This window comes from Symphodus melops, assembly GCF_947650265.1.
Source record: "Symphodus melops genome assembly, chromosome: 6".
Taxonomy (NCBI): Eukaryota; Metazoa; Chordata; class Actinopteri; order Labriformes; family Labridae; genus Symphodus; species Symphodus melops.
This window is the reverse complement of record NC_136696.1, coordinates 11,084,433-11,228,611: the sequence shown is the minus strand read 5'-3', so window position 1 is coordinate 11,228,611 and position 144,179 is coordinate 11,084,433. Positions and strand designations below refer to the sequence as shown.

The 144,179-nt window shown below is 41.4% G+C and overlaps 4 protein-coding genes across 10 annotated transcripts in view; 3 read left to right on the top strand and 1 right to left on the bottom strand.

The window, feature by feature from the left end:
• Positions 1–1,610: 1,610 nt before the first annotated feature.
• LOC306825833 (receptor-type tyrosine-protein phosphatase eta-like) lies at positions 1,611–41,409 on the bottom strand. The gene is made up of 34 exons (XM_079346787.1): positions 41,089–41,409; positions 24,861–24,882; positions 24,516–24,704; positions 24,032–24,280; positions 23,140–23,400; positions 19,524–19,784; positions 18,933–19,193; positions 17,920–18,180; positions 16,812–17,072; positions 14,960–15,229; positions 14,569–14,838; positions 14,212–14,475; positions 13,247–13,519; positions 12,845–13,093; positions 10,953–11,210; positions 9,946–10,209; positions 9,588–9,851; positions 9,018–9,287; positions 8,649–8,912; positions 8,296–8,556; positions 6,770–6,919; positions 6,394–6,595; positions 6,132–6,247; positions 5,928–6,015; positions 5,795–5,839; positions 5,684–5,692; positions 5,438–5,522; positions 4,098–4,188; positions 3,860–3,936; positions 3,568–3,702; positions 3,348–3,464; positions 2,983–3,143; positions 2,742–2,877; positions 1,611–2,643 (listed from the first exon to the last, which is right to left on the bottom strand). The coding sequence occupies exons 1-34, from the start codon at positions 41,143–41,145 to the stop codon at positions 2,485–2,487; spliced, it is 6,300 nt and encodes a 2,099-aa protein (XP_079202913.1). The 5' UTR covers positions 41,146–41,409; the 3' UTR covers positions 1,611–2,484.
• Positions 41,410–55,422: 14,013 nt separating this feature from the next.
• On the top strand, positions 55,423–69,515 carry LOC306825315 (tyrosine-protein phosphatase non-receptor type 5-like). Of its 3 annotated transcripts, none has more exons than XM_079345985.1 (15): positions 55,423–55,775; positions 56,042–56,070; positions 60,206–60,311; positions 62,157–62,433; positions 63,024–63,146; positions 63,242–63,337; positions 63,522–63,778; positions 64,020–64,212; positions 64,899–64,983; positions 65,301–65,380; positions 65,484–65,621; positions 65,732–65,842; positions 67,002–67,162; positions 67,333–67,446; positions 68,050–69,515. In XM_079345985.1, the coding sequence occupies exons 4-15, from the start codon at positions 62,164–62,166 to the stop codon at positions 68,141–68,143; spliced, it is 1,722 nt and encodes a 573-aa protein (XP_079202111.1). In that variant the 5' UTR covers positions 55,423–55,775; positions 56,042–56,070; positions 60,206–60,311; positions 62,157–62,163; the 3' UTR covers positions 68,144–69,515. The 3 variants fall into 3 exon arrangements, with proteins under 3 accessions (XP_079202111.1, XP_079202110.1, XP_079202109.1); XM_079345984.1 differs by lacking the exon at positions 56,042–56,070 and adding an exon at positions 55,903–55,967; XM_079345983.1 differs by lacking the exon at positions 56,042–56,070.
• A 4,444-nt stretch (positions 69,516–73,959) lies between these two features.
• On the top strand, positions 73,960–116,033 carry dusp8a (dual specificity phosphatase 8a). Of its 5 annotated transcripts, none has more exons than XM_079347103.1 (7): positions 73,960–74,387; positions 80,662–81,063; positions 90,731–90,869; positions 110,903–111,069; positions 111,170–111,329; positions 111,648–111,771; positions 112,117–116,033. In XM_079347103.1, exons 2-7 carry the CDS (start codon positions 80,827–80,829, stop codon positions 113,330–113,332), a joined length of 2,043 nt encoding a protein of 680 aa, XP_079203229.1. In that variant the 5' UTR covers positions 73,960–74,387; positions 80,662–80,826; the 3' UTR covers positions 113,333–116,033. The 5 variants fall into 5 exon arrangements, with proteins under 5 accessions (XP_079203229.1, XP_079203230.1, XP_079203232.1 ...); XM_079347104.1 differs by lacking the exon at positions 73,960–74,387 and adding an exon at positions 74,417–74,687; XM_079347106.1 differs by lacking the exon at positions 73,960–74,387 and adding an exon at positions 74,714–74,847.
• A 9,974-nt stretch (positions 116,034–126,007) lies between these two features.
• mob2a (MOB kinase activator 2a) overlaps positions 126,008–144,179 on the top strand; it is a 54,373-nt gene continuing 36,201 nt past the window's right edge. The window contains exon 1 of the mRNA XM_079347123.1: positions 126,008–126,615. Coding sequence (XP_079203249.1) covers positions 126,599–126,615 — 17 coding nt within the window. The 5' untranslated portion in view covers positions 126,008–126,598. The remainder of the gene's footprint in view (positions 126,616–144,179) is intronic.

Genomic DNA, 144,179 nt, shown 5'->3' with positions numbered 1-144,179 from the left:
TCATTAAATTTGGATCACCCAGTTTTCTTTTGTCCTATTTTAATTTGTATTTGCAGGTTGTTTTGCTGTCGGAACAGCTCAAGCTCTGTGTTTACTGTTTAGTCCAACATACTGTAGGAGACTGCATTGCAGCTCAAACACGAAGCCTTTTTTTAGAGCCAACGTTTGCATCTGAGAGACATGAAATAAAAATGCTGAGGAGGAATGGAGGGCAGAGATGGAGGGATGGAGAAATGGAGGGAGGGGGGTGGGTGGAGGCCAAACTGCACACGATGAGAGAAACATCAGGCAAATTGAAGTTGACACTGACAATTTCTTATATTTCCACCTTGCCAACAGTGCCCTGTGCTGTGCAGAATGATTGCCCTTAAAACACCTCCATATAGAGCAAAATCCCATGAGTGTAGGCCTGATGTGAGCGGTAAAATTAGAACTTTTTGAAGTATGTGTGTAAAAAGCTTCCCCTCATAAAGAAATGGCATCATTTATTCATTCTTCCAGGGTGCACTTAGCTACATGCACCCTCAAAGTTGCTCTGAATAATGCAGAGGTGTACCAGCTCAGCCCTCCTCTGCAGCATGTAGTTTATTCTGGGTTTTTTTTTTTTTGTTGCTTCTTTTGATTTTGATCTCTCCATTTGTCTGAAACAGTTCAGTTTACATATTTGGCATAGTCAGAACAGTCTACAAAAGTAACTGCGTCTCCCACGAACTACAATGTGTGTTTTTAATTCTTAATAAATGCACTACACTTCAGAAAAACTGATCCCGAACAGCTTAGACAAAACTAATGATTGTAACTAAAACATCATGGTGAAAGGAAAAAGCTTGAAGCTTATTTGGGACTGCACACGCACTCAACACAACACAGCCATTAACAAATTTAGGGTTTAAGTGTAAAAAGGAATTACTCTTTGCTTAAGCTCAAGCTTAAAAGAAAGAACCTTGAGCTCTTTTTTTAAGTAATTCTGGCAGACTTAGAGACAGGTATTAAACTATTCAATCATTGCCCGTTTTATGTTTTTGCTTCACCAGCAGAAAAAAAATATATAATTTTTTTTTCAGGTATTTGAAATACCTTTCTGTGTTCTATCGGCTATTCTTGTTTTCAAGCACAAAGAAGTTCAAAACATATTTCTCAAAACATTACATTTGACCAAATCAATTCATAAAACAACAAAGCTTTTACAAAACACTACATGTGAGATTTTTAAACATATCATCATTAGATATTGTGAAATTGTGTTATGTTCAATGAAAAGTCGTAGTGTAATGTAAAATGCTGTTTTGACCTGCAGGGTGACTGTTTTCATTATGATACAATATTAACAAAAGGCAGACATGTTAGCTAAGCAGGCAGACCAGACACATCTATGAACTTAAACCTGCCTCATGGAAACTTCTGCTCTTTGGAAGCTGAAAATAAAGCTCATGCTCCTCTGGACAGTTTAACATCACAGGAAATGGCCATATATGGGCATATATGCAGCAGCAAGTGACACGATTTTGTTTCTTTGTGGAATGAACAGATTAAAAGGGAAATCATCAAAATACAAATCATGAGCATTGCTTCTGACTGCTCATTTTTCATAGGATTACTTCCTGAGTTGCTTTTAAATGTGAACCATATCTTTATTCTTAAAAGCATAATCACAGTACAATTGTCACAATCAAATGTGTTGAAAAGCAAAATGGTCCTATACGTTTCACAAAGCACAAGCCAAATTAAAATAAACAATTCTTATAAAAAATACATCTCTAAAATCTGGAAAAAAGGGGAAAGTGTAGGAAGATAAATCCATCCAGTGCATCATTTGCTACATTGCATATACAGACAAATACAAACACTTTGTATAACAAACAACAGAGGTCCTTCATTAAAAAGCATTGCACAGTTCAAATTGGCTTAAAAGGTGCAAAAAACAGTGTATGGATCATTGGTACATACATAAGAGGAGGTTGTATATTAAGAAAAATAATCGTATGGTTCCTGAAGTAAGATCAGCCCTCTGTCTTTTTTTCACTTTAAAACTCAGAGTGCCCCCTAGTGGTCACAAAGCATACACGTTTTGAGAAGGCACCCATTCAAAGCCGTGTTCTTCCTTTTATGCAAAGCCATATTTTTTCATCAAAAGTGCCTGTAATAATACCTCTACAGCAACTGACATATTACCTGAGTGACAACAATCATCAATAACACATTTACAGTAGTTTAAAAAGTAGAATAATGAAAAACCACATCAGAGCTATACACAATTATTTAAATACAATAGGGAGTTTATGTAAAAATCAAAAAATTTGGTCAGTGATTATATGCACTATGTTTTCACCACACACAGTGACTTCTTTAATCAAACACTCGATAATAAATACCACAAAATAGAGATTTAAACATTGAAAGCTTTTCTTTTTTCATTTGATTTCTTTACAAATGTCCGCTTACACTCTTGCTTTGGAAGACGAAGACCAAAGAAGTTTCTCAGACTTATGCATTGTAGTACCCGTTTCTGGGAAAACCCTTCTTTGGTTCCACATTCTCGTAAATAGACAGTGCAGCTGTGTTTTGGTAGATAAGATCTACATTGGTTCCAGTTCTTGATCTGATGATGTCCATGGCACACTGGTTTAAGAACACGTACTGGTCCTGCAGGGAGGTGAGATAAAAACGTTTACTGAGCTGTAGCACACTCTGGCTTTGACACAGAGAAAGACTAAAGTACCGAAAAATTGACTCGGTCCTACCTCTGTCTGAACCATGAGGGGCCTGTGCATGCGCAGGTCATGTACAATACCGAACACGTCAACCATATTTTCCCTCTCAATCTGGAAGATCAGATGGTCAATGGCTATGAAGGTGCCAGTTCGTCCAACACCAGCACTGCAAAGAACCCACAAAGACAGAATATAAGATTTATTAGTTTCTTAAACAGTTATTTAGACTCGAAGACGAGACATTTTGTATCTTTGTGTATAACTGTGAGACCTGCAGTGGACCACAGCAGGAGAGTGTCTGGAGTACTGGTCCATGTGCTCTCTGACCAAATGTCTGAAGCTGATCAGCAACTCGGTGCTCTCTGGCACCCCGTGATCCGGCCAGGCCGTTAAGTGGAAGTGACGCAACGGGCGGGTCTCAGCAGTTTTCACCTGCAAGCAAACATTCATGTGAAAATTCACAATAGTCATGATTGAGAAATCAAAAAGTCCAGACACTAAGATGGAGAACAGAGTGCAGGTTTTTTTTTTATCAAATGACAGACAAAGAAGACAGATTTTTTTTAATCCAATAAATAATTTTGCAGATCCTTGCATGCCAACGGAACTAGAGGACAAAAAAGAAAATCCACTTACATTTTTAACATTGAAGTCCCTGATGGTCCAGTCTTTAAGGGGTATTTTAGAAGTTTCTGTCACAATGATGTTTTCAAAGTGCTTGGTGCCATGTTCCCAGTACTGCTCACATTTGACCTGGAAAAGGCAGAAAACAGTTCAGTTGCAACAGACTTTAAAGGTCACAGATCGTCCTCCTGTCTAATTTTTCGGGCATTGTGTTTGTGTGTTCCTCACTCACTCGTCCCTGTTCATTGCAACGTGTCAGCATGACCAGAGTCTGTACATTCTTCTCCCAGATCATCCTCCAAAACTCGTTGACTGTGTGCGGCAGAGGACCCTGAGCTGCAATGAACTCCTTCCTGGAGTTGTAACCCTTAAAAAAACAATGAGCCCAACAGCAGAACATAAACATAGATCCCCCTCAGTTTGGTGGTAGTTTCTCAGTCGTATTAAACATTGATGCGGATGAAGATGAAATAACTGAAGTAGCATTAAGCAGAAGAATTAGCGCTTAAGTTGTCAGTACGCACCGGCATGTAGTTAGCATTGATGTAGTCATCAAACGGACTCCCATGGATAATAGAGAGTTTCACCCTAGAGGAGTCATCTAGGAGTTGAAAAAAGGTGCTTTTAGATGCATGATGATTTAGATCTAGTGTCAGATCTAGAATGGAATCATGACGGCAGACACAGTATGATGAGCAATGATGTTTTAAAGAAGGAGAATTGTTATTGCTGGTAGCAGGTGGTTTTGTTCAGCTGACTTACAGGGGAGCACATTGTTGTAGCGGTTCTTGGGCTTGTTCTCCACAGACAGGGCAATTGTTTTGGGCTGTCCTGTGCCAACAGCTTTCAGATCCTTCAAAAGAAAGAAAGTCTCACTTCATGGCAAAATCTAAATGAATACAGTTGATCTATGTTAGTAATCATAACACTTTAGTGGCTTTAATGTGGATTTTTGGAAATGCCTGATAATGGTAAACATTTTAACTACAGGCCTGCAGTGTTTTCAAGTGAAACATTTATGTATTATAATAAGCCCCTTGAGATGTTCTGTCCCAGCTTGTCTTTCACGTCCACCAGTAGACACATGTCACAATAATAGGACATGAAAATTGACAACAAATAAAAAAGGAGAAAAGTAAAGAACAGAAAAACAAAGACAAAATGTTAAAAATGCACAAACAGACCACAAAATGAAACTAAATAGAGAATGAAACATTTTACAACCAAATGATGGTCAAAATGGATAGCAGTGTCAGGGGACACAATAGGAGTGGATTCAAATATACTTGTTGGGAAAATGCCTTTAAGAAACTGCATCATTTAAAAAGTCTTGTTTTATTTCTCATCATTTCTAAACAGGCGTGTATGCAGAGGGGTGGCTAGAAGTGGCCTTGGCCTCCCTTGAAATTTGGTCACCCCAGGTGCTAACCCAAAATCCCAATCTATGATTAGTTATTTGCCAAATCAGAGTTGTATTTTTTATGTGTCAGAGTAGTTTTTCTTATTTTTTAGTTCTTCCAGGATGTGACTAAAAACCTGTGCATACTGTCTAACTAGAAATGCACTAACTTACCAGTACATATATTTTTCAATTTAGACTGCATAAAATCATTTGCATGCAATGTTCTAAGTACTGTGAATGGTACATTTTCACACATTTGTTTTTGAGTCCCAAAAGAAACAAGCTAAGGAGAGTTATATGTTGCCAACTTACCGACAAATACACATCATTAATGGGGGTCGAGAGGGTAAAAAAATTAATCAATTGGCGTGTGAGCACACAAACTTCCTCCCACCCTGCATAAGTCAGTGCCCCATCTCACCCCAGTCAAGACAATCCCTCTATGTAAACAACAAAGTATCTGATAATCTGAGAACAATGAGCAAATAGAAGCTTAAACCTCTTTGTTTTTACATCTTCACTTCTCGCAAGTCTTACTTATCAAAATGGGTTATTAAATCTTTATATAATAAATTGCATATTATTTTGGACCACTGTTTGTACTGGTTTCGATGATTATAAAATCTCTTTGTGCAGATACTCCCTGCTCGTAACTGAATATGTATTATTCTGTCTTAAATATCAAGTTCTGTTTTTTTACCTCAAACTCCTCTGCAAAGCCACAGTTCGAGTCTGCTGTCTGTTTCTTGTAGTATGCCTCAAAGTCCTCCACCCTCACAGCCGCACTGAGACACCAGAGGTCAGACAATAGTCATGAATTTTATTCAGAAGAAACTGTGACATATCTGGATTTCCTGATAACACAGTCTGTGTCTGGTATAATAAGTCTAATATTTTATAGAACTGATCATAAGATCATCATAAGATGTAAAGGATCAATACTTACGATTTGGCTCTGAAAAAATAAAAAAGAAGGAAAAGGAACATTTCAAATAGTTAGCAACAATAGATGTCCATTAACTTTGAACTTAAAGCATGGTTACAATAAATTCCTTACCTGATGGAATGAATCTGGATGTCTGGTGATTCTTTCTTGGATATCCTGCAGTATAAAAATGTGGTTAAACTTTAGTCCTAAACACAGTGATAGAAGTATTAATTTTATCTACGATAACTACAATATAAACAACCTTTTCCAGTAGATAATGAAGCCGATGAGGATGATGAAGAGAACGAAAAAAATGCCCAACGTTGCTCCGGCAGCAATGCCAATGACCGCTAAATGTTGACACAGATTTTAAATGAAAAACACAGAAAAAGCCAAACAAGCTTTTCCATCTTTTTAGATAACGGGAACACTTCATGTTAAATGACAAACTTGTTTGGTGGGGTACCTGGGTTTGTTGGAAGATAGATGACTGCAGAGAATTGTGTTACTGAAACCAGTGACTGTGCAACGTTGACACGCTGTTCTTTCAGATTGAGATTGGTGAATAACACAATAGCATATCTGCAAGAGAAAACAAAACAGACATTAAAAAATGTGCATTTATATGAAAGTATCTTACACTTGTAGACTTAATTTATTAATTAATACACCAATAAAAGATAATGTTGGTAATTTTTATACTTTGAAATGCTGCTTTGAGTTCTTACTGGTATTTTCCATTGGCCTGCAGAGCACCGTTAGTGTAGCCTTCCCATTTGTCTTCATTTCCAACTACTATGTTCAGCTCACTCTCCCCGCTACGGGTCTTGAACTTTGTCTCTTTAACTGTAGTCAGGTATGCTTGAGTATCTCCATTCTTCCACTCAGTGTAAGTTTTCCCCAAGTAACTTCTAAAATCAGAGGTGTCTGCTGGAAGAACAGGAATCAATGACATTAGTTATAGGACCTTGAGCAGAAAATGGAATCAGGCTAACAAAAAGTAGCATGCACAAAATTCTGAAAGTGGCAACAGTCAAGGAAGTACTAAAGGATTACAATAGCTTTAATTACAACCTTAATTGCATTAATTTTCAGAAAACTCACCAAGGTTTTTATCCGTCACCAGCACGCCAACATATGTTACAGGCCCATTGGTGTTATTCAGCAGGCTGGAATTAATCTGAAGGGAGAACTTATTGTGTTCAATGTCCTTGAGTTTCACCAGCAAGTCATTGTTATGTGGAGTTGGAGGGACTGTGATAAATAAAGCAGAAGTTCACATTACAGATTTTATGTCAATAATCAGGAAAAAAATGAACGCAACATGAAGTTATGTACTTGCTTTCTTCACCGTTTTGCTTGTATGTCTGTTTTTTTTTAATTATTTCTGATTTTTAAATAATGTCCCACATGCTTCGTTGCAAAAACCCCAAAAGAGGCAGGGCTGATCAATGTTTATATTTGGCTTCAGATAATTAAGCGGCTAAAGCAGCATAGGTTCAAATTCATACAGCAGGGTCACGGCAATGTAGAAAAGACCCGAGAGACAGTCATGGTACTGAATATAGTTAGGGTCCCTGTTTTATGGTGAGTATAGAAATATGTTTGTTAGATTCCTTTATATGATGGCATGTGGAAAATGGGTTATTATGAAACTGTAAAGGGTGAAAACCCAGCAGTTATATAGTAGTGTAATGCTTTCAAAGCACAATATTTGTCACTTTGTCACATAACCCATCACTTTAACTTTAACTTGCCACTTACTGCATATCGTGTCTGAATGTCCTATATAGTTCTTGTTTGGAAGTTAATGGGTGTAAAGTTGACTTGCTACTTAATATTTGTTCATACATTCGTATTCCTGTCCATTCTGTTGCACTTATATGCATGCTCCTCTTCTTGCTGTTTAACTGCTGAATTTCTCCACTGGGGATCCAGTGATTTTCTGATCTTATCTTGATGGTATAAAACGCTTTGTATTGGTTTATTGTACGTTCATTGTTAATGAGACAACTAAATTTGATTCTAAGGGAAATATTTTTCACATTTCTGTCTTTATGTATTATTTTTGTGTTATAGACTTTGTGAAAGATTTATTTTCGGGGCTTTTTGGCCTTTATTATAGAGACAGGACAGTGGACAGTGTCAGAAATCGAGCACAGAGAGAGCGTGTGGAACGATATGTGGACAAAGGATAAAAATAAAATTGAGTTCCTTTTTTGTCTTTAAAAAAATTTCAAAACATTAGGTGTTAATGAAAATTTGAATTATTATAATTATAATTATTAATGAGCCAATTTACCTTGTATTTGTTATATGTTGTTTCAACAGAAAAATAAATAATCTAGCGTACAGGTTTTTGTAAATAATGAAGTGACAAGCATTTGTTTTATATCATCACTTTGAATCATTGGTTATCAACTTAATTGACTTCAGCAAAATACACTGCTTAAAAAAAGTAATTGCTTCGTCACATCTCTAGAGTTTATTTTTAAGTTCAGGTAGACACTGAAGCAGAACCCCTAATAAAGAATGTCTAATTTATCAAAGCTTTCTGTATGAATACATGAGGTAAAATATGTTTCGACATATATATTTTTCATGTTGCCCCTCTACATATCATGTCATACCTGTGATTCCTGTCAAACAGCCAACAGAACGTATGTTGCTGGGTCGCCCACAGCTCTTAGTCTCCACAGTGAGTCTATACTCAGTGAAGTGACGAAGGTTGGACACAGTGTGATTACAGAGTGGCGAAATCTTGTCTACAGTATCGTTTACGGACACCTGGAATCCAGAGTAAACACCACGGGGACAGCTCCAGGTCAGGACGACTTCTGCATTTGGTTTGTTTGGACCCGTACAATTAAGGTTTGTCACAGGGCTCGCCTCTGCAGAATCAAACAGAAACAGAAAAATAGATCCATAATGCAAGAAGGAAACCTTAAACAATAATATTTCCATCAGACAGTAAATAACTTACTTGTGCATATGGATATCAATGTTGGATCACTTTGTGTTCCATCAAAAGTCTCTGTAATGACACTTATGTTGTAGGGGCTCCCAGGATTCAGCTTGGTGAAATTAAATTGGTTATCCTTGGTAGCTGTGTTATCAAAGGTCTCAGCTGAGCTTTGCAGAGTCAGATTGAAACGATAGCTTTCCTTGTATTGGTCAGGATTGAGCCATTTGGCCCAGATGAACTCCTCGTCCTCGAAAGCGTCAAGAGAATTCACTTTGAACGGCCCTGAGGGTTTTAAGAGTGATTTAAATGTTTGGATGTTGGTGTTAGGAGACAGAGCCAAAACAGAATAAGTCTTAGCTTGATAACATGACAAGATAAAACACTTACTTGTGGTGACCATGTTGATCTGAACCGTCACACTCTGAAAATCCAGAACCCCCACTGTTGCCACTGAGATATTGTAGGGGGTCCCAGACTGCAGGGAGGTAAAAGTAAAATTGGTGTTGTTGGTAGAGATGTGTTCGCCTCCCTGTGCTGATATATTAGACAGCTGGTAGGAGAATGATGCACCATCCATCAGAGTCGCTTCCGCCCACTTGATGTAAAGAGAACTGGTTGTCTTTTTCAGGACCTCAATCAACCCAGGAGGGTTAGGGACTGGGGGAAAGATTACAGACAGTGGACTTCAGCAAGTAGAGTAATGATGCAATCAAAAAATCTCCAACATGAATGCCAAAAGACCCGCACTAATGGTGTTGCATTGATTATAAAACACAAAAAAGTAAATATGATTAACTTCTTCTATAAATCTCATATCTTAATACGCTAAAGATGACCTTTAGTATAACATTACGACATGTAACACATACGACTCAAAATTATTGTCATGACTTGTATGCCTGGTTGCTTCTTAGCTATATAAACTATGCATGACTACAACAAATGTATCAAACTTACAAGTTGCATTGGTAACAGATCCAGATGCTTCCTCGAAGGGTCCACTCAATGTGGTGACCATGGCAGAGTAAATCCTTCCAGCAGACAGGCCATCGAACAGAAAGAAGGTATCACTGGGGTTCAGCTGTTGCACCAAAACAGCCCCAAAAGAGCTGTTCAGATAAACCTTAAAATGCTCCACTCTCCCAACAGGTTTGGCCCACGACACCAGGACTGAACTGTTGGAGCCCTGACTGGAGATACTGGGCTTGACTGTCTCAGGCTCTGTTGAAGTTAATGAACAGAGAAAAACGATTAAAAATGAGAAACCACCGTGATTCTTAAAATAGAATTGAGAAAAGACCGGTGTGGATCTTACTTGTGTACTGAAAGGTGCAGTTTGCTTCTCCTTCAATGCCGTCCGCTGCCCTGACAAAGACGCAGAAAGTACATTTGGTCCCAGGGGTGAGTGCAGAGATCTGCAAGTTGTTCCCTGTGAGGGTTTCGTTTTTGTGGGCTCCACAGTCTGTAGTTTTAACCCGGTATGTATATTCTGGTTTGTATTCCAGAGGTTCATCCCAAAACAGATGTATAGCAGTTGTGTTCAAGGTTTCAGCCTGCAACTTTCTGACACCGTACGGCCCTGCAAACATAGCAAAAAGAGTTTCCTATGAAGACACATTAACCGAAGATTCTTTCAAATATAATCATGTAATATACTAATATATCATCTTTCATGTTCCATCAACCTGTCAAATGAGCGGGACAAATTGCAGTCAAAACATTCAAGTAAGCTTTTTAAATCATTGCATTCATTTAAAAGTGTACAAATACAGAAGGGAAGTAGGACCACTATTTTTCAGGAAATCGAGGGATCGGTTATGATTTGATAATGTTACAGCCACTTGGGAGTGATGGAGGTTTTTTGGGAGATTGCAGTTTTGCAAATTACTCAGCAATCAAGGACTTCTGGACAAGACTTTCTTTCCTGAGCATCGCTTACAGTCCAGCGAGCAACTTATGAAGCGGGAGAAAACGTAGAGTGGAGAGATGAAATCCACATGCTGTAAGCAGCATATCCATGCAGGTGTCTATTTACATGGATTAATAAATCTATGTCTTTGCTGAGGACCACCAATAAGAAAGAAAGAATTACATGGCGGTGAACTACACTTCTACCGACAACAAAAAAACATAACAATTCCGACCAAGACATATGACTCTTGCCTTCTGTCCTTCAAACCATATTGGATTATGAACTAAAGCCGACACCTTCACATTCAGTCGTAATTTAAAGAATACACTAATATTTTTTGGTGACTTGCTTATTTTGTCTGCAATGATTTTTTTAGCCAGAAACTCTGACAGCATGGTGTTTATACGCACGTGTGAAGTAGGACACAGTCACAGAATCTGCCTGAGTGCCATCTGCTGTCTGTGTAGTCACAGTGAAGCTGTAGTTGCTCCCAGAGACAAGACCAGTGATCATTGTTGTGGTGTTGTTGACTGTTTGAGATGGAGCACCATTGGAGACCTCCACCACATACGAGTAGTGAGATTTGGCCTCCAGCTGTTCCCAAACCAAAGTCACTGTGTTTATGGTGATTTTTGTCTTATCTGCTCGCACAGTTACAGGATATGGTTCTGAGAAAAGGAACGGAAAAAACACAGTGGATAAATAGAGCAGGAATTTAGAAGTAATAAGGTAAAAAAATAAAATAATATCAGTGGTTCACTAGTCGACCATAGGACATTAAGTGGTTTCACAAATATGCATTGTCGATATATTGAAGTATGTCTGTGCTGAAGGGTCATCGGATACTTTTGAAGGACATTAAAAAACTCTCTGTGGCTCATTCCTACAACAAGTGAAAACCCAGTAAAGTTTAAATGTGCTGGATTTTTTGAAGTTATTCTCACGAATAAATTAAGCTAATCAATAATAACAAATTGTTATAAATTTATTTAATTTATTTTTTTAATTTACCAGCTGAATCCAAAATTAAAAAGGAGCGCATGCTGGCTACTGCATTGTTGTCAGAGAAGCCAGGACTTCAACATAACATGTTTCCTTCATGTCTTTGCACTTGAATATAGGTTTCAGTGAAGTCCACTTTATGTCTTGTCTATTCCTCATTATAGTCAATAGTTTCAGCTGATATCTTGTCTATTCTCTCATGTCTATTCACACTATTGCACTTACTCTTCATATCAATACTGCCCACTTACAACTGTCATAACTGTTTTTTAACATGTTCATCTACTGCAGCAAAGTATTCTTACATCCAGATAAACATGACGTACAAATGTCGCAGTTCATTTTTCACATTTTTTGACTAGTTGGAATGTTTAAGGGAAATCCTGGCGCACATATTATTCTTATATTTAGTTTTTAGATACATATTTTTACATTGTTAGTGCTTTTATACTTAGTATTCCATTCCATTGTTTTGTTACAAACATTGTGTGTTTGTTATCCTGCTGCTGTAATGCCACGATTTCCCATCTTGGGAACAATAAAGTCAATCCATCCATCCATCCATTTCTCTATCCATCCATCCATCCATCCATCCATCCATCCATCCATCCATCCATCCATCCATCCATCCATCCATCCATCCATCCATCCATCCATCCATCCATCCATCCATCCATCCATCCATCCATCCATCCATCCATCCATCCATCCATCCATCCATCCATCCATCCATCCATCCATCCATCCATCCATCCATCCATCCATCCATCCATCTATCTATCTATCTATCTATCTATCTTTAAATGCTGAATGATGATGGACTTTCAAACATGGGATTAAACGCATAATAACTTGACAGCCCTGACAAAAAAAACAAAGTGTATTTATTATAACTTCAATAATGTGAAGCCTGTGTCCTGCCCCTTCTCCTTAAAGTTAGCCATTGCATATTCAACATTGTAAGCCCATTGAACTTAGCTGTTAGGCCAGTAATGCATATTGTGTAAAGCCAGGATCTGTCAGGATGTCAGGAGGCTAGCACGCACGCTACTGATCCAATGTCCAACATCCAGACATTTCACAGCTACTCAGTGGCCCCCTTATTACTATATAACTGAGCCTTGTATTTCATATAAAGCATTTGCAATTATTAGAAAATAAAACTGTTTACAGAGAAATACTTTATATCTCTTTCTCTATATGTGTCACATTCATAACAACATCCAAAAAGAAAAGAACTTGGCAAAAAATACTTCACAGTAATAATGCTGTTGTGATGATGTGTGTTAATCAGACTCACTGGTGTAGTTTTGTGCTGTCACTGCTGAGCTCTCATAATTCCACACACCAACAGTGACAACAGAGATATTGTGCAGACTTCCAGACTGAAGATTTGGGAGCAGGAACCAGTTGTTTCTAAAGGAGTCGTTAGTGATGGACACACGGAAGTTATACTGCAAGTGCTCCATGTTCTCGGGTAAGGACCAGGTGAAGTTGATCGAGTCCACAGTCTGAGACTCGACCATGATGGTACCAGGAGGGTTAGGAACTGAACAGGTAAAGGAATACTCAAATATTATTACTCAATCAAAACATTACAGGAATTTCTAAATTTCACAAAACATTTGAAAAAACATCTACATCTTATATCTTTTATACAATAAATATGTACAAGTCTATGGGTTAGGTTGATGTAACTCACAGGTTGCCTTGCAAACTTTTGCACTTATACTTTGAAAGGGACCACTTTTGGTGACCACTTCCACACAGTACAGCACTCCTGGTGTCAGCCCCACAAACAGATGGTTTTCAGTTGTGTTACTAAGATCTGTGCTGTTTCCCACCAGATCCCCGTCTCTGTACAGCAGGACGGTGTAAGAGTCCACCTGGCATTCTGCTGCTAACCAACTCACTGACAGGTGGGTTGTTTCATCATCATTTCCCATCATAACAATGTTAGACACCAACGCAGGCCCTGTAAAAAAGATTGACGTTACAAATGCACATTTATGCTATGTAGTGTGATTACAGTCAACAACACACAAGTGGACTACTTCTTAAAGTCAAATGCAAATCCTGAAAAATCTAATAATAACACACAAGTTCAAAAGTAACACATACTTTTGAATCTAAGTTATCCATCCAGGAACTTCACTCCTCAAGTTGCTTTATTTGCAGTGATACTGTCCTGATCTTAGATCTGTATGTAGCTCCTTTTAAGAAGGAGCATTTAAAACAAGTTCCTGAATAGGTCACTCGAAACAGATGTACCGTACGTGGCACTAAGACTCACCCACATTTAGAGACAATAACCATCTTATTTGTTGCAAATAATTTACAATAAATCCTGCTAGTTTTAGCACAGAAAGGGGAATATGGATATTTCTATCAATACAACCTTGTTAATTATTAAAAATCTTAGACCGACTGTAAAGCCCCTCTGAGGCTTTGAGTGGATTGAGTGTATTGTGGGGCACCTAGTGGACAAAATAGTACATCTTATCGCTTTACAGATTTGGTTGTGTATGAAATGTTTTTATCCAAACGTATACCTGTATATCTATCTATATCTATCTATATCTATATCTATATCTATCTATATCTATCTCTGTCTCATTTTTCTATCCAATTGAAATGTTAATCAGAATCAGAAGCTTTGAAACATACTTGTGTAACTGTTTGCTCTTTTCTCTGATGACTTGATCCCATCTACCTCTGTGATCACTTTAAAAGTGTAAAGACTTCCAGGGCACAGATTAGAGAAGGTGTATGTCTCATTCTCTGTTGAGCCATTGTGAACCAGTATGTTGTCGCGCAGTGCCATCACCAGGTAGGAGTAGGACGGGTTATGGTCACTCTGCCTGTGCCACGACAGCTGCATGCTTGTTGTGGTCACATTCTCCACAGTGATGTTGGACACTGCTGCTGGTCCTGCAGAATAACACAGCATAGGGTTGAGTACGAACCATAGACTGTAAAAAGTAAGAAGACCTCAGTACATCTGATCATTAAGTAACCCCTTACTTGTGTAAACGACTGTAAATTCATCAGCTGATTCGATTCCTTGCGCTGCTATTGTTCTGACACTGATGTTGTATTTAGTTCCTGGCTTTAGGTCTGATAAATATGCCCTGTTAGTGATGACTGGATTGTTAACATTCCAGTTTCCTTTAGGAGTGACAATTTCAACCAAGTATACATAATAGTCCTGGACTCCATGTGGTGGTGACCATTTCACTTCAACAGAGGTGGTGGAATTAGTGCTGGATTCAAGGTTTAGCACAGGGTTGGGCACTAGAATAAAATAAAGACAGGAAATGTGTATTAAGAGTAATTCAAAAAGAGGATAGTTTTTCATATGACATGAAACCAATAGGACACTTAAACAAACAAAAAATCTCCTCGTTGTACTTACAGGTGAAAGTGGAAATACCAACATCTGAGCTCTTTAAACGTTCAGGTCCAATTGTTTGTATGGATATATTGTAGCGAGTTCCAGATGAGAGCAGGGACAGCTCTTTTTTGTTGAGTATGGTGTCTCGAGACTTTACAGAATCTTTATCCGAGTAGGTGATAGAGTAGCTGATGTTTGGAGCGTTTTCAATGAAAGCAGGAGTTTCCCAAATAACAGAGAGCGACGAGTTTGTCCTGTGACTGATGTTTAATGGACCAGGAGGTGTGGGATCTACAAAAATAACAGGTAAGTAAGATGAGTTACATAAAAATATGGATTTTTTTTTTTTAAAGTCAGTGACAGCTAGATATTAAAGGTACGAGTGGTTATTTATGTAAATACCAAAGGAGAGGTCACACCCTTTACACTAGCTAAAGTGTTAATGTGCTATGCATGGTGTTTCCAAAGAATAGCACATTAATATCAAAATCAGATTGACACAATTCAACACCTGAGCAGTAATAGTACACATAACTAATAACGAGTCAGGACATATTTTCATGAATTGGTTCATCTTGCTAATTTTATGGTATATTAGTAAATCTGTCTATCACAGGAAATTGTTTTTTTTTAGGTTTGTTTAGCGTTCTCCATCAGCTCATCCCTGATGGAGAACATCTCCCACCCCTTGCATGGTCCGGTAACAGCACTGGGCAGCTCCTTCAGTGACAGGCTTCGCCACCCGCGCTGTCTGAAGGAGAGATACCGCAGGTCCTTCCTTCCTGCTGCAGTCAGACTGTTTAACCAAGCCTGCTCCCAGTGGATCATAAAACACACCAAACTGGACAATTTACTCCTACTTCTTCTGCAATAATAATGTTATAAGATGTCACCTGATCTTATTTGTATTTTTTTTTATTTAAATTTGATTGCATTGCAATATTTATTTCATTCCCTCCTTATATGCACTGTGTGCATACTAGTGTTCATACTGTTTATACAGACTTGCATATTTAGGTTACTGGCATTTTAACTGTTCCTTTTCTGATGCATATTTTTATACTAGCTCTTGATTATTGTTTTCAATGCATATGTTTTGGTACACTTATATGTTTTATCTATTTTAATTTTTTTTGCACTGTGTGATTTTCTTCTGCTATCCTGCTTTGCTGTTGTAACACTGTAAACTTCTCCGCTCGCGAGATGAATAAAGGATTATCTTATCTTATCTTTAATACACAAGAGTAAGGTGTCTCATAGCAGCAGATCCATATTTAAATAGGAGCCATTGTACTGTATGTTGTGAATTGAAAAGGAAATAGACACACAATTCTGAGGCTGAAGAAATGTAAATATGTGTGATAGTTTCAAGTGATGGTTAAAAGTCTTCTTTCTAGCCTATTAGAAGTGTATCCACATGTAAAGGAGTTTAGACTTTAGCTGCTTATAGAATAGTAAGCAACACTGTTCAGTAAAAAAGAAATAAAGGGTTGGTCAGCCATTTATGTTTTGCTGCTGTTCCTCTGTTTTTTATTTAGATCCACATCAGCTTTTACGTAGTAGCAGCTGTTGTCTGATCTCGGACAAATAAACCAGGGTAATCTACAGTCTGTCTCACATTTTCATCAAGGAATGTGTTAAAAAAAAAAACACCCCTATCTAACGATCAGGTATTTAAAAAAGCATAAATTTTTAAAAAATTCCCAATATATTTTTTTTAAAACATTTTTGAGTAAGTACCTGGTTAAACCTAAAGTCTTATGGTTTTGATGGTTTTAAACCATTTCAGTAAAGTGCACTTGAAAGAGCATCATACCAAGAATAACCCCGACTTCAGAATCAGAAACAGCCTGCATGTAGGTTATGAACTCACAAGTGGCAAATGATGACTGGTCAGATGTCTCCTTGAAGTCTCCAGCAACGGCGGTCACCGTGACGTCAAAGACTCTCCCGGGACGTAAACCAGTGAAGACAAAGGTTTGGTCGTTTGTTCTACTGTTGTTATCATACATCAGTTCATCATTTGAGATGTTCACCACATAGTGATCAACTCTCCCATGAGGCAAAGTCCAGCTGATGTTAAGGTTATCAGTTCCTCGTGGTCCCACAGTAATGTCCACAGGCTTAACAGGCCCTAAACAACACAGAGGTGAAAATATATTGGTATGGTGGAACAACAAGAAAAAAAGTAAAATGCATTAATATAATCATCCATAAAAGCAAATCCAAAAACTCAAGAATTCAAATATTCTTAATATTATTAATACACATTTAAAGGTTGGTCTGCGACTGTATGTTTGACATTTTGCTTGAAAATTACTGTAATAAGTCTTGCTGAATACATTTTGTTTGACACCATAAGAATCATAATTGTTTCGCATCTCTCTTTCAGGTTCCCTTAATAAACCACTGACCCTAAAACGTAATAAAAATAAAAATGCAATTGAACCTGCACAACAAGTTTTTTTTTAATTTGTACATTTACATGGGGGCTTTTAATGTATTATAGAGACAGATAGTGGATAGAGTGAAAAATCAGAGTGAGAGAGTGGGAGGAATGACATGCGGGAAAGCAGCCGCAGGAAAGAATCAGGCTGCCGTTTTGGAAGATGATAGCCTCCATTTATGAGGCTGTGCTACTGGCGCAACATACACATTAGTGTTTATCAATGCATGTGTCAAATGAATCCATTTCTTATCCATGCAAGTTGGGGAAACTGGAGTATGAACTGGTTAAAGGAAATTTAGTAAAGCTCTACAGTAGATCCTAAACCGAAAATATTCTTCATACTCCAAGATGATAAACATAATCTCATCATAAATCATTTGCCGTAGTAACTTTACGAACTGTTTTGAATTCTTGCTTTTTTTTACAGAAATCTATTTCCTGTGTATTTGTTGCATCTCGTAACTTTTTTAGCTAAAAATATGTCCCATCTGATAGTTGAAAAACACAAGACTTTTACAGTGTTTGGACTCACGTGTAACGGTAACTTCTGATTTTCCCTCTCCTGTGTTTGAAGAAGTTGAAGCAACAGCAACCACTGTAATGTTGTACTGATACCCTGGGTTTAAATCATTGATGGTAAAGAAGGTTTCAGTGGTGGTGTTGCTTTTGCTGTTTTCTCCTGCAGTCCACCGCACTATGTATGAGGTAGCATTTCCCTGTGGTTTAGTCCAAATAAGAGACACAGATGAGGATGTGGTTCCTTTGATGGTGAGATTTCTGACTGCAGCCGGTTCTGTGAATTGGCAAAAAAAAAAGATGGAATATCAAAAGATGTCACATACATTGAAAATTCATTGAGAAGGAAGGGAAAATATCATTTTGTTTTTGGACAGATCCTCAATTTTACAAGTTCAACAGAAACCCTGCAATCAAGTCCAGACGACAGCATCAATTTATATTTACCCAACAAGTAGAGTACTCTCACAACATGACAACATGAACCACATTTACAGTGTACTGACTCGTGTAATGAGAAACCCTGGTACTGTTTCCTTCAGTAAAATTATCCTCTGCTACTGCAGTAACACTTATTTTATACTGGACACCAGCAGTCAGGTTAGTAATGTTAACATGAGTTTCTGTCACTTTTAAAGTCTCATTCATCTCTCCATTAGTCCACTTTACTCTATAGAAGGAGCTCCCTCCTTTAGGTTTTGACCAGGTCACATACATCGAAGATGTTGTGAGTTCAGTGACAGTAAGATTCTGGATGATGTTGGGCTCTTAGATAAGAGCAATGTGAGGGAAAAAAATATTTAGAAGCAATAAAAAATATCACTTTGTTTTTGAATATATTAGGATATTCCATTTCACAAGTTTAACAGAAACACTGGGTTACAAGAAAGTCCAGAACAACAGCATCAATGTATATGTACCCAACAACTCCATCCTCTGATTATTGTGCAGATGAAATGAAAACAAACTAAAGGTCAGCCCCAAAAATTGACAATTAGCAGGGTCATTAACACAAAATGTAATCCTTACTGGTATAGTGAAACGTCTCAGCCATTGCACTCTGTGTCGTGTTATCTCCAGCCACTGTTATGACAGTAAAATTATACCGCACTCCAGCAGTCAGCTCAGTGATGCTGATTTTGGTTTCAGTGACATTGTTGTTGTTGTTAGTTTTTCCATTAGTCCACTGTACTCTATAGAAGGAGCTCCCTCCCTTTGGTTTAGTCCACGACAGAGATATGGAGGAGGTTGTGACCTGGTCTACAGTGAGCCCCTCTACTATGTTAGGCTCTGTGAGGTAAGAGGAGGGGAATAAAAAGTTTGTCAAAGCAGTTAAAGTAGAACATCAGTTGGAGCCACCCAAAAGAAAGTGACTTCAACATGCGTTCCTAAACTCTACCAAATCAAATGTTCAATCTCAAATCTTCTCAGGCAGCCAAAAAGAAGTTTAAAGGAATAAAACACAACAAATGTGTCTCAAACCTAAAGGTACTGTACTAATATGCAAACGTGAGTAAGTCCACCTTGGATGTTTATATCCTGCAGACAATCTGCTCCAACAGGTGTCTTTAACAGACTCTCACAACATGACAACATGAACCACATTTACAGTGTACTTACTCGTGTAATGAGAAACCATGGTACTGTTTCCTTCAGTATAATTATCCTCTGCTACTGCAGTAACACTTATTTTATACTGGACACCAGCAGTCAGGTTAGTAATGTTAACATGAGTTTCTGTCACTTTTAAAGTCTCATTCATCTCTCCATTAGTCCACTGTACTCTATAGAAGGAGCTCCCTCCTTTAGGTTTTGACCAGGTCACATACATCGAAGATGTTGTGAGTTCAGTGACAGTAAGATTCTGGATGATGTTGGGCTCTTAGATAAGAGCAATGTGAGGGAAAAAAATATTTAGAAGCAATAAAAAATATCACTTTGTTTTTGAATATATTAGGATATTCCATTTCACAAGTTTAACAGAAACACTGGGTTACAAGAAAGTCCAGAACAACAGCATCAATGTATATGTACCCAACAACTCCATCCTCTGATTATTGTGCAGATGAAATGAAAACAAACTAAAGGTCAGCCCCAAAAATTGACAATTAGCAGGGTCATTAACACAAAATGTAATCCTTACTGGTATAGTGAAACGTCTCAGCCATTGCACTCTGTGTCGTGTTATCTCCAGCCACTGTTATGACAGTAAAATTATACCGCACTCCAGCAGTCAGCTCAGTGACTCTGATTTTGGTTTCAGTGACATTGTTGTTGTTGTTAGTTTTCCCATTAGTCCACTGTACTCTATAGAAGGAGCTCCCTCCCTTTGGTTTAGTCCACGACAGAGATATGGAGGAGGTTGTGACCTGGTCTACAGTGAGCCCCTCTACTATGTTAGGCTCTGTGAGGTAAGAGGAGGGGAATAAAAAGGTTGTCAAAGCAGTTAAAGTAGAACATCAGTTGGAGCCACCCAAAAGAAAGTGACTTCAACATGCGTTCCTAAACTCTACCAAATCAAATGTTCAATCTCAAATCTTCTCAGGCAGCCAAAAAGAAGTTTAAAGGAATAAAACACAACAAATGTGTCTCAAACCTAAAGGTACTGTACTAATATGCAAACGTGAGTAAGTCCACCTTGGATGTTTATATCCTGCAGACAATCTGCTCCAACAGGTGTCTTTAACAGACTCTCACAACATGACAACATGAACCACATTTACAGTGTACTGACTCGTGTAATGAGAAACCCTGGTACTGTTTCCTTCAGTAAAATTATCCTCTGCTACTGCAGTAACACTTATTTTATACTGGACACCAGCAGTCAGGTTAGTAATGTTAACATGAGTTTCTGTCACTTTTAAAGTCTCATTCATCTCTCCATTAGTCCACTGTACTCTATAGAAGGAGCTCCCTCCTTTAGGTTTTGACCAGGTCACATACATCGAAGATGTTGTGAGTTCAGTGACAGTAAGATTCTGGATGATGTTGGGCTCTTAGATAAGAGCAATGTGAGGGAAAAAAATATTTAGAAGCAATAAAAAATATCACTTTGTTTTTGAATATATTAGGATATTCCATTTCACAAGTTTAACAGAAACACTGGGTTACAAGAAAGTCCAGAACAACAGCATCAATGTATATGTACCCAACAACTCCATCCTCTGATTATTGTGCAGATGAAATGAAAACAAACTAAAGGTCAGCCCCAAAAATTGACAATTAGCAGGGTCATTAACACAAAATGTAATCCTTACTGGTATAGTGAAACGTCTCAGCCATTGCACTCTGTGTCGTGTTATCTCCAGCCACTGTTATGACAGTAAAATTATACCGCACTCCAGCAGTCAGCTCAGTGATGCTGATTTTGGTTTCAGTGACATTGTTGTTGTTGTTAGTTTTTCCATTAGTCCACTGTACTCTATAGAAGGAGCTCCCTCCCTTTGGTTTAGTCCACGACAGAGATATGGAGGAGGTTGTGACCTGGTCTACAGTGAGCCCCTCTACTATGTTAGGCTCTGTGAGGTAAGAGGAGGGGAATAAAAAGGTTGTCAAAGCAGTTAAAGTAGAACATCAGTTGGAGCCACCCAAAAGAAAGTGACTTCAACATGCGTTCCTAAACTCTACCAAATCAAATGTTCAATCTCAAATCTTCTCAGGCAGCCAAAAAGAAGTTTAAAGGAATAAAACACAACAAACGTGTCTCAAACCTAAAGGTACTGTACTAATATGCAAACGTGAGTAAGTCCACCTTGAATGTTTATATCCTGCAGACAATCTGCTCCAACAGGTGTCTTTAACAGACTCTCACAACATGACAACATGAACCACATTTACAGTGTACTTACTCGTGTAATGAGAAACCATGGTACTGTTTCCTTCAGTAAAATTATCCTCTGCTACTGCAGTAACACTTATTTTATACTGGACACCAGCAGTCAGGTTAGTAATGTTAACATGAGTTTCTGTCACTTTTAAAGTCTCATTCATCTCTCCATTAGTCCACTGTACTCTATAGAAGGAGCTCCCTCCTTTAGGTTTTGACCAGGTCACATACATCGAAGATGTTGTGAGTTCAGTGACAGTGAGATTCTGGATGATGTTGGGCTCTTAGATAAAAGCAATGTGAGGGAAAAATCATCAAAACTTATTATTGTGGAGTTAAAACGATAACAAACTAAAGGTGAGCTCCAAAAATTGACAATTAGCAGGGTCATTAACACAAAATGTAATCCTTACTGGTATAGTGAAACGTCTCAGCCATTGCACTCTGTGTCGTGTTATCTCCAGCCACTGTTATGACAGTAAAATTATACCGCACTCCAGCAGTCAGCTCAGTGATGCTGATTTTGGTTTCAGTGACATTGTTGTTGTTGTTGTTAGTTTTCCCATTAGTCCACTGTACTCTATAGAAGGAGCTCCCTCCCTTTGGTTTAGTCCACGACAGAGATATGGAGGAGGTTGTGACCTGGTCTACAGTGAGCCCCTCTACTATGTTAGGCTCTGTGAGGTAAGAGGAGGGGAATAAAAAGGTTGTCAAAGCAGTTAAAGTAGAACATCAGTTGGAGCCACCCAAAAGAAAATGACTTCAACATGCGTTCCTAAACTCTACCAAATCAAATGTTCAATCTCAAATCTTCTCAGGCAGCCAAAAAGAAGTTTAAAGGAATAAAACACAACAAACGTGTCTCAAACCTAAAGGTACTGTACAAATATGCAAACGTGAGTAAGTCCACCTTGAATGTTTATATCCTGCCAGTAGTCACTGCAGACAATCTGCTCCAACAGGTGTCTTTAACAGACTCTCACAACATGACAACATGAACCACATTTACAGTGTACTTACTCGTGTAATGAGAAACCCTGGTACTGTTTCCTTCAGTATAATTATCCTCTGCTACTGCAGTAACACTTATTTTATACTGGACACCAGCAGTCAGGTTAGTAATGTTAACATGAGTTTCTGTCACTTTTAAAGTCTCATTCATCTCTCCATTAGTCCACTGTACTCTATAGAAGGAGCTCCCTCCTTTAGGTTTTGACCAGGTCACATACATCGAAGATGTTGTGAGTTCAGTGACAGTGAGATTCTGGATGATGTTGGGCTCTTAGATAAGAGCAATGTGAGGGAAAAATCATCAAAACTTATTATTGTGGAGTTAAAACAATAAAAAACTGAAGGTGAGCCCCAAAATTGATAATAAGCAAAGTTATATTGAAAAAATGTAATCCTTACTGGTATAGTGAAACATCTCAGCCATTGCACTCTCTGTCGTGCTATCTCCAGCCACTGTTATGACAGCAAAATTATACCGCACTCCAGCAGTCAGCTCAGTGATGCTGATTTTGGTTTCAGTGACATTGTTGTTGTTGTTAGTTTTTCCATTAGTCCACTGTACTCTATAGAAGGAGCTCCCTCCCTTTGGTTTAGTCCACGACAGAGATATGGAGGAGGTTGTGACCTGGTCTACAGTGAGACTCTCTATCTTGTTTGGCTCTGTAAGGGAAAAGAAGGGGAATAAAAAAGTATGTCAAAGCAGTTAAACACAAAAATCTGTCAAAGCCACTCAGATTAAAATGACTGGACCGATTGCTCCAGTAGTGTTAGAAAGCAGCCACTGTCCACTACTTCAGGCAGTGTGGGGGAAAAGGTGTTATTGAAAGCAAAGACTAAAAGTTTTTCTTTTTTTTAATGAATTGTAAAGTTGAAGTTAAAATAGTAAAACTACAGTTAGACTGGTTGTTTCCCTTCAACATTATCAAGATGCTTCATTGCAGTTGAGTTGAGTTGCAATGATCATCAAGCATGTTGATTTCATGTGATCCATTCTCAGTACCGTAAGTCATCTTGCCACACTTTTTAAAGTGACCCAGGGTTTTGATATAGGGTCAACAGTTTGACAAATAAAACTTTGCAGGATCACCAGCTATAAGTTCACAGACACCAGAGAGGCGTGATTCAAACACGTGCATCTACTCACAGTCGAAAAAACAGATTTTGGACTGAACGAAATCCAAGCTTTGTCGAGATAATTGTGAATTCTTTCAATTAAAATATCCTATTCAGTTTGGCATTCATTATTTCATTATTGTTTCAGAATAGTAAGCAAGATCTAACATGTACTTACGTGTGTACCGACAAGTAGTTCTATTCTGTCCTTCAGTATGGTTATCAATGGCCACTGCAGTGACAAATATACATTCCTGGACTCCAGCGTTGAGACCACTGATGTTTTGGGAGGTTCCTGTTGTGTTGATTTGTCCATTCGTCCAGCTCACTCTGTAGAAGGAGCTCTTTCCCTCAGGTTCATTCCAGGTAACCAACAAGGAAGTGGTTGTTACATCAGTGACAAGAAGACCTCTGACAGCTTCGGGCTCTGTGACAGAGGATGAGCATGATGTTGTGAATAATTAATACTGTTACTGTATTTCTTATAACCATTAGAGTCACTAAGTGTTTTGTACTTTAGGTGTGCTTTGTACTTGTTGTTACTAATGCTAGGGGGTGCTTACTATCAATAGTTCAACATGCTGAGTCTGTAGCATGATGTGATACAGATTCTTTGTTATGTGGTTGGAATTTCAGCGCTCAAATGAAGTAAACAGACTCACTTGTTGTGACCTCTTTGCAGCAGTTCAAACAGCTGATGAAGACTTCATGGATTGTTCCAGGAGTCAAAGATGTTATCGAACCTTCTCCAGTACTGTCATGCCCAATGGATAAGTTACATTTTGGTTCTGATTCAAACTTCACCGTTGTTGTGTCTGCTGTTAATGTTTGATTTTCAGCACATTGTCCATCTAGTAGAGACAAAACAAAAAAGGTAGAAAAAAGAGCAAAACAAAACAAAAAACACCACAAGATTAAGTATTTCTTGTGAAGCTCTTGTTTGGATACAATCACATACGCAAACATAATTGTAGAACATATAATTGTTACAGAAAATGAGTACTTACAGCCACAGTTTGCTTCAGAGATCTGTGAAAAAAAAGACAGAAAAATCACATTCAATTTGGAACATCAGCAGAGGTCAGCATTGAGCTTCAGACAGTTTCAAACTATCAACTGAAGTCAAAGGAGCACCTTAATGAATGAGGTCATTGATCAACATTTCATGGGACAAAGCAGTAACATTTTAATATTAAACTAACAACTGATAAAAAAATGTGTCACTGAGTCCCAACACCTGATACATACAGGACTGTGGTCCAATATGGGCAGTGGTTCCCAACCTTTTTTCCTTCAGGCCCTTTCTATTTGTATCTCCCAGGACCCACATGATAAAAATGATGCTGATGTCTACAGAGTTTTATTAAAACACATTTGAATAACTATCCAGTATGTTATCATCATCGTGGGTAATATGTGCAGTCATTTTGACAACCTCAGAGCACACAGAGACACCCCCCACCCCAATCCAGAGATCTTAGTTAACCCCAGAAAAAGACCACTATATAGAGGTGAGACACATACTACTTGGTCACAGACTCTAGGCTTTTTTACTTCTTTTATAATCAGACATTTCCTGAAAATGATGGCAGGTCTTACCGAACAGCTCTCATTCCATATTACTTATTAGCCAAAACGTAAACAGGCAAGAGAAACTCTCACATGTTTCCTTTTGGTCTGTTTGCCACACCGCTAAACATTAAACAAATGGCATCATTGCTCAAACCTGCATCAGCCTCTCCCTCACAGAGGTCACGGGTAGGTTCAATCATTGACTCCTGCTTACAATGGCAGAATAGACCTCATACAAGGTCTCATCAGGTTGTTACGACAGAGGATTAAGGCCACGTTAATGAACAAAAATTAAAAAGTTGTATTTAAAATAAATCGGAAATTTACAAGAATGAAGTTGTAAAATTACAAGTTCAAAACAGACTGCATGAAAATGATGAAATGAAAGGAAAGAAAAAGAAAAAAAAAACTTTTCCTCTGCAGACACAACTTCCTCTGAGTCAGAGTGATTCTTACTGCGGAAAAGCCACAGTTTCTTGCAGTATCTTTTCAGGGTTCTGATATTTTATGATAATGTGATGATGATGATGACGTGCCAAAAGCATCAGTAAAGCCCAAACACAACTGTAGGATGGTTCCACTCAAATCAATAAATAAAAACAACCACATCCACGCAAAAACAAAAAGGCACATACCAATACCGAACAACACAACATATTTTGCACATTACCCATATTGCACAAGATCTGCAAAAACAAAGCATGAAAGATAACAAAGGTAAGGAAATAGAAAAAGCATATAGGGACACCATGACGCTATGCACAACCCACACAGCCAATAATTATTCTGAATTTTGATCAAAGTGGGAAAAGAAGCGTTTTTAAAGCGGTTTAGTTTACTTCAGGGACTCTATCATCTGCCAGAAGGTAGAAGCTTCATTCAGAGTGGATGATGTGAGACGGGTTGCATGGCTGAGAAAAGACTGCTCATACATCGGCTGAAGGGAGAGGTATTCAGTCCTCCCTATTACCTTCATGGCAGTCTGCACCAGAATGAGCAAGCTTAGATTTTAACTGAACAGAGAGGTCACCATACCACACTGACATACCATACCTAAAGATACTCTCCAACAAAGAGCAACAGTTTGAAGTTGTAAGACCAGGAAACTGGGAAGAATAAGGTCAACTTTTGTATTAGACGGTGGTCCTTTCACCCACCTGTCCCTTGAGACCAGTGTCCTCTCCTTAGTTTCTTTTTCTGTTCACAAAAGTGACCCTTCCCTTCCTGCCGCTCCTCTGGGACTCTATTCTTTTTGAAGTACAGTGGTGCCACACGGGTTTTTACATAGCATATGAAAGGGTCACTAAACGATGCATTAAAATAACTCAAGAATAAGGGTTTGCTTCTTAGTAATATACTAACCAGGCGTTACTTTAATCATCAGGTTGTTTAACAAATGTATTTCCTCTTTGGATGGATTTTGTTTAAGGAAATATTCATCTGAACAGTATGAACAAACTCCTAATATTTGTGACTGTTGTTTGCATAGCTGAGAATACTGCCTGTAATGTTCAGTACATACCCATTACATCATACTCATGCAAGCAGAAATTGTGCTGTTAAAAAATGTTATTATTGTCTGTCAAACTTTTAATTTAAACTAGACAAGCTAGCATGTAGCTGACTAGCTAGTCAAACATGTAAAGCTAGCATAGGAGTAAGTGTTAGCAAAAAAAAGAGCAAAGAGGGATATAAATAACAGACAATTGATTTGATAAAACGTGAGTAAAGAAAAAACTTTAAAAGAAACTTAAGTATTTCCCTGTTTGCTGTATTTATAAGCTAACACGTTTTTTGTGAGAGCATACAACAAGCACTTCCTACACATTGACTTTTCAAAGCAGATGGAGATGTGACAATTATCAGCCTCGCTCTTTGTCATGTAAGAGTAAGAAAAGGCAAGTAAAGACGTACACCTGGCCCAGGAAACAAATGATTAAAAAATACAGGAACAAACGTTATGCATTTGTTTCATGTTGTGCACAGCAGATCTAAACATCATGTTCCTCTTAATCATCATCATGTTCCAGTTTAATTAGTTTCAGTTTTAATACTTAAAAGGTACTGTACTGTACTGTACTGTAAGGTATCACCCATGTTTACTAATTATTCTGAGTGTCTGATATTTTTATCCAATATATTGATCATAATGTTTGCTAGAATAAACTTAAATATACTTTACGACAACAAGCTTTGAAGAGCTTCTTTTAAGGCTTGTATCAGAAGCCCTGAACAAAAATCTGTAATCTCCCATCAACATGATAAACTCCATCGCATTACATGATTAAATGTTTCTTAAGAGCGACCAAGAGTTCATCATCATTGTTTGCTGATTGCAAAGTCAAGAAAAAATTGCTAACCTCAATAACAGATCTGGTAGGTGTTTATTGTTTGTGTGTATTTTTAGTAAGCTCTATTTCAAGTAGTCTGTGTGGTGAAAAACATTTTGACTTAGTGTTACATCAACTGGCCCAACATATTACAACTAGAAAAGCTGTTGCTGGCTCCAGATGTAAAATAACTCATACAATAAGAAAGATTTGATCTCTTCAAACTTCACAACTATTTGAGAAAAGTCACATACCAGTGCATAAGTGCCGCATCTTATTGCTATGACAATCTTGTGTATGTAAACCAAGATTCCTCTTAAACTGACCTCTGGGCCTGTGACTTTTGCAGAGCTATGATTTTATAAATGTTTTATTTCCCTTGGCGCTCTTCCTAAGTATCACTTGTTTTCTCCTTACTAAATAAACAAATAAATGTCTCAAGCCATTACGCCTTGGCAGTGACTCAGAGAGCAGAAATAGCTGGAGCTCAAGGTCCCATTTGGGGAGAACTGCCCTAAATACACTGAAGTTCAAATAATGGACATAATTGTTTTAACATATATCAACTGTGACTCAGCCCCACCCATCCTCCTCCCTCTCAGCTAAACTTGATTATACTGATATGGTTCACACGGCTAACATTTGGAAGAAGTTCAGTGAAACTCTCCAGCATCACATTAAGCACATCAGCCAAAACCCTCATGTCTTATTGGTCAACTCCAATGTGAAAGGAATGAGACAACCCCCTAAACATAACATCCATGTTATATTCTGATTCATTTCACATTTAACGTTTCATAACCTGTGCCTTTTTAGTGAAGTTAGCTGCATTAGCTTCTTCGAGGACGTCAATAACAAAAGCCAGCTTAGAACTCTGCAAATATGATGTTTTAAGAAATACAATGCACACTTAAAATAGCATTCTTTGTGCTGCTTAAATTTCAAAAGCCATGTGTTCATCTTGTAAAATGGCCATACATTTTAATTCAATGAATTAGAAAATTATAATTTGTTTGTTGTACGGAGACTAGAAACTAACTTACTAGTTACAAAAAAAGGTCATTTATTAAAGCTGTAAAGCTGAAGCATGCTCTTCAATTCACTTCTGTATAATAAGTAAGTGTCAGGTGTTATGACGCGTCATCTTGACTTCTGCTGATTTGACCTAAATTAATTCAGCAATGACCACTGCCTTTTGACCAATTACACAACAATAGATCATCTATGAATTTGGACAAGTAGCTTCAAAATTCCTGTTCCGTCAGTCCATCTGCCAACCACGATGGCGTCTCATAACACATTACACACAGACATATCACAAGTAGTTGTTCCAACAGAGAAGCCTTTACAGTACATTTATTTCCATTCGAAATGCCATGAATCTTCACCTTGAGGTTTTAACAGTCATTTTCAAATGTACCTTTTAGTGAGTGCCGAATGGTTTACGTGTTTATTTCAGAAATAACATGTTTGAATTAAAGTAGAGAATCTTTTTCACATTTCACTGTGACAGAACTTCTTCAACCAGGCTGGGTACAATGTGTATGAAGTAAGTAAGTCAAATGAAGTATTGCTTCAGCTCCAGCATGAGAGAAGATGAGGAACTACTGACCTACTTAAGATGCTTTGAGGGACTTTAAAACTATAAAACATATCCTCATACAGCTATCATAACTTCTAATAAAGCAGCCTTATGTCTGCTCTGATATTAATGTTGAAACATACTTGGCAGGGACTCAGCCAATGACCCCTTTGCCCTGTGTTCTGTATCTGTGCCCTTTGACTGAGCCTGTCTGCAGCAAGAGGAGGAGGAGGAAATGGCTGTTCTGACCACTATATAAACATTACATCAATCCTGAAGGCAGTACGCCCGCCACTCTCTAAATTCCCTTTCATTCCTCACAGCCTGCCTCATGATAACACTCCAGTTCCTTCCTTCATAATAACACTCCGACCCAAAACAATCAAGAAATCACCTTAAAGACTGTTTGCTCAGGGATCAGCCCATTTAACCTTAGCTCCTCATAATCTGATAACTTTGAACAAAAGCACACAAAGGAAAAATCGACTTCTTGAATTACGCCAGGTTGGACAAGAAGATCGCTCGTGGTGCCCTTGTTGACTTGCTGAGTATAGAAAGTAGAAACTGCAAAATCCCTAACTCTGTCTCAAAAAAGAAAATGTGTGTATTGTTCTACCTTACATAAGCAACAAAAATCTTGTAATTCTTCGATTAAGCTTTACATGCAGTAATGTTATAAACGCTTCATGTCAGAGTTGAATATTGCTCCTTTAAGCTGTAGCTGCAGAAAATGATGACGGAACTTGTTTTGTCTTTCAACAACCTTAAAGCCATTTGCACTACATGTAACATTTCCCCCATTCACAGACAGTTTTATATAGTGATTTCAGAGGCTGCTATACAAGGTGCCCACAGGATCTAATATTAGCATTCACATACTGATTTGTGGAGCAAGGACTCTGTGTTCGGCCCAAGGCCAGGCCAGGCCAGGCCAGGAATTGAACCTCTCATCTTCAGACTAGGATACATCCCACTCTATGTTAAAACAACAACCAGTTTCATTACTATAGTAAAAACAAAAGTACCTTTTTTTTAACAAGAGATATTACCAGTTGTTGCTTCTTACTGACAGCTTATCAGAAAGACTGGCAGAGGGTTGAATACCGAATGTATTAATGGAAACCTGACCATAGAGTCATGCACACACTACAAAGGAGGTACATGGATCATCATACTTGCAAAAAGTGGCTGACGTATTTGATTAACTGAATAATAACAGATCTGGGGGGAATCTGCAAAAATATGTCTTCCTCTGTTTGTGATGGGTTTTTTATTCAATAGTGTTAGAACTTGGGAGAACTGTTTTATATATATTTAAGTTTTTCAAACATAGAACTATAAAATGTTGTAGCATTGAATTGGGACTGGTTGCTAGAGAGGTGCAAGCATATACTTCCTGCACATTACCATTGAGCTCATGAGCATGGCGCTGACTGAACCCCCAGCTATCATTCCATGTGCAGCGGCAGCCTGTTTAATTCTGACAGCTCTCCACAAATGCACCTCTTTACATCCTGAGTGTCCTTTTGGGCCTAAATGTATTCGAAAAATAAATTCACAAAATAATATTACACTGTTCTCCGGTAGAAACACATTATTCTTAAAACAAAATCACACTGCGAATGGAGTGGGCACAGACTAAGACAATACATCTTCTTACCTGATCTTCCTCCTTATGTCTGATTTGTAAGGAGGTTTGTGAAGATAAAAAACCTTAAATAAAGTTTCTACTTTATTTAAGACAAAACATCATCTTTCCCGAGTCACACACCCAGTGTGCTGCCAAGGTGAGATTTTGTGGAAGATACAATTCTTGGAAGCTTTTTCTCTATTTTAAGTTCATTACCTTTGTGACTCAATTGTTTCTGTTTTAACATAACTTCCTGGCACTTCCTGAGCCCACCCAGAGACCCCCTGATAACACACTTGAACAACATAAAGGGCTTTTAAGTTGTAGATGACGCTGTACTTCATACCTCCAGCTCATTAAGGTCACAATATTGGCTCATAAATCCATGTCTCTGAGCACTATGTTGCCAAAACATCCCCTTAAAAAAAGGTACTGTCCCTTCATTTGTAGTGTGTAATCATAGAGTTAGATGTTATTCTCTCACACCAATGTCTATTTAAGGTTTGTTTTTTTTGTATCAGCAGTGTGAGTGTGTGTGACTCACTACTTCAGTCATTTTTTTGAACATGTGCCTAGTTTTTACCCTTTTGTATTGTAATTTTAATTGAGAAATGAGTTTTAATTATTACACTTGATATTAACTAAAGAAAAGAGAATACCAAAGTTAATCATGCTAAACCTTTGACCTCTGACCTCACTGAAGCTACAAGGATATTCAAGGGCAGCGAGCAGTGCAAAGATATGAAGCTTAGCGAAAGTTCAGTAAGGAAGACTTCAAGTGATCAATTCTTCTCCCACTCAGTTTCATCAAATCATCAGTCCTCCACCACCAGGGTCTGGACTCTATGACTCTATCCTAATGACGAGCAGAACTTCATCACTAAATCACATCTTCCACCCCATAGAGTCCAAGCGCCAAAACTTTCCTGTCAAATCTCATTTTGTCAATCACTCTTTCACTGTAATAAATTCATTCTTGAAGTCACTCGTCTCTTCTGATGGAACTAAAGTCTTTGCCTTTACAATGGTCAAACTCTGATATAAACTTATGAAACAGTTCAGTTAAGAAACCTGATTTTGGGTATGCAATTTTTTCCAGATACTTTTTAAGACTTTAGTTGAAATTGTCTTTGTGCTTACAATAATTAATAATTAATGTGCTCTGAAAAAGAAACAAAAACAATCTGTCATAGCAGTTGTAAACATGTTTTATAAACCAATCAAGCCTCTCTACCATATGCATGCACGAGCCCACACTAAAAGCATGAGCTAAAATCCGCTTCTGGACCAATGGTGCTAGAGCATGTAAGTGAGGGGCGTGGCTTTTTAGGACGCACAGAGGGGGGAGGAAATGACCACACCTATGAGCCAGTCAATAAACACAGCCATCAGGTGCTCAAACACATTGGAGACACACTATTCAGGTTCAAGCACTATAAAAATGCAGCAGGACATCTGCCTTTACTGTAACCCAATCGAAGAGATTTTCTCTGCATGGCGGTGGAAGGTTTACGATCTCTGGGCCCAGGCCTCATTCAGGCCAAGGAGGACGCCTTTGAACTACAGCAGTGTTTAAGTGGTTCAGACTGTGTTTCATATGTTGAAAAAATATGTTTTTATAAATTGGTGTATATTTTTGACAAAAGTATTTCATTGAGCAACGGGTCTGAGGTGTTCTGCTATTTTGGTGTTTGGTTGTGCTAATTGTGTGTGGTGTTTTGAGAAAACAGGACCGTTTTCAAGATGGTGCTTAAGCAATCAAAAAAAACTGTAAGGATCTTTCTATTTTTTTATTCAGAAAAGTTAAAAATGCTGTGTGGATAATTAATCCTCCCATTGAGTTGTCATCTTCTTCTGGGGATCGATGAAGTGCTCTTTGAATGTTTGTAGCTAGCAGGTTAGCATCTCATGTTTTATCCACCCACAAATTTACAACCTGCTACTCACTATCATAATAAGAATGTGTAAAATGTGGTTTGTGATTGTGTTTTTTTCAATCAACGTACTTACATTTCCTCGGTTTTTCATAAAGCTACTTTTTTTTAATACAGCAGATGTTTCCCATGAGCAACAACAATAAACTAAAACAATGCTCTCCTCCAGCGCCAAACCTCCAACCTCTTGCCACTCACATTCGCAATAATTAATTATGAATTTGAACGCATCAAGCGCAAGCTGTGGAAAAAACTGTCCTTTGCTTAACTGCATTTGCCTGTGGCAGGGCTGCCAAGTTTCAGAAAATGACAAGAGTGAGACTTTAGTGTCACGATACGTTCGGAAAAAAATTGGCCTTTTTTAACATCGATTTATACCTTAAGACTTATGTCCTCACCTCCATGCCAGCGGCTCTCCCTGCACTGTGGCCTCTTAATTAACCAGAAATTAGAAATGAGGGGTATTAGTCAGGGCCCTTGGGTACCAGGATCCATTGAAAGATCTGTGTCACCTCTTTTAGATTTTTCAAAATAAAACACTGAATCTGACCAAAATTTCACGTCTTATTGAAAATTTAGCAGAATTCACCTTTAATTTTCTCCAAAAATTATACAGTAAAATCTGCTGAAAACTAGAGGGCTAATAGTCCGGTCCATCAGGTACAATGATCCATTAAAAGATCTGTGTCACCTTTCACAGATTTTATATTAAAACATTTCAATATGACCAAAATATCATATCTCTCCTTGAAATTAATTAAACTTCAAATATCTCTAAAACTGTTTAGAAAAATACATATCTCTGTCAAGAGCCATAATTATTGTTGTCACTTTTTATTTTATTGTCATGTCATATTTCAAAAATACGCGTCCGTTCTCCTGCTTTTTGGACTCTCCAAGCACATACCGTAAGTCCCTGAATAGGCATCGTATTTTGATCGGGCGGCTGGTTTGACCGACGTTATGCAAATGACGGCTCACTTGACCGCAGTGTATTGATTGGGAAATATAAGCGTGAGAAATGTCAAGTGTGGCGTGTGGTGTGAGAATGGGTCAAATTGCGTGACTGTCACACTCAAAGCGTGAAGCTCTGGCCTGTGGTCTGCATTCGTGTGTTATCAGGCTAATGTTAACACACTTAGGTTAAAGGGATACTTCCCCATTTACATGAAGCTGTGTATCATTAGAAACATGTAAGTAGTGTTGAATGGTCATGAATCCAACCCTCAAAGTTTTTTTTTTCATGTGATGCAAAAAGTGTCATATTGCATCACATGAAGAAAACTTCCAGGCAAAGAAAAACATATTTTTCTCATCTCAGGGCAAAATGAGGGCTGGATTCACGACCATTCAACACTACTATCATGTTTCTAATGATACACAGCTTCATGTAAATGGGTGAAGTATCCCTTTAACTTGTAGCGTCATATTGCATATAAGTAGCAAGTATGTTATTCGTCTTTCCTTAATCCTTCACTGAAACAGCTTTATACACAAGGCCGTAAACATGATTTAAATACAGCTGGTGGGACTCATTCTCACTCATTGTGGACAGTCATGACTCAAAGCGACATTTACAGAGACTTCATTTCTGCTGTATTTATGTGTAAAATGCTGCTCTTCCTTTAAATAAAGTGAGAGAGACTGGCTGACAGACAGACAGTGATGATGTGATATCACTAAATCAAGACAACTCCCTTTACAGCATTGTCGGTGGACACAGATACAATGAAGTAGTGGTGTATGTCCAATGAAATAATGTGGAAGCTATATAAAAGGACATTCAAGATTTGACTTTTTACAAGGATTTTTTTTTTCTTTTAAATATAACTGATATGGATTTTATTATAACATTATATTTTGTTGTTGTTGTTATTCTTTATATTAATCTTGCCATTTGGACACTTGTATAACGTTTTTTTATTAATGTGTTCATTTTGTTGATGCCTGTATGTGTGATTGTCTGTTTATTTTAAAGCATTTCAGATTGATGATAACTGTATATGTTTCCTGAACTCCTCCTGTGGAACGTTATAGAAACATGAATCATAGAAAAATATTCAAAGCTATATCTAAAAATATCCACTGCCTCCAAATACTCTAAGGGCAACATGTCTTTAGCTGTGAGTATGTTTGTCTCCAGGTACAGTATCCGCCTCCCACACCACAGTCCAGCTATGCTATCACAGGCCACATCAGAGAATATGGAAATGTTTGACGTAGTGCTTTACTGTAACCAGTACCATGCACAGTGCTGAGCTGCTGACTGCAGATACACATCTTAGTACAATGCACCAACCATTAGCACTTCCTCCTAAACTTGCTGGCCATGTAACAGGAGGAACATAGAGGCGTGATCAGGGTGATGTTTGAAATGTGTGAAAGTGGGGTGTGAGGTGCGCTCGTCTGCAGGGAAGAAAGCGCAGAGATGCTGTATGTTTGTTTTCTTAACTTTTTAGTGCTACATTTAATGGTGTTATTACTGCTTTTAAACAATTGTAACTGTATTTATATACAGTATATATATGTGTGTGTGTGTGTGTGTGTGTGTGTGTGTGTGTGTGTGTGTGTGTGTGTGTGTGTGTTTGTATACAGATATATATATATGTTTTTTTTAATATCCAGACCAATTACAGAAATGAACCCTTTGGAAGGTTCCTGCCCTGTGTGATCCCAGGCAGCGTTATAAGATACATTTTGAAACGGTTTGTTTCTGTAAGTTTAAGATTTATTGCAAAAGCTTTATTTGAATGTTCAGAACGCAACTTCCTAGGGAAATTTTTTTTTAATTAAGTCCAATCTACACGGGGAGGGAAAAACAACTCATAGCTCTCTATGACTTTGTTTGTCCTTGAGTTACCTTGTGACTTTAATATGTTAGCAAACAATAGGGGGAAAAAAGCCTGCACTAAAAACATCGTTTCAGAACCATTATTTTATAGTAATTTATAATGGATGCATGTTGTGCATGTCCTTCCCCTTTGATAGGTGTTAATTCTCCATCATACATTGTGCCCTGTCTGTAAAATAGCAAAAAAAAAAAAGGCTAATGAATATGTCATAACCAGACATTTCAGCACCTGCTTGTCTTAACAGTTTTGTCAATATTGATGCCAGTATTTAAAATGACTCAATAATAATCCCTAAAATGTACGGTGGTATTAGGTATTCTGAATTTCCCTGATGATACCGATGTATTATCATCCATTTTTATTTCTACCAAAAACAAAAAAAAAACAAGCTTTTCTCCTCTAAAACTGAAGTTTTCTAAGTAATAATACGTTATACATATATAACATATTGTTTTGGTGCAGAAAATAACTATTTACTATAACTTTACATTTGATGATAACAAACATGGAGTGCAAGCATTTAGTTGCCTTAGCTGAAGCTAACAAGACACCAGGAATCTTTATTTTTGTATTTTTTTTAATCATCATTAACTTGATTTCTAACTGGGATGTCTGTTTCTGGAAGGTCAAATATTAATGGGACATTTTTTTCTATCATAAAACCCTTGTACAAATGGGACATTAAAAGGTCTCACTTGAAACACTCCATTTGGACATGTTGCATAACTGAGTGACAGACAGTGTAAAAGAAGAAAAGTCTAAATTCTCAATCTGATGCCTAGCTTTGCCCAGCCATGACTGTCACATAGGACACTGGCCAAACGATAACTATCAGTTCACAATAAGGCCTTTGAGGCTGCGAGAGGAGCCTGTGTCTCATTTACATGCATTGGGGAACTGTGACTCTTTGTCATTCATGTTTTACACGCCGAGCTTCCTGTCACAGCCCTGGTAAAAGTCAGCATGTTTGAGGATGATAATTTGGCACTGGACAGTCTTGATACAGTTGAAGTACGGTTAGGAGTGGGAGGAGGGGGCAGCGTCCAACAAAGACGGAATTGACTTGTGACTTTTGCGCTTTAGAAGAAAAATGAGATGCAGAATATAATTTGACTTGTACTTTCTAATTTAGATGCAGTGAGGAGAAGGACACTTGTGTTGAGATCCAAATCAGACATCATGAAATCCTGTCTTACGTCACTGTATACATTTTACAGCCCCTCAGGCATTAGCTTACGAGCCATAAAGACATAACTAATCAAACAGAGTCGACCACCATCAGGCCTGTTCTTACAAGTGATAGAAAACTTCACGTTTCCTTGTACCAAGATGTTTCCAACAGATAGCGGCGTCACCACGCTCTCATGTGTGAGGAGGCCACAGACAGAGAAAGAGAGCGAAACACATACAGTGGATGGAAATACAAAAGGGTTCAATACAATGATAAAAGTCATGCAAAGCGATGTACTTTTCCCGGGTCAGTTCGAGCTGAGGGTCAAGCTGTGACTTTGCACGAACATTCTAGTCTACACATAACAAGACAGACAAGACATGTTAGCCTCTCTGTATAACAGCTTTATACAACTGTCATGAGTCCAAACTAAAAACTGGATCATACACAATGTTATAGTGCCACATGTTGCTAATCTAATGCTAAAACATACCGGTATCTATTATAGTACCCTTGTATCGCATACTTTATGGAATCTATGGAATCAGTTTAATATAAAATACTTTTGTATCATTGATTTACTAAACAACAGTACATTGAAACCAGTTGATGCAATATTATGTAAAAAACTGTGCAATTCCTGTGTACACAAAATGTCCTTACTGTGTTATAGTATCAATCTCAAATCTTTGAGATGCATTAAATATGGATTCCTGTTGTATTATAATAAGAAGCAGTGACATGCTCTTTTGAATGTGAAGCGTCCAACCAATTCAACAGAGCCCCTCTAACTGAACTTAGCATAAGCCTGTGAGGTACAGACCTACAATCATCCTTTGTAGAGAAGCTTATTTATCCGTGACAACACACAATTCAAAGGGGAACTGAAACTTCAACAGAGAGAAGGAAATGGAACAGAATACCTCTCTATTCACTATAAACAGGTAGTTCATGCACAAACTGAAATGTTCAGATAATGGGAGAATTGACATTTTGAAAGTGTACACCATGCATATATTAAATTTCCTTTCCTTTCATGGAAGCATGTTATTTCTACTTTTTTTAATGTAACTTCCCGTTTGCCTTAACCTAGAAGAAGTGTCAATTATATGTTGAACTGACTGTTATACTAAATCCAAGCTATAAGGCCAACTTGCCTGTTCCCTTTAATTGTCTTGTGCTATTTTACATCAAGTGATGTTTTATCTCTACAAAAACAGTCAACACTTGTTGTATCATAGAGGGAGGACTTTAAGTGGAAAGGAGAAGTTAAAGGCATTTATCCTCTCTCGTATCAAACAGAAAGAAGCTGAGCAGTGTTGCCAGATCTCATGAGAGAAACAAGCCAGCTCTATGAAAATAAGCCCAAAACAAGCGACTTAGCTCTTCTAAAAGATAATATACACCCAGCCATGCCCAAATCAAAATCAAGATTTTTACATTGCATGCATTTTGTGTCTTTTTTTTTTTTTTTGCTGTTATGCATTGAAGCAGATATTAAGTTGATATGCCATCTACATTTTCACTCCTCGTCATCTCTGCTGTCAAACTGCAGTCAAAAAATTTCTTCCACTTCAACAACTTGGTGAATTATCATGACTGAATGCCCTGGCTGCAGCTGACAACAGACACATGTTCGTGAAAATCTTGATTTTGCGAAATATGCATGACTGGACCTTGCTATAGTTGTTGATCAAATTACATTTACTGTTTGTTAATAGTGCACAAAGTTATTGACTTTAAATTTAGCTAGAAAGTGGGAGCTTCCTGTTACAACACTGAGCCAATCTAGTTTGTCTACTCTTTCTGCTGGGCATTGTTTCTCTGTCGCTCTGTCAGGTGTAGCTGTGCATGCGAGTGTGTGTGAGGGTGCGGGATCGGGAGCGAGTGGTAACCATGGAAACGGGGTTGTAGACACCGGACAGATCCTGGAAAAGAACAAACTAAATATCGCGTTAGGCTTATTTGTGGAGGGCTGGGAGAGAATCAGGAGGAGTTCATAAGAGGAGCAAATCAAGCCCAAATAAGCAACAACACTTAACTTAACAAAAACTCAACCTGTGACTGAAGACATTTACATTCAACTTTACAAAAAAAACAAGCCCAAAGTCGCTTATGACAAGCAGACTTGGAAACACTGAAGCTGAGAGCTGCAGGTTTTGTTTCCAAACAGGAAAGTCCTGACTGCCATGTCTCTAAAACTTTAATTTATCTGTGATCACACCTTCAGGCTTAGTTATCCAAAACTCCCTCACACCATTAAAATAGTTGAAGATGTTGATGTTTATCCATGGTAGATTAACAACCATCAGAGTTTAGATTATCTTTGTAGAAGAGCCAGCTGTGTAACATTTGCATGTGAACTGTGTGGCTTGTGTTCATCTCCGCTCAACATGTGTACTCTTCATAGAAGATGACTTCATTTACGGGCCATTGCACCTTTACTTCCCTATCGAAACAGTAAGCTTTTCATGCCATTTGGAAACATGGAAACGTACAATAAATTAATGAATTGCCAAATTTAATATCTAATAAGAGGAAATACTTCAGACAAAATTCTTCACAAATGTGCCTACATGGTTACCGATCCAACTGTTTTTTTTAAAGGTTAATTTATAATCTTGCCACTGCAGCATCTTACAAAAAAAACAGCTAACTAAACAACAAATTCAACATCCACGCCTGCAAGTACAAAACTCTATATAAGTCACAGAAAAGGTTTCACCACCATTTGCAGTTCCACTTAATTTAATGTCATGCATTATGTCTGAGTTTCTATAAAAGAGAATGTAATTTTGTTATGAAGCTGTATCATTGTTCATACCAAGGTTTATTTGATAGATTTTTTGATGACCAGGTAAGAAATATACACACACACACACACACACACACACACACACACACACACACACACACACACACAGAACATTCAAAGGAAGCAGTGTCTGGGGCTTTTGGGGAGGTTGTGATGTCTGTGTTCAAATTAAAAAATCACACTACAATTTTCAAAAGAATTCGCTCCCCCAGTTTGAGCTTCGATGGATTTTGTTTTAAACAGTTTCTTTATGAACACGTACGTAAGTGTGGGGAGGTGGATATTATTATTTGTTTTTATGTGTCTGTGACTGGAGGTTGTCTTCTTCTCTTCTTTTATCAAACCTTTTACTTCATCCTCTTGTAAGGGATCTCCTTGTGATGTATAATTATGCAATGCAAAAAAAAGGTATAATAATAGTGACAGTTCAACCTTACATTTGAGTCTATCATTTGATTATAATGTATTAGTTGTTTTTGTTTTTTTCGCTCGTTTCACTGCAGTGCATCAATAATCAGTCTTGACATCACACCCCTCTCCTAGATCAGACTGTAGTTTGTTACTTAATAAATGGGTATTCAGGAGATCTGAAGGAGTGACAGGGACACTGAAGTGCACCTCATTCCATTCCTGACCCCTTTGTGTTGGCCACACACATCCTCACATGCCATTCTCAACCTCTCTCACCCTCTCTCACCCTCTCTATCTCTCTCTCTCCTGAAAGACCAGTGGGGCGAGGACAGGTGGGTCTGTGGCTGCTGGACTTACTTTGTTATGTAAGTTTTGTTGGGAGGGATGCATTCTTATTACATTTCACACTATTGGTCAGCTCACTGGACTCTGACCTTTGCAATCCTGGACAAATAAATCATCAGATTGGGATATTCTTATTAAAATGATGTTGTCAGAGTTTTTAATGCAAAAGAAGGATGTTAGCTCTTTCTAAAACCCGATATTATTAATACATATATATTCTCACCATGAGTTACGATTAATTTCCCAAAAAATTTACTTCAATTTTTAATCCAATTAAAACTCCTATAGAATTCCTATAGACACATTCCCTAAAGCCTTCTGCTGATTGCAGGATATTTTTTCTCTAATTTTTCCCCTCATAATTTGTATTTGTGTTCAGTTCTGAACTGCTCCAAATGACCTGAGTGAATACTTCATACTGTAATACTGTAATCACCTGCGCAACAGGTGCACTCACACTCAGGTTTTATGGTAACAACTGACCAACAACATTCAAACAAAGGGTCCTCCTGTTTAGTTTTTTTTCCCCCAAGAAGAAAGTAGTACAGCCTGTTTTATTCTCTACTTAGTAGAAATGAAAGACGCTTTCTTACCTTGAGTAGAGCGCAGAGGAACAGCAGAAAGACACTGAAGCGCACCAGTGGCTTCATGATGCGGAGAAATGTTTCTAGACTTTTCTACCAGTTGAATGCTCTCATGTTCAAGCTTCTTCGTTTGTGAAAGCTATTACTTCTACACCAGCCAAATGTTCCTTCTTAGTCTTGCTACATGAGTGGGGTTAACAGTAAAGGAGAAAACTTTCTTCCTCTCTGTTAACGGGGAGGAGTGGCGGCCCAGCGCGTCGATCAGGGAAGTTTTTAGTAAAATATGCCACTCCTCTCATCATCATTTCACCCTCCTCGGATGCAGCCTCCTTAAAAAGTATTTTCCGCCGTTATTATGGTCAGTATGTAAACTACGATGTGTCACAGCAAGCGTCAGCAGAGACATAGAGAGGAGAGGGTTGTCCGGTCAAGCAGAAATGAGGAAGAGTCACCCTACATTCTTCCAATAACTCGGTCACGCAGGCTGAAGGAATGGCTCCGCGGTGGGATATCTTTTCTGAACAAAGCCAGCAGCTATGGCAGATGTTTGTCTCTGTTTGTTTCTGTTTTTTTTTTTTTAAACTTTACTGTAAACCGACCTACACATGCGTCCAACAGGGGATGCCAGTTCCAAGCAGGGGCGTAGTGAGGAATTCTGTGGCACCAAGTAGGCCTACTGGTGTATCTGGGCTTGTCATGTGACATGTTTTAACCGTCCAGACAATTAAAAAGAATAACAAAACCCTCTATAAGCTATTTTCATTCATGCACTCCTGAAAATGTCTGGCCCCCTAACACCTTCCCAAGTTCACTGTTCACATTGCAACGGACATTTGCAAACTCTGGCTGTACTGTTTTCATGCTATATATGACAATTTCCCGCTAAATATTCCTGTTTCCTGCTATGATCTCCATCGGGCAGGCATGAAAACACATTTGTCTGTTTGCGTTTACACAGCTCATTTGAAACCTTCTTCAAGTTTTCAGGAGGTTTGTGCAAGTGTGAAAGTCTCATTAGTAAATAAAAATGTAAATGTTATTATTGTTTATCTTGATCAGTAGGTTTTATTTTAGTGTTTAAAGTCTCATGGTACGAGGATATGAGAGAAAAGAATTAGAAGTATTCTTTCTTGTGGATGCTGTTCATCATGTTCAAGTTCACCTACCAATTGTATGTGAGTAGCGTAGCTTTCGCACGGATGGACAATGGACCCAGTTAAATGGGCCCATTTAACTTTTTAATGAGCTTACCTTTTACCCATTAGTCACTATTTGGTTCAGGCGGGGTCGGAGCATGAAAGAAAAAGTATTAAACCAGTATTACAGAGGCGTATAACGAGTAATGGGTAATAATTGCCGAATGCTGTTCTTCAAATGTACTTTTAGAATATGGCCTTTTTAAGACTGTTATCTTAGGTTCACTAAAATCCCAACATGAAAAAGACTCATCAGATGCAAATAACGTAAACACCGGCTGTAGGAGTGTGTTGTTTCTCAAGCAATATCATATGAGAGGGGTTTCTTCTGTAGTGAATATCAGCACCACTGTAAATATGTCTAAGATAACCATAGTCATGCGACCTTCAGGTTAACATTGGCTGTTAAAACCAGGATAAAGAAACAAAAGTGTGTAAAGTGTGTGGAACCAATACAAGGACACAGCAGAGTGGTTGAAGATTTAGATTCACTTTGCTCTGTTTCTGCTTCTTGTTTCTGTTAATAAAAAAGTGGTGTGCTTGGAAGAGGACACTCATGTTATGTTTATTATAATGTATCTTTATCAGCTTTGTCACAGAGCGCTGCACAGGAAGTAACAGACAGTTCATGTCAACGGCTGGCTGTGAAAACAGCAAGAAAAAACTGTCATCTTTAGAAGACTGATGATATTTAAATGTTTAAGCTTTACCTGACTAATAACTGTCAGTCACACCGAATGCAAAAACAGGTAGGCCTCTAAATTAATTATTTTAGAAAGCAGACCAGATAAATAGCTAATTACTAAGGACACTATTCTTAATGTGCGTCACCCCTCTCAGCATGTCAGCTTCTGATAGAGTAGTTCATGTCAGAAACTGAAGAGCCTTTATCTACAGTTTTCTGTGAAGCTTGTGAGCAGCGCGTCGGCCAGTTAAAAAGGAGATGGAAGATATTTTTTTCAAGAGAAGATATTTCACATGCATGCAGAACAGGATGAAGAGAGAAAAACAAAAGCAGAGAAGTCAATGAAGAAATGGACAACAATAGACAGGTATATAAAGTGCACATCTTTATGCAGAAAATACATTTTGAAACAGATATTGTGATTCATGTTGGCCCTCCTACAGCGTTTTATCAGATCTAACTTGTCAATTAACTTTTTAAGTGTACATTTCATCAACATTACAGAACAGAATCTGTGAGCTGTAGGCCAAACTAAGTGATACACATTCATGAAGTTTTACCTCCATCACTGTTGCCAATCTTTGACTGTCAAAAACAGATACATAGCTTGACCATTTGCAGCACAGAAACATCGATCACATGAACCTTATTGCAGATTTCACCACATTTAGTGTTCAGCAACAAACTTGTTCTATGTCTTTATACTTTTTTGTAGCTATGTCACTGCTGTGTCATATATCTATTTTATGTTACTGTGCGGGGTTCACTCTTTTTTTCTTTTGAACTTTTAACTGTTTTAATCTTTCATTCAGATAAAAGCTCTTCTTGCATTGGATGGCTGTTTTCAGTTCTAGCTATTTATACTGTATATGTCCCTAAATAACTCAATTTAAAAGAAATGCACACACATAGTCTGACCTTAACAGGTGTCCTGTTTTCAACTAGGACAGCCACCAAAAATCTTTTTAAAAAATCCCTTGTAGTTTCCCACAGTTGCTTTCACTTCCACAAAATAAAAATAACAAACTATTATTTAATCAATCACTGTTAGTATAACACCAATTCATAACACAGTGTTATCCGAAGACGCTTAACAATAGAGTATTTGAGACACGATGCAAGAAGGATTTCTCTGTATTCCTCACCTTCCTGTTGTCCACACTTCCTTGCCACTGGGTTTGAGACACAGACAGTTTCAGTTCTGCTGATGATGAGGATAATGATGTTGATGTGGCTAATGGAGATTGAGCTGATTAAAAGTGTTCACTGTCACCCACCATTCCCAAAGAAATGTAATGTAACCCTTTGGGGAATGTAGCAGCAGCGTGTTTGTATGTTTTTTTTAGGGGGAGGGGTGTTGTTTTTTTACAGGCTTGTTCTGTTGTTACCATATAGAGTATGTGTTTGTCTCATTCTCTACTAAGAGATCAGGAGTCAAGTAGTTTTATGTGTGAGATGAGTGTGCAGGCAGCAGCAGGGAGTTGGAGGAATGTTGTGTTTTCTAAATGAATTCCTAAACATGCTTCATTTAAACCTTAGACCTCGACATCACAGTGGCCTGATGTTACATATAGTAATACATATAATACATAAAGTGCTGTGCTCATAGAGCATCTCCAACCGTTCTGGTTGAAAGTAACATGTTGTAATGTTTGAGATCCATTTCAAGACTACTCATTGTAAGATGTTTTAATATTGTTACTTAACACTCGAACTACCAAGGCAGTCATTTTGACTGTTTTCAAAATCTGAAACGTCATAACTTGGTTTAAAAAAAAACCTATGTACCAATAGGACCCTGACTTTTCCTAAATGTGTGTATATTTCATTCTAACATTGTTTTATCATTAACATTTCAAAACACAAATGAGATATGAGTAAAACTACCTCGAACTACCATTATGCTTTTTACAGGGGGTGTAATTTGCTACATTTTCCCGCCCTTTTTCCTTCTCTGTTGTTGTGTTTGTTCTTTATGCTCTGTGAAGCTAAAACCTAGTTATAGTCTAAACAAATTACACGTAGAAAGAGAATGGCAGCTATGGAGGCTTTAGCCTTGCTTCAGAGCCTTGATGAGGAAGATTCCAACAGAGGAGCAGGCTCAGAGAGTGATGTCTCTTGGTGTAAATAAATAAAACACTTAATCATTATAGTTTTCATGTAATGTCCTGATGTATATTTACCTATTCCACCAATTAATTCTTAAATATTTTTATTGATAATCCAAATTATATACACATTATGTTCAAGCAGTCAAAATGACTGCTATGGTAGTTCTAGTAGTTGCGGAATTCTGATAGGCCGAGTGTTAAAAGTGTTTGACGTGAACCTGACCTGGGAGTCATAACAATAAACTTTTCAAATACTTTTGTTTTTGTTTGTTTGTTCGTTTTTATTTACATACATTTGCAAAAATACACTCCCTTATCTTGTCTTTAAACACATTCTCCATTATTCTGTCCGAACATGTTGACACATATGCAAAATATAACATCACATACACCATAGAGACTTTACCTGCTTAGTGTCAGAATTTGTTTTCCTTCTTTTCTGTGAAAGAACTGGACACAGAGCATTCGAACACTCGTCAGGTTTGCTTTAGATGACCTCTTGAACATTTCTCTCTGCCCTCGCTCTCTTTTTAATACTATTTCAGTATCTATGTGCTTGTGTTCAACTTTACAAAATGTCACTGGTCTTTAAATGCAGAGCATCATTTATAACTTCCCCATTAAAATATTCACTCATCTTGGTGGTATTTTTATACCAACTTAAACCAGTCTCATCTGTCTCATCTCACCCCTTTTGCGCATTTTATTTAAACTACAGTAGCTGTTGTCAAGGCTGCCCATAAGGGGGGATAAAGGGGAAAGCTTTCTGTGGCCCAGTCACATCGGGACAACCCATGGAGGTTAGCAAAGACATGGTCCATTCTTATTTTACAATGACCACATTTTATTTTACAACAAAATACTCACCATTACCTCTTAAAGCACCAAAAAAAATACATATGGTTTTATTGTTTTTGGAGTCAGAGGTGCCCTGTTTCAAGATGTAAACCCACTCGTCTTAAGTTGATATGAGCCTTTTTTGAGGGATAATGTCACCTACGAAATGACTCCAGAGGGAGTAATTGTTAGCCGGGAGGCTGGCGCTAACAGAACTGAAATCTGAACTCAAAAATGTGCATACTTTGAATTAGATTACATCATGGACGGGCAGGCCTGGCTGTTGCAAACACAATGCTTACTTTGAGCTTGAGTTTGTGAACCGCTTTCATTAAGTCAAGTCATGATGTATTTTCGGTACAAAAAGAAATGCAACCATTTTCAATTAACTTTAATTTCACAAATCTATTGAGAAAACATAAACTAATATTTAGCCCCTGCAAGTGTAGTTCTCAGTCATGCAGAGGAAAGAAATGTGCATTGTGGGGTCTGATGTTTACAGTGATGCGGGACTTAACCAAGAGAAACTTCCTGAAATGAATGGTTGTTGGTGTCACACTGAACCATAAAACCCAATAGCATGACTCAGGAAACGGTGGGCAGATTCAAAGTCCGCTTAATGAAAGCCCAACTCCAAAACTCAAGGCAGAGGTATCCAAAAAAGAGAGGCAAAAGGCTAAGTCACAGAAAAAACAGGTCAGATCCAAAAGGCTATTAGAAGAATGCTGGGACGCTGACACAAGGTATAAGACGAGCTGGCACAGAGGGAGGGAAACACAGAGACAATATACTGAATGGAGGTGGAGACAGTAGGACACAGGTGAGACACATGAAGTGATCAGCAGCGCAGGAGACACTGGGGGGAGGGACAGAAAGGATCAGTCCTGAAACGAGACACAGAACCAAAATAAAACGCAAGACATGAAACATGAGGAAAACAGAATAAAATGTATCACTTAACCCGGAGCTGTCACAGTTGGGACTATAGGACATACAAACAAATGGTTATACTTAGGTGGTACATTGTTTTGTAATGTCCTTCTTTGGTTTTGTGATATAAAACAGCATAAAAACATTATTTATATACTCAAGTGATATAAGGTTAATGAAGTTAGAGTTAAATGAATCACAAACAGAACAACAAGGATTCAATTCTAAACCACAAGTTTGCCTAGTGGCCACTCGAGGTGTTGCAGCTAAAAATTCAGCATAAAGATGGGTAACTGAGAGAAAGAGCTAGCATGTGTTGTATCTATTTCACTCACTGCATTAAAAGGAAAAAATGTGAAAAAATCTTTTCCTTAAAAACTTACCTGGAAATTAAAAAAAAATGTTTTCATGTTAGAATTCATGGACCCAAACCCAAAGCCAATACTGTGAGGAATGAACACGGAAACCTTATTATCATGATGCAAACTAAATGCAAATTACAGTTTTATTTGGTATTTGTCTTTCTTTGACAGGCATGAGTATTATTGGTAATCTCCATGCAATATCCATGTTTTTTATGTAAATTTTTTTTTTTCAGGAAACTTCTGAATATTGCAACCATTGTTTGACTACACGTTGACATGAGGGTGATTGCTTTGCATGTAAGTTAATGTTCAAAGAGGAAACAGAGGGAAAAAAACAGAAAGATAAAGCTCTTGATAACAAACAGATAATGATTGACTGAATGTTCAAGTTACATATCTTAAATACAGAGGAGTTTTAAAGAACAGCATGAGCAGACACTAAGTGTCCCGGAACAAGTTCAAACATCAGTCTGAAAAGGTGATCCTCTGAGTGTTTGCTCTGCCTGAAAGAAGTCATAAGCAGGAAAGAAACTTGTTCCAGACCAAATAAAAAAGACAATGGAGGAATTTCCTCATTAAACCCTGAAGTTTATATTCACTGGATGTCAGCCATTGCTTGAGTTACGTAGCTGAGAAAAGTAAATTAGATATATTATTTATATACACTTTATTAATCCCTGAGGCGGAAGTTTTGTTACACTCTTAATTTTGGGACATGCTTCTCAAACACAGGCCTGAATCACACATGTGCATAAGCAGAATCTGGGGACATGCATTAAAGGAGAGATGTCAGAGTGCGGTCGCAGCCCCCAGTAGAAGCACATCCTGAGCTGGTGGGGGATTTGGTGCCTTGCTCAAGCACATTTCGTCAGTTCTTGAGAAGTGGTCTGGTACCTCTCCAGCTACCAGGCTAACTTTCATATTTGGTCTGCATCAGGACTTAAACCGGCGACTCTCTGGTTCCCAACCCAAGTCCCTAAGGACTGAGATACTATTCTAGATTCCCCACATTTGGGGAAATCGCATAGGTCAGCCCTGCCGCAGTGCAATAGAGATAGATAGATAGATACTTTATTGATCCCGAGGGAAATTCAGGATACAATGCCCGGGGTGAACCACTTTTATGATCTCCCCTGACAGGTAAGTATGAGTATTTGATGCTGACTGTAAATTTAATAATCACTGCATTTGGAAATTGAACCGGAACATGCTATGATTAAAAAGTAATGATTGTTTGAGCTTTGCTCACACAGTATGCTGCCAATGGAGATCAGTAACCTCCTTCACTCCAAGGACAACAAAAAGGCAAATACCTATTAAATGATGTGTTTTCATTTTAACTACCTGCAGAAAAGTAGTCCAAACGTTGTGGCTTTGGTAGACGCATTGTACAGGAACCTTTTAAAGTTTGTTGTTAAAGTTTCAGTATAACCCATAAACATAAAAACCCATAAACATAAAGCAAAAAGGGCTACTGTATGAGGACTAATGACCAGACAATCAAATTATTTAAAATATACAGTTTTGCATTGTCTCAGAGCTCCCCAAAACATGTTTCTTGTTTTAAATCCACTCTGATTGTATTTCATCATGCTTATAAACTCTTCTATTTCAGCTCTCCTCAGAACAGGCTGTTTCTGTGTCTGTAGCTTTAAAAGTACTCAACAGGCTAGGGACACATGCTGGTGTTTGAATGTGACTGCAAATCTCTTTTTATTGGGATCTCTGTCTTTTGTTCCTCCAAATGAAAGAGGTTAACATGTGAACTTGACATAAAAGGTGTGGCTGTGTTTGGCTTCTGTACATTAGATGATGTGCATGATGATTTATTTTGGTTGACAGCATCAAAGTGAGCATCCTCACTATTAGGATTTTTATTTTGGGTACACAGATGTTAAATTCTAACACTGATTTATAAAATCGGCCCAAACCAGAATTCCAAAACAACTACTCCCAATTTGTGCTTCTTGAAGATACATTTAAATATAAAATATCACAAATTGGAAACTTGCTTTATGTAACAGAAATTTGTTTTTGGCTTTATCTAAAAAAATACTTTTAGAAATCCCTCTAACCAGGAACCAGAAAGGCAAGAAAGCAAAACACATTTCTCAGGTTTTGGGACTTTTTTCTGCAACACCTTACTTCCCTACATTTCTTCTGTCTCACCAGTTACAATCTTCCAGTCTACTTTCTGACGTTCCAACTTCTCTCTCTTTATGTCTTTTTCTAAATCTTACAAATTAACTTGCCTCAAACTCTTTATGTCACAAAACCACAGAGGCTTTACATTTATCAGCATCTCCCTGTTCGGAAAACAAAATGTCACAGCATCAGAACAATATTTACTATCTACTGTTCTTTGTTTATGTTGAGCAAATGGTCATAATTGTTGCTATGAGCCATGGACATGTGTTTACATTTCTACTTTGGAGTAAACAGGGACTTCTAATCTAGTGCTTCAAAACAGTACAATCTGAAGCCATATTATCTCTCTATGGGAATACAATGTTGAAAAAAAGGGTTAGACGCACTGGGAAGACTCCACCTTATTTACTTGATCATACTGTATGTAACTTTATTGAAAAGACTTTCTCCTCACCTGATTAGAACTGGATTCACTTTTCTTTGTCACAAGCATGTTTTCATGTACAATACATGACATAATCCCAGGACAGTTCCTACTTTCTGTTTACAAACTCAGGGTCTGAAATGCACACGGTCTGACACTGACTCTTTCACAGATAAACACATACACAGCTTTGTCTTTTCCCAAACAAGGCCACATATACAGACCCATACAGGGCTGTCATGGACGAGCTATCCATGGCGGCAGGCTCCATCGTCATGAAAGGGAATAGGAGTCAGCCCTCATAGCTACAAAAAGTCCAAAGAGGAAAATACCCCCTGAGTCTGCCAGAGTGGGGTCAGAAGATGACTAACATTGTCAGCCTCAGGACAAGAACTCCAAACATGCAGCTGTGGCTGGTCCAAAGTAACATCTACCAGAGTTCTTAGAATACACCAAGGGCGAATGAAGTGCTTCACGGAGGCAAGGTCGGGAGGCATTGACCCTTATCTCTGGAAGTAGGAATCATGGCAGGGTGCACCATATCCCCTCTAGCCTCTACCATGGTATTGGAGGTGATCATCAGGGCATCTAGATGGGTCGGCGGAGGAGACCATCAGAAGGCCGGACAGTGGCTCCCTCCGATTCGTGCCTCTATGGGTGACATGACCACCCTGACCTCAACCAATGCCTGTACCAAATGCCTGTTGGAGAAGCTTCATTCTAACATTACATGGGCAAGGGAAGTTGTGAAGGGTGGGATGAAGTTTTAATTGATTCTATCCGGTTTAATACTGTTTTTGAGCTGGTTAAACACTAAAACACTAAAACTTCAGCGTCGTAGCAACCTGCATGAGTATCGTCTCAAGGGAGGAAGGGGCTGGGGAAGGCAGCTCTCTCCAATGTTTTGAAATGTGACTGCAGTTCTCATTTTAAAAGCTACATGTCAGAGTAACATATTTCTCCTTTAAAATTCAGGCCTCATACAGGGTCTCTGCAAACACAGCCATGACCGCTGAATGGGGTACCGAAGCAATGTTGCGCCAGCATCATAATTGTAAATGGTAAATGGACTTCAGCTTGTATAGGGCTCTTCAAGTCTTCTGACTTCTCAAAGCGATTTTACACCGCAGATCACACCTACCGATTCACACTGATGGCCATCCAGTAACTCTTCCATTCACACACGATCATACGCCCCTGACGCAGCAGGGGGAGCAATTTGGGGTAAAGTGTCTTGCCCAAGGACACGTCGGACTCTGTTGCTCGCAGGAGCTGGGGATCGAATCCTCGACCTTCCGATTGAGGGACGACGACTCTACCAACTGTGACCACATTTAACATAATGCAAACATGTTTTTAGACCCTCTCTGCCTCGAAGCCAACCCTTTTAATTAACAGACCTTTTATCAAACGTGTAGTCCCACCAGATTCACATGATAGTTATAGCTTAGATTTCAGTTAGTTCTCTCCATTGTAGCTGGGACATACGAATATTTCACTGGCTCAGAAGAACTTTACACAACTGCACCTTATCTGTACAGGTACAATAATATCCTCTTTTTTGATTCCCCATTTCTCTCCTTTTGTTCTCAAATACACAGTCATGCCTTGGTTTTACCCTTGTTTATATGTGAATAAACAGACAGCATGTCTCTTTAATTTGACAACTGATTTGTGTTTCTCTTGTACCTGTGAATCATGCTGTGTCTATTGGAAGCAAGCAGACTAGTATGCAGCAGTCTGGTTTCATCAGATGAACACTAACAGCTCTCAGCTCCCCAGTGCAAATATCCAGCACGATAAGCTAGCCTGTCTGTGTCAGATGTTCTATTGCTCCAGATAGGCAGACTTGAAGATGGCATCTTCTTCTGGGTGTCGTATGATGAGTCACAGTCAAACCGAGGATTTGAAAAAAAAAAAAAAAAACTTTTTTACAGATAGAAAAGCTTTAATCCCAATCAGTTTGTTTAAAGTATCTACACTGCTTAGTGTCCAGCAGTGTGTGTTACAGGGTTGTTGTTGTTGTTTTTTTTTCGATTGCTCATAGGCACGATTTTGAAAACACTGATCCTTTGCTAAATAAAATACTCTTCTCAAAACTATACAACAATTTATAAAAAAAAAAAAAAAAAAAAAAGCTGTTTTGTCACCGTATGAAACAGGGGTACCCGAGCCTGGGCCCGGAGATCGTAAACCTTCCACAGCCATTGTGTAATACTTTTAAAGTTTAGTGCTCAAGCAATCAGAAACAACTGTGATAGATGGACTGAGTTTGTTGTTATGATTTCATAAAGACACCTGCAGTGCAGTGAGCTTTTAGACCACTAGATGCCTCTATTTGTCACCAGTGGAATATACTCTCCAACGTTTCAGCTTATTCATCTATATTTTCTTTTCTACTCTTACAAATTAGGGTCAAAGATATTATTGATTAGACTTATTTTGGAAAAATGTCTTCATTTTAAAATGTGATCAACACTTTTGTAATTTGCGACAACAGAGTGGAGATTTTTTTTTTACATTTAATGTTCACCCTTTATCCACCCGTACAAACAAATATTCCCCATTGATGGAAATATAAATGTGAATATATGGCTATTTATTTGTTTATTTTCCAGCTGATGTTATATATTGATCTTGTTAAGTTTATTATCCCTGCACTCAAGTTCACTTCACTTGTCAACTCTTTAATATATGCATCACTGAGGTTCACTTTATTTGTCTGTTTGCCCATCATAATTTCAACACATTTATTTTATGTCCAAATATTTTACTAAACATTTCATTCAGGTCTAAAAGTGCTACAGAGATGTCTAACAGTTTTATGAACAGAAATTCATCAACTGCAAAGAGTTCACTATTCTGTGATCTCTGTTGTACCTCTAACTGCTGCTATGTCTCCTTAAGCTCTATGCAGTTGCTGATGAGTCAAAAGCTACTGGGTGCAGAATACTTACAGAGGCGAGCCTTGAGAAGATTGACTCTGTTGAGGTTCTTTCTGTCTTTGTTCCTGAGGAAATATTACATTTTGTGCTTGAAGTGTGTCAGAAATATTGGTAAATATTCAACTGAATTGAAAAAATGTGTCTGTACTTCCTTTATTCAGCTGTATCATAGGATGCTTTTTTTTTTTTTTTGCTTTGTGGACCTCCTGATGTTAAAAGAAATGACACAGTCTGTTTGACAGGTTTGTTCCTTGTGTGTTTGTTTCAACAGTCAGAGTATGTGTCTTGGTTTCGGGTCACCTGCACTCCCAGATTGTCTGTTATGTTATTGCTTTGTCAATGCTAATTTGCTTTTCCTTTTAAAAAAAGCTATGTTAAAATTAAAAGGGGCGTTTCGTGGACTGAAAAAACAAGTGTGTTTTAGGAGCTCTTCACATTAAATTCTGGGTACACCAGCTTTCTCCCATAGTCCACAGAGAGGCTCCTTAGGTTAATTGGTGACTCTAAATGGCCTGTTGGTGTGAATGTGTCTAATTGTCTGTCTGTATGTGTCAGCTGTGATTGACCCGCAACCCAATATGAAACCACGCGACCCCGAATGAAAAAAGTGGTATGGATAATGGATGGAGGGATCTTTGAACTCAAAGCTGTGAGGAACTTTTTGTTGACATGGATTTTGCAGCCCCTCATGGACAAAGTGGTATGATTGATCCTTCTGATCTTATACATGTGTAGGTAGTGGGGGGTTTTTTGGCAAATGTTATGTTCTGTTTAGCAGTCAAACATGTCACACACTCTGAATCTTTGCTGTGAACATGTTAAAGAAACTTCTTCGGTGGTCGGGACATACTGTATGGAGCAGCCTTAAAAGTGTACAATGTAGATTAGGTCTTGAAATTTGAAAGTTGGAGAAGTAAAACAATACTGTGCTGTTTTTTTTTTGTTTGTTTTTTTTAAATGCACAAACGTTATTCAAAGGAAAAAATGGGTCCCTGAACACTGTTTGGAACTAAAAAACTTCAAGGAAATTAAAAAAAACTAGAAAGAATTGAAATGCCTATATTTTTCCTATATGGTCGTGTAGACCTTAACTATACATTAAATGAACTGGGGAATATTTCATTTAAAAACATACATGAAAAACAAGAATGATTGGCAAGGATCTTTTTCCTGACCATAAAAGCTTTACCAACATGGCTCAGTCATAAAGTTCTCTTGATTGGTTCTTCCCTTTTATCAAGTACATACCCCTCAATCCTTGACAGAAGTGTCGTTCATCTGATTTTTTGGTTTTCAAGCCTGAAACAGGTGTTGTCTAATTGCTCAACACTGATCAGTTGTCATAAGTATTCATTAAGGGTGTAGATAAGTCATTATTCACTATATTAACTCTTTGTAGTTCCATTGCCACTATTGTAGAACACATCTTATTCATATCTGCTTTGTAAAGGCTGCTAAAATGTACACTGGTATTTTGAGTTTTATACAAGGTCTGTACCATATTTGTTTTTCTTTAATTCAGTATAATTATGCTTGAATGGCTGATAGAAATGGTGCTTTCATAATGCTGTTAAGTGTACCAATAATTGTATTTTTCATTATAGATAATCAAACAAATAAAGTGACATAGTGTTTGTGTTTCCTATTATTTACAGTACATTGATACTCGCTGTTTCCTGCTTGTCAGTTCAGAGAGCGACAGGCAAAAGCTGCCATATGGCGAGACAGGAAGGGGAGAGAGAGAGACAGAGAGCAAACAGAAGAGGGGGGAGACACGAAAATACAGGAGGTTGTAAACACTGGGTCGGGGGGGGGGGTAAGAAGGCATGGACAAGGCATTTACAGTAGATAATATAACACATTTCAGCAACAGGGCAACTTAAAGTTCATAACACTAGAAGCTTTGTGACAAAGGAAAAGTGAGCGTGAACGCAAGAGAGGATAGGCAGGATCAGGGAAAGCATTGGGATGAAGAAAAAAACGATGGAGACCGGAAGACGAGTCAGACAAGTGAGAGGCAGAGGAGGTGACGGTGGGGGACGATCACTGCTCAGTGATGTGTTATGATCTGACACACAAACACAGAGAAACACACACTCACACAAAGCAGAAAATGTGTGCGGCATTTAAAAGGACACCACTGTGTCTTACTTTCTTCAGTGGAAGCAGGAAAATACACTCGTGTGCATCTTTTTTATTCTTTACAGCTAACTATTAATTGTCTACAACTTTTAATTATCTTTAAAAAAGGCAATGTGAGGCGAAAATAATTCACTTGAACAACTGGACTTAGTTATTGCAGCATTGTCAAACATGGGTACATTGTGGAATAATAGGTGTATGCTCTTGTTAGTATTTAGGGCATCAAAATGCTAACAATGCTGCTGTTATTTGTGGCATTTATGGTGTCGTGTTTTTTTATAACACACTAATCATCAGTAGGAAAAATATGTGGTCAGGTTTGTAGTTTTATATTATATGTCATAGTTGATAATTGAAATGTAGAATGCTTATCCTTTAATAGTTAACCATGTGGGAAGTGTAAAGCATCTTTTGGCGGTGAGTCCCCTTAGTGTCACCACATGAACCGATTTATGTTCCCACAATGTGATTAATACACACACGTACACGTACACATACACACAGAGACACTCTCTCTCTCTCCTGCTCCCCCTCTCGCTCTTCTTCATCCTGGCTCTGTTGCCAAGGCTACCGCACAGCCTCTTGCTGCATATACCTAGACGAAGCTGCCGCCTGTGGATCGCTCTCTTCTCCAGGATACAAACAAAAGAAAACCCATCTGACTTAAAACCTCCAGCTCTTTTTTCCACACAAACATATTTGCAGAATCGTTCTCTTCTAACCCCGCACACACACACACACCTCCTCTTCCTCTCACAGTCAGTCTGTCTCCTGCTTACAGGCAAACACACTCCTTCTTCCCGCAGACAGAGGAGCAGTAAAGGGATTGGCGTGGTTGTTGGTGTTTGGCTCCTAGTCTTTGGCTCAGAGGGAGCAGAGCAGCAGATGGCGTTGTGAAGACGGACTCAGCCAGGTAAGAGGACTTATCCTAACCAGACTTAAGGCTCTGTGTGAGTGACTGTTCTAGCACCTCCTCTTCTTCCTCCTCCTCCTCCTACTCTACTCCCTCTGTCTCTCCCTCTCTCCTGTGCGACATGAAGTGAATACCAATTCCTCAGCAAAGCCCCGATGGTGCATATGGCTGCTGCGCTCTGACTGTGTAAAGGTAGGGATATGTGTCCTGTAGCCTGAGTGTGTGTGTGTGCGTGTGGTTTTTTTTTTTTGTTGGTTTTTTTTCAGATCCCTTCAAGCTGATCATTTACCAACAGGTTGGTTCCTTCAATACTTTTATTTCTTACTGCTTTCTCTCTCATCCGTCATAATCCAAAGCTGGATTTCCTCTCACTCTTTCTATCATTTCTATGTGACAATGTGGGAGTCACCAGAGAGATAGATGCAACAGTCCACCTCCCCGGGTGATTCATTACTAATCCATGCAGCTCTGCACTGTGTGGTCGCTTTGGCTCACCGTAGCCATGTACGTGATATGAATGATGTGTTGTCTTAGCATGAATGACTGCCAGAGAAAGCCTTTTCTGTGCTGCTGTTTTGATGCAGTGCAATCATGCAACAACAGAAATTCGAATATATTTCCATTGGCTTATATATCAGCTCTCTGGGCTGCACATTTTAATTATTCATACAGTATAGCTGCGGAGGAAGTGTAAGTTTATATGTGGAGTTATTACATTTCTCTTTGAAATGCCCCTGGAGGTACCGGGAAGATTGTAGGAGTGTATGTAAACAAAGCTGATTGATTATCTGTCTGTGTGATATACAGGAAGAATCTGCAGGCGAGCTGAGGTTTTATTTTTAAGGTCACTGAGAGCTCATGTCAGCTTCAAAATCAGGATTGTATTTGTGTGATTGTGTGGGTTACACAGAGAAAGGTTGGTGAGGCAGGTTTTGGCCCTTGTGACTTCATCTCATGTTTCTATCACATCATCACTTTCGATAAGAGCTTCCTCTTCCCTTGTCTCACTTCACATTCAGCACTTCAGCAACACGCTCGATATTTCAGATCCACCTGAACACAGGAAGTGCTGCTGCACCACAGATTTAGCTGTTATGATGACCAACAAAGCAAAACAGACCATTGTGTAAAGACTAAAGTAGAAAAAAGCAGATTTGGACACATTTGTGGTCCAGACGGAGACACTCAAGACACCAGGGGTGTCCATCAAAAATACGAGCCAGCTGTCATTAAAGAAGAAATAAATGAGTCTACTCTAATTCCCTCTCGTTTGTCAGTGCAGATGGTGATTTAGGCGTTTTAGGAGACAGTGACTCCTGCTCCTGTGATTCTCCTGGGACGGAGGCAACAGCTTATTATATGGCTCCGTTTAGACAATGCTAGCTGTTGACAACTGAATGAAAACACTATACATATATATACTCTACTTAAAGACAGAGGGGGGTGGCTTCAGCAAGAGATACGGCTGAAACAGCTGTCAGGTTTTAGCAGAAAGGACTCCCCTCTACCTTGTGCATTTTTAACAAAATATTGTGTTAAATAGTGATTCTATCACAAGCTGAGACAGAGTTGAACACAAATGGTAAAACTGTGTGAAATAGGGCAGTGAGTTCATTCCAATTAAGAAAACAAAAAAGGAAGAATGGGTCCGTTAAAGGGTTAAATGCAGCGCCGTTCTTATCACTGAGGTCATGTCCTCAGTGTATTTCTGGCACTGATGGGATGCTACAATGTATATTCAGACCTCAGCGTTTTCTATACTACAACATATAAACTCTACTAAAGATAAATAAACGTTTCATATTTCAATACCAGAATTCTTAGCAGTGATGAAACACCCTGAACCAACTCGACTCAAGAAAAGAAATACAACAAATTATATTTACTTTTAGCTTACCTTGAATAATCATTTTGAACAACTAAATCTCTTTTCCAGCATATAGATGAATTCATATATTTATTTACTTAACAGGAACACATGCAATGAATGTTGCTTCATATGTAAAATACAAACTGGATGCCAAGCATACAGGCTCCAGGTGTATATGTGCAACCCTTTTCCCTGGATTAAAGCAGGAGCATTAGTTTTAGTCAGTAAATATTGAAATTATAAACTTAACTTGGGGCGGTAGGGACTTGGGAACCGGAGAGTTAACGGCTCAAGTGCATACGAGGTCTTGAAATTGGTCTAGTAGCTGGAGAGGTGCCAGTGGACTTCCTAAGTACTGCCGAGGTGCCCTTGACCCTTTTAACTGTCAGGTGTATCAGTCACTTAAAATGTCAGCAACAGTTGTTGCTTTTTTGTTATTTCCAGTTTATCTCTTCGTCTGGTACCCACCCTATCACAGTTGTTCCATGCTCCATGGGCTGGTTCGCTTGTGTTGGTCCTGAAGAGGAATAAGTATTGAACTCAGTTTTTCTGTCTGTTTCATAAAATGTTAAAATATCCATACAGGAGCTTTGATGTAAAACAGTTTGAAAAAAAAAAGAACCTTCATAAAGAATTTTAGAGTTACATTTTTTGTTTGGTCAACATTAAAGACAGATGGACTTTTGACTTTTAGAAGATCTGGTGTATTTAATACTGAAGTAAGAGAACTGATTAAACGTACCAGACAAATCTCTTAGTAAGTGTGCAGCAGCCAAAGCTTGTGTGTGAAAAACAAAGATATTTACCTCAAAGACTAAAAGCAAAGAAAGGGAGAATCTTTCAAACCAATGTGAATATTGTCTCTTCTCTCCCAGTGCTGATATATGTTTTTGAGTTTCATCTCACCTCAATTTTGTGTGTATGCACGGCACGCTACAGTGTGATGGTTGCCACAGTTACCAAAACGCCAACCTCACTGCGTCACTGCTTCAGACAACCTTCACACAAAAAAGAGATGCTTTTCCTCCCATTCATTGCTCCATCAGCTACCTGTCCAGCTATTGTTTCAAACCGGAAGTTTCTATTATAGAATACAATGCAAGTGTGTGTGTATACATGTGTACACTTTATGTGTGTGTGTACATTGTATAGATGCACATTGCCATGGTTACAAGGTAGGGTAGCTGGCATCATCACTTAAAAAACATCTTTATGGCATAGCAAACGGAGATAGGGACAGAGAAGCACCGAAAGTCGGTCTCTTCTGTTCAACACCTGTACTTTGCTGTTTCTCACACAAATACACACAAACACGCGCACACATGGGTACACACACTCACAAACACCCATAATCTGTGAGGGTTTCATATTTAGCTGAACTCACTTGATTTGTTCAATGGGGTCCCGTGGCACGGGAGAGGACTTCATGCATACTGACTGGACAGAAAAAAATCTGAAGGTACTTCAGGGTGTCTGGCTCTAATCATCACTTCTTAATTCAGCTGGAAAGTCAACGGGAGAGAGAGAGAGAGGGAGAAAGAATGAGAAGAGGAGAAATATTGACCGTTTAGTGTCTCCTTACATCACCCTCCTCTACTCAGATGGGAGCTGACAGGGGCGATACTAAACTTTCTCTAAAGGAAACTAGATTATCAGACTTTCTCAGGATTATTCAAAGGTGTTTCTACTTTCAACTGTTTGTAAATATGGGGACACATTATGGATTGACTAGTTGAACCAACTTTGGCATTGGGGCAAGGGTGGTATGAGCTTTATGTGCACATAGCACACACAAAACCCCCCCCACTAATTAACCATTTCTGTCTCCACTCGTCACATCCACTTAAACTACTTTCATTAAAATAGAATTGTATATTCCTGTGTCTATATTGTTTTACTTTTTCAATAATGATGTATGTACAAAGTCACAATATAAAGTTCTACCAAAAGGAAATGTGTGGCATCAGCCCCCTTAATGTTGCCAGTCCAATTCTTAACAAGCACACGTTAGATCATCGTGAATATTGATGTTGCAGAGATGAAACAGAGGCAACGGAGGCTTAACAGGCAAAAAGCTTCACTGTTACTGTAATGTCCAAGTTGGCAGGACATATGAGTCCTGTGTTTGTGTATATACTGTATCTGAGTCTGCGGTAGGTAAAGCTCCTCCTGTTCTATATCTTGTGTCTCTTGTGCCGCTACGACCCTTGACAAACTGTTAAATCATGCAATGTATAAATACGTCAGTATTTAATGTAAGTACAGAGGCTTAATGATGGCAGAGCTTTGTTACAAGGCTGTTGTGTGCTTGCAATGTAAAGCTGCTATTGGCCTGTTGCACACCCACCTCCCACACGGTGGATTTTAAGACCCACCTCTGATAAGGTTATGATAAATTAATAGTTTAGGATTTGGGAGTGGCCAATCAGAATCCAAGAGGGACCAATACCTGGCCATGCCACTCTTCTGTACATACTGTACCCCTGATTGTAAATCCTCTTAATGTCATTATGTTCAACAAGTGTTGTATAATGTTTCACTGTTTTTTCCTGTTTTCCAGGTATGACTCTGCCTTACAATGACTAACGTCTGGTTGCCCCATGATACAGGATTTTACTTGATCATGTGATCTGACTCCCTCCCCAGTTCCCTTTCATCCTTCATAGGTGAGTCATGTGACCGTCTGTATACATAATAATAATTCATATATGTTTATCTTTTAATATTCCAGTTAGGTAATTGGAAATTCCTTCCTTAGAGTGCTGTCATTGATAATATATATATATATATATATATATATATATATATATATATATATATATATATATATATATATATAAACTTGTTCCAAACTCACTTGGACCAAATTTAGCATCAGCAACACATTTAGACGAATATGATATGTGAGCAAACAGCACAACACCACTCTCACAGGCCCCCCACATCAGCACAGCACCGACCACGTGGCAGTTTTTAGCCAAATGTACAAAACACCTTTATTAATGGTTGAAGGATAAAAGAGCAGGGCAGAAAAAGGGCTTTGAATACACTGCTGACTGATACAGAGAGACAGTGTGTGCTTGCATGTGTGTGTGTGTGTGTGTGTGTGTGTGTGTGTGTGTGTGTGTGCTTGCTTGCGTGTGTGTGTGTGTGTGTGTGTGTGTGTGTGTGTGTGTGTGGATGATAATGCTCAGGACAGATGAGAAGGATGAGAGCCACTCTGTTGCCAAGGCAACGGACAGGGCTGTAAACACGCTACCCCTGACTCATTTCTCCACAATAGAGCCTCTCTCACAAACACACACACACACTCACACTCACACGCACGCACGCACGCACGCACGCACACACACACACACACACACACACACACACACACACACACACACACACACACACACACACACACACACACACACACACACACACACACACACACACACATTTCAGATCAATCTGAGGAAGACAAGAGGGTCTTGAGAGGAGAACCACTCCAGGTTGCTTAGCTATACATCTGAGCAGGACTTCTGAATAAACATAACCCTCCCCATTACATTGCCTACACTTTTAGGAAACACACAATCTGACCAGCAAACACAAAGCTAAGGTTGAATTGGCCCTATGTGAATATGTTACCTTGGAGACATTAATAGAGAATTGCAAGGGAATTTAGTAGCTTGAACAGTAACACCTTTAGTTTTTACATTTTTTAACAATGCCAACATGTTAAACCTTCTTTAAGTGTGAAATGCTCCTGCGTTCTTAATGATTTTAAGGATGACGTGTTTTGATTTGTTTGTTTCTGTTAATTGTTTTGAGTTAAGCAATATTTAAATATGCCTCATTTATTTTGTTCAAAGACGACACTGCAATATCAGTGGTGAGAAATCCATTTTATATTCCCGTACTCGGGAGAGGTGTGTGTGTGTGTGTGTGTGTGTGTGTGTGTGTGTGTGTGTGTGTGTGTGTGTATGTGTGTGTGTGTGTGTGTGTGCGTGTGCGTGTGCCAGGCAAAGAAGGGCAGGAGGGAGCGTGTTTGAGTTCCTGTAGCAGAGCATCAGAGAGAGGACAAGCTGACATAACAAGTGTTAAAAAGATAACCCTATGAGGCTATGGATTCCATTTATTAAAAAAAAAAAAAGTAAACTTAGCTTTTAGGTAGGTTGCATCTGTGGCTCTTTGGTACTTAAATGAATACCATGAGTAGTAATAGAAGTTCTAATAACACACTGTAAAAGAACTCCAATACAAGTAAAACTCCTCCATTCAAAGTATGTCTTAGAGCAGGAATGTGTTTCATTGGAAGGTTTTTATTTTACTATAGCAATTTGGCAAAAAGTAATAACTGAAATGCAATGACTTTTGTTGACTAAAACTAGATAAAAACTATGAAGGATAAATGTCTAAAACCGAAGTTGAATGTTGATCCTAAGTTTAAAATATCATCCAAAATTAACACTGCTGTGGAGGGGAATGAAATACCTGAAACACAACAGACCTTTGTTTTGCAGGGAAATCATGAATCGTAGACTGAGCAGCTCGACCCGTTCACACACCGAGGACTCCATCTTCCTGAGGCCTGACGAGGATCCTGTCTGGTTGGATGAACCCACAAAGACAGAAAAAATCAGCGACAGAAATCTTAAGAAAGACTTTCTTCCAAACTGCAAAGATGGATTTGCAGGGGGACAACGCCCAAAGGGAGAGGAAGTTTTCCTGCACAAAGTTTATGCGCTAGTGATGGAGCTCCACTGCTGGGCCGCACTGTTTGTCGTCTCCCAAGTCACAGTATGTGAATGGACGTACAAAATTTAAGTCCAAATGGGTTCTTGTTAGTAGATTATTAATAACATGTCTGCTTTATTTTTTTATATGAAACTCAATGCAAAGGATTTATATCATCATTTAAAACTCACAGCAGTGTTCTTGCTGAATTAGGTATGCATATGAAGCAAGCGCAAAGTGTTTTTTCAACTCCACCATTATTTTCTAACAAGAACCAATTTTTGTACGCCAAATTTCATTGTGGATATTTTAAAAAATATTTTAAAAACAACTGTAGGCAACGTTTGGAGGATTAAAATGGACACATCATCCCTTTTTCTAGAGCAGTCGCTTTTCAAAGCATGTTTTGATAATTCAAGAAAAAAATAAAAGAAAGGGGTTCAATGTCACAATATCGGGGAAAAAAAGTCTTGTAAATGCTGCATGGATTGCAAAACGATTTTGCAAATGCTTGATTTCCATATTTTTATGCTTGTATAGAGGCCTTTTCTTCTCACCTTTTATGAGCAGCCACAGCGCTGCCTGATTACTGCTGCATCAATGACTGGAGGGTACACTGTGAAACTAGTGCTTCTCTCCCTTTCTCCTCCCAGGGGTACTGGGTGTTTTTTGTAGTTGAAGGAAATGGACCCCTATCTTCCATCTACAAAGCCCTGCAGGTCATGGATTTCTACCTGAGCTTCGTCTTACCCTGTCACCCCATTCTTGGAATGGACGTAAGTGTTGTCCCTGTGATCTGACCTATCCAGTAGCAAAGAAAAACCTTGTGGATACACTGAATCTCCTGTCTCGCTCTTTCTGCACTGCACAGTCCATGGTGTTGATGAGGGAGGTGGTAGACACAACACAACACAGCTGGATTGTTCATGGGACTGCAGGCATTGGTGTGGCCATCTGTGTAACTATGGTAAAACATTCCACATTCATTGTTGCAATTGACCGTGAAGAAGCACGATCATCTTTTAAAGAAACTAGAGTGACCAGATAATTGAAATCGAAATCAGTTACTTACATATTTATCAACAAATTTACTTTAAAAGAGACAAAAAAACATATCCACAGTACCCTAACTCATCGTCACCTCTCTGTAGGTCATCCACATGGTGTGTAAGTGGCGTTATGGTGCTGGCTTGTGGTCGTCAGGAACAGTGATGCGGGACGTTGGTGATCGGCGTCAGTCTGTGAGTCGGCAGCCTTCCTTCACACTGTCAGAGTGGACGGACGCTCAAGAGGACCTACTGGACATGGAACCCATGCCCCAGACTCCCGTCTTTGACTTGGGCACAGAAACCAGGACAGAAGGAGATGCAGCCACCCTACTTGTCACACCAGTGGGCCTGCAGGAGAGGTGAGAGAGGGCTCCAGAGGCCTGAGGGGTATATTTGAAAATGAGACATGGTAGTTAATATCTATGTTTTTTCATATTTGATGTCATATTTTTTGTTTATTTTTATGCAGAAATATGATTCTTGCAGCTTAACTTTATGAAACAAACACGAAGGCATGTTCGCACAAAGCAGATTGATTTAACATCCAAGCAGGTCAATTTGGTCAATTTTATTCTGAATGATTTAATCTGTATCTCACAGGAGAGGCTCCAATGTATCACTGACCTTGGACATGTGCACGCCAGGTTGCACAGAGCCCTACGGCTACGGAGCCCAGCTCTCCCCACGAGACCAGACGGCCAAGGAGTACCTCCGACAGGGAACACACACTCTGACCCCGGCCATGCTACACAAACGGGCCATGGAAGACCAGAGCCTAGAGGCTGAGTTTTATGTGAGCTCAGCAACCGCAGCTCATCCACCTACATGCTTTATATTAGCAGGGATGAACACAGACTCACCGGAAAAGACATACTCTGACACACTTAGAACCACACACATAAACAGACGGAGGCACAAATGCACACACCCACACACACACACCCAATGGAGCACTGCACACACCCGTAAGCTTTTCCACTGTCTGTTAGTAGGCGAAGGCATAATGGATACGGACGTATTTGCATATAAAACCCCACAGAGAATTCCAGTGTCTGCTAGGCAAAAAGATAAGCCTTCAAGATCATAAATAAGTTAGCCACAGAATTTCCATCACTTACATAGCAACAGTTCAATGTGAAACGCAGTGATTGACATGGCCATGAGTTTATTTGCATTTTGAAATGTATTTCCACCACAGCAACTCACCAAGGGACATGGGACTGTGGAAGACACTCACTTTGTGTCCTCGGCAAGACCAAAATCTAGAAAAGTCCCAGGAATCCTCACAGGTTTTTAGACCATAGTTGAAAGCCAGACAACAATGAGTTGGAGGAAGTTTTTAACCCCTTAAAAAAATCTCCAAGGACTAAAAGTCTTGGCTAGTTGAAAACACAGAAATTAGACGCAAGATTGGTACTTCCCCATAATTTCTGTAAGAACTGAATGTTGTTGCGCCCATTGTTCTCTGTTCATGGGCAGGAAACTCCCATGAACTTTGTGGACCCAAAGGAGTACAACTACCCTGGGCTGGTGAGAAAGAACCGCTACAAAACCATCTTACCCAGTGAGTACAGCCCAACAAGATTATGAACAGCCAACCAAAAGAAAATGCAATTTTACATCATTTAATTTATTTAATGTGATTGAACTTGTTTTACTCTATTAAATAATTTGATATATTTTGTACATTTTTAGCTCATATATTTTTCATAGTCTCTGAGCACCAGAGTATTGGATCTTACCCTAAGGCTCAATTTAATTATAAAACATATTTGTAAAATGTAATCATGAAGTACAGCCAATGTCATTTCATTTTTCTGCTATCTCTTTAATGACATTCCATCTGTCTCTGTTACTCATAAAAAATATCTCCACCCCCAGACACACACAGCAGAGTGATCTTACACTCACTGGATGAAGAGGATTTCCTCACTACCTACATCAATGCTAATTATCTCAAGGTAAGTGAATATATGAGTATCTACAGTAGAAGCAAAGCTAACAGTGCAAGGAGGCCACTGTATCTGTATATATTCTGTGTGTTCTGTTTGTGTGCGTTTGCAGGGTTATGGGGGGGAGGAGCAGGCGTACATCGCCACCCAGGGTCCCACTGTGAACACTGTGGGGGACTTCTGGAGGATGGTGTGGCAGGAGAGGAGTCCGATCATAGTGATGATCACCAACCTGGAGGAGAAAAACGAGGTCAGTTGTGGTTAAGGAGGATGAATATATAAAAATATAGATATAGAGACAGCTGAGTAGATGGTTTGATTGGTCAAAACATCCACTTGAGAGTCAAATGTGTTTTGTAGAAATGTGCGGAGTACTGGCCTGAGGACACAGTGACCCATGAGGGCATCGAGATCACTGTCGTCACGGTAACCCAAGAAGATGACTACAGCCTGAGGGTGTTTACTCTGAAGGTGAGACACAGAAGGTCTACTGACATGCCACACAAGACGTGAAAAAAAAAAGCAAAACATCAGTTATGTCAAGGTTTTAAAAAAGATGAAAAAGAAAGTTTAGACCTCAAAGGTATCGCTGCATCAACAACTGTTTTTAATAAACCTATGGCACACAGTCTCTGTGTCATACACATCATATAAAGTACAGAGGCAGGCAGATGGGTTTGATGGTAGTTTGGCAGATATTTGTTCATAAAACATTATCAGCAGTATTGGACGAAACAAGTTCATCCTGTATTTAATGAGACATTACACTTAAATCACACGTGAACCTCAAGAGAAAACTCAACTCAACTCAACTCCAACAAAACCCCCAAAGTCACCTAACCGTGCAAGATCCAGGACCAAAACGAAGAACTGACAGGCAGATTTTGATTTCTCCAAAGTCCCCCCAACAATCCACTACACAATAATTTCAGTCCAGAATAACTGTCATATGAACTTGTTTTAACTTGAGTTTGAGCACTTTACGTGATGTATTTTAAATTATTGTTTGGATGATTGGTCAACAGATGAGTCTGAAGCCATCTAATACACCATGTAATGAAAACTTAAAGCACAGTTCTGGATCCTCAATAATCAAACACTTCCCAAGTTTCCATGTTGATTGATTGAAAGTAAATGTTTTTAATCAGTCGTGGTGCAGACTCCTAACATGTGATGAGCATTAGTTAACTAAAAATTCTAAGAGTAGCTGTATTTTTCAGTTCCATCTCTGTGTTCACGATGGGTATTTTATATGTAATTGGGGTCTTTAGTGTCATTGGCACTTTGGAAGCCAAACATGATAATTCAGTAAATGCAGCCTCCATCTGATTACTAATCAGCAGGGGATCGTTATATAACTGTGCTCTGAGTTAAAAGCATGTTGTTTATTCAACCCCTCTGGTTAATATTACCCATCTGTTTTATTAATGAGCATAGTTAGACCCCGAGGGAATACATGTAGCTGATGGATCTGATTATGTTACAGTGCGGGAAACAGAGGAGGAGACGCAGACTCAGAAATCATTCTCAGTATACATACTGCATAAGAGAGCACATCATGGTCAGATTTTTATTTTCTGAGCACTTGTCTGTATTCTTGTGTGCACATGTGTCTATGCATGGGTTCCAGTGTGAGGGAGAGGAGCGCAGTCTACGGCAGTACTGGTACACCTCGTGGCCAGATCAAAAGACTCCAGACAAAGCTCCGCCTCTCCTGGAGCTCGTGCAAGAAGTGGAGAGGGCCAGAGAGGAAGCCCCGCCCTCCAGTGGGCCAACAATTGTTCATTGCAGGTACGAAAGTGACTTGTTTGTGATACAGAGGTTGGTTAAATGTTTCCCCTTTTGATAAAGTGTGTCATTTTCTCGGGTGTCTGATTATCTCATGGATGATTTGGTTAATTGAAATGAGTCCGTTCAACTCTAAATAATTTTAATTGACCTTTAATACGTTCTGTCCATAGTGCTGGAATTGGTAGAACTGGCTGCTTCATCGCCACCTCCATCCTGTGCAAGCAGCTGAGGACTGAGGGTGTGGTCGACATCCTGAAAACCACCTGCCAGCTCCGTCTGGACAGGTGAGATATTCACAGCCCTTATCCTGCATAATTATACTTTAACATGAAATCCATATTTATTTGGGGGGGAAAGCCTTTGGTGCGTTTAGTTTCACATGATCTGGTTCCAAATCACAGACATTTACAGAAAGTTCTTTTCATCTAACGTTTGAATTGTTAGTGAGAAAAACAGTGAAATGCATCTACACACAGTACTTGTGAGTAAAAAGGAATTTTTAACTAGTTCAGAATCTAAGCAGCATGTTGTTGTTTTTCTTGCCTTTGAATAAAATTAACAGATTTTACTAAATAATGAATTAAGTGTGACCCAGTTTAATTTAAGAGTCAATCACTGAAGTCATTAGTCACATTGTGCATCTACAAGTCTAGACGTTACAGTGCTTGTCCATTGTGTTGCATGAACATCATGTCTGGTTTAACAAAAACGTTTATTGGAATATACCGAAATCCTTTTTACTTAAGACTTAAAAAAGCTGTAATAACATATGTTCAATAAGTGAGACAACACAGTTTGGCTGAAGTAATATATTCTAATAATCTTTGAATATTTTTTTAAGCGGGCAAAATGTTCCTTAATCTATCTATCTCATATGTGCTTCTCAGGGGCGGGATGATCCAGACAAGCGAGCAGTACCAGTTTGTTCATCACGTCCTCAGCCTGTATGAGAAGCAGCTGTCACACACTGCCGAGGAGTAGAGTGGGCATGACAGCCAAACCCAGACCGAGACACACCACTGTACACTGTATCGCCTCTGGTGGTACACCCCACTGTACCTAGCATCATCTCAATCTCACCCTTTAACATGTTCAAATCGTGTTGATCTCCTCACCCAAGACAGGCTAGAACAGACAACATCTGTGCTTTTTGTTTAATCTTTGAGCAGAGAAAAAATAAGGAGATCAGACACTTTTGTTTTTCTGATCCAAATTCAATCAGGCCTGAATTCATTCAACCACACTCCTTACTTATCATTTGCATTGCTGAGGTTTTTATTACCTGAGTACCTCATTTAGTGCTTATTCTGAAATATCCCCTCTTATACTTAATGTGCAGTTATCCAAATACCTGGAGCTAAAGTATAATCTGGTCACCTGCAGCGGTGTCAGATTTCTTTACAAAGGAAGCTCAAGATCAGCTGACCAAAGTTAGGATTAAAAGTAAGGGCCCTTTATTGCAGTATAAGTGCCAGCATAATTTTAATCAAATGCCAGCCTAATATATAAGATTTGATCTGATGTTCAGTTAGCTAACATCTTTTTCATTGATTCTTATTGACTTTTAATGTAAAAAGACATCATCACAGAAGGCCTATTTCTACTTGTGATGCATTCAGGAGCCACCTCATCTTCAGGTTGCATGGTGCTAAGTGTTCATTAAAGGCATGTGCAATGTTATGGAACATAGGAATGTATTAAAGTTAGGTTATTGATTAACTAATTAGGAATTCTGTGCAATTTACAGTATTATAGTTTTACCATGCTGCCTGTGCAGTCATCATGGCCCCATGATGTTTACAGTCAACTACTCAACTGCATTAAGGCCTCATAGACAGACATTCAGAGATGTCACAGAGCCGGAGACACTGAGGGAGCAAAGACCAGAAATAGAATTGAACCATCAATAAAAATCACTAAAAGCTATGGAGAATCTGTCATACACACAGGGAAGTAGAATGAACAGGACAGCACAACAGCAAAGTGCGCAGAAACGTACCATGACCATCGTGCACACAACAACTATAATAATCATGTTAATTTGGACATTCAAAGTTTGTCGCCCTTAGCGTTACCTGCTCTGTGACACCTCTGCTTTCAACAGTAGCTTGAACACATCTGTGACGTAAGAAGCCCATGATTGTTGTATAGACACAACAGGCCTAATCTGTATGAAGCACAAACAGACACACTAAGGTTGTCTGTGATGTAACAGTTCTCTTTCTTTCCATATTGTGTTTTTTGATTGTGTTGAGTTTAATGGATTGCATGTGCTGTATGGGACTCCATAGGTCCAAAATCAAAGCGACGTGATCAGTTGTCCTGCTTTTTGTTGTGGAATATATATATATATATATATATATATATATATATATATATATATATATATATATATATATATATATATATATATATATATATATATATATATATAGCTTGCTCTCGGCCAATGCTTTTGATACAGTTTGCTTTTGTGAAACCAACCAGAACCAGAGATATTTTTAGAACATTTTGATACAATCCTTTGGAGTAGATGCCTTGTGTATATTTCTGTTTACACCATGATGGAATGTAGCTCATACTGTGGATCAAACCATTGTTTTTTATCGCAAGATTTGACAGAACAAAAATGTGACAACTACCTGAGTTACCTTACACAACAGACAATACATAGATTATGTTCAGTTTTCAGTATCATTACTTTACGCCTTTAGGCTTTGCTTTAATATGCTTTGCTTTCTGTGTATGTTTTTATCGTTGGTAATGGAGATTTTTACCTCAGACTGACTTATTTCACTGTCCCCTCTTGATTCCATCTGTGACTCTTTAGGCCACTCTCAGTTGACAACATGAGATAGTATTGCTACGTGTAAAGGCAGCTAAAACAGTGAAGAAAGTTTTGTATGTAACAAAATTACACTCAAAAAACTTCTATCTTAACTTAATGCATCAGATCAACACTTACGGACAATATCAGAGGAGGGACATGACCTGTTTGGGCTCGGACCAATTCATAAACATCAAATCATTTTGCAAATTTAACTGCCACAATTACCTTTTAAAGAAAAAGGAAACAAGATTGATAAGAACAATGATTCACCAAACTTTTTCATCCTCTGATAATGTCCAATGTAGTTGAATGACAAGATTTTTTTTACTGAGTGCTCGTCCAACGCTTACCTGGTCATCTTCTGATGACTAAACTGGTGACGAAGAAATAGCCAAACAGTCAGACATAACCAGCATCAGTATTCCTCTCCTCTGCTACAGTACCGCTTTAAGTTGTGGGTTTTGCATCCAAATAAAGTTAGATTTTCATGAATGTGTGTTGCAGTCTCTGTGATTTCTGTCTCTTCATGAAACAAGAGCATAAAACAATGTAATGAACTTGATTAAGCTATCATACAAGTTTACAAAAGCAGTGACGACACACAAGACTGATGTGTTAGATAACAGGACCCTTTCAAAGCTGTGGTTTGCTCTAGCTGTGACTATCACTCACATTACTTTTGCTGCACACAACAATCTTCTCGTTCATCAGACTGCAGTACATCGGGTTAACCGCTGGGTGTCAGTATATACTATGTAATTGCACATACGTTATCAGCGATGTATTCACCTTCTGAGATGGCAGAGCAACAGAACTAGATCTAAGAGAATTAGATATTTGGTTGCATTTGTGAGTCATGAGTCTACAAACGTTTCTGTTGAAAAATTGATTGGACTCCTTGCTGTGCATTTAAAGAGTAATAAAAAGGTCGTAGGTCAAAGTTCAACCAGAGTCAGAACTTTATGGACATATGTTCTAGCCTTTAGTTTGTTGATTGAGGGACATTTCATAACACTTCATTGAAGGACCGAGGTACTGTATGTATCAGTATAACTTTGAAAAATGTTGGTTTTCAGCAATCAAGTGGAAATAAACCCATCAATAAATCCTAAAATCAGTCAAAAAAAAAAAAGGATCAAGAAATCAATAACTTAGTAAGATTAAAACTATGTATATATTAATAGCAGAAAGAAGACAGACAGAGTTTTGGAATGGGTGAAATAAGGTTGATTGACTTTGTGTTCATTTAAATCACTTTTTGATTTAATATATAGTGTTTGTTAATTTGTGCTGTTGTATTATTCGATTCTTTAAAAGCATTCAAAAGAAGCAAAGAGGAAAATAACTTGAGCATTGAAATAAAAGTTGGTCCATTGCAAATGCAAAGAAAGCAGAAGGAACTTTTTTTTGACAGATGTGCTTATTCTTATATTGATGTCATTTTTAAGCACTTTCTAAATACTTTGCCTGTTGAGTCATTTAGCATATCTTAATAAACTTGATATGAACATAATATCATATAGGAATATAAAGTACATTTTTTGCTCCCAATTATTAATTTTTAAAGACTTTTTTAAAAACTAATTGGCACTTCCATTTTTATGACTGAGCCATCATGTTGAACTAGTTTTACATTGTGCATACCTTTTACTCTTTTAGTGATAAAGTTTAATGACTCTGTATTCAGTGAATGTGAAACGTTTAACTTCCCTTGTCATAAGAAGAGCCAGACAAGCAAACACCTTACCCTAATGAGTCCAAGCAGTGGGTGCCTGACAAATTTAAAGCTAGGTATTGGGCAGGCCAATTCTGGCACTATGAAGAGAAAAGGCACAAGTAGAGAAGGCTGAAGGCTGAGGAGCAGTATGCCACATGGACTGCCTTCAAGGCGAGCCAAGCCAGCCTTTCTTGGCAGTATGCTTGTTACATTGAAACCCTAACCCTGGTTTTAATGTTTCTCTTTGTCTTCATGTTGTTTGGTGACTAAACAAATAAAACTGTGTTGCCGTGAAAACATGACAGTGTATGTATTACAAGTATACACACTGATGGTTAGTTGTTCATACCGTAAATTTAATTTATGCTCATGTCGCAACTTTACCATTTTGTCAGGAGGTCAACATTTAAGAGACTAGCTTCCACAGCAATGCTGGCCTGTATGTGCAGCTGATCTGAGTCCAAGCAGAGCTTTGGGTTAATGTTAGTGTCAGCATGCTCTCATTCTGTTATTAAGGAGTCTTCTTTGTTTGCTAATAAGGTTAAGGTTAAACTGAGGCTAAAGGCACCTAAAGCCATCCTTTATGGACAACACGTCTGTTCAAATTTTCCCACTCAAACGAGTCAATCGATTAGTTTTATAGTTTTAAAGAAGATTAAAGAAAATTAAAGAAGTCAGTTATACTAACCCAGGAGACATTTTTTTGGAGAGCTGCATGAGGAATTTGTGCCGCCTGTAATGCTTTCTTTACATGCTTACAAATTAGAGATTAAAAAGCAAGAGAGAAAAATCAATAGAGTAAGTTATTTTGATAATGTTATATTACCAGGGCTGCAAAGATATCTCCAAACTGTATCAGGGATCCACTCCATTGTTTTTTTTTCTTTTACATTGTCGATCTTTATTTTCAACTAAGCTAAGCCTAGCTTGTTAGAGTCTGTGGTGAAAACATTATGCAATCAATTCATGTTCTTGTGTTTGTAGTTTCTCAGTTTCAGCTTGTTGAATAAGCCGTACATTTTAAACATTGCCCTCAAAAACATCAAAGAAACTGAAAAAAAAAACCATTAGGTGACTGTATTATATGCTACTGTATATGTTAGCATTTAGGTCTGGGCTAACACTGTCAGACAGCCTCACAGTTCTCAGTCTTATGTTTACGTTTCAATTAAAAATGTCACATCAGACAAAATAGCAATCATAAAAATAATTTGGGCTAATATAACATGTCTTCAACCGACACATGTTTGTAATAAGTATGTTTGTAATACATATGTTGGTAATGTGTGTAAAGAAAAAAACAGTGATGGTCAAATATATCATTTTTATCCCTAAGGAGCATTTTTTCCGTATGGCCAGCAGTGACCAAATAAATAAAAGGCACACAATGAATATTACGAAATGTAATGTTAGCATGATACGTTATTTGTAGGACTAACTTCTACAAGAGGTTAACAACAGGTTTTAAAAGTAGGCTATATTTGTCCTGCTTCTTTTCGAAATGTATCTGCAGCCAGAGGATGGCACCATGAACTCTTTGTACAGTGACAAGGATTAGCCAGGAACAACAGGCCCTCTCAAGATCCTACAATTTTACTAACACCTTGACATATACCTGAGTCTGCTATAGCTTTTAAGGCAACGTGGCCTGTGCAAACCTACAGTAAGTCAAAGGAGATACAAAAAAAGAAGAATGAAAAATGTTTCATAAGTATTATGAAAAGTAAAACTTGATAAAAGAACATGCACTGAGGATTTTTACTCAACCACGTGAAGCTCAAAGGTCAGCTTGTCAGCCAACTCCACGGCTTTATCTTTTATCAGCAATGAAGAGATAGATTCTTCCTTAAATGTAATGCAACTGTCCTTTTACTCTTTATGACATCAATTGTTTAAAAAAAAAGTATGTCCACGTGACTGCTGTTTTTTGCATGTTTGTGGTAAACTCATTTGGATTCAAATATCATTTTTGTCAATAAAAAACCCAAAAACAAATAGGGTTATTTATAGAGTAGCATTGTAATTTTATGTTGCTTAAAAATGATAAAAGATTAAGTGCAATATCTCGATTTATTTGATGAACCTTTTTTTCTTGTAACCTGTTTCTTCATTTTTATAACCTAATTGTATTACACTGGTTAGTGGCTATGGAAAATGTGTAACTGCACCATTCATAAGCGTGTCTCCTTTAAATAGACGAACTGTCCCTTTAATCCATGAATCAGACCTCCGACGTCACTCATTCCCTGAGCCGCCTGCACTGATTGGTTGAAGGTGACGTCAACCTCGCAATTTTTTTTCTGTTCTCCCTGCTGAACCATGACCTCATCGGTTTAGTTCAAGACAGTGCTAAAGTGCACCTACTGTTACTAACCCCCCTCCCTCCTAAACACACTCACGCACTACCTGGTTTAGCCTAAACCTACCCTAGCAAAGTTAATCCCCCCCCCTTACGAGCCAACCACGTATCCCAGCCTGATAACCGGCTGAAGGAGCGAGTATACAGGCTATCACCACGCTTTAATGTCTGAGTTGTTCCTGGCGCTGTCACCCTCTGTCAGCTGTCCGGACACACAGACAGGTAAACACGGGTCAGCCCCATGAAGACACCGCGGCTGTCCCCACACACATGGAGGACAAACAGTTGAATGACAGACAGGAGTCGCGCGGAGCGAGAGGTGAGTGTGAGTGTGTGTGTGTGTGTGTGTGTGTGTGTGTGAGTGTGTATGTGTGTTTGTAAAAGAAATAATCTAACAAGTGCGTTGCTACTACCCATAGAGCTAGCTTTAGGTTAGCAGCGGCTGCTTGCTATCTGCGCTCGTGACCCCCCACTGCTGCAGCGAGTCTGTCAGCGCGCGCTCACCTCCCCTCCTCCCTGTGTGCACGTCAGTTTAATAATGGAAATTAAACCCGTCTCTTGAAGTTATCGATTGTGTTATTTCGACAACTATCTGATGTTTCATTTTCGTCCGGTCCAGGTGGGTTCAGTCTATCTTTCTCGTGTTTTCTCATTATTTTGCGGACTGCGTGCAGCATTTGATCATCATAGCAGCCTGTACGATCATTGGAGTGGTTTATTTTCGCATGCGGACATATCCACGCGTCACAACAAAACAGGGCAGGTTTTGCACTCAAACTGTAAGCCATAACCATTGCATTTAATTATGCTTATGATGGTGACTATTTAAAAGCAATAGCACTGTATGCATTTTTTGTTTCCGTCTTCATTTTAAATGTAGGTCGGTTTATTATAGTGCGGAACGACAGCACACCCTCATCATTGTTATGAACGTTATCAAAGACGACACAGTGTCCTATTTATTTCCTCGTGCGCCGCATCTCTTTATGTTTTTCTAACATCTTCATAAACGCTTTCTGCATTGTAATTCAAATTCTGTTAATAGGCCACATGGGGTATAGCCTATTTTATTTCTGGTATCGTTGGTATTCTTTGCCACAGTATCCATGTCGTGATTATTGTTGTGGTAGAGTCCGGGGTAGCCCCACTTTGTTATTCGACCCCGCAATTTGCAGCAGCCAACAGGGAGGTTATTGATTAAAGGGCATCAGAAGGTTTTAGACCTGGTTATGTTGTTTACAGTACGGTGATGCTCTGCTGCACCAGAGCCAATAACCAGACACACATTTTTTAAATTCATGTTCTCTGTATCTTTGAATAATTTTAATGTTTTCCATTTCTGTGCTAAACCCAGGCTTTTCACTCTACTGACTATGTTTGTGATTAACGCATTTAGCCTTCTGTTTACATCCAGATGCTGCTTATCAACCTCATGTTAGCATCCACATAAAGTATTTATTTGATGTATTTAAGATCGGTTCAGTGTGGATAGATTGCACACTGGTGTGTTATTATTGTACTAGAGAAGCAGTAAAACGACACATACGACCCCTAGTTGTCAGAATGTAACTTAAAGTGAAGACTGTGCAATAAAGCTGAAACTAACTTTAGTTTATTGACAGAACATGAATGCAGTTTTTCACATTTGATTATCCCCTCTTATTAAAATGCAAAACACCCAATAACTACAATACATGGGGATTTGATCATAAACTGAATATATTGCATTGTAAGTCTGACCAAACAGGACGATTATAACATGGCAGAACAATCATTGATTTCAAATATACATTGAGACAGATATTTCTACTCTGAGTTTAGGGCATCAATAGTCTTTTGCCAAAGAAATTATGTAACTAAAGAAATGTTTCTTCAATTTTCTTAATTTTAGAGAGACAAGTTCGACTTTGTTGTGGCATCAGCTGGACTTACAAAAACAGTGCAAATATAGATTTGATGTATTCTAATTTCATTGGTTATTTATTAGTCATTAACCCAGCAACATTTTGAATCCAAATAGGATCTGTTACTTTTGATAAGAATTATTTTCTATGAATTGCATTAGCCTGGCGTTGGTTGTGTTGGCCTGAGCTAATTGTTGCGATGGCATGTAAAGTACCACCACGCAAACAATTCTAAGAGACGGCATGTGAACACACATGCATGCACACTTTCAGTGCATGATCGCTCCTGAGGCTCAGAGTAAAGGCCAAGAGACAACTGATGATGTCATTGTGTGTGGTCTAAACAAACAAGGCAGGCCTGTCTTTGTATGAAGTAGAGAACAGCTTTTTATCAGTGCAGTCAGGGCTCTGGCCACAGGTGACGTTACTCAGGGAGTAAATGAATGACCTGGATGGTATTACATCAGTGCTGGTTGCCCTCCAGTTGCTCTCTTTGTGTTTGTCTCTCTCCCTCACGTCTGATATGACTTTATAGAGTTGAGCAGTCATGCTTAGCTCATGCCATCGCACTGATATTCCTGCAATGGATTATTCATTGTGCTGTATCAAGATGGAGCTACTTCCTCTTTGTTGTCTTAGTGACCTAAAGAAATATTTGTTGTTATCAGTCTCTGTTATCTGCTGTAAAGAGAGTGACAGTAAAGTCTGTTGATGATTAGTTGGAATGAACTTTGGTGCTGTGAAACTGGGATTTCCTCTTTTCTCTGTAGATTTAAAAAAAAAAGCTGTTTTGGGTTTTTTTTTAGGTTTTTTTTTTAACATGGCTGAAAATCTTTAAGAGGCTGCAGGAGCTTTGAGGAGCTAACGTGAGGGAGTTTTGACTGCTGCTGCTATTTATTTATTTTTAAATGATTTTAAAAGGTTTCGGCAGGTGACTTGAATTTGTCCACGTTTTAAAGCGTTCCAAATAGTACATCTATTCTATGTACTTGAAAAATGATAGTCTTGTTTTATCTGTATTTATTGCTGTCTTTTCATTGATCTATATTCATATTTCACATTTAATAAGCTCTCTCTAAATGCTTATGCTTTTAATGATGCACACAGTTTGAAGTCTGATTATTTCAGAGGAACTCCAGTTTAATTAAGATGCTCAAATTCGAAGAAGCTCTTTCATGGTCGACCAGTTGATCTGGTTCTTCTACCTTCAGATGGAAGTGACAGTGTCACTGTAGTACTGTAGCATTAAGAAGGTGCTCAGCCTTGTTCGTCAACATGCTTTGACTACGTTTGTGGAAATTAACAAAGCTCTGCTGACTGAGCTGTGTCAGATAGAGTGGAGTGGTCCAGACCATACAACAGGGACAAAAAAAACGTGTTTCTGTAAAACCTCATATTTTGTCATTGAAAAGAAGCCTAATAAACTCAATGTAATGTTACTGCTTGGATTTAGAGAATCTATGAAGTTTATGTGATGTAGCGCTGTCAGTTTAAGTTCTCTCAACTCTCGTATCCTGATCCAGCGTCATCAAGAGTAGCATCCCATCACCATCACCCTCCCTGTGCCCCCTGCTCACCCCAACCGGGCTGTTTCTATGGCAACAACAGAATCTGCTCCGGGCCTGCACACGCTGCCTCTGTCTCCTCGCTTTCTCTCCTCTGCTTGTTTTGCTCTGTGCAGCCTCAGCCTCACAGCGAGCTCCTGGCTGCCACCTATTTTAGTCGAAGCAGTGTGTTTGTTTATGCTCCCTATTGTTCCCGGCTGGGTGCAAGATGGAGGAAGAAAGATGGATTTGCGTTTATAAGGTCAGGGTTGTGGTTGTGATGCTGAATAAACACAACAAATCTTTTATCTCTTCCCTATTTCAATATTTCTTGACATCTTATTTCCTTTAATGAAAGACCTTCTCTTGTTATCCACTCTCGTCATCCCTCCTCTTGTCCACACAATCATGAGCCACTGCGAGTGATGTTGCCGTAGGATGAATGTCTTGCAAAGTACCCAAGATTGCAGAGCACCCAGTGTCTCCCTCTCACCAACGCCACACATGTAAACCTGCACACTCCTCCCCCCCCTCCCCGTCCTCGTTCACTGCACAAGAGCAAGAAAGAGAGTGATAGAGGACGACGGAGGGATTCAGTGTGAAAAAGTGAGTGTAGCTGGGCTGGTGGGAGAGCGGTCGCCATTCGACTGTAGCGTCGGATGTTGTGCTCGGCAGCAAGGAAACAGGAAAAGAGAAAGTCACATTCACACAGCCTGGAATCTGTGTTGATAGCTGCTATAGCTCAGAGGGCTCGGCACCAAATAAGGTATGTTATAACAGGTGATGGGGGCAGGTCATCATGTGGCGGGGAGCCGTTTGTGGGAAGGGGCGGCAGTGATGCAGCTACGCTATTCAGTATTTCAGCAGAGTGGCTGAAAAGGGGAAATGTCACGATGTCAGTTAACATATACGTTGTTGCGTTGCTGCATGCTACTTAACAATCCTGTCCTTTAGAAATTCTCTATCTGTCTTTCAGATGATAAAGACAGATTTCTTTAAATTCAATCAGCTGGATACTGTGCATCTGTCAGTGTGGCTTTCTGAGCTGCGTTATGTTTGTGCACAGTTCTGTGTGCACTACCTTATGTCTAAATTGTACATTTGATTTGACCATGATGCGTCCCTTGTGTCTGCACACCCACTGATACAGCAGCAGGTAGTGTTTACAGTACAGGGAGGTGCTGCCTATATGTAGAGGATGCTCTATGTTCCTGCACTGCTGCTCTTGCATCAGGAAGGTTGCCAGGCAGCAACAGCGTGTGTGCGTGTGTGTGTGTGTGTGTGTGTGTGTGTGTGTGTGTGTGTGTGTGTGTGTGTGTGTGTGTGTGTGTGTGTGTGTGTGTGTGTGTGTGTGTGTGTGTGTGTTCAGGCTTGGCCTGTAGGCAAGATGGCACATAGTATAAAAAAAGATGCATGACTTTTACTTTTATGTATTCATTAGTCAAATTTGACAGGATGAGTTATGCTCCATCATCCAGGTCTTTGTTTAGAGCTAATATCTGCAAGTTAACAATTTCAGTTTTTCTAGCCTCTTCCTTCTTTTTAAGCAGTCTCTTTCCTCCAGGCTCCTTTCCCCAGGATTTTCTGCTCCCTTACCTTGAGCTGGATGAGTTGCTGTGCTGTTAAGATCCTTTACTTCATAACCTCTCCCCTCCTCACTCCTCACTCCTCATTCCTTCCCCCTCCCTCGCTCTCCATCAGCTCCAGTGGTGTGAGGGAGCAGAGGTGAAAACGCTGCAGAACAAAGCCACCTGGTCATCCCTTGGGACACTGTTGAACTCCATGACTCCTCTCTCTGTTTTCCCACTTTCTCACTCGTGTTTGAATGAGCCTGCTACAGTTTCTGGTAGCCTACCGTATATTAATTAATAAACTGTTTTTCCCCATTAACCTCTCTCCTTTTTTGCCCATTAAACTTTTTCATTTGTATGTGTGTGTCTCTTCTTTGCTCTTTGTCAGTCCTTTACTCTCCCTTTTCAACCAAGCTTTTATACCTTCATTTAGTGTTTGGGGTAAATGAGAGGCGGTCCATCTATTTTTCATGACGCCGCGTGCCTGTAGATGAATAAAACAACACGGCTGCATTTAAATTCTGACCTTCTCACTTGTCGCATGACACCTGGATGGACAGAGAACTGCTCCTCAACCCAAACAGGCTGGATGTGTGGTTTTATGTAACGGTCAGATGTAGAACTAGCACATCTTTTCTCCCACTCATATGGCCAGTTATTGATCTTACACTGATAAATGATTGGACACATGGATGTATGTGTCTGTGTGTGTGTGTGGGGGTGTGTGTGTGTCTCACGTGGAATGTACAGACTGTGGTTTTGAACGTGAGCATGGAGGAGATCAGAGTGATTAGTTGTGATAGACAGGAGGCAGTTCATCAAGTTTATGGATGGCTCTCTCTCTCTCACACACACACACACACACACACACACACACACACACACACACACACACACACCTACACACACACAGGATGTCACACAGGCTGTTTGCCTGTGTCCAGACCTGCTCTCTGAATTCCCCCAGCTTAATTTATCTCACGCCCTCAGTTTCCTGTTTCATGAGCTACCCCACAAGAGACCCTCCATCAACAACCACCAACCTTCACACACACTTAACACAGACACACACAGACACAGACACACATTTTATATTGTGGTGCATGTCGCGCTAAAGTCTTTGGCTTTTATTTGGATGTGTGACATTGCTTGAGATCTCAGGCGTGATAAATCCTGATGGATCAGTCGGTTGGCTTTTAAGCCTTTAAATAACTTTTATATTCATGGGTAGCATTGTGACTATTTATAACTTTGAAGGTGCTCAAAGCCGGCCAATAAAAGATGATACAGATGCATAAAAATACACTGTGCACCTGACTATTGTTTGGATAATATTGGGAAATGATCAGTCATTGTTGCTCGGCAGCAGTAGGGATTAAATGGTCTTTTTTTTTTTTTATTTGCCTTTGCTTGAGTTGAGTAAAGCTTGAGGCCAAGAGGTGATCTTACTCAGGACGTCCAATCATTTGTGTCTCAGACTTATAAAGGGAGATGCATTTATGACTTTAATTAAAAATGCATTTGACTTTAATTGTTGTTTTTTTTTTTTTTTCTGTCTTTGTCTGTTTTTTCAGGCACCATGAATCTCTCAGCGTCTGCTCCGGTGACAGCCCGACTCCACTGACCTCACCTTCCTCCCCATCTACTCCCTCACCTTTACCTCTCGCAGCTTCCCCCTCTTCCTAAACACTCCACCCGAATCTACCTCACGTCTTTGACCGGTCCGTCTCTGCAACATCATGGCAGGTGAGAAGGGGCCAACCAAGCGGAGCACCATGGACATCAAGCGCCTGGCCAGCCTGATTCAGAGAGGGACGGGGCGTTTGCTGGTGATCGACAGCAGGACGTTTTCTGATTACAACGCATCCCACGTGCAAGGTGCAGTCAACGTTTGCTGCTCCAAGCTGGTGAAGAGGCGACTGCAGCAGGACAAAGTGTCGGTCACTGAGCTGCTGCAACCCAATGGCAAAGTGAAGGTGAGTGAGGTCTCAGCAGGGGTGATTAATTCTTTTGAGTGGTGGGAGTGATAGGAGACACTTTGTTTAAGCTTTTAGAATTCATTCAAGTGTTCAAAGAATGGCATGCTTCTACTTCGTTGACTAGATTCCTTCTATCTCAATGATCCGCTTCATAGTCAAAACAGTAAAAAAAAATACACTCTGTTTAGTCAAGTTTTCTGCTAAGATAAGCAAAGTGGCTTCTAGTTAAGGCCTTTTATCGACAGTGTGAACACACTCGTCTCCCAGAATGATCCTAAAAATGTTTCTTTCATGCTTGACGTTTTTTTTATGATGTTTTGTCTATTCATTATGAAATAGCATCAACTGATAGCTTCATTTCAAAGTATATGGAACGCTAAATAGTATTTCTTAATTTTAAGATTTTATTGTGACGCGTTATATTTAGATGTAAGCTGAATGCAAATATAGATTCATGTTAAAAAAGTGCATTTACACTACGTCTTTGTTTAAATGCATGGAAGCTCAGGATGTGCTCCAAAATATTGTTTACCAACAGTGCCTGTGTGAAAATGAACGTGGGGCTCAATTCTTTCTCATGAGGATTCGAGGTGATGCAAGTTGGAGCTAAAATCTCCCTCAAAATCAAGGTCTCAAGGCCTGCTGAAGTGTACTTGAGCATGGCCCTTTTTGCTTCAAACATCGACATCAGTGTCCCTGAGCACTCCCAACAGCCTGACCGATCTGGATCTAGATCGCCCTCCTCAGTTCTTTAGCCCCAGCCTGCAGCACCTCAGTGGGTGCTAATTTTGGCGGGCAGGCGGACATACTGTATGTTTGTTGCTTATCAGCGTCCCTGAAATTGGATCCACACTTTTTCCATGACTTCTCTTGCGAATATGACAGCCTTTTTTCCATGGCCCGTCCACCAGTGGCATGCTGACTCCTGTATTTTTAGTCACTGTGTGAAACTGTAGGAACCCTGAGAGGGGAAACCTAAGCAGAGGAGGGGGGGTGGATGTGTGTTTTATGTGTGGGAGTTGTTTTGTGCTCTCATGTAATGTACTAAAGCCTGTGCATGCATCACCTCACAGAGACATAATAACAAAGCGGTGGATATGACACATGGAATTCTTTTTCCTGGTTGCACTCTTTCTCCGAATGCTATTTTTAGGCCCTTAAATTAGCTTTGAACCATGGTACGCCCACTAAAGCGCTGTTTCACATCGGCCCATGAAATGTAACAGGATTGGATTTTTTTTGTAGGTGTGACACATTTGAATGGTAGTCCATAAAGTGCTGTTGTTTTTTTCGTAGTTCTTCTTTAACTTCCTTGTAACCGGGAGCGTGAAAGTCTGTTCAACCTTCACGTTATGATGCACTTTATTACCTGCCTACATTGCATGGCCCATTTATACTGTCAGACTTTGAGTAAGAGAGAACAAACTTAGACTATACTTTCCTTTTATACAGAGCTACGCAACTTTAATTAGCAAAAACACTCCCAGCACACCACATTAGAGATAATTATACATTATTGCTTTGCGGCTCCTGTTGGATCATTACATCTTGTAGGTGTTTGACACTTTCCTTATGGTCAGACAGTAAATGAAGGAGAACTGTGTTTTTCTTTTTACATTCCCCCATTCAAACGACCTTCAGTTCAGCTAATAACATCTGTATAAAAGTCTCTATGCTTCTGCTTTTACTCACTGACTCTCCGTTACACCAATTAGTTCAAATCCAGCTTTACTGCAAAGGCTTCTGGCAGTCAACCCGCATGCTTTTCTTTTCTTCTCACTCAAAATTAATGGCTATTAACTGGAGAAGGATCTTGTGTAACACCTCTTGTTTTAGTGCATTCTGCCGGTCTGAAGGCCACACAGGAGCTCCTGGATCTCATCGTGATCCAAAGATCCAGTTCTGCTCGGATAATGGTTTGATCTGTGGCTGCGATGATGATGCACGAGCTACTATTGCCGTCTCTAGAAAGAAAAAGGCTCAACTTAAAGGATGGAGAGGCGGAAAAAACTGGAGATGAGGGATGTGAAGTCTTTGGTTGGTTCTTCCAAAGTCTTTTTTGTCTGTGCATCCAGCCTGAGTTTTTTTTTTTAAATGTTTTTTTAATGGTGGGTCTATTGGCTCTATCTCTGTGTGGGGTCCTAAGGTTGGCAGGTCTCACACTGTGGCCCCCCACAAAGCCGTGTTTCCTCCTGATTCCTCTCACTTTCTATCTCCTGACGGCGCTCTCTTCTGTCAACTAAAGCCTGCAGCTTCCAACCATGCATCCATTCCTTCTTCATTTATTCCTTTTCCTCTCCTCTTCCTCTGCCCGATGGCTGGTTTCTTACTATCCATTCCCCACCCCCAGTAAAGAGGATAAGGCTTGCGATTAATGCTAGGCTGGGTAAAGCTGAAACTAGCCGTGTGAGAGAGGAGGGCCTGACAGACCCAGACTCCTTTGTTATTGGCTAAGCATGACATCATCCCTTTTGTGCGGCCACTGGCAGGCCGCGGGCTGGGCACGTGCTGACGAGCTGTGTGGTGTTAAAGCCGGCTCCCAACTAACCCCCGCATCCCCAATCCCCATGCACACAAACACACACGCACACACTCTCTCTACCCCCCACATGGCTCTTAGCATCACCAGGAGCCGCCTCGGCCAACCAAGACAGAAAAGGACACCATTGTGGCTCTTTGTTGGGGAAGTGAATGCAGGAAGCGGGAGAGCAGCACTGAGGGTATTCATGGATGGGCTGCCTTGCTTCGCCTCCTCCCGGGTTGTCTCCCGCCTCATATCCCATTGAGCACTAATAGCCTACATCCCCCAAGGCTTTGCACTCAGAGTCTTTCATAGCGCCCAACGCTTCAGTTAACCAGGCTGAATGAACATCCATGACCAACACAGCAGCAATCAAAATGGTGTGCTCTTTCTTCTTCCTTTCACATCCCATTCCATCCTTTGCTCTTTATTTTTGCCCTCTGTCTTAATGCGGGTCAGGTGGAGCTGGATACAGTAGGTTAGGTGGTGGTGGACCTCTGCTGGGAGAGAGATGGCACAGGCTTATTTGGGAACAGGGCTTCCTCATGTCTCCTTTTCTGACTGGCTGGAGGGCAGGCGGCTGGTTTCTTGGCTTAAACCCGACTAATCCTCGCTGCCGGGGCCGGGACAGCCGGTCGGCCGGGGCTGACAGATGGACCAGAGGTTTTCACAACCAGGGAAGTGCCATTTCGCTTCCTGGATGGAGACCAGTCCTCTGATGAAGGAAATTCAGCAGCCTAGATACCGACGTCTATCATACAGACTGTTAGTGGGACTTGTTTCCAATCCTTGACGTCGTTTCTTTGACACAGAGTCAGCCACAAATTTGCCGTCAATGTGGAAACTTTGATGTGAACTCAAAAATCGTAGAAATCAGCACACTCTCATGTCATGAAGTGGATCTGTTTTTTTTTAAATTGTTTTTATTGACAATATTCTCTGTTCATGGGGAAAGTTTATTAACCACTTCTTCTTTTTACCTGTGTCCTTTAAACGTGGCTCTTCTGATTTCTCCATGTGATAATAATGAATTCAATGGTCATGATAAACAGATTTTGATTGGGGTGAAATAAAGAATGTGTATGGGATTAGTAAAGGGCATGTAGAAAGTAAGCGTTAGTTGAGGATGGATCTGTTGCTTCAACAATAAACCGCAAAGGGGTGAAAAAGCCAGCTCAGCCATTTATCCAGTCAGAAAAAGGCCAAACGTGTATTGATATTGATGATTTACTGCTCTTTTATTTATGTTGAATTAATTTATTGTACAGCACTTTGGTCAGCTGTGGTTGTTTTAAAGTGCTTAATTAAATAAAGTTGGATTGGATTGGATTAAATTAATACTTTTTTTGTCTTTGCGGCTGGTTGTTTCTGTTCTTTTATTCTTTACGGTGAAATGCATTTTAAAAACCGTATCAGAAGATTGACAAAGATGATTGATGGTTTGAATAGAGTTGTACTGTTTCTCTGACAGCTGATGAGCAGTTACTTCCTTCCACTGTTCCTGCGTCTGTAATTACCTCCATTCACAGATATCTTTCTCGTGTTGTACTGCAGCTTCACATTGGTCCTGTAAATGAGCAGTAGCTCCATAGTTGTTGTTGTTGTTGGGTGCTGTGTATTGGACGTGTAGCAGCAGAGAGGTCCTGGTGCTGCCTCCTTGATCTCGTCTCTGATCTTAATTGGTAGGACTGGCTGAGTGCCCTGCTGCGTAGCACAGGGGGAGACCGCACGTGACCACTTAATGCATTTAAGAGATGAAGAAGCTCCGTCAATTCCACTCATGACGCACCACATGCTGTGTTTTCATCCTTTCAAACGCCGTGATGATACAGCGGCGGGTAATTCATGGATCTTTTTCGGGACCTGAGGGCGGGAATTCCTGAGATTGTGAAAAAAAATCGACGAAGGCAAAATGATTGAATAATCTCTGTGTTAGGCGCAAAGACGCTCTTTACCATGTCGGTGCAAAACGATGCACAATTTTTGTGCTAGTATCCTTCTGCGCACTGAACGTTTCCACTAACTACGTTGCAGTATTGCAAAATGAAGGGCAACACGTGAAAGTTTCCCGTGTCATCTGTCGTGACAGGAGCAGCAGAGTTGAGAATTTAGTTGATGACTCACCGTGTGTGGATTGTTTCCCAGATTACCCAGAGGGTCGAGTCAGGGATTTCTTTTTCTTTTTTTTTTTATGTATTTCATTCACTTTTTTTTTTTCTTCAGCCAAGTTTAAACAAAGACACTGTAGCCTGTGGTGTTTTTTTTCTACAGAGCAGGATGTGCCATGTGTTTGCCATGATGAGGTCACAGCATGAATCACTGTTTGCTTTAAAGATCCTACTGTTTGACATAGACACACACTCAGCCACTGTTTATCATCACAGATAAAACCAGCTGCACTGTGAGGCTGGAGTTAACATGGACGTGTATTTCTAATTTATGCACCACTGAAAGATGCACAGAATGATTCATAGAAGATTTGCAGAGATGAAATATGGCTTTCATTACAGTGAGGGAGATGACATGAAACTGGATCTACATCGGTGTGTGCGACTGTGAATAACAGTTGCGTGTGTTTCACGGGCCAACAGGAAGAGCTGTCGGAGAAACGTCACATTTTGAAGTTAATGTCTTCACTTTCACTTGCATCTGATTGTGAATCCTAAAGTTTATCTGACCTGTTGTTTTCATACGTGTGTTTTTAAGGTGCTCTGATATTAAGGGTGTGAGCTGATCAGGTGACCACATCTTTGAAATGGCGGGTGATGACCTCACACCACACATGCACAAAGAGTCATCAGGGACTTTTACCACCATGAGCACATTAACACATTCTTGTCAGAAACACACACACGGTACTTTTGAGGACTTTATCTACTCGTGACATTGATTCTTCGCACTTAATCTTCGAAATGAAACTTCAGCATCTTGCTAAAGTCTTGAAACTCCCAAAACTCAAACGTGTAACTGTAGACGGCTTTTGTTTTTGGTCCTCATAAAGAGTACAAGAGAAACACACGGGCAAACATATTACACCTCCAAAAGCACACACGGAAATGTCAGCTGCCAGTGCCAATCAATGACATCATCCAGCCCCAGGGTGGTGTCTTTACAGTGACGGGTGCTATATGTCACACCCTGTGTGGCGGATCCACGGTTCACAGCGGTCACTGCCTGTTAGAGCAGGTCCTCTCTTTGTAAGTAATGTTCTGTGTGGAAGCTCATGTGTTTATGGATCGTCTTACCACTAGCTGCATTTGCATAATAAGTTTGAAGATATGCAGATAAATAAAGTCATGCAATGTTTCTTTATTCTGATTTTTTTTTTTTTTTTGTTGCAGCTGTTGAACCAATAGTGGAACAAAAGGTGCTAACATTGAAATGCACAGTGTTTTAATTCTCCAGTCTGGACTTTAGGGCTCCGCACAGACTTTGATTTGTATGTTTCTTCAAGTCTGAGCTCAAGACACAGTTAGTTAGTCTAATAACATTCCCATTGTTTGTTTTTTTCCGTGGTTCATCCCATACTGTAGAGGACACACCAAGGAGGATTCAGGAATATGGAGCCATTTTTCGATTATGTGTTTGTGCTGATGTTGTATCGCATGCCAATTTATGCATAAACACACATACTCAACGTTGACCTTGTCACCGGTTAGTTTCACCGCTGAGGTGAGGGGGAAACCATGTTCAGCCATCTCAGACCAGCGGTTACTGTACATACGCGCCACAAGCTGGGCGATTGCACAGCGTTAAATCGTGTGTGTGTGTGTGTGTGTGTGTGTGTGTGTGTGTGTGTGTGTGTGTGTGTGTGTGTGTGTGTGTGTGTGTGTGTGTGTGTGTGTGTGTGTGTGTGTGTGTGTGTGTGTGTGTGTGTGTGTGTGTGTGTGTGTGTGTGTGTGTGTGTGTGTGTGCTGAACAATATTGGGAAAAGCTATGTCTTTTCTTCCGCGTCACACCGACATGAAAAAAAAATCTAAAATCTAAACCAGATGAATTTGATGTGTTGTTTATGAACATACTGTACATAGCCTGCATGGTATTAGAAAGTTTGATTACGTTGTTGAATATTTCAATAACAGAATGAAGAAGTGGGAAACACATGTGACAGGTTCATATCAGCTCTAACTCCGTTTTTATATTAATCTCTTGTTCTTCATATTTATACATGGGGTTTTTCAACATGTCCCTCCACATGAAGCCTCCATTTTTTTTTCTGAAGGTGCACATAATAATCTGAAGGCAGCTGGTAGTTAGCTTCAGCTTTATGTGAATGTATCATGAATCAACATTGTGTTGGAGCAAGGTCAATATACTAGAACCTTGAGCATGAAAGCATTGACAGAGAGGCTGAGCTTCAACTTGCAGCCCTGTTTCACTCCTATTCGTCATTACACAGGTTTGTCTGTCTGTCTCTGCATCCTCTCACACTTCATCCTCCCTTTTCATTATTTTTGTCTGATCTCTTCGTGGGCTTCCTTTCACCCGTCTTTCCTTTTATCCCCCAGACTTTTCTCCACTCTTTATCCCTCTCACCGGTGCCTCCCTTTTCCTTCCCTCTGTGGCATTCCCTGTTTACCTGCAGTGTGCATGCGTCAGAGCATCCAGGCCAGCACAGTTGTAGTAGTGATGCTGTAGCACTGCAGAGGGATACGAGCTCGGTACTACTGCTGCAGTCTGACAGCCAGCCTCTCACTCCCTCAGGTCGTTGACCTCTAGCACTGCAGCAAACTATATGGATATCACATACAGGGCTGGAGGTGTCACTGAATGACATTTAATGCAGTATGTGGATACGTGATTTCACTCTTAGTTTTAATGAGTGTCGTTTTGAACTGATGTTTAATACAAATCTGAATTATAAAATGACATCATCACATGTTAAAAAACAGGAACCTGAAGAGAGTTGTATACAGTAGTTTCAGCAGAGGATAGTAGGTCCATGTACATACAGACAGACACAGTTCACATCATTTCATTTCGTTAAGAAATCAAGTAGGATTAAAACCTTAGCGCATCATCTACTGTGTCTGACAATGACTAAGAGGCTGACTCTATTTTTACTACAGCACTCATATAACGTTTGCAGTGGAACTTTTTTTCTCTGCACAGCTGACTATCCTTAAAGTTGACTATCCTTAATTGTGTGTGTGTGTGTGTGTGTGTGTGTGTGTGTGTGTGTGTGTGTGTGTGTGTGTGTGTGTGTGTGTGTGTGTGTGTGTGTGTGTGTGTGTGTGTGTGTGTGTGTGTGTGTGTGTGTGTGTTGTCCATGTATACATAGTCAAATGCGGGTAATCCTCAAGTGTCGAGATCAGGCGCCCAAATTAGACCTGATCCCATTAGGATTATTAGCCAGAATGATCCAGAGTATGTAAAGATGGACAGTGAGGGATTAAAAACAAAGAAAGCCTTTCATAAAATTGAACATGTCCAGAAGAATAAGAAAAGTAGAGACTAAAACCTTATTAAATAAACATTGGGTAAACACCTCATTTAAAGTGGGTGTCACCAGGCTCTACACTGTACTGCTATTACATATAATAACCAATTATAAAGTTTAGTTTACTGTAAGAGTGAAATAATAAATATAAGTTGATCAAAAGGAAACCAATTAAAGGCAAATTGTTTTGTGTATTTGGAAGACACGAGTGTAACCTCTCTGGTCACATTTCTTGGTTTCTGAACTTGTGTCAGTGTTTGTGCTGAATGCAACCAGGCCGTGCTGAACCAGGGCTAACCGGACCAGAGGTACTAACCAGGCTTCAGAGAGCGACCTTGTCTTATTCACCTGCTCGGTATCGGCCCAGCTCCTTGCTGTGGCTGCACAAACAGAACCATGCACACTCTGCACACTGCCTAGCTGTATGAAGCACGAGAGCTCAGCATTTATGTGTCTTTCAGCATACGCAGTGAAAAGAAGGAAATGGTAGGAGAGAGTTCAGTACCCGGTACCCAGTAGCTTTCCCATCTAACGTTCAAGAGGATGATGCTGCATTTGTGTTTTGGTAAAAAAAAAAGTAATGTGCTTGGGTTCTAATTTAATCCGTCTAATCGTCCCACTCTGTCTTTTGTTTCCCCATCGTCCACCTCCCCTTTATCCTCAGAATCTTTTGTTTTTTGACATACATCTTTCTTTCTTTCTTTCTTTCTTTTTTTTTTTTGCCAATTTCATCTCCATCTCCCCCTCCTCGACCATTGCAATCCCCCCTCCCCCCTCCTCTGTCCCTCCCTTACAATCCCTCCTCCCCCTCTCCTCTCCTGTCCAGTGGCTGTTCGATGATGCAGTGATTCATAGCTGCAGTAAGCGCTGCCTGATGGTCATGTGACCAAAGCCTGCCTGACAACATGGCTGTGTGAGTGTGTGTGTGTGTGTGTGTGTGTGTGTGTGTGTGTGTGTGTGTGTGTGTGTGTGTGTGTGTGTGTGTGTGTGTGTGTGTGTGTGTGTGTGTGTGTGTGTGTGTGTGTGTGTGTGTGTGTGTGTGTGTGTGTGTGTGTGTGTGTGTGTGTGTGTGTGTGTGTGTGTGTGTGTTTCTCATCTTCACAGTCTGAATCAAACAGCATCCCACTGATGCATTTATGGATCTCCACACCCTTTACCAGCGTTTCTGAATTTGCTGGTATTGCCTGTCATTACAACGAACAACCCTCTCAGCAGCATCTGCACCGTGAATACAGTCACGGCTGCACAGTGCAACACTCAGCGCTCATGCATTTTTCATAACTATATCCATATCACCTCATGACTATGTCCAGATTGACCTGTGGTTCATCCTGCTTTCTATGCAGTCTCTATGCAGTGTGTGTGTGAGAGGTGTTTCTCGATGTGTCTTCCTGGTTTGTTTGTGAGGGAAGCAGTGGGATCAGGTGTCGTTTTTTAAAACCAAAAGGCAAAAGTCTTCTTTTCTCTTGAGGATCAGGCGCTCTGTAATGTGCAGCATTTTTATGTCTACATGTCCCAAATACATATGTAATATAAATCTACACTTTTCAATATGCCATTTACATTCTCATTATTCCAGTCATAAAAACATTATTATTATTATTATTATTATTATTACTGGATACTCTCCATAGCTTTCACTCCAACAGTATAAATTAAACTCTCTCTCTCTCTCTCTTCCTTGTTGTTTGTCCTTTGTGCAGGTGGAGCTGGGCAGGAAGCAGGAAGTGGTGGTATATGACCAGAGCTCCAAAGAGGCGGGGCATCTGTCTAAAGACAGCTTTGTGCACATTCTCATGGGAAAGTTGGAGGGCACTTTCCACAAAGTCTCCCTGCTCACAGGTACGTCAAATGTGTACAATGTGATGGTGTTGTTCTCTGTGTGCGCATTAAAGAACTTCTCCCTGATCCAGAGTGGACTTTCACATGGACGTTATAAGTCCGTTTGATTCTTAGTATTTATTTACAGTATTTTGTACAACAAGCAGGTGAACCTCACCTCACCTCACACCCGTGACAGAGTTTAATATGGTTGTTTGCAGTTGCTCAGTTTGGTCAGCAGATGTCACTGATTATCACGACAACTCTTCAGACCCTTGATGCCAGTTGTGTCTTCTTTATTAACCGGTAGTGTTCAGACCTTCACAGGTCCGTGCACAGACTTCCTCCTAGAGGAGGAAGTCTACTCTTTGATGTTTAAGCTCGTTCTGCTGCTTAGCATCGCTGAAATAAATCTTTAGCTTAACTTCAATCCTCTGCCCTTATTTACCACAGTTATTATCCTGTCATAGTGTCCACTAAGCACACTAAGACTTATAATTGAGCCCCGGCAAGACTGTTAATAGCCTTGTTGAGTTAATAACCTCTCGATTGCGGTGGCTGCAGCTTTTTTTTCTACAGGCGACATTACGCACACATCCACCAGTGGAGGCTTTTAAGTCCGTCCCAAATGTGTCAGCGTAGAAAGGAGAACGTAATCTGCCTCAGTCAGGATTTGGAATGAGACTGAAGAGGCGCGCTGCTCGGTTAAATCTCTGCACTCTTTTCAACATCCCCTCATCCCTCATTCTTCTTCTCCTCCTCCTGTCACATCTCTCTCCGTACGCTCGGAGATGAGCATTTTTTCATGAGTCATTCAGAGATGCGAAGGATTGCCTCAAAGCATCCGAACTCCACAATTAGTCACAGACAGAGAGATGTACAGAGCACATTCTCATGCTGGGCACAGCTGCGTATGCTGTATGCACACACACACACACGCACATACACACAGCCATGTTTGATTTCACACAAAGCCCCAGGATATTCCTCCGCAGCTTTTTTGATCACCCATCACACCCCTTCTTAATGAAAGACCCCCTGGCAGACGCTCCCTCCTCTTCCTCTCATCATCCTCCTGAGCTCCCTCTTCATATTTTTGTTCAGGGTAGAGAAAAAGAAAAGTCTTGCTTCTGCCATTTCTGTCCCCGCTGCTTTTTTTCTGCTGTTTCCACGACAACAGAGGCAGACAAGATTCCCCAGAAGGATTCAGCCAATAGCGTCGGCTGTTGTTTGTGTGGTTGTGTTATTGGGGTCAGTGGAGCTCGCTGCCTGTGTCTGATGCCTTCTTGATGTGTACATTTGCTGCATCTCAGGGCGTTGCATATACACAGATGCACTATCTGTGTGTGTGTGTGTGTGTGTGTCTGTGTGTGTCTGTGTGTGTGTGTGTGTGTGTGTGTGTGTGTGTGTGTGTGTGTGTGGTAAGATAGTGGTAGTGAAAGAATGGGGAAGTGCTTGCGAGGGGATTTTTTTTTAAGACTTTTGAAGCAGTTCTTCCTGCATCATTTTTTTCATTTTCAAGACGTCATGCTGATTAAAAATCTATGCTGAAAACAATTTGCTCATAAGTTTCAGTTCTGTTTTCAGTGAGTGGTCCAAAAGGGGCGACATCTTACTATTTGAGGTGCAAAGAATTTATGAACCCAGTGTGAATAGGCTTCTGTTACAAAGTGTCTCTACTGAAGCCCTGATATATGATGCTGATAAATGCAGTGATGACTTCATTTCTGACCCATGAATTATTTTCAGCCTCACGTGCAGTATGCAGATCAAATGCACACAGTGGATAAAACTGTGACATCACTGCTAACTAAGTGAGTGGGTGGGGGGGGGGGGGGCTCTGATAATAGAGGTGAAAGGAAAGAGGAATCCACAAGCGGGATAAACAGGATGAATAAAAGTGTAATTACAAACTGAGCCTGTCTGGAGGGGAAAGGATTTTCTGCCTCAACTGTTACAAATGCAGGAGCTTGCCAACGGCAGATCAGGCAATAGTCTTGTATAGACGCCCATCCCTGGAACGGGATTGTTCATATTTAAGATACACTGAAAGCTTTTCATAAACAAGGAGGATTTGAAGATTCCAGATGAGCTGCACTCTTGAATGACATCTTACACCACTCAGTGCTTGTATGGGAACCTATTGATCTGGAAAAAAAAAAAAACAATTGTCGACTCCTCTTCTGTTTCTGTTGTTTACTAAATAATCAATGACTCGGGGTCAGAAAGCACACCACTTCCTACATGAAGATGATGTCATGGAGCAACCGTCCCAATAGGGCCATTGTGTTTGTGAATGAGACGAGTAATCCCTGTAGCGAATGACTCTCATCCTGTGTTAAATATTTATTTACGTCGGATGCTGGGAAGAGTTCATGTGTGCATGTGATTGCTTGAGTTCCCTGAGGTAATGCTTGGTTTTGCGTGTATGTGTGCATTATTACTTCACCGACTGTGTGAACATGTTTGTGAGAAACGTGCATCTCGGAGGATAGGCATATTTTTTACCACAGCTGTGATCTCACTCAGTTGGAGCCCATGTTGACGTGTCTTGCCTTTTGTCAGAGTTGGAGATGTGCGTGAGCGCGCAGCAGAGGAGGAGAGGATCACTCGGATGGACCCAGCTGCCTCCCCAGTGGCTCTAAAGTTTGCGTCTTTCCCACCAATCATGGCCAAACCGAAGGCAGCACCGCCGGCTACTGTGTGTGCAGCTCGGTGTTAGCTGATGCCGACTATGCAGTTGTGTCATGTGTCACATCAGCTCTGATGCTGGCCTGCCAGGATGAAATGTTTTAGCGTCGGCCTCTGAACCTCATGTTCTAGTTTTAGCACAAGAGTCTGCAGAGAGAGAGAAATTATCTAAAAGCGAGTCATGTCCTGCAGATGAAAAGAAAATTGGATGATTTCAAGTGGATTGGTGGCTGTGAAAAAAGTTTTTTATTCCAATCTCAGTATTGTTGAAGTGCTGTTTAATAGCGAGGAAATAGAATGAAAATAGAAAAATAAGGTAGGGCTGCAGGTGTTTGTTTTTATCCATCTAATTGTGTGTGAGTTTTGCAGATGTGAGAGAGACTGTCCTTAATTCCCGAGCAGCATCTGCCACTGTTTTTTGTGGGATTACTAAAGCGTCACACGACCGGGTCAAAGAGAGGGAGAGAAAAGGGCACGTGTCTGAACAGGGGAGACTTAGAGGGCACCTGAGCAGTGCTGAAACATAACATGCAGATGATCATTTTAATGAGCTGCTGCTAAAAGGAGAAATCATCCTCGTCTTTAGTGTTATTATTGTTTCGTCTTTAGTTCCCTTTTTAAAAAAAAATAAAACATTGTGAGATGCAAACCTTTTCTTTGATTTTGAGATTGGTGAGTATTTTTTATTTTTTTTTATTTTTTATTTTTTTAAGTCTACTATCTATTTGATGACATCACTGTTTGTCACACTTATGGACTAAGTGATTATAAAGGTGTTTTATTTAAAAAAAGATATACAACTGAATCACAGTGACAAGGTTTGCTCATTGCAGATCAAGCTGTTAACCAATCAGGAAGGAACATCCATAAAATACTATCCACTAACTAGATATGTCAGTCTGACCTCTGACCTCTTACTGCCCTCTGCCAGCTCAACAGGCTGGGTGAGATTTAAACTCCTGTACATCCCATTCCAGACTACATTACCAGCTTTAACTATGTCAGCACTGCATGTCATGCTTAGAAGTCTCATGCATGAGTCGGCGGTAGCTTTCTGAATTCTCTGAAGTTTAATTGGTTGACTGAAAAAAATACCCCACTGCAATGGTTTTTATATGACAGTGCATAGCATGTAGCTGGGACACAGTTTTAGCATTATAGGCTAGCATGCAGACTCCCACGCTGTCAGCCTGCCAGCTCAATGCAAAAGCACACGGAATGTGACACGGCGATGACACACTGATGAGCGGCATTAGGAGATGAAAAGGTGCCTCGCTCTGATTTTTCTTTTCGCTCGCTCTCTCTCTTTCTCTCTTGCACACACTAAAAACACACACAGGAGCTGCTGTGTAGCTCGAGGCTTTGATGAGATCAGGTTAGGGTGTGACTGCACAGACAGAGGTACAAAGGTCAACTCAGTTATGTGTCATTCTTCTGTGCAGTTATACAATGGGGCGGCGGCTCCTGTGCGTGCGTGCGTGCGTGCGTGCGTGCGTGCGTGCGTGCGTGCGTGTGATCATCAGAGAGAAGCTGAAGAAGTGAGGTAATCGTGGGAGGCCGGGTCTCAACAATGCAGCCGTTCACAGAGACATTCCAATGAGCTACATAAGGAGGGCTGTTTGTGTCAGTGTGAACGTGTGTTTGTGCGCGTCTGCGTGTGCATGTCTGCATGATTCTGTGCATATGAAGTGGCGCGTGCACACGCATGAGGCAATGTTTGAGGGTGCATGAGTGAGAGAAAGGAGAAGACAAAACAGAAGGAGGCGAGGGCTTTGGAGGGGGGGGGATGAGGTAATACTCTTCATTTCATCCTTGAGCGAGGGTCTTCCTGGGAGTCCAGCGTAGGTGTGTGTTTGTGTGTGCGCGCCGGTGTTTAGATGGTTATGTTTATGTGCATTCATGTATGCGTCAGTCAGTGTGTGTGTGTGTGTGTGTGTGTGTGTGTGTGTGTGTGTGTGTGTGTGTGTGTGTGTGTGTGTGTGGTCTTGAGCTCATTCAATGAGACAGGCCAACTTCTTGCTGATCTGCACTGTCTCGGTCAGTCTCTCCAAGTTGAAGTCATCGGTGTCCTCTGAACCAACCACTGGAGTCTTTTCTAGAACAAACACACTGACGTGCATGCACACAGTCGTCAGAGCCGGCTGCTCCTACAAGCATCACTCATTTATTTGCTTCGGAACTGCTGAGCAGAAAGAAAGCATCACTCTTCCTGTATTAATATTCACAAAAGGTGAAATGTATGTTGGCTTTAAGCTGCTAGCTGCAACTGAAGACCCTGCCAACTGCTCTATTTAACGTCCTTTTAAGGTAACAGAGGACGATAATGTTTGAGTGGTATTTATACACCAGCCACCTGGTGCCTCCAGGTGTGTTGTGTTTGGTCACATGTCAGGTCACAGAGGTTGCACATTTATCCTCTCGCCACCTTCTCCGTCACCCCCCTTCTCTTAACCTCCTAACCTGCCCTCTCTGCAAATGTTTTACCCCCTTCTCTACTCCCCCCCCCCCACACACACACACACACACACACACACACACACACATCTGACCCGTCTCAATTACACCATAGGGGAGCTGCAGCAGATCAATGATTTCATTGAGAAGGAGCCAGTGGTGCCATTAGGAGGTGAGCTCACCTTCCCCGGAGAGATCTGACACGTTTCTTTCTCAATGACCTCGCCTTCCTCTACATCCCTTTACCTTCCCCCGTCAATTTCTTCCTCTTCTTTCACTCCTCCTCCTCCTCCCCTCCTTCCTCTTCTGTTTCACAGTGCTGAGAACAGAGCTCTATTTTTAGGACCAGACTCCTGCGGTCGTCACATCTGGCGCCAGTGGCCTTGGTGCTCTCACCCTGGCCTGTAGATACACAAACACACACACACACACACACACACACACACACACACACACACACACACACACACAGGTCAGTCCCACCCCAGACAGGACCATGCAAGAGAGCACAAAGGTCAAAGAAAATGGCCTACAAAAATATCTATGACATCACCTCTGTGCTCTGAGAATTGTGAGCGAGCTGCACATGTGTGACCTAATGCTCTGTTTTCTGCAAACTGTCACTCTGCAGGTACGTAATGAGCTCCTCTTTTAGGCCAACACCTCATCCAGATTTTTGGAAATGCTTAACACAAACACACACACACACCTTTGTAGGAGAGCAAATGCATGAACATGGTGTTCAACCTCACACACACATAATATGGTAAAAGGGCCCAGAGGAGGCCTGTGCTGAGTTGAGTTTTTATGTAACAATGTTCTGTTTCTGCCAGCGTTCTCACCCCCTCCCTCCCTCCTCCGTCTCATTGGCCTCACATGATGAGCTTGATGTCATTTTCCCCTTCTTTCCCTCAAAACTGGAGAACAAAAACAGGCCAGCATCTGTGTGTGTGTGTGTGTGTGTGTGTGTGTGCGTGTGTGCGTGTGCAAGCTCGGTGATTTATGCATATGTGTGTGTGTGTGTGTGTGTTTATGTGAGCCCTTGCCAAATGTTTCCACCATGACGTGATCTCCCTTCTTTGCTAGCCTCCTGCTCCTCTTCCCTTTTTCTCCTCCATCACCTCAGTCTCTTGGCGGCATGGAAGATCCACACATACACACACACACACACACACACACACACACACGTAACCCAGTTTTATGTTAATAATCCAGCCTGCAAGTGAGGAGATATGTCCTGTTGTTTGCACGTATTAGAGATGTGCATATATTCCAAGAAGCGCAGATAAAGATTAGAGCTCAAGACAGCAGTACATACTCGCTTGAAACTTGGGCTTAGATGTGCAATGTTGGCTCTACTGTATTATATGCATTCTGAATGAACATTTCCTCAAATGTATAGGGTAGCATCTGACCATTATTTAAATCACTGCACTTTTGGAACAAAAGAAAGTACTAGTTATGCAGCATTAGTCCCTGAAAAGGTTGTTAGTTGAACAGTTTCTGTCGTAAGAAGTAAATTAACAAAGCAACTTAAAAATGATGAAGGCTAAAGATAATAAACTTCAGGCTTTATTCACAACCTGTTAGTTTGTTTCATTGTATGAACAAAGATGGTGTCTGGTAAGCCAACCTTTGAGAGAAAAAAGAACATCCTGTGAATTTCCTCCAAAAAAAATGTATTTGCCTTTATGCTATTTCTGCAGAAACTTTGTTGGACACAGTTTGCACCTCGGTGCCCTAAATACTTTGAGCATAGATGTTTAAGCAGCTCTGTGTATACAGTCCATTCACCGTGCATACCTTCTGGCTCCTGCTGCACTTCAAATCTATCTCGAGGACTTCTGAACATCCTAAACCACACCTGTCATACATTCATCCAGCAGCATGGAATAATAATAGTTTTGTTTAAACTGTTACCTAGGCAGTGTCAACACATCAGGTCAACAGTAGCTGAAGCTGAACAGCATGCTAACCCTGGCTGCTTTTCTCTTTGCTACACCCCCATCAGCACCTCATAACTCCAAACCTCACAGCGAATTCAGGCCAAGTTTGCCAAAGCTTGGTTGCTACGCCATCAGTTTACCGCTGCAGCCTCCAACTCCGATGACTGACACACATGTGGAGTGGAAATTTCCAAAGACAGAGGAAAAGAGGAAGGAGTGGCTAAAAAAGATGCTGGTTTATCCGACCCCTAGCTGGCCTGCATCCACCAGATTCCATTCGTGCTCCGACTGCCCACTGCCGTTCCTGTCATAACGTCATTCCCTGGAACAATGGTGGATTCCTGTTTATCAACATGTGTCTTTGATGCACTTTATCTCTGGTATGCTGCAGCGCTGCTTCCTTATTTACCTAATTGGTTGCCATGTTTTTTTTCCAGCTATTTTAATCATACTTAGATAACGCCTTTAGATAAGATTCTATATCTTGGAAACCTTTTGAAGTGAGTTTGATTGACAAAGCTATTTTACTGTTCACTTTGCTAGTTGTTTAAATAAAAAACAAAATCTATTGCAGATTCATTGGAACAGGAGCAGTGTGGTTTCGTTTAGCAGAGCGGAGAGTTTTAACTCCTCAGCAATCTGACACTTTTCCTGTTATGTCCTCAGAAGAAGACTTATTTCTGTAAATACGTGCTGACCACACAAACTTTTTTTGCTGAACCTCTGGAGCTGCTGCTTAGAGGCAGGAGATTTTTTTTTTCTTTTCCATTGCCATGGAAACAGGCTAAATTTGGATTTCCAGGCAGGCCCCAAGGCCTACAATTGAGGAATGCAGCACTTGGTGATCATTCCTGGTCCTGCTGATAACTCCCCCTGTGCTCACACATAAACACAAACACTTATCAACAAACACAGACGAAGGCATCCTACAGAGGCCATTTCCCTTTCTGTTGTGTAACTATTTCCTGTTTCTGAAAAAGTGACATCGGGGAAAGAGGGAGACGCCTAGAGAACTCCACATGCGTGTCTACAAATATTAGTCGTTCGCATCAGCTTTAAACATAATTCAAAGGCATCACTCAGGCGTTGGCAGGGTACAAGTTGAAACAGCTTGCCCAGTTCCTCTTATGGCATTGCGTCATTCTTTCTCTATTGTTCTTCTGGAGCTGGTGGAGTGATGTCACTGCAGCGTTGTGGATGTGACACATTCACACACTCAGGAACGGTCCCCGGGGTCTTTAATGGCAGGAAAACCAACCCTTACTGTTGGTGTTGTGATAGCTGCTGTTAACACCATGTCCTATATACACCCAAATACAGTGTCCTCGGTGTAACGCCTGGATTCTGCTACATGTCTGTGTGTAAAAGGCTGAGTGATTAACAGTTCAATAATGTGCTGGACTGTATTTTCCGAGACTCTATGTAATTCTGTATATGTCATGCCTTTCACTGTGAGTCATGAGTAATGGCCCATGTGCTGATGAGATAAAAGGAGATTCATGTGAAAGCATTTCAGGGGAAGCTGATCATACACAGACGTTCTGTTTCACTCGGAGACTGACAGAGCTGATTGTGAGACGGGACACAAGACCCTGCCAGCTCTGAATAAATCACATCCGTCGTTCTGCAGCCAATACCTCGCTTACAACTGCAGACCTGAGCTAATCTGCAGGTGTGTGTGTGTGTGTGTGTGTGTGTGTGTGTGTGTGTGTGTGTGTGTGTGTGTGTGTGTGTGTGTGTGTGTGTGTGTGTGTGTGTGTGTGTGTGTGTGTGTGTGTGTGTGTGTGTGTGTGTGTGTGTGTGTGTGTGTGTGTGTGTGTGTGTGTGTGTGTGTGTGTGTGGGACCAGATGGCATGGCTTCCAGCGCTGGTGTCAGTGAGTCTGTCAGCCTGCCTGCAGAGCTGATAGGAGCTAATTAACACTGAACTGATCTGAAGCCTGCCTGCCATTCTGCATGTCGTCGCAGCACTGGTTAATGAAAAACAAACTAATCCGCTTCCAGCTTCTTTTTTCAGAGCACCACAGTTATTACACTGCCATCTCGTGAGTGTGCCTCTGTGTGTCTGTATGTGAACGTGTCAGACTGAACTTCATTAGAGATGAAGAAAGTAAGAGAAGTTAGTGAGTTTTTTTGTGTGTGTGTGTGTGTGTGTGATTGCCTCCAGGGGCTGCAAGGAAACCCTGTGCACCCCTGATCATGACATTAGCATTTAGAATGATCTTTTCTTTCCTGAGGACTGATGTGTGCTCCCTGCACATATTCAGCCTTTATCGTCACGCACACAGGCATCACTCATCTTCATATAACTTTAGAAAGTGTGACACAGGTCTAAAGTGTCACCTGTGAGCTGTGTCAGCCACTGGTCAAATCAACTGAAATGATTTTGTTTCACATGTTCACATTTTTACACACTTTTATACACAGGCTTCATATGCATGCATGCATACTGTAAGCACGTGTCTCAAGTCATATTGAGGCTTTACAATCTTTCCTTTTTCCACACACACACACACACACACACACACACACCGCTGAGCATCTCCTACTGGGATTTTTAAGTAGTTCATCTGGTTTATGAGGGCCCGTCTGAACGTCCCGCTTGGTGTGTTTGATAGCTTACTCTTTTTTTCCCTCCCTCTCTTTGTGTGTGTGTGTGTGTGTGTGTGAACACATTTCTAGCCAATGAGATGGATTTAATGGTGCAGTAGCCTGGAGTGGTGAGTTTCTCCAGGGGGTTAAGTTGATTTGGGGGCAGGGGGTCTGCAGCATGACTAATGCAAGAACCCCCCCCCCCCCCCCCCCCCAACTCTCTCTCTCTCACACACACACACACAAACACACACACACACACACACACACACACACACAAGCTGTTTATAAAGGTACCTTATGCATAAGCACACATGATGAAGAAGTGCCCTGAACATGCACCTTATTTTCATTCCTGCATCATGTTTACCTCTTTGTGTTTACCTCCTCAGCTCCTGTTGTCGTTCAGAAAACAGACATGTATTTGACATTTTGAAAGTGCAATCATTTTTGTAAACGGTGCAGCAATACACAAGTGTTAAATAGTCCATGTTCATTGTTTGAAGAAATGTGTAATATTACTTTATGTTGAGCTTGTTTTCCGATACCAAAAATATGCAATTTAGGTCATTCGTGAAAAAAAAAAAAAAAGAGAATGAGGTTTGACTCAACACACACACACACACACACACACACACACACACACACACACACACACAAACACAGAAACACCCTGACCCACTGCATCACTAATGTCCCTGAGCGATATGACTACATAATTTCAGCTACCATCTCCCTATAGATTTAAACACCCCCTTCCCAATTATTTCCAGTACACAGATACCCGCCCCCCCACCCCAACTGCCCCACCCTCAATCGATCCAATCATCCTCCTCTTTCTCCTCCCTTGGCGACTACCTCAACCGCCAGGCATGGCAGCTGTGTTCTCCTGTAGGCATTACATCACTGCAAGAGCAGTCTTGTTACTGATCCCCTGACAACCAGCTCTATCAACACACACACACACACACACACACACACACACACACACACACACACACGTGTGCACAGGCACATATGCTTGTGTTTACAGACATCAGAGCCAATAACTGTCCAGCCCGTCCCTCAGCCCTGCAGCACTGTCCTCTCACCTTCTTCTGTTCTCACACTTGGTCAAACACATGCACACATAAACGCACACACAGAGATGAACTCCGACATCAACATCCAGACTTCATCATCCCAACCTCCCCCATCCGGAAAATGACGTCTCCTTTTCCCATGATATCTTGACAGATGATCTGTGGTGTAGAATGACGCTCCTGTCGCTGCCTGTCTCACCAGTGAAAGAAGTGGGACTAACGCTGGTGAAACATATTCAGGACATAAATGTTTTCTTGTTGTTGTTTTTTTGTTTTTTTTCTCACATCATGATGGTCTTTGTTTTATATAACCGTACATAAACAAATGCATACAGGGTCATTGTTGTATTGATCATGCTGCAGTAACATGACTTCTCATTAAACATTTGACCTCAGCTGAAAGAACTTAGAAAAGCACAAGAAAGTGCAGCACTGAGTGAAATCAATAGAACATGTAATACTACAAAAGAAAAAGAGTACATTAAAGGTTGAACCCACTCGTGCTGCTCCAGTTCTTCATTTAGAAGGACTGAAAACTAATCAGTAAGATATGAAGTCAGTCATTTGTCGATTCAATGATGAGGCATTAGGCGCAGTCGGTTAAAGACGTGCAGGCTGAGTGTTCAGAACATCACCTGTGCCATCATTCAAATACATAATACATCTGCATTTACAGATCTGGAACAACAAGGTGGAGTCTCTCATGTGTTCTTGGAACGCGTGGTTAGTATTTAGAGAGAGACTGCAGCATGTTGTTGGTCTACCTGTGTATGTGTGTGTGTCCACTTGGCGTTGTCCTGGCAACAAGCCCTCTACCATAAAAGCATGCTGTAAATCTAAGAGGTGTCAGAGTGCTTGGGGTGGGGGGGGGGGGGCTGCCTGGAGTGACTGTCCTACCTATTTCTGTCGCAGCAGAGCACACATGTGCCGTCAATAAAAACGGCCTGACTGTCATTTATAAGGTCTTGGCTATGATCCTCTAATTAACACGCCTGCTATTCTGAGCCTTGTTACCCTGCTGAGGAGGAGGAGGAGGAGGAAGAGGAGGTGAGGAGGGAGACGGAGGGCAGGGTGTTTGCTGACCATTAAAAACATCAGTGGGCACTTTGTCCTGTTGTCGCTGGCGTAAACCGCTTTGGGGTTTTCTGGGATTGGGAAGTCGTGTCTTTCAAAAGCTGCTTTTATTGCTTGGAGCTCCACAGACAGGAAAACCAACAGAGGGGTTTGAATTGTAGTGACCCCAGATGACCACTGTGGAGTGCCACATCTGGTCTAACCAGCTGCAGATAAAGGAATAAGGTGTGTGTGTGTGTGTGTGTGTGTGTGTGTGTGTGTGTGTGTGTGTGTGTGTGTGTACTCGTTTTTTTTTTCACCGAGCTGGTCATCACCAAAGTGACCCGTTTCCTGCTCCGCTCTCTCTCTCTCTCAGTGAGTGACCCACGGTTGAACAGAGAGTGACGTAAAGGCTGTTCTCACCCCGGTGTGATCATTCAGGGGTCTGCACTGATGAGATGAGGTCAGTCTGTCAGCATGCAGCTGGCCCCCCTCACTAGACATCTTGTATAAGCTTGTTTGCCCCCTTTTTTTTTTTTTTTTTAACTGGGCGATGACTTAATGCATTAGAGGCCCATCTGACCTGGTTTGAATGCAATCAGCGTACCGTGACGTGTCAACCTGAGAATGAACAGACAGACAGGATTTTTATTTCTCACCAGTTTGGAAATGAGCGCAGCAAAAGTCTCATCTAAATCTACTAAGTGTTTTTTTCTCCCCTGTTGGTTATATTAAGTCCTATCCCACTTGGTTTCCATAGCTGGACTTGTGGCCTACATGTTTGTCATTCCATAGTAAAGTACCAGGAGTCTGCGGCCTGTCAAACGGATGATGGTCGCAGACCACAAGCTTGTTTGCTCTTCTCATCATTTCTTGTCTCCTCTTCCAATTTTGTTTGCTGTTGGGTTTTTCGGTTGTCTGTTTTTTTTTTTTTTCCCTCTCTTTTGCTCTCCTCTCTTATCCTCACCTCTCCTCTATACACTCGTTCTCTTCCATTTCATCCTGAAACAAGAGAGCACAGTGTGTTAGACCCTAACCTGTGCAGGAAACATGGTGAAGCCACACATTCCTTTCTTAATCTTAAAGAGCCTGCACGAGGCAGAGGCAGCGTATTTCAGTCAATGTAATGAGCTTCAAAGTTTTATTAAATGTGTAGATGCTTGTAACAAATATCAAATGAATAAGGAAGCATAAAGGTAAATAAAGAAAAGAAGAATTGTGCATCTCTTAGTAATTTTTTTCTGAAACTGTGGAGCGCACAAACCAACAGAAAAAATGCACACATCTCTCATATTTGGAAACACAACATCAAACAGCATCTTTTAAGAGCATTTCCATGTGATCAACAACACAAAGTCTTTGCAGTCCAGTAGCAGTGTATACAGTATGTGTCTGCTAAGCAGCCTGATCGCTGCGTCTTCGCCTCCATCCTTCCCTGATAGAGGCCTGCTGTACAGCTAGGCCCCTGAGGTGGCCGCATATTTGCTGGGTGAGTAAGGAATGTGGTTACATGCCTTAGACATTAGCTATGACGGAGCTCTGGCTCCACAAGAGAGGGAGGGAGGGAGCGAGGGAGGGAGGGAGGGAGCGAGGGAGGGTAGAGTCTGAGCTCACGGCAAGTGAGCTCATTCACCCCCAGAGCTCGAGGAGAGAGTGCAGCTCCGTCATCATCTTTGCACAGCAATAGAGCGAGCGAGCGAGAGAGAGAGAGAGAGAGAGAGAGAGAGAGAGAGAGAGAGGAGGGCAGGAGAGGGAGGAGCGTGAGCCAGTGACTGAGCCAATGAGAGACGGGGAAAGCGGAGCGGCACAACAATAGTGGGCTGCTCTCCTGGCTGTGGACTCACAGACACAGAGAGAGGGCTCAGAGAGACACACACGTTCTCTGTGAGCCAGCTGCAGGCAGATTACAGCTGGACTTTGCAGAAGACTCATGGTTTGTCCTCCTTTTCCTTGTGTGAGCGACAACTTTTCTCAAGATCGCTGAAGGAGCGTTTTTAGGATTTTCTGTGATCATTGCATTGGAATTAAGGTGAACTCAAGGAGCCTGCTCACTGACATCCTGGACTAGTTTTTTTGTTGTTGTGTGTGGTCCAAGTCTGATCCCTGAGGAACATCACTGAACACTGGAACAGTTGACTTGAACCTGAGCGGATCAGAGCAGCAGCAGGAGTTAGGCGGGGAAATTCACTCTCAACACATAAGTGAAACTTTATCAACCCTATTAAGGGGAAGAACTCCGGGTTGTTTGTTTGATTGTCTGAACATTTTTTTTGATTGGTGAGGGCTCGCTCCATCCCTAGAAGAAGAAGGGAAAAAAAGGAGCACCAGAAGATTTCCCTCCTTGTGACTGTGTGTGAGTGTATGAGACAGAGCGTGCTCTGGGGGATGCCTCTGGATGTGGTGATTGCCCCAGCGGAGGACTGTTTTTGGCCGGACCTGCAGGACACAGACATGAGGCTGAAGATCAGGGTCCGCAGAATGAAGGAGGGGAGAGAGCTGCGAGGTGTGTATCCACCTGGACAGAGAGTAGGAGAAGTAATAAGTGTGTGTGTGTTAATATGAGAACATACCTTTCTGTATCATGTTGAGGATGTAGGCCTTTGTGTACACATGTTACAGCCCTACGTTACATGGTGTATATGCAACAAACATGGAGAATAGTTTGAATTAGTTAAAGAGCAGCTGTCGGGAGGTTTTCTGTAAAATGTTCCTCTGATATTGGTTTGTGCACTGCAGATGAGTACAAAGGCACAGTGGGCTCTTAGGTGTTGAATTATTCCAGTCCAGGCATGCTGTGAATGAAGAAAGATGTGGATTGAATTTTAAGGATGCGTACTGGATGGATATAGAACAGATAGACTGCAACCACCATGGCAAAAAAAAAAAAAGGTTTGTGCAGTTCATGTGTTTAAAGTCCTAGGAAGGGAAGACGGAGGATTACGAGGATGACATTATGAAGACGAAAAGCAATGAGGTGGAAAGAGAATCGAGGAGAAGAAAGGGGGGGAAAAAAAAAGAGTTCTGGTGGTGGTGGTGGGGGGGGATGAGAGCCATGACCCACGGTATGACATAGTGCTCATGCTCTCTCAGCCTGTGGTCATTGAGATGTAAAAACTATCACAAAGGCTCTTTCTGTTTCTCTTTCTTCTCCTCTGCTGCTCACTCCCTCTCTCTGCAGAATGGAGTCTTGTGGAGATTGTGTTATCAATATGTGTGCAGTGTGCACTGCAGGTGTTTAACACAACACCTTTCACACAGAGCAATGAGGCAATGCAGAGCCGTGCTGCTGTGAAACAAAAATCTTTTACCCATATGCATATTGCACAGAATATACAGTATTTATTTATGTTTTATTCATGGCTTCATTCAAGTCATCGGAGGATTCTTTATGGTCACAGACACAAGAGTACAGTTTGTATGCAAATCTGCTTCATGCACATCAGGCCATATCAGAGAGCCAGTTCTGAGCAGTTAGACACTGCACACCTGCCTCTGTGGACACACAGGCAGCTGGGTGTCTTTGTGTGTGTGTGTGTGTGTGTGTGTGTGTGTGTGTGTGTGTGTGTGTGTGTGTGTGTGCGCATAGGTGTGTATACATCAACCAGGTTTTGCTCCTGGATCCGTCGAACACGTCCGCTCAGAGAAAGCAGCAAGCAGTTAAAAAAGAAATCACACCTTTTGTCGTCAGTCAGCCGTTACAGAAGCTGCGTCTGTCACAGGTTATTTAGAGACACTGCAACACATGTCTGTGGAAAAAGACTTGTGAAGTGTGCTAATCACAAGGAGGCTTTTAGAGCCTTTTATTGCGCTCGCACAGCACTGCTGAAACCGCTTTTGATCCTGCTATCTCTCCTTTGAGATAAAGGAACAGTGAACAGTCGACGATGACGTGTTCATCATACAGTCATCGACCTCGGGCCTTGTATAAGAAGGGATGACCTCATCCCGCTCGATCATCAAATGCTCTGTCAGTCTACACATTTTTGACACATGTGGCCACTATTAAACGCACGCACACTTTGCACCGCTCCTTCAGGCTGCAGCGCTGCCTTTGTGGATCTGAGTGGGACATGTGTGCAATGATGTCATGTTTGAGAGGGTGAGGGGTGGAAGGGGGGGGGGGGCTCATATTGAGATGCTAATGTCCCCTAATAGTGAAGGGGACAGCTGGAGGGGCACAGAGGATGGCGTCATGTCTCCCCCGATATGAACCACAGAGGACAGGGATGGAGGGGTGCAGGGTGCTCATTCAGGCAGATCAATGCCCCCAGGCTGTGTGTGTGTGTGTGTGTGTGTGTGTGTGTGTGTGTGTGTGTGTGTGTGTGTGTGTGTGTGTGTGTGTGTGTGTGTGTGTGTGTGTGTGTGTGTGTGTGTGTGTGTGTGTGTGTGTGTGTGTGTGTGTGTGTGTGTGTGTGTGTGTGTGTGTAAGTAAATGCACGTGTGCCTTGTGCGTGCATGAGTGTGTGTGTGTGTGTGCATCTCCTCTCTATGAGCAGACGAGTTAAAGCGGGCGGCTGAAAGCTGGTCGAGGCTGAAGCGCTCACACACTGTGAAAGGAGGGAGGGGGGGGGGTGAGCTTTTATTGACGAGGCAGTCAATTGTACCAGCAGCAGTGATGTAACAGCAGAGCTCCCCATTAACCAGAAACAGGCAGGCAGGTGTTGTGTGTCTCTGCCCGCTCACTCAATATCTCCGGGATTCCACGTCCATTCATCTCTCAGCTCCCTGTATTCAGTTCACACAGCGATGCAGGATTTGACCAAATATCTGAATTAAAAACACAGAGGTCATAGATAATGACCCGCAGCGTCACATAGATGATGTGAATGTTTAGTTTGGAATCATCTAAAGAATGAAGAAGCGCCACTCACAACCAGCGAACAAAGCAGGCCAGAGTGCTCGGCTCTGACAGGGCGAAGGAGGGGGAAAAAAGCAGTTGCATAAGTGATGAAGTGGGCAGAGGAAAACGGAAAAAGGAAGTCACCGCTGGCGAGCGCGGCCGATGGCGACACAGTGCCCTCTTTCCCTGCACGGTTTTCTTTCCAACCAAAAATATAGCTTTTTCTACTTTTTTTCTTCTTTCTTTCTTTTTTTTTTCTTCTTTTTTACAGCATGTGTTCAGAATTGGGTTAGTCACTTCCCGTCAAAGTCGATTTTTCCAGAACATTGAGACACATGAGGTAGCGCTCTGCAAAAAAGGTGAGCTAGTTAGCTGAAAGAAAAAAAAAAAGTGTGATGGGTATTTCTGGTTTCTGATGATCTCATCTCTTTAGTGTTTATGCTCAGGGGAGTTCGAGCAGGAAATGTATTTGTGTTTGTTTTGAAATGAAACCGCCGGGTCTGAACCTGAAACCAACCTGAAGCCACACTTCCCTCTCTTCACTTTAATCTAGCGTTGTATGTTAGCCCCCTGTCGCTTCTCACATTGTGTGAAGGTGAAATCATCCCCTCGCTGTTGACTCTCTGATGTCATCCCCGCAGACAGCTGGGCTGGTGTGTGTCACAGGGTATTTTCAGTGACCTCAGTGTGAGTGTACCGTGTGCTCATGTGCATCTCTTGTGTGCTTTGATTGGAATGGACGCATGTGTCATCGTTGCCTTTTGGAGAATGTGAGGCCACGTCTCTTCAGGTTATACACGTCTTGTCTATACGTCGAATCCATCTTTGACCACGCTCGAACGATGAGCCAACTGTCATCAACATCACTGCCCTGCCTCGCGGTCGTCTAGGCAACCTCAAGTGGAGCAGGGTCAGGTGACGAGGTGACAATAACATGCTATCTCCTGTGTGACTAACGTGCGTTAGCTCCTGCTGTGTCGAGCTTTGACTCCATGGAAGGTGTTTGTAATCGTGTTGACGTCATGAAAGAGCCTCAAAAAGTCGACCGACGCACTCCGTCCCGCTCTCTTATCTCTGACTTCAGTCTCCCGTCATGCCAGTAACTCCTTAGTCACTCGCTCCGCCAGTCTTCCTGCCGCTGAGATTATTTATTGAACGCCAGATGAGGTCATTTCATGTAATTGCAGTTGTAATCATTAATCCAGACTCACACAGGCGATCAAACAACAAGACTGTTTTTTTCTTTTTTCTTTTAGAGGGCGTTTCGTTCATGTGGTCACTTCCCTTCCTACACACTTTCCCTTCAGAGTTCAGCGCACACACAAACTCTGTCTCCACTGTGGAACGTCCTGTCTTCAGTCCTTCGAGCAACTCTCTAACAATGTCCTCGTATATGAAGGGGAAATGTTTGCCATGTGACGTAAAGCTTTTTCCCGTTGATTTAAGAGTCTCTCTGCTTCCTCATACACATTTTCTGTGATGGGGGGGCTATATGTCCCACAATTCATTTTCTTTGCTCGAGTGCGTGCATGTGTGTGTGTGTGTGTGTGTGTGTGTGTGTGGAGGCTGTTTGCGAACTGAGAAACCAGGAAGAACCCCTCCAAAAAAATAACCCTCCCTCCCTCCCTCTGTTTTATGAATTAGTGAAAACGCAGTACTGCCCGTAGAATCCCTTAAGGACGCTCTGGTGGAAACTGTGCTGTCCCAGTTCAGTCTAAGGCCAGGCTTTAAACTACAAACTGTTATTTGGTCCAAAAAAGGTCAGATCAAATCCTCATGCTTGCACAGCAGCTATCGCTCAGACTCTCCCTTATTTCCTCCTTTAACTTGTAAGTCATCTGATCGCTCCTTCTGCATAGCTATTCTTCCCTCCACTCAACCCCCCATGATGAGGGCTGATGTCATTGCTCCGCCGGTTGCCATTAATAGCTGGAAAACAGACAGCCCTTCTTCCTTTGCTCTTAAAGGGACAGTGCACCCAGAATAGCATTAGCTACAAAGATGCAGCCAACCTCAGGGCAAAAGCTCCTTTTCCCTGAGAGTTTGGACAATCTCTATCTGCAGAGCTCATATGTATGTCGTGTGTGTGTGTGTGTGTGTGTGTGTGTGTGTGTGTGTGTGTGTGTGTGTGTGTGTGTGTGTGTGTGTGTGTGTGTGTGTGTGTGTGTGTGTGTGTGTGTGTGTGTGTGTGTGTGTGTGTGTGTGTGTGTGTGTGTGTGTGTGTGTGTGTGTGTGTGTGTGTGTGTGTGTGTGAGCCAGAAGGCAATGTCCTGCCTGCTCTGTGCTGTGTGCGCTACTTTAGACCAGTGATGTCATGTCTCACTCACTCTCACTCTGTGGCCGTGTGTGTGTGTGAGTGTGTGAGTGTGCTATAGCCTAGATTGGGTCAGTCAGGACTGAACCTAGATTAGGCTCTAATCTCCTTTGTGGGGCTCAGGGTTTCCTTGAAGCACTCCCTTCAATGCTGCACACTCTTTAACAAGGTCATTACCCACTCCTCAACACACACACACACACACACACACACACTCTTAACTCCCCTCCTCTGCTTGGCCTCCTCCCTGTAGTTATACAACTGCGGTACTGCAGAGTAATGATGAGTGTGGATATTTCTGTGTGTGTGTGTGTGTGTGTGTGTGTGTGTGTGTGTGTGTGTGTGTGTGTGTGTGTGTGTGTGTGTGTGTGTGTGTGTGTGTGTGTGTGTGTGTGTGTGTGTGTGTGTGTGTGTGTGTGTGTGTGTGTGTGTGTGTGTGTGTGTGTGTGCGCAGGATTCAGGGCAAGCAAGACAGAACGAGTATTGAGCATTTGTTGAAGACAAGATATGCGAATCCGAGTAATGTGTGTGTGTGTGTGTGTGTGTGTGTGTGTGTGCATATATAAATATATATGATCTTGTTTGTATGTGTGTGCTGTGTGGTTGTCGGGGGATACTGGGCCTCTGTCCTGGCCCTGCACCTGTGGCCTCTCTCATTCCCCCACCCTGACGCAATGCACTGCTACAGGACATGAGCTCATGCAGGAAACAGAGCCACACACACACACACACACACACACACACACACACACACGCCAAAAGTGGAGCCGCCTGCCTCTTAAAGGGCCAGACACACACATTCCAGGCCGCCCTGCAGTTAACCTAACCTCGCACACAGAAGCACAGAGAGCCTCTATTTGGCCCCTGTTGCACTAACAGGACCCAGACATTGTAGCCCACATTCACCTCTGAAAGCCTACAGAGCGTCAGGCTGCTCTGCTAGCTCTTGTGCAATGATGAGTACATTGGAGTCTTTGCAGGGTCCCAAGTGTGTTTGTTGATTTCTCTGCGGGAAAAAAAAGAAGGAAAAAAAAAAAGCAATTAGTGTACCTAACCAGTTCTCTCCACTCTTCTGTCTCTGCAGGAGGTTTTGCTGCTTTCTCCTCCTGTTTCCCCGGCCTGTGTGAGGGGAAACCCGCCACTGCTCTGCCCATGAGCTTGTCCCAGCCCTGCTTGCCAGTAGCTAACGTCGGACCGACTCGCATCCTGCCACACCTCTACCTTGGCTCTCAGAAGGACGTACTCAACAAGGTAGGTTTTATTTAGCTCTTTTAAATCTCCGTTCATTCAACGTAAACCAGCTCTCTTGTTTTTTTGAACCTCTAAATCACCTTCATTCGTATACCTGCAGGATCTGATGGCGCAGAATGGTATCACCTACGTGCTGAATGCCAGCAACACCTGCCCGAAGCCAGACTTCATCAGCGAGAGCCACTTCATGCGAATCCCAGTGAACGACAACTACTGCGAGAAACTGCTTCCCTGGCTGGACAAGACGAATGAATTCATTGGTAAGTCGAACCCGCTTGCACTGAAGTTCGAGATTACTGGTAAAAAGCAAAACGGGCACTTTAAGGGGGGAGCAGATTCATCTCACGTTATGTGTTGGAAGAATGCCCTGATATGTGATACACCACATCTGCACACTGTCATGGTTAATAAACGCTCTCGTGCAGCTCGGTTAACACATCCGTTCATGTGACCCCTTGCACTGTTTCAGGAAACGTCAGTTTGCTTTTTGTAGACGTTGATTGTCTCCAGAGACTTTGTGTTCAAACTGTGTATTCATACCTGTGTTTTTTTTGTTTTTTTTACCCCCTCCTCAACAGACAAAGCCAAGGTGTCAAACTGCAGAGTCATTGTGCACTGCCTGGCTGGAATCTCGCGTTCTGCAACCATCGCCATCGCATACATCATGAAGACAATGGGCTTGTCATCCGATGATGCCTACAGGTACGCTCCTTCCTCCCATTCGCCACCAGCTGATCTGAGGTGTCAGCTTCAGTGAGAGGCAACTCACTGTTGAAAGTAATGCTTGACGATTTTCCCAACCTCTCTCCCCCCCCCAGTCGTGGGAAATAAAAGTGTTTATTGGTAACCAGGGTAATGAGTGTTTACAACAGGCCTTTCTGGACAACACTGGCACGTGATTGTGTTTCTGCAAATTCCCTTCCCTACTTCTTCTAAAGATGTCCCTATAGATGTTTCACGGTGAAACCTCTGCCTCATAATATAAGTGGCCTTGTTAAAATTGCTTTCTGATGACAAATATTTTCTTTCTTTTTTTCCAATCTACAGGTTTGTAAAGGATCGAAGACCGTCCATATCCCCCAACTTTAACTTCCTGGGTCAGCTCCTGGAGTTTGAAAAAGGTCTGCGATTACTTCAAGCTTTAACTTCCCCCTGCGACGACAAGTTCTCTGAAAACAACACCAAGCAAAGCTCCGAGGTCAACGGCGTCAGCACAGGATTTGAGATGAACGGCCACCGCAGCAACTATGACTCATCTGTTCCAGAGCCACACATCCCCGCAGAACCCAAGCTGCCATCACCAACCTCCCTCCAGCAAGGCTTCAACGGCCTCCACCTCTCCGCAGAGAGGATCATGGACACGAACAGGCTGAAACGCTCCTTCTCTTTGGACATTAAGTCTGTGTACTCCCCAAACAGTCCCCGCTGCCCCATCATGGCTCCGACACACTCTGAAGATGTCCCCAAGCTGTGCAAGCTCGACAGCCCGGGAACGGGCACCTCCAACGGTGTGTGCTCCCAGTCTCCCGTCCTAGACAGCCCCTCAGATTCTCCATTCCCCTCACCGGGCAGTGGGGGCAGCGTTGGAGGTCTCGGAGGAAGTGAAGGAAGCCATCGTTCTGGTTCTTCCTCATCCAGGCCCAGGAGGAAACCCAAACACTCTTCAAGTAGTTCCCCAATCCACTCCCAACCGCACCAACCTCCACAGTCCCTCAACCTGTCACTGGACCACAAGAGCCCCAGTCTGGACGAGAACCTGAAGGGCTCCCTTCTCCTGTCACTCCCCTCCCTGCCCACCGTGGGCTCCGGGGTCATGTGGACCAAACACAGAGACAGTGTCCAGGCCACCACTCCTGTCACTCCTGTCACCCCCACCACAGACGCCCCCTGGCACTTTGGGGCAGAGGAGGGCGGCGAGGGAGGGATGGAGCTGGGAGGAGGAAGGGTCGGAGGAGGAGGGGAGGAGTCGTCGGTGAGGTTCGGGAGCAGCTCGGCGTACGTGGCATTCGGGTGCAGCGAAGGTGTGCGGTTACGAGACAAGTCCCAGAGGGAGAAGCCGTCCGCAGCGCAGACACACCGGGACTCCAAGTCGTCGAGCAGCGTTAGCAACAACGGGCCAGCGTCAGAGAAGCAGTTCAAGAGGCGCAGCTGTCAGATGGAGTTCGAGGACGGTATCTCTGAGACGCGGTCCAGAGAAGAATTGGGAAAAATTGGGAAACAGTCAAGTTTCTCTGGTAGCATGGAGATCATCGAGGTATCCTGACAGATAATGGACATGACTGAAGCTGTCCCTTAGTGGCTAAATGGACCTTGTTAGGGAGGCTTTATTTTTTTGTCCTCCCCTCACAGACAGTGTTAAAAACTCTAACAGAGAGAAGGACGAAGAGACACGGAAGCAAAGAGCGTTCGCACTTGGACAGAGAGCAACCTTAAAACATCCAGAAATGACGCACAAATAAGAAAAAGTCATGGGAGTTTGGGTTGAACAAACAGGGTGACTGAAGGTACTGAAACTGTTAATTTCCTTGCTCTACCACGGATAAAAAGAATAAGCCCAGAGCAAGTGTCATGTTGATTCCTTACTATGAAGAATATCCTTATTTTAAGAGAGTTTGGACACTGCTCGCCTGCGGTCAAACATAGTGTGCTTCTGTGGGTGTAAAGCTTGTGATTTGAACCAAGCCCTCCTCTCGTCATGTGTCAGAAAGCCTCAAACCTTGCACGACTACGTCTGCCCCCCCCCCTCCACACACACACACCCCTCCCCACCCTGGTGGTTGTGCCTGCTACAGACTCTTTATTCAACGTCAACAAAACCAGACCTCCCCATAACAGCACCGTCTCCCCACATCCCCACAGCACAAGGCAGAGAAATCCCAAGGACTTGATTGAAAGGCGGTACTGTACCAAACCATGAATGATCCTCAGACTTTTGTTGCTGAAAGACTCTTAGCGATAGGTCGTACCCTCCAATCTCTCCCCCCCAAGCACAGTGTCTTTCCTAACTTTGGCTCACTTGTTTCCAGTGTTAGCAGCGTGATGGGACTGAGGTTTGATAAGACCCCACCCCCCCACCCCCCCAAGCCCCCGTCACCAAGTATGGTCTCCACTGAGCATGTACCTGAAATGCTGACGACAGACAGACAAATACTATATATACAATATGATTATATATAGCAATTTTAATGGACTCCTAATGGACTTGTTTTGTTCAGTTATAGTTTTAATTTATTGTATTGGTTCATTCTGGTAATGAGAAATAATATAATGTTTTGTGGACTTCTTTCTCTTTTGTTTCTCTTATGTTGAATTATTATTATTATTATTATTATTATTATTTGCTGTATGGTATTTATGAACACACACAAACAAATACACATTTATGAAATTCAAGCAATATGTGCGGTTCCTTTTTGGGGAGATTGATGAATGATTTTGAATTAAATGCACTTTTCTGCTTTCTGATAACCGAGTTCAGCTCCCCTTCACAGCCCAGCGACATGATTCTCTCTGAGGCAAGTGCAGTGTGTACTAATATGACGCCTCTATTTTGTATTTGCAAGATAGTAGAGACGCTCCAGCGAAGAGATAGGTCTATAAGAACAGGTTCTCTGTTTTGGCTTATCGACAGTGTTTTTTATGGACCTATCACAGTAGAGGACTCAGCTGAAAAGATAGCTTTAGTATCTACACACTGATCATCCATATACAGTAAAACATCCTGTTCCACTTTCATGAACTTGCATCGCAACGACGATATGCAAACAGACGCAGGCTCCTTTAGTTTAAGATTCCTAGACTTGCAGATTGTCCTCTCAGAGGAGGCAGAAGTGTCTCTTTGCCCTCCTCATCATCACACACCCCAAATACTGTGTGCACTTACACTTATTTTCACACATAAAAAGCTTTGGTTCTCCACACATTCTTTTGTCCATTCTCAGGGGATCTTTCAGTGAGCCAAGCCCAGCACAGGGTAAACCGCTGCTGGTACATCAGCACAATGCATGTCCCAAAAGCTCCCTTACTTTTTCTCTTTTTTTTTTTTTTTTTGCTTTTATTTCTTGTTTTAAGCTAGGATACAGAACAGCATAACAAAACAGAGACAACAAAAGAGGATCTTCATAAATTGAGGTGAAAAAATGTTACTATTTTTCTCTCCTGGTGCGAGATGGTTATTTATTCATAGCATAAATATGTGTTTAAATTTTCCTTTGACCCAAAATTAGCTTCTCTCTCCCTCTCTCTCTGTTGATCTCTGACTTTGACCTCGGGCTGCTGAAGATACAGTAAGTTCAGATAGATTCCTGTTTCCACCCTGAGGATGAAGCATCCTCTCCTCACCTTCTCTCCTATATTTTTAAGAAATGTTGTTAGAATTATTTATGACATGTAACAAAGATGATGCAGGCTGTCCCATTTGCTAAATTGTTGTTATTGAATTATTATTATTATTATTATTATTATTATTATTATCATGTTGTAAATAGCAACGCATCGATGAACACTGTTGAATTTGGATTCGTTTTTAAAAGAAAATCCTGATACCTTAGGCTGCTTGACGCAAAAATACCTCAGGTTCTATTGAAAGGCTTTTCCTTCCCCTGTACATGTTTTGTGAAAATGAGACAAAAATACAGACATGACAAAATACAAACTGCTCTCTGTTTCTTCGTCTACTTCTTGTGTGCTTGCACAGTGGCTGAATGAGGCTGAGAAAGGGAACTCCTCCAAACAGATGAACAACACATTACATCACCCTGGAGTCTTGATATTGATTTTGTCTTTAAACAACTCTGTCCACACAGCACCATCGATTGATTTTTATTTTTTTTTTCCCAGACGAAGCCACATACTTCAATATGCTGATGTGCAAATTAATCATTGAAAAGATTTGTGTTGAGTGAGCCAATAGTACCAATCTAAAATGATTGTTCATATATTGGACAATAGGACTAGAAAACAAACACACGTGCTAATATAGTACCACAAAGTAACAAGTAGAATCCTTGCACTTCAAATCATGCCCTGTATTAGTAGTTTTAATAGTTTAATAGTTTTATTGACTATATTATATTGAAAGCTGTCTGTTCAGTCTGTTAAAGGGGAAACTACAAAAAACAAGATAAAGTGACTCAGGCTAGCTTCTTTCTTGTTTCCAGTCTTTAAATTAAGCTGGTCTACATTTTTTTTAACTTTTTTTTTTTAATTTTATATACTTTATTAATCCCCGAGGGGAGGGGGGGGTACTCTGTTAATTTTAGTGACATGCTTCTCACACACACAGGCCTGAGTCACACATGCACAAGCAGGACCTGAAGACATGCATTAATGGGGAGATTTCAGAGTGCGGCGGCTGCCCCCTTTGGAAGCGCTCTCTGAGCTGTTGGGGGTTTGGTGCCTTGCTTAAGGGCACCTTGATAGTACTCAAGAGGTGGTCTGGCACCTCTCCAGCTACCATACCAACTTCCATATTTTGGTCCGCATCGGGGCTTAAACCGGCGACCCTCTGGTTCCCAACCCAAGTCCTTAGGACTGGGCTACTGCAGCCTGTGCTATTAGCTTAAACTTAATATTACACAGACAAATATAAATAACTCTTATGTCTGTATAACTACTAAAGACAGCATAAAAATGTGTTCCTAAAAGTTCAAATATGCTGATTAGAAAAAAATTACCAAAGTATAGGCTGTAACTTTAATTTGTACAGAAATAATATGCTCCATGTTAAGCGAAAGATAGGAAAAACATTACAAAGGGAAAGCAAGGTTTCAGACAGTGTTAGCCTACTAGCTAACAGAGGATAAAGGTACAATGTGGGTTAAAGTCTGGCAGGTGCTTCCATCAACAGGACACATCTCCACGCCACCTACACCGGAGAAATATTTCCGGTAAATATTTAGTTTGAACACTGCTTACCTCAAGGGGAGGAGAGAGAGAAGGAGGTGAGGCAGTGTGTGTGTGAGAAAAAGGAGACAAAGAAAAGTATTTTCCCCCAGAGGACACAGAGTCCACCAAGAACACACAGTTTAAATCCAATGCATGGGGTGGGGGGATCACTGACTCCACTCAATGGTGGCTAGACTACAAAGGTAGTTTTGGTTTCATGATGTAATTTCACCTTTTGCATTCAAACAGCAACTTGGCTCAAAAAAGCACAAACATTTGGTTCAATCAACAATCAGTGTGTTGTTCTGCAGTTGATGCGTCAGGTAAGGGATGCACTAATTTGATGAGGCAAAGCCTTTAAACACACACACACACACACGTAAAACCAGATGGCCTATAGCCTTTTTCAACTAGTACAATGCTGTCTTAATGAGCAATTCACTGGGTCCAATCTGTCCAGCAGACAGGCAAAGATAATGGCATTACCAGCTGAGTCTCTCTGCTCTTCTGTGTGTGTGTGTGTGTGTGTGTGTGTGTGTGTGTGTGTGTGTGTGTGTGTGTGTGTGTGTGTGTGTGTGTGTGTGTGTGTGTGTGTGTGTGTGTGTGTGTGTGTGTGTGTGTGTGTGCTTATGTATTTATATGACCATCATGGGAATTCCCAGTGACAAGACCACCACTGTAATGGAATACAGAGTAAATCCCACTTTCTCACTTTCATGCACTGTGACATAAACGGCCCGCTAGGCATGCTGGTGTGTGCATTTATCACCCGGATCATAACAGATAATCCTTTCACAACATGCTTCTTCTCGTGTGTGTGTGTGTGTGTGTGTGTGTTTGTGTGTTTGTGTGTTTGTGTGTGTGTGTGTGTGTGTGTGTGTGTGTGTGTGTGTGTGTGTGTGTGTGTGTGTGTGTGTGTGTGTGTGTGTGTGTGTGTGTGTTTGTGTGTTTGTGTGTGTGTGTGTGTGTGTGTGTGTGTGTGTGTACGTGTGTTTCAAGGTGCCCTCAGCTTGTATTATATTGATCTGAATCTCGGGTTACCTTCCCATCTACAGTCTCTGCTTGGCTATGCTGAATTCTGTACTTCTCTGCAGGTTTTTTGTTGCCAAAGTGCTTTAGTCCTTTAGTTGCCTGAAATAGCTTTCTATTGTATTGTTAAACAGATTATTCAAGTTTACAGCCTCTTCCCATCAATTACAATCTCAAACAAATGATAAAAACATCCATCCTATCTTTGCTTTGTACGGTGACCTTGAGAGTTTTTGAAAGGCGCCTTTAAATAAAATGCATTCTTAATATTATTATCGATCCATTATCTACAGTGTACCCTTTTTTCCATCCAGGGTCGCAAAGACATGGCATTATGGCGAGAGGCGAGGTACTCCCTGGACTGGTTGCCAGTCAGTCACAGGGCTGACACATAACTAACCACATTCACATTCACACCTACGGACTATTTAGAGTCCCCAACTAACCAAAGAGCATGGTTTTGGACAGTGGGAGGAAGCAGGAGTATCTGGAGAGAACCGACACATGCACAGGGAGTTATAATAACATATATCAAGTAAGACATTGATGGAAGCAAATGTGAATACAGACATGACTGGTGTGTCTTTGAATGTTGGCTCTCTATGGCCATCTGTGTCTCAATGATAACAATGATGAGGGAATTAAGTGTTGTTATTTACTTCAGAATTTGATGAATATGTACTGGTTTGATTAGGTATGCTCCACTATGTTTCTTTATCAAACAAACTCAACAACAAAGACTGTGTAGAGTTTTGAGGAACACGAGAAGAAAGGGATGTCAGGCATTTTGCCAAAGTACACGAAATGATTTTTAGATCGTGAAAACAGAATGAAACAATTTACTGTTTCAGCTGCTCAGTTACAGTATGAATGTGTTGCTGAATGTACAACTCTGTCCAACTTTTAACATGTGTGTGGGGTTTTTTCATGCAACTGAAGCTCATTTAAATTAAACTCAAAGTTTTCACATTTGCATGTTAATGAATGTGTGTTGCAAGTCTGCATTTGTAACAGCCTGTATCCTCCCTCTCACAGGGCTGATGGGTACCAGATCCATGCTGAGGGGCTGCCAGGCGCCTGCTCCCAGGCTGTCTAGATGGAAACAGTTAGGAAGTGTTACGTCAGCAGAGCACGGAGGCTCACACACTCCTGCTTTTCCACTTGTACACATGCAAAAGCACACATGTCCACAACATGCTTCACTTTCATCTCCTTCTCCTTATGTTACTCCTTTTTGCACACTTTCATCTCAAACACACTCAGTATGCTAGCTGGCTGCTCGAAAGTTGCGTCATCACAGCATTCCTCACTTTTCCACGCGTCACTAAGGATGACTGACTCCAAACAGCATTTCTTGCCCTTTTTTTTCCATGGAAAACTCCTGTCCTTATATAACCTTGCAGTCTGGCAGCCTGCTCATCCTACTATTCCTCCCAAAGACTTCAACCTCTTTTCTCATCCCTGTCCACCTCTCACGCAAGTGGGTAGACAACTTTGTGCTCTGTGGTCTTGTAGGCCGGGCAGCTTCTGGTACTTCCCTCTCAAAGCCAGGCCAACAAGAGAAGTGGAACAAACATGTGTGCCCAATACTCCATTTTTTTACGGCATGAGTCCAACTTCATTTCAGCTTGAATTGCAGAGAAATAAACTGAATAGATTAATTTAGGGAGTTCAATTGTGTGTTTGTTGTTGTTTGTGTGTGTGTGTGTGTGTGTGTGTGCGTGTGTGTGTGTGTGTGTGTGTGTGTGTGTGTGTGTGTGTGTGTGTGTGTGTGTGTGTGTGTGTGTGTGTGTGGTAAAGGGAAATCTCTGTGCAGCTCTCAGACTCAGCAGGCTTCAGGTAATCGAGTTTAATGCAGTTAGCGTTGTCATGGCCACCACCTGTGTATTACATATAGAGAGACAGGAGGGAGTGTCTAGACCAGCAGATCTGTGGAAAACAAAGAAAGGTAGTGAGGGTGAGGTTAGGTGTCTGCAGCTTTTCAAATGAACACAAGTCTCTCTAAAATGATGGTCAGGGACCCTCTTGATTAATCTTCAAGAACAACAGAGACAGGTCCAACATAATTTCCATCTATGGAGGTGATGCAGTGTGCAGAGGTTTGATTTGTACCGCAAAAACTCAACACTCATTGTGATTACTCAGGCAGGTGTTGTGTAACTGTCTGCTGCCACCTACTGCTGCCTCCCTGTCAGACTCAGCAGCTTGTGTTTGTCCCCTAACAGGAAGGTGAGAGGCGATCGATACTTTTGTTCCACAAGTCCAGCCAGCAGCAGATTGAATGAGCACCAGACTGTCAGCGCTTGGGTTTCGCTTAGATTCTGATTTCAGCAACAAATCGGATGAATGGATGAAAAGAGAGAGAGAGAGTATCTTCATTTCCTTTCTGTATGTAACGGTGACGCTGCTCCCAGTGCGTGTGTGTGTGTGTGTGTGTGTGTGTGTGTGTGTGTGTGTGTGTGCAAAGTGCTGACTAAAGCAGCTGCTGGTGCTGACATCTGTCCCTGTCTGTCTAATAGTGAACAAACTGCAACTCTCTTTCTCTCTCCCTCATAGCATCAGCCCCATCAGCATTCTCCACCCAGATCCAAACAACACTGATGCGTCAACACACAAACACATGCACTCACTCACTTTAGATAGAAGCACACAGCAGAGGTGCAGAGTCTGCACCTCTGCTGCAGAGTCTGCACCTCCTAAACCAAATCCTGAACCACCACAGAAGAAGAAGAGCACATGCTTCAGGTGGATGCTTCACTGCTAACACAAGCTCACACACCACTATGTCCCTCAACTTAGGTATTTGCTACTCAATCAATAATGGACAGAGGGAGCTGTAATTTATGAACACTTATATCAATGTATATCATATTTATTTATACCAGTTTATAACACAGATCGAGAGGATCGAGGTACCAAGAGATGTTTTTATTATTCTTTGCGTAATGAAGCGTTACACAGAAAAACAGCAGTCTGTATTTGCAAATTCAGATTACGTATACTTTGTTCATGTTCATTTTTTAGACTTTAAGATTGATTAAAAGTGGTCATTTATACACATTCCTGTATCTTGAAGCCCAACATTAAGACTGTATAATTTTGTATATAAGAGCGTGCTAATTTTAACACACAGATTCTTTAGACTATGTCACTCTATTGTTGTTATTGTCTGTCTGTCTGTCTGTCTGTCTGTCTGTCTGTCTGTCTGTCTGTCTGTCTGTCTGTCTGTCTGTCTGTCTGTCTCTGTGAACTATCATGATTGTATGACAATTGTTGGTGGAAATAAAATATGGATTAAAGATACAAATGTATTTTGTGTATGACGTAAAATGAGACTGTAACAGTCTATACTGCACACATAGCTTCCTTTGCCAGAATATTCAAATACATCTAAAAACCTTCTGGTCATTTTTGTTGACTGCAAGAACTACAAATGTTGTAATGCCATGAAACTTAAACAGCTTAAACAAGCAAAAAGAAATGATGACTTGTCCAAGATCTAGACTGAATCCCACACAGCAAGGGGTTGCTGACACACTCACATAGACACACACACACACAGTGTGTCTTTGTGGCTGCTGCTCTGTTATCATTTCTCCTCCCTCTACCCATGAGCTCAGAGCCACATGCAAGCTATTTCTGTTCACTTGCTTCTGGCTGAAATGACTTCATGTCTGATGTGCTTGAAACACAAAGAGGAGAGGGCTATCACTGTGTGCATGAGAAATGTTCTGCATTAAACACGATGTTTGACTGTTCCGTAAAATAAATACATTTCCACTGGAGGAAAGAGAAAGTTTCTTTTTGGAAAATGCCAAGTGGTCTACAAAACCCTTCTGGTTTCACTTCTCATCTTTTCTTGAATCTTCCACATCTGTCCACATCTCCCAATGTCTCTGCAAAACAACACTGACTTTAAATCAGGAGTTTCAAATCCATCTGTGTGTTTCTTTGCTCTACGTCTTTTCTCCTTCATAGGATGAGGGAGCTGGAGACAGGTATCTGCAAACATGAGTAATAATGCTCAGGCTGACTCATACGCCAAGACATCAGCCGTCAGTGTGGAGCCAGCAATGACACAAGCACAAGAACACGCACACACAAATTATACACGACATACAGGCAGACTCTGTGGTGCCGACAGTATGAAACTCGGCCATGCAAGTAGCCATTATCATCACCTTATACTATGTGATCATTATGGAGAAACTGAAAATGAATCTATCAGTGATGAGATCAGACTGCTTACAGTACAAACACACACACACACACACACACACTCTCTCTCTCTCTTGCACACACACACACCAACCTGTGCTAAAACATTGTTGTTGTTTTTCCATAAAAATGTCTTGACATTGCAAGTTTAATATCCCAACAATCTCCAAATGTCGGCAGGAAATGTGTTATAATTAAGTTTGGGCCTCAGGGTTTCTAGTTGCTGCCTTGTGTGTTTTTATGTTTCATTTATGTTAATAGAATAAAGCCATATTTCAAGCTTCATGTTGAAACAAAATGTATTGCAAAGAATCTACAAAACAAATGTCACATCGTCTTGCGATGGGGTTTTAGGTAAACAGACGTGTCTCCTCGTTGCATCTATTCAGCATTTATAATTCATGCAAGAGTAATGTGAGGTGTCTCTGTTTTTAATGCCTCCTAATGGCTTTTTGAGTTACCGCTGCCAGCTCTGAATAAATCATATCAGTCATGGTCCAGCCAATACCTCACTCACAACAGCAGACCAGAACTAATCATTGTGTGTGTGTGTGTGTGTGTGTGTTTTAGACAGTGTAACAGAGGTTTTTTGTCCACATGTTTTTGGGTTCATCATAACAGCAGAGATACAGTTGTGTTTGAACAAACTGATAATGACTTTGGTCCCAACTATGTTTTCCTTTCTAAAGGGACAGGTTTTATTAATGCTGAGAACAAATTGGGGCCCTTTTCCTGCTGTGTATGTAATGTTAAAGGACTGTTTCTGTACTTTCCATCATGCTGTAAGGTTGAGTGTTTTGGAACATATAACACCACACTGTCTATCCTACATTTTAAAAACTGGAAAAAAACAAACAGAATAACCTTATTTCTGTGTTCCCTTATTATAATCTTTAAAGCTTATCAATGGCTGAATTATTATGTTTCACAGCATCAGTTGTGTTTTCCTACATTCAGAAGCTCTATCTCTTTGGTGAAGTTGTGAAAAAGCTGAACTGGCTGTGAGCTCTCTCTCTCTCTCTCTCTCTCCTTCTCTCATAGACTGCCCAGGCAGTGATGATGTGATGATGCAGGAACATATCGACCCCTGGATGGCTCAGTATTGACAGATGGATGGATTTCAGGAAGTGACCTTGGCTCACTCAGATGAGCATCCAACTCACCTGACCAGAGCGCGGCTCGTTTTCCCTCAGAGCAGCTCTCTGGCACCAGCATGAAAACACACTGCAGACTGAACCCTTGTTTTTGTGAGAAGTAAACACAGTCTGCTGGACTGGGCTGAGGTCAGTACAGAGTGGGCAGAGGTCATTGCAGTCCCACTGAGATGATGTCATGAATTTGGTAATGGATGTGTCATCAAAGCTTGGTGTCAGCTGTCTGTGTTTATGGAGCTGATGAAGGGGTTTTATAAGGATTCAATCGTACAAATAAAGTTTTCTTTTTTAAAAATGTTAAATGGACTTTAGCTTGTATAGCGCTTCTTGTCTTCTGACTTCTCAAAGCACTTTTACTCTACAGGTCAAACCTACCCATTCACGGCAATCACACACTGATGGCAGAGGTTCCTATGTAAAGTATCCATCAGAAGCAACAATCCATTCACAAACCGCATTAGAAGCAGTAGGGGCAGATTGGAGTTAAATGTCATGTCCAAAGACACATCAGACATGGAGCTGGAGGAGCTGGAAACAATCCCCAACTTTCCAATGAAGAGACGACCGACACTGCCGATTTTAAATACATTAAATCTGTTTTTTATCATTATAATTATGATTAATAATAATTAAACAAGCTCCTTATATCACGTTTCTTACTTGTTATTGTGAAATACAGTGACTCGTTTCTCCAAAAACATTATAATAGTTTTGTTGTGAAATGTCTCAAAAAAACTGAATTCACTCAAAGCAAAAGAATTCAGGTAAATTAACTGTAGATTTTTAGATAATTTTGGTTATGTTGTCATGTTATGCCTTCATTCGTGCATTTCGAATAGATCCTAAAACAAAACCTTTTGTGTCAGGTCAGGTCAGAAGAACCATATTAGATACTTCAGTAAATGCACACTGCCCCCGTGCGGCCATTTACAGCATTACATCCGATTAAAACGTTCTGCAGCATTCTTCCGCTCTACGCTGAAACACCGCCCCTGTGTTCACTGATTGGAGGCCAGCAGGGCGCTGGGGTGTAAACGAGCCAATCATGTGGCTCTGCCTGCTGTTAACAGGGCTCGTGCCCAGGATGGCCGCTTCGTCACCTGCATGCTCCTGTTATTAATAGATGATGAAGAGTATGTAAGAGGGAGAGAATAAGGAGAGGGACCACACGTCTTGCTTTAATGGCTGTTCTTGAGAGAGGCAGACAGACAGACAAAAGATGATCAAATATATCAAAATAAAAGTATTTATGAGCTCTTCGAAAAATGCAAACTAGAAATAATATTTACTTCAAAGATGAGAATGTAGAAATGAAAGAGCAAATGAAAGCTTGAATTTAAAACGAGAGTTCATGATGAACAATAATGATAAAAAAAAAAAGAAAAGATGATGATAGGCACACCATATCCAGTACAAAATGTGTTTTGTTCCAATCTTATTTTGCAAAAGTCAAGTTAAACATTTACAATTGATAATGATAGTAAATGGAGATGAACATTCTGGCCTCTGAAAAAGGTAACCTGGACCGTGGTAGTTTAATTATCTCTCAATTAATGAATCCACCAAAGAATCAGTGAGGCCAGTGAGGATTTAAAAGTGTGAACACGTTTGTTTTATTCCACACACGACAAGATTTAATGTCCTCGTGTCTGGCTGGGTTTGGTTTTTAGAGCTATAGGTTAAAGAGATAATACATTGAATTCCCCTTATCTCTGCCAAGTCTGTGATTTAGAACAGAGAGCTACAGCCTTCTCATATACAATAATTCAGCAGGTAATTCAAGGGTCACCAGCTTAACATTTCACAGGGAGGATCAGTGCACATACGACCGGTTGAGATCTATGCCCTCAATAAAAACTTCTCTCAGCCTGCTCAGAAGGTTTATTTCTATTCTATATATTATACAGCTGAAAAAGCATGCTCACTAATGGCAGATTTACAGCTAAGCCCAGGGTGAACATATCCTGTTTTACCCTATTGATCACAACCATCCTCTATTCCAAAGCAATGGGTTTATCATTAAGTTAATATTCATGATTGGACTGAATAAAACACTAAGACAGTGGATCATGTGAATAAGTTGATGAAGCTGTAAAAACTACAGTCTGATGATGGATCCCTATAAAAGACCAGGTTATAAGTTACATATCAACCTCATACTGCAGGGCTTCATAGAATATTTAGAAATGGTACTGTTATGGTGCAAATTCTGGAGCAGAGTTTTAATATATTAACTCGCCAAAATGTTAAGGAACATTTTTTTTTTTTTTAAACATTTTGCTGGTTGTCTAATTTGTAGGTCTGGTAGCTGGAAAGGTGCCCTTGAGAAAGGCATAGAAGCTCACTGACATCTCTCCATTCGTACATTTCGTTTGTGCATGTGTGTGTGTTGCATAATTCATAGTGTAAAAACATAATTTCCCCATCAGGGATCAATAAAGTAAATCTTTTTCTCGCAACCTCAGAATATATTCAATCTGTTTTTTAAAGCCTTGACTGGTAAAACTCGTGATCATGCACTGTTGCACAGAATATGTAAGCATGCTGCTATTTCATTGTGCTGCCTTTTGATGTAATGTATACAATCTCGAACTGACTTCAGCTTTTTTTACATGACTCACTTTCGCATCCTATTCGTGTAGCCCTGCGTGACACTCATTTTACGCACCGGGGAGACGGTGGGTCGGGTCTGTGTTTACTTCCGGACTCCGATTTAGACTTCGCTCAGACAGCAGCAGCAGCAGCTCCAGTGGAGGTTCAGGCTGTCAGCTTAGCACGGTAGCCTTGCAAGGCTGCATGACAGAGGTTACCGGCTTGACCGGCGGCATCCCAGCGGACGAAGCTCCCTTTGCTCCTCTGCACACCGGACACCGATCCACCGGACGGATCCGTGACGCTGCCCGGCTCTCATCCTCTCTCCTTCGTGCTCAAAGTCACTCAATGCTGCGCTCCCGCTACCAGCCAGCTAACAGGCTGATCTGACTGAGTTCCTGCCACTCCAGGATCCAGGCTAGCTGAGGATCAAAACAAGGACAATCGCTTTAAAGTTTAAGCGGCATTTGTGCTTTACTGGTCAGGACCCAGCAGCGAAGAGAGACCCCCCGGGGGAGAGCGACAGAGTCGGGGCAAGGCAGCCAGGGCAGCGAGGGTGGTGGCTGGATAAACTAAGGGGGGTTGCCTCCAGCTCCTGGTGGGTTTATCCCCTGCCAGCTATCGTTAGCTGACCTAGCTCAAACAGCGCCATGGATTGGTTAATGGGGTGAGTACACACAGCTAGCATGCCTAGCCAGCTTTACTCTGCTGTGTCAGGTCAACTGCGCAGTCCTCCTCAATTTCCCCACACAGCACCTGACACCACCACAGTCAGAATTAGACAGGTGCACTGTCTACTTGGAGACTTCGAAATGTTCACTTTTATACTTAAATAGAGCCACAACCAGGTAGCATTGTGCCTAGCTTAGCTTAGCTCTACGAAGCTAGCTTGGTAGCAGAGCTGGCAGCGCTCTCACCCTCCTAATGTTACCCGGGGCCAGGCGGTATTTTTGGGGCATCTCCATGGCCTGTAGCTATTTATCCAATGATGGCAGCGCCCAGATTAGGCAGTGAGAATATATCAGTGCAGACAGGACAGCGGTTTTATTTATAGGGATGATCAACACAGTAAGTGGGCTAACGTTAGCAGCCTGTTAGTCCTGCTAACGCGGCTCTGCCCGGGTTCACTTGATCTCCTCTGCAAGGTGCGCTGGATGTGTTAGCAGTCGTGCTAACTTGATATAACCTCGTGTGTTACACCCTTATCAAGGTATACCTTGAACAGCTTTCTGACAGACACCTTGTGTTAATGAACTGTTTATATTGATGATAGCTTTAAGTTCATAAGCTGTGACACCTCACAGAAGTTCATCATGCAGATTTGTCACTTTGTTTTTTGGTGTTCAGTCACGTGACACACGCGGTGGTAATACTATTGAATGAGATGCATAGATCCCAGTCTGACACCTGCTACACAGAGTTCACTGTCATGAGCCTAGTATCCAGGATTAACCTGTGACATCTGTGTCACTGATAGAGTAACTCCCCAAAGCTGACCAGCTCACTCCACTATCATCGAGTACTATGTGTTAACTTACTTGCAGCTACATGAGTGACCGCTTTGCAGACTTTCAGACACCAAATATGTACTGAACAAATGTCACATTTCCTTGTCAGTAAATAAGGGAGATGTTTGTTCCTCATGCACACACTTTAATTCACTCCTCTGCTCCTCGTCTCTCTAAGCTTTGAGAACATCATAGACACGTTGGTTTTGCATAGTAAGGTGTGTCCCTGCGATAGTCGTGTTTTTGCTGACTGGTTAACAGGCTGGCCTGCTCGCCTCGCCAATTTGTGAGCAGATCGGAGCTAAGGAAGGGTGGAGGCATGTTGTCAGGGGTGATTCTGCACATGTAGTGACATATTGGCTGAGAGATAAGGATATGACCACCCCAGCAGCTTTGTTTCACATCTGTTCCCCTCTGTCAAAAAGCTTCTTTATTTTTTGTTCTGTCTGTCAATTTGTAGGATATGTGAAAAAATACTTAGCAAACTTAAATTGTAATTCACTGACTTTTATAGGACACGAACTGATGAGTTTAGGGTGTGGATTGGCACCTCCTCATCTGCACATTCCTGTTGTATCACCTGAGGCATATTAGAGACAACAACTGTCCTGGCACTGCTTGAAACAAACTGATTCTTAATGAGACTGTGTAGCTTGTTAATGTGAAAGACCCTGAGAAATGTCAACGGGGGTTTTTGGTTTATCGTGCATTATTCCCTTGCGTGACCCCCCCTCCCTCTGACGCTTGTCTTTTGGTGACTGGGTCTTGCATCGACTTGTCTGAAGTGGCGTCAGGTCTCTTTAGTTGTAAATGTGATTTATAGGTCTTGAACTCCTCTTCCTCTTCCTCCCCGTCAGTCACTCATAAGAGACAATGATGTACTTTTTTCAGCCCTGACATTTGGAGCTGTCGCACACAAACATTTTTGCTTAGTAACACACGGGTATGTCTTGTTGGTAAAGCAGGTGAGGAGAGTGAAGGCCTCTGCGTCGTGTGTAATAGTCAGAATTATAAATGTTGATTGGAGAGACACCTTTTTCAAAGACGTCTTCTGTAATGATCTAAAAGTGTAGTGCTTTCACTGTCAGCTGTTTTTTCTTTTTTTTTTTATAGCTGAAAGGACCTTTTCTGCACGTTGAGACAGCGTGTTTTACCTGCACGTTAAAGGCAGCAAGCTGCCCACTGTTTATACATGCAGGGAAGGTGTGTTTGTGAGGCGAAGGCATTGGAAGCCAGAAGGCATGCGTCCAGCGTGCGTCACCGACGGACTGGAGTCAATGAATGAGTTAACCAAGCGTGTAATCACTCCGACTACAGACCCAGGGTGAAGGATGCGGTGGCCGGGGGAACGATGGAGGAGAGGGAGGGACAAAAGAGAGGATCAAGGAAGAGAGATGGAGTGTGGTGAAGGCGGCTGCGTTGGGGATAAACGTGCCGAGGGGCGAGGAAGGGGCGATGACGGAAAGAGGCGAGGAGGCTGATGAGAGAGAGAGAGAGAGAGAGGCGGGGTGATCTGAAGGAATAGAGGAAGGGAATGTGGAGCGTTTTGTGACCGGATAGGAAGTGAAGGATGGAGGAAGGGGATATGGAGGCTTTTGATGGTGTTGTTGATTTAAAGAGAGAGAAATGGAGGAATTAGCAGGTGCGGGTGATAGGAAGGATGAAGCTCCACGGGGGATTAAATGTCTATAGGAGAGGATGAGGAGGCTCGTTGACGGCGCACGGATTGGGTATAGGAGACAAAGAGAGGTGTTTCTTTATTCCTAGGGTGCCACTGAAACAAGTCTTGATACTTGTGTGTGAACGTATGTGGAAACTGAGTCACTCTGTCCATGTGCAGCGTATTTATTTTGGGCATGGAGCATTATTTCAGAGCTGCATGACCTCATCTGTCCGGACTCGGAGTCAGACAGGACGTTAAATCAGCGGGGAGATGCGCAACGCCGAAATGTGTCTTTTCCTGTCGGGCGAAATGAGCAGGCTTTGACAGATGTTTAATCCCCCTGCTTTTGAGTGATGGACTGGTAATGCTGAACGAAGAGCGCGCACGAGAGAGAGAGAGAGAGAGAGGGGAGGGAAACGACTGAGAGCTAAGTGGAGCGCTGCCTGACCTGAGAGAGACTCCAATTTAATGTACACTTTGAGCTGGCCCTGCCTCACCTGTGACATCATGGCGTGTAGAGCAAAGCAGCATTATCCCGCACCATTGAGGCGAATGCAGGCAGTGATATGAAAGATGCCTGCTTGTTATTGTCGATCATTAAGGTATTAACAACTTCAATAGGATTTAGTTTGGAGGCAATTAGCTGGAGCTTGAAAATGTGACAAAATGCTTCTTTTGAACTCTTGCACTGCGACTCTGCAGTCTGTCACCGGGGGTCAACTTGTCAGCTCAGATCGTTACAAAAGTAAAGACGGAAAGAGAAGACGTGTCAGCTTATGTCTCGGGAGACTTAACAGAACCCAATAGTGTGCCAAACTTCCTGTGCTCTGTGTTGTCAGTGTGACCCTCCTCCTGAGAAGAAATGCGTCGCTGTAAACCAGTTTGCCTGTTTCCTCATTGGTTGTCTTCTTTCATTTTTCCGTCTGTCTTGCGGTCCGCGTTTTTTTGTTAAGTCTCAGAATGACATGAGTCTGCATTTCAAGTTCTCAAAGTGTGCGGACAGTGTGGCCTTACCGGCAGACGATCTCTCTGTTTCACATCACATGAGCTCAATCATTTTTAGTGACACAGTGTGATCATATTTATAGAGAAGTGAAGCGGTTAGGTTGACATCTGTTACCACGGGTTACTGCAGCAACAACGACAGTCTTCATGGATGAACTCTCGTTGAGCGTGACGCTTTCCTTTTGAACCATTAAAGGGTTAAAGATCAAATCAGCGAATGTGTACAGTAGATTTGGAGCTGTAGTTGTCTCCATGACAACAGGAAGTGAGTTGCAAAAGTTGTCGTTTTTTTTTTTTTTTTCTTCAGTGGAGTTCAAAGAGGTATTAAAATATTAAATATGTGATGGGAGGAGCAGGTCCTCTCCTCGAGCTGCTTCCTACAGAGCGATTCAAGTGAAGTTGTTTCGAGAACGTTTGTCTTTCCATCAGTCGGAGAAATCTCTGAGAATTACATATTAACTGATCTCTACTTGTGGAAAACAGGGCGGCAGTTTGTGTGACTCCAACGGCAGTTTCGATCTGAGTCTGTCTGTTCAGTAAAGTCACTTTGATGCTTCTGATTTGTTGTTTGTGAGCCTCTAAAAAGTTTCCTCGGTGGATTTTGCAGACGGCAGCGCTGTCCTCGTGTGACCCCACTGCCTAATTTCCATTTCCTCATACACACACACACACACACACACACACACACACACACACACACACACACACACACACACACACACACACACACACACACACACACACACACACACACACACACACACACACACGCTCCTGCACACGTGTGTTAAGTGTCCAGGTGTCTGCTTCCGCTGCTCACGGCCCAGCTGCAGCTCTGATAACAGAAACTAACCAACATTGTCACCTTGTTGAAGCGTTGCTACAGAATGCCTTTTATTCTGGCTTCATAATCATCAGCAGCTTGTCTGTAACTCTTTATTAGGCCTGACCTGGAGGCAGAACAGCAGTCAGCTTCACGGCTTGAAGGATAGCAGTGTCTGTATACATGCAGGGGCAGACCTGACTGCTCGCTCACAGGCGCCCCGAAATATCTATCAATACTATGATTGATTTTTAACAACCCTACTTTTCACTTTATGAGTTGCAAACTGTCGTAAAGGAATGAATGTCTCTCGGATTGTTGAGCTCCTCAGCTCCCAGATGGAGCTGGGATCCACTGCGCCCTGCTCTGCTGTGTGCTGGTCCTCAGGACTGTTGGACTGTGACGCTGTGCTGAGCGATACGCTACATGACAAGAAGACTAGTGGGTTTGTTTACTTCTCAGCAAGGGCAATTAAGTCACTTTCAACACTTCAGCTCACTCCCTGGCTCTGTCTCCTTCTCCCTTTCATTCTCCTCCCTGCTCTCTCTCTCGCTCTCTCTCTCCCTGTCCTTCTGTCTGTCTCTCTCTCTCTCTCTCTCTTTCTCTCTCTCTTTCTCCTTCTCTCTTTCTCTGTCTCTCTCTCTCTCTCTCTCTCTCTCTCTGTCCTTCTTTCTGTCTGTCTCTCTCTCTCTCTCTTTCTCTGTCTCTCTTTCTCTGTCTCTCTGTCTCTCTCTCTCTCTCTCTCTCTCGGGATGCTGATGTGCAGCGACGTTTGCGTGCTTGACTGCTGCCTGAGCTGGACTGCTCAGCCGCACAAAGCCAGGCAGTGTCGAACAGGCCCAGGGCCGCCCTCTTCCTCGCTGAGAGATGTTTAACAACAAAAACTAGCTAGGGGTGTTGGCCCTGTTCAGAGCATGGAGCCTGTATTTCCGGACTTTTATTGTACAAGCACCCTCATGCTTTTTAATTGTGTGCTGTCCTCATGTTACTCTGGGTGAGGGACAGAGGAAGTCAAAGAGTGGAAAACACAGCCGAGCTGGAAGGGCAGAGTCCCAACAAACAAGTCCTCATCTCCCCTCTTTTTTTCCTCCCTGTGACTTTATGTTTGGGGACAGCAGTAGCAGATTCCTCTTTCCCTGGCGGTGTATCGGAGCGCAAAATAAGAAGCGGGGTCATCGCCACACTGTCAAAGCTCAGCTGTCATAGTTCAGAGGTGCTGATGACTTCAGGTTTCACAGGAAGGTGACACCTCGAGCGAGGAGCCGAGCGTGCAGCACCCCACCAAGAAGTGTTCACTTTTGGCACAAAGCCCAAATACAAATAATTCCGTTTTCAAATATCGCTGCTAAGTTCTCTATAGGTTAAGGCGGGGTTTTAGATTTCAGAGTGCACCATGCATGAAGGAGGTATAAAGCCTTTCTGAGGAGGCAAATAGCCCGTGTACAAGAACACACACTTCCACACACACACACACACACACACACACACACACACACACACACACACACACACACTCCTGAGTGAATACCGCTGCACTCTCAGGTTTCTCTCTGGAGATGCCTCTCTCCTTCGCTGTCTTTCCCTTCCCCTTTTTTTTTTTTTTTTTCCTCCGAGGCAGAGACATGGAAAGGTTTAGAAATGAACACCAGGATGACTCGGCAGATGGCTTTCTGCTGAATATGTTTAGTAAGTGGATAATTGGAGGATCCAAATGCTCGCCCAGCTGTATTAAGCACTTTCAGGGAGCACATAGGATGAACGCTCCACTTAGGTGTGCTGTTTTTTTTTTTTTTTTTTGTGAAGGTGGGGGTTTCAGAATCCTGAGCACAAAAAAAAAAAACCTGCTGTGAGAGTGCAACCTGATACAGTGATGGATCGGGAGCAGAATGCAACCCAGCTCGGTATGTGAGCTTCAGCTTTGCCGGTGAGGCTTCTTCTGTTGACGTTCTCCCCGACTTCTTTAAATGGGCTGCGTTTGACTTTTATCATGGGCGGAGGTTGTTGAAATGAAACCAGGAGCCTCTTATGCATAAAGCACAGAAGGCCTCCACGCATGTTTTGATCAATCGCTCCAGAAAGTGGAGATGTAGTGATTGCAGCAAACCGATGCTAATATCCAATCCCCCCGCATTCAGCACAATGGGGTTTTCAATGTTTCATGTATTTACATGAACTGAATGTATTTACTTATTTTTGTCCACTGAAGACTGCTACAGTTGTTTTTACAACCATTCAGAAACCACAGTAGCTTCTAACTCAGGTGTTAAGGATACAACTATCTCAAATCAAGTGACTCCTGCAGGAGCAGATATGAGGTTTGTTTCATCTTATGGTCTCTTTGTAGATGTTCTGCTCATTGGGGCAACACAGTTGTGTTGCTCCTGGCATGTCCTTGGAGGTCAGTTTATGTGTTTATGTGTGTGTGTGTGTTGCCTCTGTTTCACTTGGCAGGAGCGTGGCACCATGCTGTGACTGTGTTTACTCTGGTGGATCGCTCGGGGCAGCTCTGCCCAGCACACACACACAATCGGCACAACCATACAGACGGAGAGGAGCGAGTGACAGAGAGCAGGAACACTCCCTCGTCTTCTTCCTCTTGTTATTGGGAACTACAAAAGAACGCTCGCTCTCATTAAATGCTGTTTCATTTCTAATGTTGCCAGCCGATCCTCGCCTGGCAGGACGCTCTGCACAGCGCTGAGAGCAGCTTCTGTTCTGTCACAGAGCATCACGGTCATGATAGCGCTGCCAGCCAGAGCTGTCTTAAGATCAGCTAAAATAAGTCCAACCCCCCCGCAGCACGATTTTCGGGTTGTTGTCAGCGTCCACACACCCACAAGAGACACCCCGAGACCAGTCAGCTGCAACTCTCAGGACCGCTCACAGTTTCACAGATTCTGTTTTTGAGCATCGTTGATATTTTAGGCTACAATTAGCGCCACTCGGTGCTAGCACATTTAGTCCGTCATTACTGATCTGTTGTAAAGGATAGGACACTTAGCTGGATTTTTAAAGCTCATTAGGGGACAGCGGCTGAATAGGAAAGTATTGTTACTTTACCAAAAATAAAGTGTTGCAGTGTCGTTTTCTCAAAACGAAATAAATACGGCATGAAGCTTTACCTCCCCGTTTGAAAGAAAGGTTTGATTTTTAAAGTAGAAAAAGGGCCATCATGGGATCCTGAAGCATTGAGAATTGAATTGAAACAAACACAGAGGAGAGGATACGGCAAGAGAGGATGGCTGAGATAACCCATGGTAATATATATATATATATATATATATATATATATATATATATATATATATATATATATATATATATATATATATAGTAGAATGGAGCGAGAGGAGAGTGGCACAGAGAGGTGAGATATGGAGATACATGGGAAGTGGCTCCATGGGTCAGATTAGAAACAGCAGAGGTGTGCAACAGAGGGAGGGAGATTGAATAGCAGGACACTGCTTTGGAGTTTGGAGATGTGTGCGGGTCAGAGACGAAGAGCGGCAAAAAGAGGGATGAAGAACAAAACAATGTTTCACGTCTTCTCCGCACTCATTGCTTTTCATTTCCAGAACCTTAAAAAACAAAAGTCCGAGTGTTTGCCCGGTACAGAACAGTCCTTCACCAGAGCGAGATCAGAGCCTGGATTTGTCTTGGAGGAGTAAGCCTTTAATTCTGGGTGATGTTTTATTAATGTTTCGCTGAGATGTGGTCAGCAGCACCCTTGAGCGATGCTCCAGCTGAGCGGCTGAATCCGTGCAGAGCTGGTGGGCTGCTGGCGTCGGTGTAAGCTCACTAGGTTTGTCCTTGGCGGCTGAGGCTAGGCCGCTAGGCTGGTCTGCACTGTAATTGGATTAGAGATCTCTGCGTTGCATCAGGCAAGGCAAGACGAGTGTGTGTACACACACACACACACACACACACACACACACACACACACACACACACACACACACTTTAAAAGCACACACGCCTCAGGGAGCCACGTTCAGCACTGCAGGTTCTACTCCTCCTGCCTCTTTTTTTCTTTTTTTTGCGTCTTTAATCTTCTCTTTTCCTTATCGCCCTTTTTCTTTATCTTCTTTTTCATCACAGCCCTTCCCCCCCCCCCGGCTCCTCTTTAAATGTTAAGGTGTGTGCTGTAATGCATTTATTGTACGTGCATGTTGGTGTTTGTGTGCATGTGCAGTATACAGATCAGGTCTCTGTCAATGGGATTACAGGAGCTCCTGCTGAGAACACCTGGGAGAATAAACGGCAGGACAATAATGTGCACCGTGATAAGGAATTTGATATTCAAATGTGAAAATGTCCTATATACTATTTACTACGACTACACTACTGGACTACATACTGTTCTGCGTCGATGGCGTGCCTAGATAGATAGATAGATAGATGGATAGATAGATACTTTATTGATCCCGAGGGAAATTCGAGAAATGTACTTTCGCTACTTTCGAATGTCAACGGGACGATATTCTTCGCCATCACAGTCCTTGCGGTTTGAGTCGACGCGACACGTAGTCAGGGTTATTTGGAGGAGGAAGTCAGCTACGGCAGCTACGCCATCGACGCGATGCAGAAGCATAGACTAGGCTTTAGTCCTCCACTATTTTCAAATGAGTAACTTTCCTAACAACATAATCACGCTTTTTTTCTTTTACACGTCGTCTAAATTGAATTCAAAATGTTTTTGGGTGAAACAATGAGCTGGTTGTTGCAGAAGTGTAATCTTCGTGGTCAGGATGTGACAGCGGTGGGGCTCGACGATTAACACTGAGAAACGCCCTGTTGTTACGAGTTGCCAAGTTAAAGTTAGCATCAGCTGCCTCGGTGTAACTTTGAAAAGTTGCGTTAGCTGCTGTTTCCTCCTCGATAGATTTGATTTTATGAAAAGTTAGCTCGCGTGTGACAACAACACTTGTTTGTGTTGTTCACCCTTCAAGACGGGAAACATCTTAACACCCAGCTCCACATGATCAGCACACTGACTCTTCAGCACATGGCAGCAACAAAAGTTGCAATATTGAGGCTGGCTTCAGTCTTTTATGTCTTCCTTATTTTTTTTTTAAGTGTGTGCATCTTTTTTTTTTTGGTGTAATTGAAAGGAAGCACATTGAGTGCTGGATAACTGGACAGGTAAACTCCCAGTCCTTTAGTATTACCAGTAAACCGTAAGTAAGGGAGGCACAGTTCCATTGATAGATTGTGTTGGATCCAGGAAACAAACTGAAACAAAAGCCGAGAAGAATGGGGAAAACAAAACAAAAAGGAGGCGACTTGGCAGCCTGGCCTGGTGCAGCGCGTGGTTTCAGGTGATACAGATGTCAGGGTGTGGTTCAGTTTGTTCGGCTTTGTTGGACAGGTTCAAACAAGAAACCGCCATCACTGTTCATTGACACATAGGAAGAGATAGAGGAGAGAGGATGTCCTTTGTCTCAGTGCTCCCGCCTTTTATCTTCCTGTACAGCACTTGTCAAAGTGTAGCTCGTACTGTCAGGTCAGTGAGATGGAACAGGCTTAATATCTGACAGGTCAGCACCAGCAGCCATATGTTTCATATGTGCCTGCTGACAACCCTGCCGTATGCCTCTCATGTGCACATATGGGCCCGTACATCTCGACTTCCTGCCACCGTGAGCGCCAGACGTGGGAGGGAGCGTGCAGCAGCCTGGGTGCAGATAAGAGGGTGTAGCTGTGAAGATCGTAAAACAAGTTGTGACCTTTTTTTTTTATTTTTAAAGGTAATTTCCGTTAAGTTGACCAAATTCACACCCAGAATTAGCTCAGAGGTTTCAAACCGGTTCAGACTGCACACACACACACACACACACACACACACACACACACACACACACACACACACACACACACACACACACACACACACACACACACACACACACACACACACACACACACACACACACACACACAGTTTAGTGATAAACATTAATGTGTGTTAAATAAGCTTCATGAGATACTTTTTTTTTCCAAAAAGAGGAGAAATGTTTGACTTTGAGTCCAGGCAAAGTGACAACAGAGTGGTCTGATTCCTGCTGCTCGGCTTGGGTCACTGTTTAGGAGCTGCTGACCAGGCCTGCCAGGAGTGAGACTGAACAGCTCAAGGCTGCACACACACAAAATTTATAAAGGCATGACACACAACAGAGGATTTGACCCCTGTGAGGCCTCTCTGATATCCCCATTAGGAAGTATGTGCGTGTAAACACGGATAAGTCTGAGTGACTGAGGGCTTACAGAGGGCCACACTGGGGAACATGCTCCATCCGTGTGCTGTCCTGTTCACACGCACACACACACATTGCTCTTCGTGTCATCATAACACAGTGTCGTGCATCTTGCACACACAGCTTCCTGTGCCAGTCTTCTCTCCAGCCTTAGACCTGCAACGCGGTTACCTTCCTTAAAGCGTTTTGATCATCGGTGCGCCAAGGTAGCCAATCGTGTGGCGGCATCAGAAGCTAGGTCAGAAGCTAGCTGTGTTGAGAACATAAGGTATTATGGGTAGTATTATCCAACTCTTTGAGTATTATGAGCGTGGGAGCAAGGTCAGCAGCTCACTTTAAATCCAGGAAGCCAGTGAGAAAGGAGTTCACGGCATCTCCTCCAACTCGAGCGCTCCACCTTTAAACGCTTCACTCTTCAGTACAGGAAGTGACTTTGTTTCACCTCTATTCTTCTTGTCAGCTTCTGAGAAATAAGATGAATTTATTTTCATAATGAATTTCTGATGGACAGATTAAGGAGTTGACTAATCAGAAACTACAGTTCTGCTACAGTCTAACATGACCAGTCATCAAATCATATGTTTTGTTTTGGACTTAAAGTGGACTGACTGAGGAAAGCCTGTAGTGTTGTTTAACATTCGTATACTTATTATTTATGAAACATTCATTACAACACAATGTCTTAAAAAAAACAATATAATATATAGTGGTTTTATGTGACTGGATTTGCTTCTTCATATCCTGAATTTCTGACTGAGGAAGAACAAACGTTAATAGGCATAAAATAAAAAAATAACTGCACACGCTGTGAAAATTCTGAGTTTATGTTCCCGTTTCATCCTTTTACCTCATGTTTTAGTTCTACCTGGCCGTGTTTTCTGCTCGCTGTCTGGCCTGTACTCCCCACAGAGCTTTTCTTCCTCCAGTAGCTGCTCACACTGGAAGCTGCAGTGGACTGAGTCATATATCAGAGGAAGGGGGGGGGGGGAGCACAGCAGAACAGGCTCTACAGATTAGAGGTGAGAGGAGTGTGATTTATTACCGGTCGTTAGCTGGTTAAATGAGGCTAAGTGAGACGGCCAGCTCAGGGAAGTGAGATGAAAGAGATTAGCCTACATAAAGAGTGATGGAGGAAAGAGATCTGTGCAGTGAATAAGTGACTCCTGACCTCTGTTTTTTTTTTTTTTGCTCCACGAGGTTTCACTTTATCTTTCCTTCTCCTCATCCTCAGCTCGTCCCTGTAGCTGTCCTCCTGTAGAGGTTATCTGCTGCTTTTTTGAGAGGAGGCCAACAACCCCCTCTCTGTGTTGTCTAATAATTACCGTAAATTCCGGACTATAAGCCGCTACTTTTTTCTCACACTTCGAGCACTGCGGCTTCTACTCCGGTGCGGCTAATGCATGGATTTTTTATGGGGGACAATGAGCAAATTTGACTTCGTCACGTCGGATCTTAATATCAGTCATTTTGCGCTTCATGCACGCACCCTCATGATGGAAAACACACGGAGAAATACATATGATGCAGCTTTCAAGTTAAAGGCGATCGACCTGGCTGTCAAAGAAGCTAACAGAGCTGCTGCACGTTAAGATGACACTGACAGCGACAACAGAGACTGAGGAAGTGAGTAATGAAGTCATTCTGAGGCAGTGAATGGATGGACTTTTTCTTGTGAAATATATTACGGTCATCTTTTTCATCAGCCGTGTTACAGACACCGTCGGCTAGGCTTCGTATTGTAACAGTTCATGTTGTAAAGTCAGTAGTTGATAATGTGTTCATAATTCCGATTATGTGGAGAGTCAGTGAATGCACCAGCGAGAACGTGTTGAGTGGCTGTATGAGAGAACGCTGGGTGAGAGAGTTGGATTGTTACGGCAAGTTATGTGTTGTTCTCTGCTGTAAACGGCGTGGTCACGGCCGACAATGATCGGGTTATTAAAAGTTATTTGAACGCTCTCGTCGTCCTTTAACGTCCGTATGGACGCTACAGTATTTGCGGATGTTACCGGTAGCCTACGTCTGTGTAAATAGCTCTTGTTATAGCGTGGACACCTGCGGCTTATAATCAAGTGCGGCTTATATATGTACAAATACATTTATTTACTTATTTTTAGCCGGTGCGGCTTATATCCAGGTGCGCTCAATAGTACGGAATTTACGGTATACAACAAGTCAGTACATGTCACTGTCACTGACAGTGTTTCAACATCACAGCCCTGAGCTAGAACTGGTTACATCCACATGGCCAATGCACCACATGTCATCACTTATCTATATTTAAAAGAGCAGTTGAAAGGACTGTTTATACTCTCCTGGAGTTTCACGTGTGTTGGGGAGAGATTCATACAGAGAGGGACTTCACGTGTTTAGGCCACACCAAAGAATCGCAACAGAGCCGCAATAATGAAAACTTCTGATAGCAAACACATGTAATTGAGAGTCATCACTTTTACATTTGATTTGTTGCATTAATTTTCTCCCTTCAGAATAAGAAGCATAACTTATTTAAACAGGAACACCTGATGCAGCTGTTGTTCAATCAAAGAGAAACCATAAATAATCAACTCAAAAGCCTGTGACCTAAAGTAAAGCAGCATTCTGCTTTTTCACACCCTGAGAATAAGGAGGAAAATGAATGTGTAACAACACTGTGTCTTACGTGACCCAAAATGCAACTGACTTCCATCTTTCATGGAAGACGCCTGAATTCCTCGTAACACATTGAACACCCGTGACCTTCCTGACTCTCATTAAGAAGCCAGAGGAAGGCTAGAAATAGAGTCTCTGTACGGCTGTGACTGAGGCTCGGCGTGTTCACGCTGAGGGGGCTCGATGTCAGTTTGATCTTTCCCTTCTGTGAGTGAGACAGAAAGAGCGAGAGACACTCCACATCCGTTTCCTCTTGCAGAGGAACTCTAGGTCAGGGTTTTTAAAAAAAAAAAAATTCTGGTTTCGCTCCGATGAGTTAATGTGGTGAGAGGGCAGTGCGAGCAGATGGGACGTTTCTTATAAGCGCAGCAGATCACATGGTTTAGGTGACTGCGGTGTGAGAGAAGTTTCAACCTCACCGTGCTGAGTTTCAGTATTTGAAGCGAGGTTTGGTGTTTGAAGCTTCCTGAATGAAGCAAGATATCATTTAGTTGGTCATAAGGCCTTCTTTTTTTTCCCTTTTTTTTTACATCTGTTTTTCTCATGACAGCTTGTGCTCTGCCTGCAGATTTGCTTGTCTGGCCTGGGTGTGTGTCCTCATGAACAACTCTATCCTTGCCTCTGTTTGCATAAAGCCTTTTAAGGATCTATAGCATTGTGCTTGCTTCTTCCTCTCCGCTGCACCCTGTACTGTATCCTTCTCTCCTTTCTCCTCGTCCTCATTGTTCTGCCCCGCCGTCAGGGCACGGCGTCTTCAGCGGGAGCTCGCAGGAAGTCCTCATCACTCGTTGAGTTAGAAGGGAAAGCAAACAGCGAGATGCACAAACACAGGAAGTGCTGCTTTCCCCTCGTACACGCTCCCTCTGGGTGTCGTTCACTGTGTGCGGTATATCAGACTGATCACAAACGTGAGCTCTGTCTCCAACTGTACGTGTCAGTGATAACCACCACACTGCGTTTATTCTGCTAGCATACGTGTCCTCCACCATATTGTATATACGGTCAGTAAAGTGTGGGGAAATGGCCTCTAGGAAATAAAGAAAAATGCTCCAAAAATTTGATAAAAAATCAACAACAGAATGAAGTGATAAAGATTTTAAGGTGAAACTTTTAATCATTTTCTCTCTCCTAAAAAACCCCATGATGAACACATAGCTCTATTACTTCCTCTTTCCTTATATAAAGGTGACCCTTTCACTGAAGCTCACTGTGCATCTCAAGCAGCAGCGAGGTGAGCAGCTGTGGTCGAAGGTGGTCAGAGTTCACTGATCTCTGCACACTCTTTCACTCTGCTACACATGCCAGCTGTTGTGTAACGGCTGGCAGCAGTGGAGTGCGCGTTGAAGCTTGTGTGTGTTTGTGGGGACATGTATGTATATACTTCATAAAAGCATGAAGAGCAGTCTTTAGTGCATGGATTAGACTACCTGCCTGCGTGAGGCCTTTTTATTTTATTTCGTCTCCAGCATCAGCTCAGAGCTGAGCTGTGACACACCCTCTCTGTGGGTTTTTTTTTTTTTTACACAACCACAAGTCGGGAGATTTGCATACATTAAAGGGAGTGAGCAGGGAGTCTGACAGCAGCCGGCTGAGCAACTCAGAGGAGCGTACGAGAGATGTGAAAGGTGGAACTGACAGTGGTTGGTAAACACGGAGCATGTCGGGTCGCATCAACACTGCTTTTTTTTTTTTTTTTTTTAAAGTCCAGGTGAAGATCCAAAAGGTCTCTTGACTGTGTCGTGTGTCTACAGCTCTTATTAGAGGATAGAACTAGAAAATGTTCACTTTCACAGTTTGGTCCCTTTGTTTTTATTCTGTAACACTGTTGTTGTAGTTTTGCGATTAATTCCAGTTTATTGGGGAATGTATGTCTTTCCTTTTTGCTCAGCTGCTATTGAACAGTAATCACATGTTAAATTGCATAACAGTAGGAAAAAATGAAATGTCACAACTGAATCAATAATTTTCAACACAAGAGGGCAGTGTGGTTCCAGTATAGTAGCTGTGGCTGTCCTGGTTATAAGAGCTGGCACCTAGGAGGGGGAAAAAAATCCTACCTGTCGGCAGTTGGGCAACTTTGTCGGGTCAACATGTTGACTGAAGCGGGTCAAGTAAGTAAACTGTTGCAATAACAAAAGAAAGGAGATGAAGGAACCAGTGGACAGACAGGACTCTTACACTCTCTTGCTCTTTATGCCGTTGCAGAGTCCTGAGGAGTGAGAGAGAAAGATCCAATGAGCGTGAAATCAGATCTTGTTGTTGCATAATCATGGCTCGCAGGCCGGCGTGCATCATTCTCCATCAGCTCCAGTCCAACATGACCGTATCAAGTAGCTGCAGTATTAAACCAGCAATACCAGTCCATGCACAGCCCGAGGCAGACACAGATCAATAGTTCTGTACTTCTCTGTGCTCAGGCTTGCTCTCTAATTCCTTTCTGTCCTTTTATGCAGTCAAGTTGATGTCATGGGGTGATTTGTTTGAATAACACAGGCCTGACTGTTTAGATCTTCAAGTTGTGGCTCGATGGCAGTCGAGCGTTCAATCATCCGATCTGTAAGAAACACCGATGGATTCCGTCTTCATCTCAACCTCTCATCTAAGGATTTTAAAAATTGTAAACCAATGTGAACCTTTTTCTTCATCGGACATATTCTTTCAGGATGAAGTCCAGAAGCTTCTTTCTTGTGCTATCATTGCAGACCTTACCTCTCCTCCCAGCCATCTCAAGCCCTCCAAATGTTTCACATAGCAGCAATACCAGATGTCAGTGAGGCATTAGTGCTGCTCTCCGTCTCCTTCCTTCCTTTCATTATCTTTTCTTTTCTTTTTTTTTTGATGTTCTTTCTTCACCTCCTCACCGCCTTTGCTTCTGCAGAGTCTTTGTTCACATGCCAGCAATACCAGAGTGCATACCTGTGAACGGGACCTCAGCACCTGCCTCCACCTCTGCCCGTTTTCTCTCATCACGGCACCTCAGGCCCAGAGGACGAATCAGAGCGTGAGAGATGCTGCACTGGTATTTCCTCATGAGAGGTGAAATATCTCTGTTCAACACTAGGTGGCGTCATAGTCCCACTGTCCTTTTACAGCTCCTTGAATCAGATCTTCACCTTTGGTTTGGAAGGAGAGTTTGGTGAGTCACGAGTCAGCTCCCACAGGACAGATGTTGTAAACAGTTAAAACAATACAACACTTGATTTTAAAAGGCAGGGGAGGCAATTTATGGATGGTGTGATTTTTTTTTTTTTTTAATGTGTTAAAAAGGTTTTATATCTCGTTTCTAACTACAAAATGAATTGCTTGGTAAATAAAGCTGTTCTTCTATCAGTCACAGTGAAATGAGCAGATTAAAGGTCTGTATCTGCTTTTCAGTTTACGGATTACTGTTAAAAAAAAATAAAACATACAGACGTGTGCTACATTGGCTCAGTCGTTCCCTCTGGATTTTTATGTTTTGTTTGTTAATATTTACAGTCTATAGTTTTTATTCACTACTCTGTCTCACCCACAACATTATCTCATTGACTAGACTTCACTTGAGTAATGGCCAATCAACACTGAAGCCTGTGTGTGTCGCTGAGGGCAGTCTGGAACAGGAGGAGAGTCTCCAGCTGAGCAGTCATGTGGTCAAGTTAGGTTTTTTTCATTATTTTATTTTATTAAACATTTTGACACAACGTTTTTGGCTTTTAAATAAAATGTATATCGGTTCCAAATATTGGACCTCATGAACTTGACATATTTGACATCGATATGGGCCCAGAAAATCAAAAATAAGGTCGACCTTGAGACTGGATAGGGACTGGATCGTTGCCCTCCTTCTGTACTGTAAGTAAAACTAAGCACTTTCACTGTATGTCTTTGGGCGAGGTGCCTTGATGTTTCTTTGACTCAAACTTCAGATAATATTTCCTGCAGGCGACTTTAATGCCAAGAGAAATCTCATTGTTTTTTCACGGTTGCTATGACTTTACTGTTTTTCTCGATCGGTCATTTGGTGATTGGTTTCTTTAAGATGTCAGTACATGGTCAAACATGGAGCTCAAGTATGTCCAGGGTGGCCTTTTCTAACGGCACCTTGGTTTTCTGACAGACAATTGGTCGGTGTAAGAATCAGAGACAACTCCATGTCCAGGGTAGAGAGACTGAAATCGAGTACATACAAATATCCCCTCAATAAAACACAGGATATCAAAATAGTTTGCTGATTTATCATGTGTTAACTGAATGATTGTATTGTCAACAACTGATCTCAGCTCTGAAGTGATTGTGTTGCCTCAGTCAGTCATCCTGAGGTTGGTGCAGAGGCACAAAGTGATGGAA

Excerpts from the sequence above, each read along its gene's own strand:
- LOC306825315 (XM_079345983.1), top strand. The coding sequence starts at position 62,164 with ATGAATCGTAGACTGAGCAGCTCGACCCGTTCACACACCGAGGACTCC. Across the intron at positions 63,338-63,521 it reads TGGCCATCTGTGTAACTATG|GTCATCCACATGGTGTGTAA; the intron begins GTAAAACATTCC and ends ACCTCTCTGTAG. Across the intron at positions 67,447-68,049 it reads TGCCAGCTCCGTCTGGACAG|GGGCGGGATGATCCAGACAA; the intron begins GTGAGATATTCA and ends TGTGCTTCTCAG.
- LOC306825833 (XM_079346787.1), bottom strand. The coding sequence starts at position 41,145 with ATGAAGCCACTGGTGCGCTTCAGTGTCTTTCTGCTGTTCCTCTGCGCT. Across the intron at positions 19,785-23,139 it reads TGAGATGTTTCACTATACCA|AGCCCAACATCATCCAGAAT; the intron begins GTAAGGATTACA and ends CTCTTATCTAAG. Across the intron at positions 13,094-13,246 it reads AAAAGTTTGCAAGGCAACCT|TTCCTAACCCTCCTGGTACC; the intron begins GTGAGTTACATC and ends TTACCTGTTCAG.
- dusp8a (XM_079347103.1), top strand. The coding sequence starts at position 80,827 with ATGGCAGGTGAGAAGGGGCCAACCAAGCGGAGCACCATGGACATCAAG. Across the intron at positions 111,330-111,647 it reads CAAGACGAATGAATTCATTG|ACAAAGCCAAGGTGTCAAAC; the intron begins GTAAGTCGAACC and ends CCTCCTCAACAG. Across the intron at positions 111,772-112,116 it reads TCATCCGATGATGCCTACAG|GTTTGTAAAGGATCGAAGAC; the intron begins GTACGCTCCTTC and ends TCCAATCTACAG.